At 50.5% G+C, this 136,604-nt stretch overlaps 16 protein-coding genes across 28 annotated transcripts in view; 9 read left to right on the top strand and 7 right to left on the bottom strand.

Moving 5' to 3' along the window:
- Positions 1-33,756, top strand: part of LOC105702196 (netrin-3) — an 88,028-nt gene extending 54,272 nt beyond the window's left edge. Inside the window, exons 3-7 of the mRNA XM_023432838.1 lie at positions 7,284-7,433; positions 8,414-8,509; positions 27,774-27,842; positions 29,539-29,749; positions 30,597-33,756. Of these exons, the coding sequence (XP_023288606.1) occupies positions 7,284-7,433; positions 8,414-8,509; positions 27,774-27,842; positions 29,539-29,749; positions 30,597-30,741 (671 nt within the window). The 3' untranslated portion in view covers positions 30,742-33,756. The remainder of the gene's footprint in view (positions 1-7,283; positions 7,434-8,413; positions 8,510-27,773; positions 27,843-29,538; positions 29,750-30,596) is intronic.
- Positions 33,757-34,239: 483 nt separating this feature from the next.
- On the top strand, positions 34,240-35,608 carry LOC105702123 (NADH dehydrogenase [ubiquinone] flavoprotein 2, mitochondrial). Its single transcript, XM_012429438.1, has 4 exons — positions 34,240-34,442; positions 34,661-34,726; positions 34,794-35,252; positions 35,330-35,608. The coding sequence occupies exons 1-4, from the start codon at positions 34,407-34,409 to the stop codon at positions 35,501-35,503; spliced, it is 735 nt and encodes a 244-aa protein (XP_012284861.1). The 5' UTR covers positions 34,240-34,406; the 3' UTR covers positions 35,504-35,608.
- A 29-nt stretch (positions 35,609-35,637) lies between these two features.
- LOC105702121 (mismatch repair endonuclease PMS2) lies at positions 35,638-38,196 on the top strand. The gene is made up of 5 exons (XM_012429436.2): positions 35,638-35,907; positions 35,981-36,140; positions 36,225-37,441; positions 37,519-37,768; positions 37,847-38,196. The coding sequence occupies exons 1-5, from the start codon at positions 35,821-35,823 to the stop codon at positions 38,173-38,175; spliced, it is 2,043 nt and encodes a 680-aa protein (XP_012284859.1). The 5' UTR covers positions 35,638-35,820; the 3' UTR covers positions 38,176-38,196.
- A 123-nt stretch (positions 38,197-38,319) lies between these two features.
- Positions 38,320-39,997, bottom strand: LOC105702122 (glutamate-rich WD repeat-containing protein 1). The gene is made up of 3 exons (XM_012429437.2): positions 39,463-39,997; positions 38,976-39,383; positions 38,320-38,879 (listed from the first exon to the last, which is right to left on the bottom strand). Exons 1-3 carry the CDS (start codon positions 39,945-39,947, stop codon positions 38,390-38,392), a joined length of 1,383 nt encoding a protein of 460 aa, XP_012284860.1. The 5' UTR covers positions 39,948-39,997; the 3' UTR covers positions 38,320-38,389.
- Positions 39,998-40,758: 761 nt separating this feature from the next.
- LOC105702125 (diphosphoinositol polyphosphate phosphohydrolase 1) lies at positions 40,759-42,640 on the bottom strand. The gene is made up of 3 exons (XM_012429441.1): positions 41,950-42,640; positions 41,352-41,507; positions 40,759-41,194 (listed from the first exon to the last, which is right to left on the bottom strand). The coding sequence occupies exons 1-3, from the start codon at positions 42,046-42,048 to the stop codon at positions 40,895-40,897; spliced, it is 555 nt and encodes a 184-aa protein (XP_012284864.1). The 5' UTR covers positions 42,049-42,640; the 3' UTR covers positions 40,759-40,894.
- Positions 42,641-42,746: 106 nt separating this feature from the next.
- On the bottom strand, positions 42,747-45,415 carry LOC105702124 (E3 ubiquitin-protein ligase ZNRF2). The gene is made up of 4 exons (XM_012429439.1): positions 44,709-45,415; positions 43,783-43,878; positions 43,586-43,691; positions 42,747-43,498 (listed from the first exon to the last, which is right to left on the bottom strand). The coding sequence occupies exons 1-4, from the start codon at positions 45,079-45,081 to the stop codon at positions 43,441-43,443; spliced, it is 633 nt and encodes a 210-aa protein (XP_012284862.1). The 5' UTR covers positions 45,082-45,415; the 3' UTR covers positions 42,747-43,440.
- A 496-nt stretch (positions 45,416-45,911) lies between these two features.
- Positions 45,912-49,526, bottom strand: LOC105702140 (xylosyltransferase oxt). The gene is made up of 7 exons (XM_012429476.1): positions 49,312-49,526; positions 48,662-49,134; positions 48,453-48,595; positions 48,127-48,293; positions 47,676-48,057; positions 46,615-47,573; positions 45,912-46,542 (listed from the first exon to the last, which is right to left on the bottom strand). Exons 1-7 carry the CDS (start codon positions 49,516-49,518, stop codon positions 46,081-46,083), a joined length of 2,793 nt encoding a protein of 930 aa, XP_012284899.1. The 5' UTR covers positions 49,519-49,526; the 3' UTR covers positions 45,912-46,080.
- Positions 49,527-51,902, top strand: LOC105702141 (m7GpppN-mRNA hydrolase). The gene is made up of 5 exons (XM_012429477.2): positions 49,527-49,741; positions 49,979-50,626; positions 50,697-50,838; positions 50,946-51,225; positions 51,287-51,902. The coding sequence occupies exons 1-5, from the start codon at positions 49,695-49,697 to the stop codon at positions 51,544-51,546; spliced, it is 1,377 nt and encodes a 458-aa protein (XP_012284900.1). The 5' UTR covers positions 49,527-49,694; the 3' UTR covers positions 51,547-51,902.
- A 340-nt stretch (positions 51,903-52,242) lies between these two features.
- On the bottom strand, positions 52,243-53,688 carry LOC105702142 (heme oxygenase 2). Its single transcript, XM_012429478.2, has 3 exons — positions 53,294-53,688; positions 52,878-53,076; positions 52,243-52,774 (listed from the first exon to the last, which is right to left on the bottom strand). Exons 1-3 carry the CDS (start codon positions 53,394-53,396, stop codon positions 52,336-52,338), a joined length of 741 nt encoding a protein of 246 aa, XP_012284901.1. The 5' UTR covers positions 53,397-53,688; the 3' UTR covers positions 52,243-52,335.
- Positions 53,689-53,814: 126 nt separating this feature from the next.
- On the top strand, positions 53,815-55,121 carry LOC105701980 (26S proteasome non-ATPase regulatory subunit 8). Of its 2 annotated transcripts, none has more exons than XM_012429153.2 (3): positions 53,815-53,993; positions 54,183-54,255; positions 54,344-55,121. In XM_012429153.2, exons 1-3 carry the CDS (start codon positions 53,886-53,888, stop codon positions 54,961-54,963), a joined length of 801 nt encoding a protein of 266 aa, XP_012284576.1. In that variant the 5' UTR covers positions 53,815-53,885; the 3' UTR covers positions 54,964-55,121. The 2 variants fall into 2 exon arrangements, with proteins under 2 accessions (XP_012284576.1, XP_012284577.1); XM_012429154.2 differs by having other exon boundaries at positions 53,825-53,993; positions 54,163-54,255.
- Positions 55,122-64,144: 9,023 nt separating this feature from the next.
- Positions 64,145-79,501, top strand: LOC105701936 (regulating synaptic membrane exocytosis protein 1). The gene is made up of 22 exons (XM_023432837.1): positions 64,145-64,180; positions 67,384-67,501; positions 68,625-68,688; positions 68,857-69,016; positions 69,079-69,321; positions 69,640-69,793; positions 70,355-70,695; positions 70,734-70,960; positions 71,174-71,343; positions 71,432-71,500; positions 71,570-71,691; positions 71,872-71,984; positions 72,245-72,318; positions 72,487-72,545; positions 75,063-75,241; positions 75,311-75,526; positions 75,602-75,951; positions 76,037-76,180; positions 78,621-78,708; positions 78,803-78,885; positions 78,958-79,065; positions 79,127-79,501. The coding sequence occupies exons 1-22, from the start codon at positions 64,145-64,147 to the stop codon at positions 79,429-79,431; spliced, it is 3,423 nt and encodes a 1,140-aa protein (XP_023288605.1). The 3' UTR covers positions 79,432-79,501.
- Positions 79,502-86,630: 7,129 nt separating this feature from the next.
- LOC105702087 (neurexin-3a) lies at positions 86,631-96,678 on the top strand. 10 transcript variants are annotated; one of them, XM_023432819.1, is made up of 29 exons: positions 86,631-86,986; positions 87,648-87,808; positions 88,112-88,215; positions 88,285-88,637; positions 88,722-88,890; positions 88,966-89,081; positions 89,150-89,256; positions 89,310-89,655; positions 89,743-90,020; positions 90,082-90,322; positions 90,415-90,645; positions 90,720-90,823; positions 90,893-91,127; positions 91,193-91,387; positions 91,453-91,852; positions 91,931-92,178; positions 92,254-92,529; positions 92,603-92,802; positions 92,875-93,172; positions 93,272-93,422; positions 93,467-93,650; positions 93,721-93,913; positions 94,009-94,187; positions 94,312-94,774; positions 94,866-94,948; positions 95,299-95,478; positions 95,622-95,765; positions 96,158-96,218; positions 96,291-96,368. In XM_023432819.1, exons 1-27 carry the CDS (start codon positions 86,710-86,712, stop codon positions 95,754-95,756), a joined length of 5,907 nt encoding a protein of 1,968 aa, XP_023288587.1. In that variant the 5' UTR covers positions 86,631-86,709; the 3' UTR covers positions 95,757-95,765; positions 96,158-96,218; positions 96,291-96,368. The 10 variants fall into 10 exon arrangements, with proteins under 10 accessions (XP_023288587.1, XP_023288583.1, XP_023288586.1 ...); XM_023432815.1 differs by having other exon boundaries at positions 90,720-91,127; positions 96,158-96,214; positions 96,291-96,372; XM_023432818.1 differs by having other exon boundaries at positions 90,720-91,127; positions 93,485-93,650; positions 94,869-94,948.
- Positions 96,679-96,782: 104 nt separating this feature from the next.
- On the bottom strand, positions 96,783-98,664 carry LOC105702089 (actin-related protein 10). Its single transcript, XM_012429378.1, has 5 exons — positions 98,457-98,664; positions 98,184-98,336; positions 97,814-98,098; positions 97,411-97,690; positions 96,783-97,321 (listed from the first exon to the last, which is right to left on the bottom strand). The coding sequence occupies exons 1-5, from the start codon at positions 98,531-98,533 to the stop codon at positions 96,989-96,991; spliced, it is 1,128 nt and encodes a 375-aa protein (XP_012284801.1). The 5' UTR covers positions 98,534-98,664; the 3' UTR covers positions 96,783-96,988.
- Positions 98,665-99,294: 630 nt separating this feature from the next.
- On the top strand, positions 99,295-102,018 carry LOC105702090 (glycine N-methyltransferase). The gene is made up of 6 exons (XM_012429379.2): positions 99,295-99,402; positions 99,527-99,758; positions 100,044-100,397; positions 100,819-100,954; positions 101,038-101,158; positions 101,250-102,018. The coding sequence occupies exons 3-6, from the start codon at positions 100,064-100,066 to the stop codon at positions 101,526-101,528; spliced, it is 870 nt and encodes a 289-aa protein (XP_012284802.1). The 5' UTR covers positions 99,295-99,402; positions 99,527-99,758; positions 100,044-100,063; the 3' UTR covers positions 101,529-102,018.
- Positions 102,019-107,677: 5,659 nt separating this feature from the next.
- Positions 107,678-136,055, bottom strand: LOC105702178 (potassium voltage-gated channel protein eag). Its single transcript, XM_012429550.1, has 12 exons — positions 135,977-136,055; positions 123,172-123,272; positions 122,340-122,472; positions 118,762-119,030; positions 118,287-118,586; positions 117,924-118,177; positions 116,967-117,232; positions 116,580-116,865; positions 116,058-116,421; positions 111,690-111,805; positions 109,057-109,205; positions 107,678-108,774 (listed from the first exon to the last, which is right to left on the bottom strand). Exons 1-12 carry the CDS (start codon positions 136,053-136,055, stop codon positions 107,678-107,680), a joined length of 3,414 nt encoding a protein of 1,137 aa, XP_012284973.1.
- LOC105702180 (TLD domain-containing protein 1) lies at positions 112,905-115,693 on the top strand. Of its 3 annotated transcripts, none has more exons than XM_012429553.1 (3): positions 112,905-113,169; positions 113,337-113,432; positions 113,563-115,693. In XM_012429553.1, the coding sequence occupies exon 3, from the start codon at positions 113,563-113,565 to the stop codon at positions 114,895-114,897; it is 1,335 nt and encodes a 444-aa protein (XP_012284976.1). In that variant the 5' UTR covers positions 112,905-113,169; positions 113,337-113,432; the 3' UTR covers positions 114,898-115,693. The 3 variants fall into 3 exon arrangements, with proteins under 3 accessions (XP_012284976.1, XP_012284975.1, XP_012284974.1); XM_012429552.1 differs by having other exon boundaries at positions 113,277-113,432; XM_012429551.1 differs by having other exon boundaries at positions 113,245-113,432.
- Positions 136,056-136,604: the final 549 nt, after the last annotated feature.

The raw sequence follows: 136,604 nt of genomic DNA, 5'->3' as shown, positions 1-136,604 counted from the left end.
ATCGATCCTCTGGCGCCTGGGGGAAAATTCGGGGGGCGAGGATCCTCATCTCTGCTCTTTGTTCCCGGCAATCGGGCGGCTCTTCGCAGGGGTTCCCCTGGGGCGAAAAATAATTTCCAGACGTGGCGGGCATCTCGCAGGACGGGCCAGGATTTCCGCCGCGGAATCCCCTGGGAGAGACCCGGGAAAATCAGCAGGTGCCTCGGAACTGTCCGACGTGCGGATCTCGAGGGAGGGCGAAGACCTTTCTCCTCCTCGAGGATTTCCTCCTTCCATTTGCTCCTTTCCCGAGTCAAAATTTATTTTCATCTCGCGTCGAACGGCTCCCCTGTGAAAATCCGCTTGGAAATTAAAGGGGACCGATGGACTGCCCGGAGCAGGTGTATCGGGCAACATCTTCCAGGCTCTTTATCGAACTCCCTCGTGGCGTGAACGGGGAAACTGGGATTGGAGTTTCGTGTCTGGGGTCGTGACGAGACTGTTCTATCATCCTTCGAAATGGCTGATAACATCTCGTCGTTTCTGAACTCGTGATAAGACTCATCTGGTACCCTCCAAAATGTCCAATAACATTTCGTCGTCTCTGAAATCGCGATAGAACTCACCCGATATCATCCCCTCGAGACATCTCCCCGTCGACCCGACCTCAGGTTCCTCGAGGGACTTCCAGCTCACCCGAGAGAAATCATCCTCATGATCCGATTAATAAGTTGACTGGCGGTGGCATCGAGCACCCTGTTAATCCCGATCGTTGTTCCGGCTTAATTGCCTCGCGCCCACGGGTTCCCGTCCTCTTTGCAGGACTCCTCGCCTCCCCTTCACCTCTTCCCGGCCAGGATGTCCAGGATAGCCAGGACATCCCGGAGATTGCGTTCCGGGGCGGAAACGCGACGTCGAGCCCCGCTCACGCCGGCGACGGGAAGGAAAAGGACGGGGACGACAGGACCAACCTCTGCAGGACTACCTCCACGATCCGGAGGTCCTTCGCAGGACGTGGGTAGCCACGACCGCCGACGTGGCAGCTACTCCCTAATAAAAGGACGAGGTGGGCGAACGCGCATACGAATTGCGCCCGTGATCTCGTCTCGTGGAAAACCACTCTTCGAGGTGGAAGGACCTCCAGGATCCTTCCCACAAAACGTGACGATCGGGACGACCTGCACACCTCTTCTGTATCTAAATTCCATCTAAGCTGAGAAATCTCGTCAAGGCTCCAAGGACCTTTAAGACGACGTCGAAGACCTCCTCTCCCTGCTACCGTGTACTCGCACCTGAATACTTTTTACCCATCTTACTCTTTTTACCCTGATGGCATCAAATCCTGCGAAGACATTCAGGCTTGCCAATGAGCCTGCGAAATGGAAACCCACGAGATGGGGACCAGATCACGATCCTGGCACGACATCCTCGCGATTGCCTATTCGGGATTATCGCCGCGGTCTGCCAAAGTGCGGCGGAGATCTCGCGATTTAGCCGCACGGAGGCCGCGAAGATGGCCGTTTGAATTTTAGCGCACTCTCGTTCGAACACTACTAACGTCCGTTATGACCCCACGGTGGAGGAATTATGGCTGTACCGGATTCTAGGGGAAGATCCTCTCGGTGGTCGGCGTGTCGCCGTTTGCGGTGATACCGTCGTTACCTTTAATCGCACCGCTGCATCTTCGTCACGTTACTCCCCGACGTTCCTCTCGTCGTTTTGAGCAATACCTGGAATATATACAGAAAAATTACTAGCCTTTAATTACACGTAGGAATTTCGGAGAGATCGCTTTTTCCACGTCTAGGGATAACGCGGCCGAGCTGACGCGGATGGGAGGTCTTTTTTTCCCCGCTAAATTGTCCCGTCGTCACGTTCGGCGTTATTGTATCCTGGCGCGGAGTCCGGGAACACTAGTCCCACAGGAAACGGTTGCATTGTAACCGGCACAATGAATTTTTCTCCGTGCAATTTCGCAATATTGCTCTTTGCCGAGCGTGTGCGCGCCGCTCCCGCGCGTCCTCTTCAGGGTGATTGATTCGCCCTCGATTTTCGAGTTGCGCACTCGACACCCGGAAGCGGAATGGGACCGCAAAGAACCGACCTGATGAATGGGCTCCCTAGGGAAAATTCGTGTCACGAGGCGGCTCCGTCGACGGGTCGATCTCTACGGTAAAAAAAAAAGAAATTATCGCTAAATCGATGGGAAAAACGGATTTTCACGAATTTCCCGATCGTCGCTCCATATGATCGTCCTTCGCCCTGAAAAAAAAAAGTCCATTGATCCAAGGAAATATTTTATTAATTTCAAACAGTAATTAATTGCCTCAAATGAATTGCCATCATTCCGAATAAATGTTGCATCGAAGGACTTTTAAATGTTAATGAAAATACTTCCATTGGAATTTTATTGAAATTCCCGGAGGCATTTTCAAGTGCAGCATATGTATGTGGTTATTCATAAAGTCGGGACGTTTAGCGTGGTTAAAGAGGTTATCTAGGAGTCGCAGAAAAGAGGGTACCTGTCGACGCGTCTCCGTGGATTTAAATCCGCAGGTGGAGTGCCCGGGAGGGACCGAGGAAGCCTCGGAGGTACGGTTAACCCTCGGCCCGTAATCGGCTTAAGGCGCGTTCACAATTTCGCGTGTACGAATAAATACACCGAGAGGGAGTTCTCGCCCGGCTTTCTCTCCCGGTTAAGTCGAATTTACGGGCGCCTCGAAATCTCCCTCGAATCCGACGATAATCGTAACTAATGCGAACACACCTCGGTCGGCCCACGCGGCCTGATTTCCGGAAGGCGGCTTAATTCCGCGCAGAAGAGCCCAAGAAGGGACGAAATCAGCGAGCCGGACCGAGGAACCTCCCCGAAGAAAGGACGAGGCGAGGACGCGGAAGGAACCCGGAGACGGGACGTAAAACGGACGAGGGGAATACGAGGAAAAAGGAAACGGCGCGATTAAGCGCGGATTAAGCGCGACTTAATGCGACGATCGTAATTAGCCGCTCTTTTTACCGAGGAAATGCCCGCGGGTGCATAACCGAGCACGTAGAGAAGCAGGCTTTACCTCGCTGCGAAGCTTTCCCAGATCCGCGAGAGCGTTTCCGCGAGTCGCCTTTCTCAAGGGCCACCTGAAAACCGGGAACGCAGAGCCCGCCGCGTGGTCCAAGGGCCTCCACGCTGCGCTGCACCGCGGCGCACTCGGGGCTCACTCTGCTGCACCGAGTCGCGCGACAGACCCGGGTGGAGGATCCTAAAGAAGCCTGGAGTCCCTCGGGCAGAAGGAAATCCCGGAGACAGGATCGCAAGATGCGATATCCAAAAGTGAATCACGGTAAAAGAAAGGAAAGAATGGTCGCGAGATAAAGAAAAAGCGCAATCGGGATAACCGCGACCTGGGTAAAAAATGAAGTAAGGCCATGTCCATCATTTCTATCCCATGCATCTTTCGCATCATTTTTCTCTGTTATCGCTAACAAGACCCGAGTAATAGTGCACAATAATACCGGGACGGGTTATCACCTCTCGGTGCATCTCCGATTACACCTCCAGCTGACCCTGGGAAGTAAACCCTAAGATACCGACTTTACGTGCGGGGGTAAAACGCAAAGTGACGGTGATTTACGAGCGAGGGTACCTAGGGTACCTAGGGTACCAAGGGTATCTCGTCGGTGGGTGTTCCGGTCGGAGCCATGTTTATATTAGTCCGCAATAAGTGACAAGCCGGTATGCCGCTCATTTTGCGGGCGTAAAGGTGAATTACGACGGTGCCCCGCGCTTCCCATGTGCCTTCTTCAGGGTCGTCGATGGACCCGAGGTGGGGAGTTTCGGACCGCCGGGGTTTATGGGGTAGTTTATTGCGGATCGGGTGTCGGGAGGGCGGAATTAACTGGCCGACCCTGAAGAGCTTCCCTGATCACTCCACGGTACTCCACTAGGAATATCGATTGAATATCGAGTTCGCGGTTTGAAGAGCCCGTCGGCTTGTTTTCCCGGAAGATTCAGAAGTTTGCTGCAACTCGGAATGATATATCTGGTCTTCGGGGTCCTCGAGGTCCCTCGGGACCTCTTTCTTCCTTGGAACGACCATGGAAATGAACCTACATGGGGATATATGGTCCCTGGGCCTGCGCACGCGCCTGTAAAAAAGGAGTCCCTCCGATCTCTAGGTGTTTTATGGGAGATCGGGTGTCATTGAAGAGGAGCTCCCCTCCTGGAGGAATTACGTCGACGGACGCGGGGAATACCTGTGGCGGAGGTGCCGCTATATTTTCGGCTTTCCTGGCCGCGTGAGAATGTCTCCGCGGTGGAATCCGACGGAGCTGGGGGGACGGAACAACGCCGCGGGTAACGGTGCCGGGAAAGAGACGGGAAACCTGGAGAAGAACCTAAGGAGGTGCCCGAAGAAGGGGCCGGAGACAAGGCGGCTCTTGTGCCGCTCCTCGCTCGGCCCTCTCTTAAGGCGACCTGCGTTGCGACACACCTGCGACCACGAGGAAGGGGCTTCGACGTCGAATCCTAAGTTACGTCCATTCCGCTGCGAAATCCCCGGGAAAACCTGGACCCGATTTCGCGTGGGACGAGGCTCTCGACCACCATCGGTGCCTCGATAAGAGACGGTGCTTTCGAAATCTCTAAAAAGCTCCACTCTCGGCTTCCACCCGCGCTCGCCGAACATGAAGAGTACTCTTCAGGAAGGATACGCGAAATTGATAAGGGAACGCGGATCCTGAAGAGGCTGTCCTGTAATTCCCAGGGCCTAATCCCGAGTTACTACCACCACATCTCTTACCCCGAAGAGCTGCTTCGCGATCCCGAATTCCGAGCAATATGCCGCATTTGCGGAACATCGAATCGCGTGGGCTGCGCAAACCGGTGTCCGCGGGATCGACTTCGAGGTCCATTATCCAGGACGGAAGAGCGAATAGCGAGCCTCGATTAGAAGACGGGATAAAATCTTATTAAGGCCCCTTCCCACCGTAATGGGCCCGCGATCGTTTCGCGAGATTTAGGGCCCATAACACCGAATCCCAAGTTACGCCGAAGACTCGCGAAATGGCCATGAAAGACCAGATCCAATTTCGCGTGGGATGGCGACTCAATTTTTCCCTCCTCGAGGAACGATTCCGCATCGGGCCAAATAATTTCCGCCGCTTGTGTCACTCTTCCGCGTGGGCGGGAACGCGCGGGATTAGATTCGCCACGTCGGCGTAGCTCTTCAGGTACTTTCTACGTCCTCGTTGGCCGTCCGTAGAGACTTCATATACACGCTTAGGGAAAAAGAAATTCATTGAACGAAAGAAATATTTCTTTGAACATTTATAAATATTTCTTAATTCTAAGAAGTCTTAATTCCGTATAAACGTTGCATTTTTTTTTCTCGGTGTACCTAACCTCTCCTGCCTGCCCGACGTGATGCCTCGAAAATATCCTTAATAAAAAATGCAGGGATAATTTAACGGTGACGTTAAATCATTGTATCGTTGAATTATTAATTCATTAAATCGTTGAATCGTTAGATTTTAAATCGCACGTTTAACCGGAGACTTTTAACGTTCGGAAAGTACACGTTACATGGGTTTGAAACGGTGGCGGGCTCTCTGAATAAATTTGTAACGAGCGGGCGATGCGTCCCCGATCAATTTATTAAAATTGATGGGGGCATTCATTGAAAGCTACATCGGAAGCTTTTAACGTAGGGCCTGATAACATCTCGGCGCGATGTTATCAGCGGATATCGTTGCCGGCGAAGACCAGAAACCCGCTGGCGGGTCTCCTCTTACACGGCGGAACGAATTTCATTCACGAGGAAGATCGGCATCATCGAAGTGTCGGCTCTTCGTCAAAGTCGAGGTGGACGGCCGAAATTATTGATACACCCGAGGCGCATCGATGCAGTCCTCTCCTTAACCCTATCTCGCGTTCCCGAGTCGATTATTCCCTGATAAAAAAAATCCCCCAGACCTAGAAGAGCTTCCCTAATTTTTTTCGGGAAAGATCTACAAATGGGGAGAATTTTTTTTTTTTTTTTCATATTTTTACGTTTATACGCGAACGCAGGAATTGGGAAGAAAGCGGAATGCAGGTCTACGGTATCGCCCCCGTTGCATCACGCGTTATGTACGTCTAAATATGTGCATACTTATCAAGTGCACACGTGCACTCCGGGCCTGCAAACGTTTGTACTCGCATGCCACGATGTGCACGCGCGATAGGGATGAAATACGACGCGACATGTGAGATGGCAAACAATAACACTTTGAATTCTAAACTTCTCCGGGGATAAGCGAGGCGTCGAATCGCGACGTCCTCGCATTCCCTGATAAGGCTTACCTTCAGCCCTTTCGCTAGAGCGATGCAATTTAGCATGTCAAGACACTCGAGCGAAACGAAACGTGAGAGCCCGATTTTTATTTTCCATCGTTCGGACAAATTGCGTAATTTTAATTCCAATCCATTCGCCCAGTTATTTATTATAATTTATAGTGAAATAAAAATACAGGAAGTGGACCCTCTTCCCGTATTTTTATTTCAGACGGGTTTCGGCTGCGCAGCCATTTTTTCCACCGCACCTACGCTGCGGCGCTAATTCAATTTCTCGGCAGTAAATTTTTATAAAATCCCTCGCTCTCTTTTTTTTTTTTTCTGGAAAAAAGTTGTACGGGGACACGAAACATGGAAATTAAGGTCGAGGGGGCCATTTAAATTTCCGAGGCACCCTGGTCTCGCGGAATTACTCCACCGGCAGACAACCTGCCCCCTTATGGCGTGGTCTAAAAGCCCACGTCCCGCGTAGTAAACTCTTCGCGGGAAGTTTAATAAAATTACAGGGCCGATCGGGAGTTCCCGCAGGAGCCGCCGTAATTTTCCGAAACTACCCCGGGGGAAAAGTTTCCCGCAGGAGCCGGGACGCGTCGCGACTGCGAAGCGAACTCGAGTCGCTCGTATTCCATTCTCTCCCTCTAATTCCATCCCCCTTTCTTTTTTTTCTAGCCAGAAACGTCAAACCTCGTTTGCCACGCGAGAAACGTGGAAACTCGCCCATTAATGCCGAAGAAATCGATTTTCAAATTTACTCACCCCCCGCGCCAAGGAGTGTCGCACAGAGCGCGGCGCCTCGGCGCGTCATGAAAAATAAATAGAAATTAATTTCTTTCACTTAAGCTTCGATTGATTTGTCATCCCCCACGCTCTGTGCGACTCCGTTTTTATCTGCGTTTTTTGTTTGCCTCCCGATTCCCGTAATCGCTCACGCGACTCCTCACTTCACACTAATCCCCCTTCGCATGTCGATCTGTTACAGCATGCGATTGCCACCCGATCGGTGCATCCGGAAAGACATGCAACCAAAGTACAGGCCAATGCCCTTGCAAAGACGGAGTGACCGGGACGACTTGCAACCGATGCGCGAGAGGGTACCAGCAGAGCAGATCGCACATCGCACCGTGCATCAGTAAGTCACCTCTCTTCAGGGTCTTTCCGACTAATCGTCCCCGGAGCACTAATTCTTCCTACTAACCACCTCTCGCTGCTTACTAACTCGCTCGGTAACGATAAGACTGTTTCCGAATCCCGGATGCATTTTCGGGCACGGATCGTCGGACCCTGAAGAGACCTCCACGGCGCGCCCCGGGTAGGTGGAATTCCTCTCTAATTTCAGGAAATCAATCAGATGACCGTCCCTAGTCGACTGAAAATCGGAGCCGCCTTGACGTCGCCTCTCAAATAATAAGGCCCCGCCGAGAGTCAAATGGCCGCCATTTCGAGGGCACTTCTAATCCGGCGAGGTCTCGCGCAAAAGGGCCACCGGGTCCGGTCGCTGATCGATCGCTCGATACGACGAACAAGGCGTCGGTTAGGTTCGATAGATCGAAGCGCATTACCGACCGGAGGCCCTGTCCAATTAGCCGAAATTCACCGGGCCGCTCGGTGGGGTCTCCCGAGGGACTCCAGGTCCCGACTTTTCCCGTAGAGCCTCGACACGATATCCTCCTCGCTCTTCCTCCGAAACTGTCAAAAAATCCCGGAAGACATTTCCAAAATTCCTCCAGCCCTCCACCCTCAACATTTCAAATTATTCGATACAAAGCAGAGAGATTCTCAAGTGAAACTACGGTCACGCAACCCCCCGGGTTAATACATGGATTCGCGTAACGAACGACTTATTCATTTTTTTTTTTCCACTTAATTTTTATATTCATTTTCGTGCATTAGTATCGAAACACTGTCGAGCCAAATGTCGGCGTTCAAAGTGGAATAGGAATTAAAATATAATAATGTAGGACTTCCGGCGCGGAATTTTTCTATTTCCGTTAATACGATTAAAATTCGCGAGTTCGTCCGGAACGACCTAATAATTCCGGGAGACCTTTCGGAGGCACCGCGGAGGAGCCCTCTCATCCAGAGTGACGTTTTCCTTTTATTTCGTTACAGAGATCCCGAAAGTCGTGCAGACCCAGGGCACCGCTGGCGACGACAGCGGGGAACACGAAGACGACGACGACGAGCGCGGATACGACGACAGGACCGGTGAGTCCAAAGAAAGTTAGCGCAGTGTCTTCCTCCTCCCTCGTTTACCTCACCCCTCGTCACCCTCTTCAGGGACTTTGCCTTTGCACCCTGCCCAACTTCTTCCGAGATTTCGCGTAAGTTCCGCGCTCTTTCCGCGCCCCCCGCGAGTCCTCGGGTTATCCGTTTCCGAAAACTCCGCTTTACGGTTTGCTTTATCACGATCCCTCCCGTAACGCACCTCTGCTCTCCTTTAATTGTATTTACTCCGCCAGTAAGTCGAGGCCGTCCCTTTGTTCTTGCCTAATCTTGTACCAGGGCGAGCTTAATAAACGCCCCCCTCCTCTGCCGCACCTTTGTGTTCGTAATGTCGCCATTGTTCGTGATAAAGTCCCAGGGGGGTCCCGAATTTACCCTATCTCCGAGTTTCAGTTCCAGGGACGACTTTCGACGACGATACCCTGAAGAATTATTCCGAGTTGATAAGAGCTATCGGGCGATATCGCGCTACCGAGGGTACCCAAGACCCCGCCTGCACCTTTCGATTTATCCCGTCCTGTAATTAGATATAAATTGTACAAATTACTCGACATATGAAAGGGGCCTAGAAAGGCACCGTGTGAATATTCATACCTGGCGTATAAAATATGGCGGCCATTAAACGGTGAAAGCTTGCCGCTTAATCAGCCGAACGAGAGCCGTAAGTGAACGCGAATATCGGCCGCGGGTCGCGGGTCGTTAATAACTGAATTATACTTCCCATTGTCCATAACTAAAGGGGCGCCATGGGGCCAGCTTTCGGTCCCTTAAAAGCCATTAAATCAGCGCCCCGGTAACGAGTCTTCAACTGAGATTCAAGAAGGGCCCGAGACATCGGTCACTAACCTCCACCTTAATGCGCCTGTAATTACATATCGGTTTATAAAATGCAGAAAAACCCAGGGAGGAGGGCAAACATTAATAACTGTAGCTCAGAATTTGATTTCATGAATATTTCTCGAGAAAGTGCGGCGAGAAAAATTCTTATCCCCCTTTCTGGAATTCAATGTAACCTCGTTACATTTCTGCTGAGGTATGATCGCGGAGCCACGTGGCCGGATTTAAAGGGCGATATTAATTTACAAGAGAGCGACGAGAAGGGACGTCTAGCCGCATCTCGTCGGAGCCTCTCAGCCTCCCCTAATGGCTTAATTAAAACCACCCTCCGTGGATTTAGGTTTACGTTTACGTTTACGCTGCCCTCTGCCGAGGGCCAGATGCGGAGGCGCGCGTTAATGCCCCCGGGAGAGGTGCGGATATTTAATGGCACGCAGCGGCCGAGATGCGGAATTATTTCGCGGTTCCCGCGAGATGCACCTGCCGGGGTCTCCGTCATTTTCGGGGACAATGTCGAGAAGCGCCGATTTCCCGGCAGCTGCGGGGAAAAAAAAAGAAGGAACGAGGGGGAAACGTTAATTGCCGCACTTTCGCGCCCGCCGTCCGACAAGACGGACGTCCACTCTCCAGAAGTACTCTCAAGACTAAGGCTTGCCAGTAAATCGGGGAAACGACTTATCGCGACCTCGTGGTTCGATGTGCACTGATAAAAATGCCCATGCAAATTTACTCGTTCATTGGTTATTCCGATGGCACAATAGATTCCAGTAAATTTGCATTGTCTCTGCAGTATCACATTCAGCATCTAAGTTAAGCCAATGAAAATGATAACGTAACGTCGCATATTAATTGAAGTAAAAATTCCCGATTACGGTGAACATGTTATGTGTATTTATACGTCTTTTAATTTATCACTTTCCCACTTCACGTTTTTTTTCTGGGTGTGTTCTATTCTCGCTTCCACATTCGTATACGCACGTGCGTACACCCCCGCTCTCGAAGAACACCCGCACACGAGGGATGTGCGGGAATTCCGCACCCCGCCGGCAATAAAGTTCCCGGGAATTCGGTAGGAATTATTGCCCGCTTGCGGCCCGGCATGGCCGTTACGGCCGCGCGGAAAAATGTCACCGCCGCGGCGTTTCGCGCGGACCCTCGATATCGCGTTCGATACGCGAACAAAACGCGCGGGGAAATTTCTCACCATTCCCGAAGGCCCGGATAAGGGGGAAGAGTTACCTCCGAGAGTCCCAGGATTCTAGAAAACGACGGAGGAGGGCGCAATGGCGAACGAGTTTCGCCGGGCCTTAAGGCCCTAACGCCTTGAGGGATTTGCGAGCGAGCGACGTCGACTTTAACGACTTCAACGACTTCAACGACTCCGACGTCAGGTGCACGCCAAGGCCCGAGGGCCCTCGCCATTATCGGCGACTGTCGCGACCGCAGCGCAGAAATTCGCAGCTTCCTCGGGCCCCTCGTATAACGGCGACCGGGCCCGACCATAAAAAGCCCTCTTTCTCCTCCTTGCTCCTTTCTCCTCCTTCCGGCTTGGGCCTTACCGCGCGAACGGAGGGTCGCATCGCGAATCGCATCTATATGTAAATGCGGAACCCATGGATCCACCCACGTGGCGGTCGCGTTATCAATGAAAATTCCGATCCGCCATGATACCATGACGCCATGATGCCATGATACCATGATACCATGATATCATACCATGACACCATCCATAGGCGCTCGAGATCGCTGATTAGCCAAATGACTTCCCCACCTTCCCCACGTCAGAAAAGTCGAACCCCCTCGAAGAAAAGGGGGCAACCCCCGATTTCTTTTCCCGCCGTTTATGGGGCCCCATAACGAGCGAGTCGCGAGGGTTTCCCAATTACACCGGGGAGCACTCGGCAGCGTTTCGCAAGGGGGGCGCCCTCTTCTGTGGAACTTTTCACGGCAATAATTGCTCGCTTGGCCCTTTATTTCGGCGAGGCCAAATAATTCCCACGTAACGCGCACTTGGGCCATAATGCACCCCCGTATCGGGGGGGAGGGGAAAGAGGGCGGGCCATTAAAGTAAATCCGCTCGCGACGATCGGACGTGAAGTAATAACGACGGGGATGCCGGAGGTAGCAACCCCTCCGTCGAACTTCCACCTTCTCCGCTGCGGACTTCAAAAAGGGAGGCGGCTGCGGAAAGGGGTGAGCTCGTTTCGCGTTCCGTGTTCACGCGTGCACGCACCCTCCTCGTCGGCGTCGCGACGCGCCTCGGGAAAACTCGCCCTTTCGGACACCCTTGCCAGCCTCGAACCGTCGATTTTTTTTTCTTTTTTTTTTTAAGAACACCCCATCACACCCCAATATTATGACACTAATGTCAAACGATCACAGAGTCGAAGAAACGTCAAAAAGTTCCAGAGACTAATTAATGACTACTGAGTAATCGGCACTGCTTAATTCCATTTTTTTTTTCCCGTTGCCAAGAAGTATCGACCTTTTCGTCATAACCCTGGAATACGGAATTCCGACGATAATAATACATCGTACAACATGTCGGACAAGCCCTCCTGTGTAACGACGTGCACGAACGTTGTGTCAACGGATGCGCGTCGAGGGGTGCGAATCGATGAGCCCGGAGGGAAACACTCGAAGAGCGACGGTCGTGTGCGTGACTATTAACATTTGACGTGTTTTATTTATTTTTTTTCTTGTAATAATTCTACTAAATTTATGAAATATTCCGGGGTAATAATTAAACGGATGCCAATATATCGGGCGTGACTGACGTTTGATGTTTCCCCTTTTTACACTGTATCGATAAAATTGATGGATTATTTCCTCGAAATATCCGGGATGAATAATCAAACGGAATAATAATGAATCGGTGTAGCGGAGCAAATGCGGCCGAATATAAGCGAAAAACGCACCTCCGGCGTTTACTGGCTCACGGCCGGGTTTTGCGTAAGCTCGCCCACGCACTCGGCGCGTAAATACGCAGGCACATATACCGAGGGTCTTTCCGTTTCGGGAAACACTCTCGGGGTGAGCTTCGCGAATCGATTCGGCTTCGCAAGTGCACTGCAAAAGCTTGCCGAGGGCCGAGGGACGCGCGGAAGGAGGGGCTCGATTAAAGCGGCCGATCGGTCCCATCGGCTCGATCGAGAGGATCGATTTTAAGATCGAACGCGCGGGAATGCACGCACGCACACGCGCGTCGAGACGCTCGAGTTAAAAGAGGACGGACGGCAAAGCGGAGACCGAGCATTGCCACGGCTGGAATTCGCCAGTAATTAGAATTTAATTCGGCGCCCTGTAAGAATCGGCGGAATTTCGGGGGCTAACGAGGCGCCGTCTTCGGAGGTAAACGTCCCGCGAGATTCGAGAGTCCCTTCGAAAAATCAAGTCCCCGTAAATCGACCTCTCTGTACCCTGTAGAAAAAAAATGGTCATCGAACCATAGAACTGTTTGACTACTACCAAAGAAATATTCCTCTAATTCAAAGGATAATTATTTCCCTGGAATGAATTGGATGCAAAGTTCCTTTCAAGATTGAGACAACTTATTTGAGTGTATCTCGGTCGAGCGATCATTCTTTGCAATAACGAGGTTTTTCTTTGGTTCAATGAATTTTTCTTTTTTTTTGGTCTCGATGTAAGAAGGTACTCGAGTGGACTTCGTTGTCGGGGGTCGATAGAATTTTGTGAGTTTTGGGAATTATCCTGGGACGCTCTTCGACCCTGGGCCTGACGGCGCATGAGCTCTTCGATGCCGACGAGACAATCTCGGACGTATCGGGGCCCAATCACGGCCTAATTGCGGTATACGGGCCCCTCGTAAACGCAAACGCGTACGAGAACGCAGTGGGCACTGCCCGGAGGGCCGGACGACGTAAATCACTCGAAAACGATCGTTCTTGGCGAGCCGGAGAGGAACCCGGTGCGCGAGTCCGTGTTTGCCGGACCAGCTAATCGGGCTCGTACATAACCCCCGAATCGGGACGACAGGGCGGACGCCGATCCTTTTTTATTTTCCCCGCTTCTCTCGGTCTTATTTCCCGATTAAGCCGCGAGGATCGGCCCGATCCCTGGGGAACCGTCGGTCTCCCGGTCCCTGGACGCGGATGGCCTCGCCGATGAAGAGATCGGCCCTGACGGGCACCTTCCGCGAACATCGCCAAGCTCCCCCGATGTCCTCGACCAAACCCGAAAGGAGGAGACCTAAAAATCGAGGACACGGGATAAGTCACGAGTGTCACCTGTCTTTGACGCAAGATACTTGTATTAACTCTATTAATTGATAATTATCCTCGAACGTCATCGACGACGTCTTGATGCCTTCGGCCAAATCCAACGAAGAGAAGAGAAGATCTAAGAGTCCGTCGACTTTCCTCACCGTGAAAAATCGGGCGAGATATTTCTATATAAACTATTAATTAATAACAACCACCCTGTAACATGACCGAGCCTCCTCGGTGCCTTTAATCAAATCATCAAAGAGGAGACCTAAAAATCGAGAACGCGAGATAAGTCCCTCGCGTCGATGTTCCTTGACGCGAGCTGTCGAGGGCGATATCTATGTTAATAATTAATTAATAAGGCGGAAGAAAGGAAGGGACGGGACGGATTAAGAGGTTCGAAGAAGGGCTTTCGCAAGGGCGCCCACGAAAATCCTTTAAGCCGGTAAACAGCGAGGTCCCGATTATTACGCGGCCTCCTTTGTCTTAACCCGAGCGTGAAATCTATAATTCAGGCGAGTTCACCCTAATCTCGAAACCCACGCATTTTCCCTCTCTCTCTCGGGACCCTCTCCTCCCCTCGGAGGATGGCGATCGCCTTTGTGCCGGGCCCGGTTGTAATCTGTTCCTCCTCCTCGCCTTTCCTGGGCCTTAGGGCCCGAAGGATGCGGCCCACGAGGAGGCGCGGACACGCGTGGGAGGACCGTGTCGGATTTTTATTTTCACGCCAATTACCGCATGCACTCGATGCGAAGTCTATCCGAGGAGCTTCGAGACCCGGCACGACGAGGCACGGTTATTAATTACGCTCCTCGCGGGAGAAATTAATAAGACGTAAGAGGGGTCATCAAGAGACTCCGATCCTCTCGAGTACATTTTTCCTTTTCTCTCTCTCTTTTTTTTTTCTTCACCTTTTTTGAACGGCTGCACTTGTGAAACGCGAGAAGTGATTTGCGCGGCCACTCGTCGCGTTTCCTGTGTCGCCCTGTATATTCGATTCCTCCCAAGATTCTCGAAAGCGCTCTTTTTATTCCAATGAATGTCTACTCCCCGCCGTACTTATATTTAGAGCGTCCCCCGAGTGCAACTCAATGGAGACGTCCGAAAGGCAAAACGATTTGACGAGGCGCACCTTTGATATCTTGCTAAAAAAAGAGAAAGAAAAAAGAAGGGAGGGAAGAGACTTACTCTTTGAGTATTTTACGAGCTATCAAAATGATATTACCTGCGCCGGAAATACCAGCTACGAGTGTGGGGGGCAGAAGTGCCTGAAAAATTGGAAAAGAAGGGGAAAACATTATCCGTCGTCGCCATTATTTGAAATAACGCCTCGATGTGCAGCTACTTAATTAACGCGGAGGATTAAATTGATCACCTCTCTGTGCGTCTGTCGCACAAGAACCGCGCTCGTCGTCTTCAAGTGCAACTTGGTGAGAAAAAGTGCCCCAGAAACTGAGCAGACTCGGTGCAGACAAATACCGTATCGCGTAATGATAACGTCACCGGCGGAACGATCATCCACTCAATTGCGGTTCAATTGAAATTGCATTTAGTCGGGCACCGAGGTCTGCTCGATTAATTCGCCGCATCGATCCTCGGCCATGTTCTAGGATGATCCATAGGAATGGAAGAAAAACAATTAAAGATAGAAGCGTACTTTGTACGTGTACGAGTACTTACCCATACGGTATTTTCCAATATATTGTACATATAAAAAGGATGAAAGAAATATAATGAAAAAAAATATCAGGGTGTACCTTGTACGTGCGCGAGTACTTATCTACGAGGACCCGTTTCATCGTCAACTAGGGTCCCTATGGGCTCGAGTTTCCCCCAGGTTCCAACGAGCCGGAGACGCAGTTTCGAAGATGGCTCGGATCCAATAAAGTATCCGTAAAGTAGCCAAGCGAGCTTGCGCTTAGCGCCGAGGATCGCTTTGCTCCTCCACCTGGGGAAAGGTGTAGGTGCCCCATGCGTGTAAAGTCCCTCGTTTAAGTGGAGCTTACTGCAAAGCCGGTCCCACAAGCTGCACTCGGTGCAGGGAAAGCGGGCTTCGGGAAAAATTGATGCCGTGGCTTTGCCCTCGCTTCTTTGCCCGCGCCTCTTTGACCCCGACTCCTGAAAGTGCATTAAAAATCGTGTCACCCTGCAGATCGGAGGTCACCTGAGAATCTCTCACTCTGAATTACCAGTCACTTGCACATTGATCACTTGAATTCGAAAAAGTGCACTGGAAAAAAATAAAAAATTCTTAATACGAAGAAACAAATACCGTAAAAACGTACTTACGTAAATTCGGAGGTCGCGAGGTCGATAACGATCCATCCATTGATCTGCACCGTTGGAACTCGAAATTTCGAACACTTTCGAGTCGAAATGTGTAGAACATTTCGAGTAGATATATTTAACAGCCGGGGTTAGGGGTAATGGCGATGATTTCCTCGCTGGTCGGCGATTTACATCGGTAACGCAATCGAGCCCTTTGATCCGGCGTCATGTGCGTTCCCAGAAAATGGGGTAAATCATGGCGGATTGCATTTCCTACGGGTGATATCCGGATGATACGGTTGATATGGCCTCGCAACATGCCCCTGCTCCCACCAGGCGTCGTGTTGGAATGTTCTTTTTGAGATGGAAATAAATAACGACTGGTCAGGCTCAAGTGCTAAACTGGTGCTCGTAAAGTGCGCGCATGTCGCTTCGCGAGTACTTGAAATATGCGTGGCAGCCACTCGGCGGTCGATCACTCGTTAATTTAATACGGTTTACACGGATATGCGATGTAACGACGTAATATAATTGGCCCCCTTCGAAGCCAATTTGCACCGATCGGTGTAGGGAGTCGCGGTGATAAGAGAGGCGCCATATACGAGGGTCCTGATAGCGCCAGAAAGGGAGGGAACTTCCGTCGAAGTCGTCTTCGGGACTTCCCTTCGTCGATGCAGTATACACCTCGGGGGAGATAGGTGTCTCGAGGGTCCCGAGTTAATTATTATCGATCCCTCGGCTAATTCGAATCAGGGGGTAATTAATCCGGTCCCCTCTCCGAGATTGCGAAACTTTCAGGGAGGCTGTGCGTGTACGTCGTAAACTCGGACATCGGGATCGATCGGCATCGGAGATCCTCCTCGTCCTGGGGGAATTTCCCGGGGGAGGTTCCTTGGGGTTGGTCCAGGTTCCTGGAAGGGAAATCCTGCACGGTACATTAGCCCAGGTGGCTTAAACTCCGCTGTAAACGTAATGGTAACGCGAACCATGACGAGGGTTACTCTAGTAAAGCTAGTTATCGTAATTAAAATCACACACTAACCCTTTCGTCGCTTAAGATTAAATATCTCGGATCGATGCCAGACCTGTACACTTAGAAATTTATACGAGAAATTCAAGTTTTATAAAGATTAGGAATTTTTCTTAATTGGGTCGCGAGGCGGCTTGTAAAAAATGTTAATAAGGTCTTAGAAAATTTTTTTAGAGATTGTGTGAAGGCCTTATCTGGCCGCAAGGCCGCCTGGTTAATTAATTAGTCATCCCGAAATGGATTTTGCATCTTGAGGGAGTTCTTGCGGATCGTTCGTTTCGGAGGGCAAATTCGTCTCCCAGGTGAGAGCCCCTGTCCTCGACTGCACCCCCTGGCGTACAAGTACCTCTCGCTAATGACTGTACCACAGGGGTTCTCAGGACACCTCGTTCTCGCTCTTTTCTCCACGTTTCTCCCTCGGAAGTGACACACGGAGGAACCGTTCGCGTCGCGGCCGCGAAGGGCACCCACGCACGCTTTGAGGCCCCTTCTCTCACGGGGATACTTAAGACGCCTCATAATGCCCACCGTCCCTTTTATAATTAAGACGTTACTTTACGACTCGCCTCCAAACGACGTGGAGAGCGAGACGGAGAGTTGAACGTGGGAAGGCAGAGAAAAAAACGAGACACGGAGGCAGACATCCTAAAAGTCGCGATGGAAATGTCCGAAAAGAAACTGGGGAATATCTCATTGATACTTAGTAAAATTAATTTTTAGGTACAAATGTTAGTACTTAAAGTGCTTAAAGGGAGGAAAGTTTGGAAATAAATAACCTTCCCCGTTTGGTTGACTTCTTCGTGGGTTCCGGTTTAGCGAGCGCGGAGTTCCGGTTTAAGGGCTCGCCTCCGTAAATTCCGGACGCGGTTTCGCCCCTGGGGTGCAGACTTACGGGCGCACTTTTAGAATAATTCCGCGGGGCGTTATTCTCAAATTGCCGGAATGTTTACGGCCGCGTGAAATTGAAGAAAATTCCTGAAAAGGGAAGGGCGGCCCCGGGTGATGTCGGCCGTTTCCGCACCCGAGCTCGAGGGTGGAGGAAATCCGAGTCCCGGAGGACCGCGAAGGAGTTGCCAGTCGGCGAACCTGTTTACTTCCTTCGGGATAAATCACCGGTATGCCGGGAGACGTCCCCGGAGGAGCGGCCTCGAGAGCTGCGAGATGGACCCGGGATGCAAAATGGAGCTCCCGGGAAGGAGGAAGTCGAGCGAGCGAGGGTAAATATCCCGGAACATCGCGGCAAATATAAAGAATAAATTCCGGGAAAATTGGCAAGGGGACGGAAACAATATAGGAAGAGGTCCTTCGAGCCTTACAGGAGCCCGAAGGACCGTAGAAATAATTTCCCTAACTCGCGGGGACAAAGTAAACGTTCCTATCGCGTCGAGTAAACCTCGATTCGTACACGTCCGTGACGTATCCGTGCACTGATGGAAATAACTTCTTAAATACATATTTATATTCAGATTTCCGCATCCACGGTGATACGGTAATTTATGAATACCCCGATTTAAATCCAAGACCTCGCTTCGAAATGTACATGTCGAGGACCTGCTTCGCCGTTTTGTGTTTTCTCCAGGCCGAGATTTACGGGAGATTAGGCGAATAAAGCGGGAAAGTTTAGTGAAATACCGAGGGAAGGCTTAAAGGGGCGGCTGGAGGGGCAAGGGTGGATTGGGGAAATTTATCAAAGACCTCGTCTTCGGCGAGTCTCTTCGGGGTAAGCAAGTTCCTCGAAGCTGAGGGATTTGGCCGGCAGTTCGGTCGATAAATCGAAGGGAACGACTCCGACCGATTTGCATTCGGATCCTTATTTCGGCTATTTGTCTCGGGTGCCAGCCGAGATCCGACGCGCTTAAATCTGCCGAAGTAATCCCTCGGGATAACCCTTGGCCCGGAGCACTCGAGTTCGGGGGAACGATATTCGAGGCGGTCGTTAAAACGATTACTTCGGGGAGGAATCGATTGTTCACCAGCTACCGGCCTGTGCCTTCGAGTTCGACCCATGTACCCGGAGAAAAAAAAAAAGGATTACTTTGTTCAATAAATAGGTATCCTTGACATACGTACTCCTGCCTGAATAATACACCGAGAAAAGGAATTCATCGGACCAGTGAAATATTTCTTCAAGTAACACCAAATAAATAAATTGTTATAATTCCCGTAGGAGATGTTGCATGGAATTTATTCCACTTTTGCATCAAATGATCATTACAAGAAAGGATTATTTTTCTTGAGAGGAAAAGAAAGAATTTCTTTGTCGCAATGCATGTTTCTTTGAGTCGACCAATTTTTTCCTTTTTTTCTCTGTGTACTCCACTCAAGCTCGAATCTCCCTATTCTATTAAATCGATCCCAACGATCGCGGAGGACTTAACTTTAGAATTTAACTTGACGGAAATACTTGAGATATAAATTTCTCGCCGTGGATTACATCCAGAGCAACGAGTACGTCGTTTCACCTCAAAGAAAGTGGACACTCGAGTTGTCTGGGCCTAACAGGCGGAGAAATTGCCGGCGCGTCGTTCCAGCTACCTCCGACGAGCAACCCGATCTTAATAGATATATTAGGCTGTCAGGAACCATAATGCCGCTTAAGATACAATGCCATGATTATGATAAACTACCAAACATATCAGCCGTAATCTTACATTGGCCTAATCATCGCGGCCAGATACGACTTTCACGTCTCGGTGTGGTAATCTACACCATCTTTACGGGCCACGTCCACCGCCGTGGCTGTCAATCTTCGGCAATTGCCGGCAGATGGATTACGCGGTTGCAAAACGAAACTTTCCCCTTATCCAATAATTCAGAAATTGGCAATACAAATTCCGATACTTCGACGCGTTCACTAAGCCCGAAACACGTTACGCTATCGCATAAAAACCGGCCCTTTGAATTTATATTAATAAATATCACGTAACAACATCAATCCATAATATACATTCTCCTTCGTTCACGTACATAAAATCCTTGGATAACCAGAGAATTATCAGATATTAATTCCTCATTGCCCAGGAAATTCATGCTCGTATTTATTTGTAAAAGATAAAATTTCACGTTTCTGGTCTCCTTCCTGACACTGGAATTCTTTACTACCACTCCTCACGTATTGCATTAAAAAAATAAAAGAAATCATTTTCTACCCCTCTAAGAGAGAACTAGGGTCGACGATTTGATTTTTCGAATTTCTTTCCTCTCTTTTCTTTTTCCTCTTTTTCTTGCGCATCGCGTATCTGGTATCCCGGAGGAGAAGGCACGACACGGCATTAAAAAAATCAAGAAAATCATTTTCTACCCCTCTAAGAGAGAACTAGGGTCGACGATTTGATTTTTCGAATTTCTTTCCTCTTTTTTCTTTTTCCTCTTTTTCTTGCGCATCGCGTATCTGGTATCCCGGAGGAGAAGGCACGACACGGCCGACGTCAATTCGTTCCTCGTACTGTCCTTCCGTCGCGGCGTCGGCTTACGGCGCGCGGTGGAACGGATTTAATGAGACACCCGGAGGCGTGACACGACGTCCTAATAACGCGGAAGATGAAGACGCCCGATATCGGGAGCGAGAAAGTAACCGCCACCATTACCGTCGGCCTCGGCGGAGCTATCGGACGGCGCGGTCGGTAATGGTGGCGCTTTAATGGTGACGTTAAAATGGAAAGAGCTGTAACAGCCGGTGGTGGTGGTTAAAGGGCTCCCCGATACGAGCACGGCGTTCCTACTGTCAGTCACGTTCGATCCATGATACCAGACTCGTCCTCGAGGAGAAGAATGAGATTTCGCGGAGTTTCGTTCCTGGAGCACCCCCCAAAAAAAAATAAAAAATGAATAACAACTGCTCACGATTAACCGTATACATGATACCGACAATTCGTACACGACAATTCGTACAATAACAACGACGGATACATGGTTCCAGAGGAGAGCATTTTTTTTCCCCTAATTTCTAAAAGGATGCAGGCCCTCCGAGAGTAATCCCTGAGATCACGGCAAGTTCGTATCTCGCATGGAAATTCCCTCCAATTTATATACATTAGCGATGCAATTATTCGGCCGGTTGCCATTCGCGTAATTAATGGCACTCCGTGAGCTTGGCGGCCATTATTTTCACATTACACGAGTTATTTAAGAATGGCAATCTCCCGGGCCATTATATTCGCATTACGGGAGATATGTAAAGGATCGCCGGCGCCTAATTAATTTCATGAACTAATTAAAACGAGGATCGCGGAGGAGGACCCTCGGCGGGTCGAATTAAGGCCCCCCCCGTAGGGGATGTTTTTCGAACGGGGGAAAAAATTCCCTCCATCCCTCAGGATCGAATCTCTCTCTGGGAATACTTTTTCCGATAAGTGCGAAAGGGGTGTACGAATCAAGGAAGGGGTCGCGAGGTCGAAGGGGAGGGTTTACTTTGTGTATCCGGGAATTTCGTGGCGCTTTAATGAAGCGCACTACAGTCGGATAATAGAATTCGCGTGGTCCCTCCCCTGGCCCCTTTGCGCGCCCCCGGACCCCTCCAACCCCCTGGCCACGACTAACCAAATTAAACCTAATTTGAATTTCGTTTGAAATTCAATCGATGTCCCGGCCCCAGGGTTATTGAATAAAAATATCGAAAATTCGCCCCTGTAATGCGACGGTGGCCGGACGGCCGCCATTTGTGCCCCGATTCCCGAACGGGCGACGAGAGGGTGGAATAAAAATCGGGAAATGATGAAAAAAAAAAGAAAAAAGAAGAAAAATAGAAACGAGAAAAATAGAGGGGGAATTAACGCGCCGCGCTCAAACGGAATTCGAAATTGCACGTCACGCGACGCGCGTACGCGATTTCCGTATTTGCATTCCCTCCTCCATTTTGTATTTCTGTTTTTTTCCTCCTCTTTTTTTTTTTTCATACGTTCCCCCCAGACCTCGTCGGCGGTCCAGCGCGTATGTTTTCGAAATAACTCCTATCGCTTCGCCCTCCCCTCGAGCTAAGCACACCAGCCGGGAATGAATTCGACAAATCGATGAATAAATGAATCGCGATTGTACGTGGAATAAACATTTCGACCAGTGATCGGGGAAATTTTCCCAGGAGAGGACACTTTTCGATCGGACTTCGATTCGATGGAAATATCTGCCAATGATAATGATTCCTTAACGAGCGGGGCTTTATTCCTCCTTACGCAAAGGCCTCATTATGCAGGCCAGTGATCGATCGATTCCCTATGCATGCGTCGATCCGACAATGCAAATTCAGATTTCAATATGCATAATTAATGGCAAATCCGCGGGGGGGAGGATAGAGCTTCCGCGAAAACGGGGGAAAAAAGGATCCTCGCGTCCTTGTAGGTCGTAATGCCGACAAAGTGGCGCCACGAGGAACCTTTCCTCCTGAGAGGAAATTCCTGCCAGGCTGAGGCGGGTCCTGCAGGAATATCGGTCGAGGAGCGGGCTATGGAGAGAGAGGGCCCACTATAATCCGTTTAATTCCCGACTAACGAGCCGTCCTTTGTGTCGATTAACCCGGTACGCGGTCTTGTGTACGGACACTCGGATCCTCCTCCTCCCTTTGTTGTCAGGACCTAGTATACCGTGGCTTATACAGCGGTCGCAAACTATCGGACAAATCGAATTCCGAGGGTCCACCTGCCCTTCGATTGGGACAAGGAGCGAGAGTCGGCCTGCGGATCGGCGAGCTGCGAATCAGGTGTCCCCCTTACACCTGCGTAACTCGATATCTCGTACTAATATCGAATTAGTGACGTGCGAGTAACGCGGCGAACGGTAGCTCGGAAATGAGGATCGCTTCGACCACTGAGTACATGCGAAACGAGGCCTTATGGTGGAGTGAAACACACATCGTGAGAACGAGCCCATTGGCCGATAACTGCGGCGGCTAAAATCGAATTCCACCGAGAGATCGATGTCCACCTGGCCTTCGATTGAATTATCCGGCGACCGGATATCCCTGTGAATCAACGAGTAGTGGAACGAGCAGGGCGGATCTCGTTACAGCCTCGAAGACTCGGGGAAGAATCGAAGCGGGATTTTTTTCGCAAGTCTAAATTGCCGAGGCTCGCTCGAGGAGGATATCCTCTCTCGAAATGACTTTTCTGGGTGGAAGATGGTCTAATCGCAGGCGGCGATCCCCCTCGAGGGACGAAATACGTCCCTCCCTGGGAATATATCCCTAGGCTGGGAAACGGAATACATTTTGCCTCCCGATGGAAGGACCGCCGGAAGACCTTCTCAGCCGGAGGAAAAATCCTCGAGGAAGCTCCTAGAGGGGCTTAGAGGTCGCCGCATCAATCCGGCGTAAACTCGGGCCGATATTGTCCACGGACAATGCAGAGGGAAGAATAGGGAGGGCGGCGAGCCACGAGCTCGCGATTTGCCCCTCGAATTTTCCGGGCGATTACTTAAAATCAACCGAGACCCTCTCCGGGCACGAGAGACATTCCTTCCTCTACGTCGAATAGCTTTCCTATCTCCGTCGAAAAGCGCGAGGGAGACGCTGCTCGCCCGTTTCCCTCTTCCTCTCCTACGTACACGAGTTCGCGCGGCTTTCCTCGTGCCATCTTCCCCTCCTTCTTCCCTGCGACCTCCCTCGGGAATATTGAAATTCTCGCGCCGAGTTACGACCTGGGGTGATATACAGATATCGACGGACCCGCCTTAATCCTGACTGGTTGTACGCCCTCGTTATTCGGGGAGGAATTCTTCATGCTCCTCTTCGAGCTCTTCTTCGGGCTCCTCTCCAGGGTCCGATGGTGATCCTGAAAATAATAATAGAAATTATCGATCTACGAAGTGCAGCCGAGCTCCAAGATCGGCCACGGTCAATGCCTGGCTCCCGATTTAGCTCGATTTAGCAAGAACCTCTTGACGCAATATAACGGATACGTGTTCCGAGCTGGCGCCTCCACCTCGGAATTCCCGAAATTCGGCTCCGATCGGGCCAAGGAAAACACTGCCTGCCTGGTCGATTAATCTAAGTCCGGGGCCGAACGTAAATCGCCGGCCACTGGAGGGTCAGAATTCGCGGTCGAGGCTCAGACTTCGAGGGGATCCATCGACGGAGTGATCGATGAGAAACTACCGCAGAGGATCGATCGCAGCCTCGATCCGCGCTCGACCCGAGACCGCGTCGATTTGCATCGACCCGACGATGAAACCCCATTTATCATTAATATCTTCATCGAAGCGCTCCTTGAAATTTCCAGGACCTCGCAGCATCCCTATATCACGGCTCGTTAGCCTCTCGGGATGAAGGGCCCCTTGGCTTATCAATTCCTACAGATACGAAGCACCTAGGTCCTTGGACATTTCTGAACTTCCCTCGGAAATGTCCGATTCTCTCGAGATTTCCGAATGACCATGGGAAGCGAACTAGGAAATTATGCGATCGTGTAGAGGAGGCCTCCTGGTGAGTCGTAGAATCGTCGACGAGGTCGGGAGAAAATATGGAAAATGTAGGAAATATTGGTCGTTTATGACAATGGTTCGACGAACCTAGTTCGGCTACATCTCGGTCCCCAGGATCTAGTCCTGGCTTTGCGGTGTCTTCCTTCCTGGGGAATTAATTTCCGTTCTGATACTCGGGGGGTAGTCTTCGATTCCGGAATCTCTGTCTAGCCTCTTTCCTCCCCTCTTCGAATCTTCCATCACCTGGCTCTTTTCCTGCCGTCTCTCTCCTCCAACTTCCGCTTCCTATAAATAGGGGATTTTCCGTAACGACCGGAGAGAAGGGAATGAATGGCCTTCCGAGGAACTCCGTGAATGGCACGGATCCATTCGACCGCCCGCGTACGCACGGGCTCGCGCAGGTGTGAGGGTGCGTACAGGTGAGGCCGCGTGCGAGGGACGCACCGTGCGGGGCTTTTAATGCGGAAGTGCCAATTAACGCGGTCGGGTCTTCGTGGGCGCGGCGACAGGACGGGCAGGACATGTCAGGACGACGAGTCCTTCGCAGGTGCGTCGCAGATAGGAATCCCTTGATCACGAGCAACCGATACCAATTGATCCTTGCAACTCGACGGTCACGGGATTACACCTGTACAAAAGAAACATTCTAAAAGAATTGTCTCTTTTTTTTTAAATTAAATCACCGTAAGGACTTTTCCTTTTTTCCCTGTGACGTATACTTGTATGAGATCACAGGTAGGCCGACAGTCCCTCAGTGCATCGCGGAAAGGCATTGTCCATCGATTGTCATATGAAAGTACAGGATATTAAATAATTAAATTCGATAAACTAATCGTTCCTCCCCCCTCGTGCATTTATAAAGGAGCATATGACTAACTTAATGGTATCGATTCGGTGGGGAATTTTATTTTTTAGCGATATTCCCGGTCCTCGATAACCCCTTTCCCATCGAGCCGGACCGTCGAATTAATCCGCCGGGCAGTGCCAGTAGAGAAATCCCGCTTCCCTCTGTACGCGCACTCGCAATCGGTGCATAATCGAAGGTTGATCCGCGGCTGTCGATCCGTCGATCGGCCACCCGTGAAATAGCGGGAGGTGTCACGACTCGATAGCGCGAAATGGATGACGTCGGCCGGACCGTACGTTATCGGGGCCGCAAGAGCGAGCGACCGGAACGCACAGGGGGGTACGTTTTAGAGAAGGGGTAGGTTTTGGAGAAGGGGTGGGTTTTAGAGAAGGGGTGCGTATTGTGGAAAGGGGTGCGTGCAGCCAAGGGCACTCGGCTCCGAGGGGGCCCATGGAGAAATATTTTTAGAGACGTTGACGGTAATTATATTTGCGGTGGCCACGCGCGTTATTTCTGCGGACGCTGCGGCCGCTCCGCGCCGTTTCGATTCGTTTCCGCTGAAAGGGCGATGAATTCCCCGGCGTTTACGGTAATTAGAATCGCCGCGTCGTCGCTCCCATTATTTTTCTTCTTTTTTTTTTTCATACGGAAAATCGCTGAAATTCCAGACAATTCGGCAAGAAAAAAAGGAGACACGGTTCATCTTGCCAGGGTGCAAGAAAAAATGATATTAAAAATGATAACAACTCAAGGTCCGGGAAATTTTACGATATTTTTACACTTGGCAGGATCCTCTTCGGGTATGACTTCGGGGTGCGTTGAAACGCACCTCGCTCGATTTCCGACGTACAATGTGTTAAGGAATTAAGCGGTTAAGACTATAAATCGCGTCACGTGAAAGGGCGCACGCGTAATGATACATTTATCAAACGGAATCGGTAATAAACTCCGTTTCTTTCCGCATCCGGAGGGAGTCGACCGACCGAGGAAAGACCGGCCGAGGGAGTGAGACGCGCTTATGCGTCTCCCCTTGGGCCGAGAAAGACAGAACGAGGCGAGGTCCTTTTCGTCTCGCCGACGCGTAACCGCTAACTGCTAACCACGGGCCATTAAAACGACCGACGTTGCAACGAGTTTTCACGGATGCAGTACGCCGATAATTACGAAATGCCCGCGAATGCTCGCGCACGCGATAGAGCCGGGCATTATGCGAGGCACGCGCACGCACGTCCTTGCCACCGCCTCTTATCATTAAGAATTCCACCCCTTCGACAACCAGCCCCAAAAAATTCACCCCATTAAAATAAATCCAAGCAAGGGTCTAAAATTTTGGGGAAAGCGCTTTAAAAGAAATTCTGCGATTTTTAGCCCAACCGGTAGAACCAACGCATGATTATTTTTTTCAGTTCCCCGAGAGCGGTAAATTCTGCGATTTTGTAATAGCTAAAGGGAGCGGTACTTGATTTTTTTTTCTTTTTTTTTTGTTTAGTCTCTCCGAGAGTTCTCCCTTGGCGACACGTCGGCTTTGGTCACGATTCAACGGCGAGTTGTCGCGATAAAAAATCCAATGGGTGCGAAACTATTGTGATATGCGTACGCAATGGCATGGAACCGCACGGGGACCGGCTTAATGGGATATTGCAGTACGCGTTAAATTACTGTATCCGGTTAATACGTAATATTAAACGAAGCGAGCGCGTTATTCCTCATTTACTGACACTTAATTGGCCCGGCGCTCAAAGCAGGAGAGTTCTCCGTTTGAATGGCCACGCGGTGGGTATGATAGGAGCTCTTATACGACCGCTTTTTTCCCGGCCCGGCTCGAAGGATTTGTTTTTCCACTTTGCACTTCGCCACCTGTAATTAACCTTTCTTATTCCCCCTATCGGTGCTAATGGACCCACGGGTCTGGGCTAGGAAACGCTAAGACTATATTTAGAAATCTTATCCGTACGCACTCGCGCATAATGGCCGCGGAGTCGCTTAAACTGCCTTTCATTTCCGTCGATGGTAATTCAACAAATTAGTAATTCACTCGGCTGGGATCGCGGCGGTTAATTTAAGAACGACAAGCCAAGATGGAACGCGGAGGCACTATCTCGCCCCCTTGAAACCCCCCATAAAATAATGAATGAACCATTAAATATGAAAATAATCAACCGTCCGAAAATTAGCGACGAGCCTGATCCTGATCTACGGTTCCTCGGCGATGTCGCGCCGGTCCCTTTCCCCAGGGTTCGCAAATCTCGGATATCGATCTAGCCATATTAATCAGCAGTCCCTCCTTTTTTAATCCCTGGTAGACTCGCCGGCAGACAACATATCGCCCTCGGAATTAATTGAGCGCCGAGACCGCGTCGGACGGGACATGCGGACTCGGCGTAATCGCGATAATAGATGGATAGATATAGTCGGATGATAATAGGTAGTGTCAAGCGTGAGAGACGAGGCGAGCGCAAATGACGTAAGTGGAGCCAGCGCATAGGGTCGCGAGGATGCGCCATGCACATGCATGCACCGTTTCGAGAAACGCATCGCATCGGCGCACTCGCAGGTCATGTCCTGTACTCCTAATCGGAAATTGTCCGGCACACGAGGCCCGTTAACGTTTCCTGTCTCGTGTTGCAGATCAGTGTGGGAAGTGCCGAGCCAGCACGCGACGACTCAACCTGAACAAGTACTGCAAGCGAGACTACGGTGAGTACTTAGACGAACCGGGATCGGCTTAAGGATCGTTGATCGAAGGATGGACGGGTAATTCCGCCGGAAATCTTCTCCTGGAACACCTGGTCCAGGCCACGTGGTCGGGCTACCTCCTCTTCGAGGCATGGTGCAGTCTGCAGGCCGATCGAAAAATCAACGGCCCGCGGGGCCTGCGAGCCGCTTCAATAATAGAAAGGCATGCTTTTGAACTCGAGGTCCGGCGTCTGGCCTCGTGGTAGGGAGGAAAGCCATCTTGTCGGCCAGGTTGATTCAGCGCAGATAAATCTTCAACAGGTCCGCAGTTAGCTGTCGACTTAGAATAGACTCGGCGGAACCGCGGACTTCGCCCGCCTTCTGCCTTTATTTAAGTAATGCCCCGCAGCTTTGACAGCTCCCGTGAATGGACAATGGGGACGGAAATCACTTTTAACGTGATTCTCTCTGCCTGACAGATTTCCCCAGGCGTAGATCGCACGCACGGCCGAGCTCCATAGGTGATCCTCTCTCCCATAAGTGCGGGAGTTTCTCGTCTCGTCCTCTTGCCTCTCCAAGATCTGAGAAATTTGAAAAAATCATTAATCATCGCCCGCAAATTCAAAAGTTAACTAGAGTAGAGTCTACACTAAGAAAAAACCCCGATTGACTTATAGGAATATACTTCGCAAGATCCTGCGATGGGATACGTCCGAAATGTCAGATCGGGTGAAGAGAATTCATTTGAAGGACACGTGGATTTTTTCTCTTCTCGACGAAACAATGGTTTTCTTTTGCGCAATTGTAGGGGATTCGGGATACGACTATGATATGCCTAGAATTCGTTTCGGTTAACTTATCTTTTTTCTTAGGGCATAGGGGCCCGGAATTGACTAGAATTGGAGCGTTAGGGGCAATTCGATCTGGGGAATTCTCGAAGCGGGAGCCATAAAGACAATGGATCTCCCTTTACGACTGATCGACGGACCGCGATGCGTGGACAGGGTACTTCCAGGGACTCATCTTCTGCTGATAACGAGATAACGAATATCGGACCACGACGCTCTTCCCTAGCCACCGAAAGGACCGCGGAGCAATCCGCGATATCCTTGCCGAGTACCCCAACGTAAATCATCCCTAACGTGTCCTGTTCAATGATAACGGAACAAAGGGCTCGTTAGAAACAAAAGCGCCAGCCCTGTACAAGCCCCTAAAAAACAATCACTCTCCGTGGATAAAAATTCGCATATCGCGAAGTTGAAACGCTATCTCCTTTCCCGGGCGAATTTAATACCCGAGGAATTTTATTGTGCTAGCCCCGATAATGACGCCGAGTTGTTTCGGACTGGCGAACAATAACGAACAACAAAACGCGTATCGGGTTGGTTTTTTAACGAGAAATCGAATATCCCATTTCCGGCGAGCGGTCGTCGCCCGCCGAGGCGTCGAGCGTCGTGACGTCGAGCCTCGAATCGGGCTGAATGGATCGTCCGGAGTACTATAAATTAATTCCCGGCAATTGGCCTGGAATTCGTCGAACCACGATGACGGGGTCAAGTCGAGGCAGTCGGGGAGCAGACTTTGGGAAGAGACCTCGACACCGATCCCAAGTCGACGTGAAGTCGATCCCAAGACCTCTGCTGCACTGAAAGAAAAAGAAAGAAAAAAAGGAATGCCGTTAATTAATGATCCTTATTAATTTATCGTACCCTTTCAGCGATCCTGGGTAAAGTGACGGAGAGGCAGAAGAAAGTCGACGGTCCGCCGACCGGGAGCAGCGCGTCGGGGACGCCCTGGGTGCGATTCACCATCTACGTGCAATTCGTCTACAAGAAGGGCCAGGACTCGAAGCTGCGCCGTGGATCGACCCCCCTCTACGTGCGTTCCACGGATCTGGCCTGCAGGTGCCCGAAGATCAAGCCAAATAAGTAAGTGCCCTCGCGTGTCGAGCAACCTCCTCTCGAGGAACACTCGGGTGGTCGAGGCGTGGGTGGACGTGGTTATGCTCGTCTCCTTGCGCCGGGCCAAAGTGCGCATTGTGAGGGCCCCGAAGAAGGCCCCCGAGTTTACGGCCCGGGGGTTTTAGGGCATCGTTTCGCATGTCCTGGAAGAGAAGAGGAGAAAAATGAAAATCGACGCATCCTTCATTACGCCCCGCAAACTCTCGAGGGAGATTAAATCGCGCTACGGACTCCCGGTAAATTAAATCTCATTGCCTGGACCACGAGGTAGTATAAAAGGACATAACGCCAAAGGTCGGTCCCACGGTAAACTGACCCCATAACCGGGACCCTCGATCTCAGACTTCCGCTGATCTAACGATCGCTACTTGCGAAAGAAAAAAAAAAAAAAAGAATAGAGAAATTACTCCGATCCTACATGACCGAAATGAATGACCTAAGACACTTTCTAATTATGCAATTGAGGTACGCAAAGTGAGCCGATAATCTGTGGATATACAGGACGTGATGTTTTTAACGTGATAAAGACTGGCGGAGGATAATTCCTGAATTGTAGAATTTCATCGAGGAGGTGCTCTCGGCACTAGGTCAAAAAAGTCTGAAGATCTTGGACCCCTTAAAGTATCTCCTTATCCTACTTCGTGGCCAGGACCTCCTAGAGGTTGAGGACGTAGGACAATTAATTTCGCAGGAGACGATATTTCCAATTTGACGCAAAGTCCTGGGAGAAATCCTTATACCAGACGCCTTTCCACGTGGTTCATCTCGCCCCTTCTCCGTGGAATGGGATTCTAAAGTCCCCGATTGCTTTCAGAGCCTACTTGATCCTCGGCCAGGAGAGCGACGGCCACGGCTACGGGAGTTTGACAGTGAGTCAAAAGTCGATCGTGATCGAGTGGCGCGACGAGTGGCACCGCAGGATGCGCCGCTTCCACCGGAGGGCGAGATCCTGCCATTGAAGATCCCCGAGTCGCCCCCGTACTCGTCTCGCCGTAGCCCATCGATTCGTAACCCGCGTGCGGTACTCGGTACTCGAATACTCGTACTTAGGACTCGAACCTCGCGCCCGGAAGCTCCCCGCGTGATAAGCGTGCTCTTATCTCGCTCGAGTACGAGTACTCTCGTTCAACATTCGCCATTCCTACAAACGCATGTCACGGAGTACCGCGAGCCTGAGATTCCTATCGCGTGCACATACTCAAACGAATTCAGAGTACTCGTACTCGGGTACTCGAGCTTCCATAAAAAAATTCCCATGAACGAGCACACGTGACATTGAGTACCGTGATGCCGAGACTCCTATCCCGTACGCATGTACTCCAGCGGGGAATTCCTGCCAAGGTACTCGTACTCGGGTACTCGTGCTTCCGTTTAAGACTCGCAATTCGTGTACCCCCAGGCCGAGATTCATCTCGCATGCCTGTACTCCCACTCGCGGCGAATTCCCGCTCGAGTACTCGTACTCGGGTACTCGTGTCAACGGCCGAGCCGAGCTCGAGCGCACCGCATTTACGTTTCAAATTTTGATTTACACGCAGCAGGCTCGGCTCGCCGTATTTCACTAGCGTAGAGAACGAGAGCGAGAGAGACGGGGAGAGCCCGAGCGCGCGGGCGCGAGAGAGAAAGACCGAGAGGGGAGATAAAGAACGAACGGGAGAAAGAGTGCGTGGCTTGTACAAACGTAAGCTCGAGGCGCCCGGAATATATTTAACCGCAGTATATTATCATCAAACCGTATCACGCGTGAGTTTACGCGCGCGAGAAACTCCCCGGCAATTCTCTCCAGGTTCGGCACTCGCTTGGCCAGGCGGATCGTCTAAAGATAGAAGTCAATTCCCCGCGAATCTGTCTCTCTCCTGCTCCATAGGAAGTTCGAGGGAGAGAAAGAGAAGCAGAGAGTCGCATCCTAACGAGGAACGCTTTTCAACGTTTTTCCAGCTCCGAATCTTAGGAATCCCGAGGTCACTCCCGAGTACCCGGGACTTATATCTCGACACTTAGAATAATATTACATGAATTATCGAGCCTAGACGATAGAGAAGAGAAATACCGCCGACCACCGGCGAGTACCTCGCGCGCACCTACGAAGGAGCTACTGTAAATGGCACGAAGCTTCCCCCTTAATTTATTTATTCCTCGGCCGATCGCAGCGCGCCGGCTGGGATTTATACATACTCTAAGTACGCGCACGCACTAAATATGCATCCGCAAAATCGGTTCGTTAATGTAGATTTTCTTGTACATTCTCTATACACTCTATGCGTATATTATCCCTGCGAGAGAGGACCCCTCCCCGGCGCTTACGGAAGCCCGAGCCGCGAAGGGAGAGTAGAGGCTAAGGCATGCGTACGTATATCTCTCCGTAGCGTAATGCGAACTCGTTAATTGACCCCTCGAATTGCTCGCCCGGAGTCCGAGGGAAAAGTCTGCGCCGGCGCGGGCGCGACTCGCGCTCTCCATTATCTCGAAACACCTCGAGGGGACGCGTACCCTCGAGGAGGCGACGTCGAGGAAGGATCTACTCGGTGGCGCCCCGAGGAACGACTCGATATTGTACAGTGCGAAACAGTATTAAGAGGCTTAGGGAAACCGAGGATTCAGAAGCGGCCCCGCCGCATAGACCTAGAGCTCGGATGCGGTTCCCCGCTCCCTCGGAATTACATACGCGTTATGAATATGAATCGCGATGATTGCGCGAAGAAGCTCGGCCTGAAGACGTCCTGTGCTCGGTCGACGTGCAGACTCCGGCGCGACGTTTCCGTAATGGGTCCGGGTAGATGTCGCCGTGTCTGGAAAATAAATGAAAAGAAAAAGAAGAAAAGTAAGTCTCACCACGATGGACGCAATGTAATTATCGCACCGTCGACGCCGACGTATATCTAACCTCACCTGGAATACCAAGGGACGTCTATTAACTCGCCAAACCGAAGAACCGTGTCCCGCAGCGACGTCGAGAGCTGCGTCCTCCACGTGCGATTCCTAAGAATTATGTAAATCGGTGATTACTTGATTACGATAACGCTTCTCTCGTTTTTAAGACTTAACTCACCTCGTTAGACCGTGAGACATGCTTCCCAGGTGTACGCGACGAAGACCTGGCATTGACGTACCCAGGTATCCTTGTTCGTCTTCAAGGACTGGACCACGACGAGCACCTTCGTCCATGTTCCCGACACCGAAGCGTCGAGACGACTGCTGAACACCATCTGAAATAAAAAAAAAAATGAGATGTAACCAGCGTTAGTCTCCTTCGTCCTCCGATGTAATCCCCGAGCGAATCGCCCGTCGAACTTCACCGTCGACTAAAGTTCCTAACCGAGCACACGTGGGGTCACTCGGACTCCATCGAAAGACTGGGAGAGGCCTTTCGACCGTTCCGTCGAGGCTTCTCGTGATTCTCCTCGTATCGAAGGAACGGAAAGGTCTCTCTGGAGCTCACCACGAATCTAGAATTTTTCGACAGGACCTCTCGTCCCTCGCGACCATGGATGAGCTTCGCGGGCGAGCCTTTTTTTTACCTTTTACTACTTTACCTTCCAGACTTCCCTCCCTTAGACAGGAATCGCGGTTTTCCAGCGCACGACGTGTACGCGCCGCATTTGTTGAGACTAATTAAGCGACGAGACATCCGATCGGGCTCGCCGGTAATCAGCACGTTGTATAGTACCTACGGAGTTAAGTTAGCGGTTAAGAGACAAAGATTATACATATATATATTTACCCGTGATCAGTAGCGGTAGAGGCTGGGTCAGCCGCCGTAGTGCCCCGACACATCATTAATTAACGATTAATCTCGCATTTTCTAGTATTGTCCACTTGTAGGGGGTCTCGGTCGAGGCCGTGATCCTTCGGACGTTAAACATTGCCGCCACGAGCACCGGATGGGATAATCTCGCAACTTATACCCGTAGAGAGCGTACCATGTAAGCGACCTCGCGATCAGTGTGCTATTTATACCTCCAAGATTGTCTAGTTAACCAATCGATCGCCATTGTAACTCGACTACGATTAGTTCGATTAAATTATTAAGTGTATCATTGTGTATTGTGGTGTAATAAATGTGATTATACGTGAATGCCTTCGTTGAGGATCCCAGTTTAAATTTACTTACCTCACGCAACGAGATGGCGGTTGCTTAACCTTTACTTTAATGTTGAGTATAAATAGTTAACTGCCACGGCGATTATTGCTGACCAGCAACTGAGTCATGATAACACGATCCCTGTTTCGGGGTTCTTCTTTTGACGGGAAATTCAAACCGAGCGTCCCGGCGACTCTAACGGTATATGCAGCGACCTCTGCACCATAGAGCTCGAAACGTATCGAAAGTAGTAAGTAGATAACAGAAAGTCTACTTTATCGATAGTCGAAGTAGAGACCTATAATTCTGACAATCGATAATTTCACGCATATCAGCTCCAGCACGTCAGAACCAGAGGGCGACACTGGCATTGAAAAACTTGATTAATCTAGAAAATGGTTCTAGACCCGAGAAACTGGCAATTTTTCTGCCAATAATTTTGTTGTTTCATTTACCACTGCACCTGAGGACTTCTATCCGTTTATAACATCGAGATAAACGAGTGTGCAATTTTCGTTCTCGGAGAGATAGTAAGGCCCAAACATGCTGGCATCTCTTCGAAAAGCCTGTGGGTCACTGGTTAGTTATATTGCAAAATATAATTACATTGAACAAATTACGCCGAAAAAAAGTTCAAGTAAATAATAATTACGAGATAAACATGCACCGTCAGTGCACTCGATCGCAACCTAAGTCGTCGACGATGCACTATTTTATCTCCTTATATAACCTTCCAAATTAGACATCTGTTAGTATCGCTATCTTCTAAAAACATATAACATTGAAAATGATTTCAGCACGTTCTAAAAAATGTTAGGGGCATGCAGACAACAGCAGCACATACGTCGGATCATCTTTTCATTGTAGGTATCGTATATAACATGAATGGTTCATTGGTGAAGTGATTCTTAATAATTTATCCGACCGCAGCACAGGGACTCGGAACAGGATAATCCAAACATACCGTTTGAATTTAATGAAGCAAACCAGAAAAGAATAAAGGCACTCCTTGAAATTTATCCGGAAGGTCACAAACGAGGTGCTATGATTCCTCTGCTCGATTTGGCCCAACGGCAGCATGGCTGGCTACCCATTTCTGCTATGCATAAGGTTGCTGAAATTTTGGATGTACCTAACATGCGAGTCTATGAAGTAGCAACATTCTACACAATGTTCAATAGAAGACCTATGGGCAAATATCATATACAAGTATGCACGTGTACACCTTGTTGGCTGCGAGACTCTGATTCGGTATTGAACGCTGTATGCAAAGCTACAAACTGTGAGGTTGGTGGCACTTCTGCTGATAACTTGTTTACAATCTCTGAAGTGGAATGCCTTGGAGCATGTGCCAATGCACCAATGCTTCAGGTCAATGACGATTACTATGTAAGTATTACATGCTTATAGAAGGTATTTTTTAATAACCATCCTGTAATTCTAAAGAACTCAACATTTATATTCAGGAGGATCTGACTCCAGAGACTACAGAGAAAATTATTAATGCGTTGAAGAAGGGTGAACGACCACCTCCGGGTCCACAAAATTCACCACGCTTTGCCGCAGAACCTGCTGCTGGCCCTACATCTCTGACAAGCCCTCCTCCACCTCCTGGTTTTGGTATAAGGTCTGACCTATGAACTGGGTCATGGAGTAATTAGAGAATGTTGCTACGATAGTATAAACATGTGTATACACTCCTCTGAACATAGTTGTAAAGTTCAATAAATTATATTAATGCCCTATATCTGCACATCTTTATTTAATTGTCCACTTCATGGTATTAATCTAAGTTACATAAATCTATTGGAATAAAATCTTATAAGAAGAAAAGACGTTACTTGTTGCTTCCCCTATTTAAGGTTACATGTATAGGATAAACACATGTCAGATGGTCTGACAGCATATTTTGTGAATGTTATTCTTAGCCTTTTAGAGGAAATAAAATAGCAAAAGTATGACAGAACCAACTGTAACGACGGAAATTTCAAAAAAGATTAATGCCATAAGTAAAGAAGCTGTACATCATATTTGCTCTGGACAGGTAAGACCCTTCTAACCTATACTTTAATCAATGGAACCCGGCAAATATAAAAGAAACATTTATTTACTGACAGGTGGTACTAGATCTTGCTATTGCAATAAAAGAACTTGTAGAAAATAGTTTAGATAGTGGGGCTACAGTGATAGATGTCAAATTATCAGATTATGGGAAAACCTCCATTACTGTCAATGATAATGGTAGCGGAGTCTCGGAGCAGGATTTCGAAGGATTAGGTGAATATACTTAATATTTACTTAATAAAATGCATCCAATAGATGCATACTACATAAAATCTTAATTTATCTTTATCATAACAGCATTAAAGCATCATACGTCAAAACTACGTGAATTTTCCGACCTATCAGAAGTAGATACTTTTGGTTTCCGTGGAGAAGCTCTCAGCTCTTTGGCTGCGTTATCTGAGTTAAGCATAATCACTAGGCACAAAGAAAGTGAGCATGCATTTCACTTGCAATTCGACAAAAACGGCCAGCTAAAAGAGAAGACAGCCTGTGCCAGAGGAATAGGAACAACGGTCTACGTTAAAAATATTTTTAAGAACTTGCCAGTCAGAGCAAAAGAATTTCAAAAGAATTTCAAAAAAGAATATGCAAAGGCTCTGCAAATCTTATATGGATATTGTTTAGTATCAACTGGCATAAAAATCACTTGTAGCAATTTAATATCAGGGAAATCATCTAACGTTGTGGCTACAATGGGCGCAGCAAGCATATTGGAAAATATAAACTCTGTATTTGGAAGAAAATCATTGGATGGTATAGTAAAAGTTGAAATAAACCCACTTGACGAAGCTACTCTAGAGGAATACAATCTTCCCAAAGATACAACTTTAAATTTTTCATGGGATTTCTATGTCAGCAGTTGTGCTCAAGGCATGGGACGTTCAACTCCGGACAGACAATTCTTTTATGTTAACGGCCGGCCATGTGACCTTACAAAAATCTCCAAATTACTCAATCAAACTTATCATAAGTACAACAATAAGCAGTATCCATTTGTTTTTCTGAACTTGAAACTCCATCAAGAATGCGCGGACGTAAATGTAACCCCTGATAAAAGGACGATATTTTTCACTCAAGAGAAATTGATTTTAGCAGCCGTCAAATGGAATCTCATACAGAAATGGGATGGCATGCAAGGAAGTTTTACAATGAAGTCTCTAGAAGAAATGAATTTTAGTCTTAAACGAATTAATTCACCTTCCACTGCAGAAAGTCCACCGACAAAAAGAATACAACTCTCTTCTTTCAGCAAGAACGTGGAAAGACAAGTAGATCAGAAAGAAATTCATACAGATAATACTGACATAAACTGTACAGAAAGATTACCCGATACTGAAATGACAATTAATATGGAATTGATAAAACAAGCATTGCTTTCAAAAGAACGCATGTCAAAAACTTGTAAAAAATATGATAAACACGTAAAGTACAGATCTCAAATAAAAGAAGGATGCAATGCCGAAGCGGAAAAGGAATTACAGCTGCAATTACAAAAGGGATCATTTAACAAGGTGGTTTACCTGCCTTTTAACAATCTTGAAGCTTATTTTAACTCATAATTTTGAATTAATGGAAAAATTACTTGTAGATGGAAGTCATAGGACAATTTAATCTCGGTTTCATAATAGTGCAACTGGAAGAGGACCTTTTCATCGTCGATCAGCATGCCACTGATGAAAAATACCGATTTGAAAAACTAAATAATGAGACGAAACTAACTACCCAAAAATTAATCATTCCGAAAGCACTTAATCTTGCAGCTCTTAATGAATCGATACTCATCGAACATCAACAAGTGTTTGAAGACAATGGTTTCACATTTGAAGTAAATGAAACAGGTACGTGTTATTTAATTGAAGAATTTTTAAACCAGGAACAAATCTTCTGAAAGTTTTCCTGTTTCTTAAAATAAACAGGAGAAGCTGGACACCGCGTCATGCTCACAGGAATGCCAGTGAGTGGAGGCTGGCAATTTGGTCAAGAAGACATCGAAGAATTAATATTTTTAATCAGAGAAAGTAGCTCGGAAGCTTGTGGAAATAATAAAATAATTCGACCAAGCAGAGTGAGACAAATGCTGGCATCTCGGGCATGCCGTAGTGCAGTTATGGTTGGTACAGCACTTGGCACTCTAGAAATGCAACGTCTACTGGTACAAATGGATCAAATGCAAAATCCATGGAACTGTCCCCATGGCAGGCCAACTATCAGACACCTATTATCATTAGCACTTCTTAAGGAATAATTTTGACCAGATTCTACAAATTTTAGTTATATTTGGTAAATACTTACTGAGGAATGTTTTAATTCACGACTTCCAGCATTATCTAGACAAATCTCCAATATACACGTAGAATATATTAACGTAATTTCAAAAAGTCACATTGCGTTTGCCATCAGAGAGTGAAACAGTATATTATCATATTTTTGACAATTTATTGTTTCCATTCTCTTAAGTTTTACACACTAATCGTACGAAATATGTTAAATCCACTATGTGCTGTTGAAATTAATGTACCAGGACACTGTGGATGCCAATGTAATTCTTTCACATCTGTCTGACCTTGATGAATGAACAAGAGTTGAGGTGGCAATTTTGCCAATTCTTCATCTTCGGAGTTTTCTGTTTGATCAGCCTCGACGGATAAATCCCACTGGGCAATTTGATCATCGGCTCCACCAGAAGCAAATACTGTTGCTTCATTTGGATGCCATTCTACAGTAGTAACAGGCGCAGTATGCTGCTTGAATGTTGCCACAGGTCCTGCACCAGTTGTACCAAATTGTCGTAAATCCCAGATGCGGACTGCACCATCGTCACCACCAGACACTAGAAATCTTGTCTCCTTGGGATTCCAGGAGATAACGTTAACATCTGCCGTGTGAGCCTCCGATGCTGTCAGCATACATGCCGATTGAGGACTCGCTCTCGTGTCCCAGATTCTTATGCTGTTTATACATAAGATAATAAATATAGTGACATAAGAAGAGTATAAATGATTTAAATTGCACAATAATTAATTTTAAGATAGCATTAAAATGCACCTTTTATCAACCGAACAAGACGCAAGAACATATTTTTCATTAGGTGACCATTGCAAATCTTCGACACTATGAGGTGCGTGAGCATTATATGGCCTTTGATCCACATGCCATGTTTGAACACCTGCACTCTCACTGGGTCGCCAGATGTGAATATTACCCTTACAATCTCCAGACGCTAAAATACCTGCATCGGTATCACACCAATCTACGGCAAAACCTTCTGAAAGATGTCCCTTAAATGTAAATATAGGTTTTGCTTCACTATCTACTTTAGAAGCCTTCTTGCGATTAGGAGCCGGTAAAACGTCATCGTCCAATCTCTTTAACTGTTCATTCAAATTCCATATATTAACGCGGCCCAATTCACTCCAGCTGGCAGCTAAGGTTGTATTTCCAACTTTTTTACACCTGTCAGGATACACATACATGTATGGAATTTAAAAAAGGTTCCAACCACATTTTTAAACATTTCATATTTCATATTTACCTAACTCGATTAACACAGCCCTGATGTTTTATTGAAACTACCTTCATTATCGGAACATGTTTGTCATCTTCTTCACTACTAGAATCATCATCATCAGAATCATCCGAATCATCTTCGATTCCACTGAGATTAGACATTTTCATAACTAACAAACTATTAACAAGTGCACTGGATGCCTGAGTTCCAGCCAGGAGGTACATACTCAAAGGATATGTCTCCCTCGAGTTACCATAACTATCTTGAATGACATCGAAACTGAGGCATGGTGCTCCAGTTTGAGCTTGATGTAGCATGCGATATGCAGATTTGTCTACAACCAATTCTTCGTTCTTTTTTAAGGGATCGCCTGGTAAGTAAACTTTACTCTTCGTTTCACCATTCTCCGATTCATTTTCAATTGATTCGTCATCAGCGTTATCACTGTCAGTTTCCATATTTTCATCCCCAATAACATCCATCGTTTCTTTACATTCATTTTCTGACATTATAGTACTTTTTTTAAATTCACACTTGCTTACCAATCTTGGAAAACTGTGCTCGATTAAGTATCGTGAGAGGTTAGGTTGATAACCTCAAAACAGTGACAAGCTCACAACCAATGCGTCATGTTAAAAATAACTTTAATTAATTATTGCGCGCTTACTTAACAGTTCAGGTTATGTATTTTTCAAAAGATAGTACAAATAATATCATTAATTATCGCGTACTAATCCAAGTTAATCCACTTGACATAACAAATGCTTGCGCGTTCAACCTCGTGCGAACACGTGCCACCAGGGCGAGATCGCAATGGACGAATCCAAATGCATCCAAAGCCGAACTACGTATATTACTATGCTCTCTATACATGTTACTATAGCGCGTATATGTCAATGCTATAAGTACTACGTTCTTCTTGTATAACTTCAATGTTTAATTTAAATACAATATTTAAAACCAGTTAAATTATATCCTACATACCCATTTGTCCTTGTAAATATGCCAATAAAAATGATTGACGAAACCAGAACAAATTAAAATATCAATATACAGTCACATTTTTTCTACTTCAAATTTATTCTTACTCCAAATTAAATCTTTTCTAACTATATCCAATGATTTGTATCTTCTCGATTGTAATTTTTTTTTATCATGTAAAAATAAAAAGATATAAGAGATTGATTTGACAGATTTTGTAGCAGTTTTTAACGGTTTCAGCAGTTTCTAAAGCCGCAACAAAATCTGCGAATAGAAAGTTAGGAAAACTGCCCCTTTGTGGACCAGTTTATTATCAATCTATATTAATAATAATGGTAATAGTATCATTATTATAGTTTAATGTATAAAATACAGTGATAATAATTGTTGTGATCCTGAAAGGGCAAATAGGAGATGCAGTGGATAAGTTTCAGAGTTCAACGGCGATGCTAATGCAAACGAATGGTACGTAGTATTAGCTGTGTTTATTAAGGTGGGGACTGGTACCGGAATTGTTCATGAGCTGAATGGGAGCTGCTGGAGTATGAGGATGATGAGACGGAGGACTGCCGGGATTAATATGGCAAGGGTTAGAATTACGGAGGCTGTGCAAGTAAGAGCTCTGGACGGGCTTGAACTGAGCGAGCTGGAACAGAGCTTCTGGTATAGAGAACCATTTTCGTTTACGACCTATGGCACGCGAGTCCTCCCATTCTGGCAATTCTTCAGTTACTCGCATCACCCATACTTGCGTTCTATGTTTCTGCTCGACGCTCTGTTGAACATAACCATGTCATAATTTTACACAGTACATTTTAGCGCTAGCCTTGACTTATAGTTATTAATCATCAGTCACACAACTTGTAAAAAAACATATAAATGTGGCTTGAATTTGTTACAAAAAAAAAATATATTAACTAACAAGTGCTAACCTCGAATATGCCAAGGCAACGACCCAATTGACCAAGAACTCCAGCCTCCTCTCTGACTTCTCGAAGTGCCGTCACCGCTGGTTCCTCTTCTGGTTCCACACCTCCACCCGGTACCACCCAGTTGTCGGGCCTTCTACTGGATGTTACCAGAAGCACCTTTATTAAACAAATGAAAAAAAAAGTAATTGATATTTTAATTGTATGACATTTCTTGCCTTACTAAGAAACCATTGCTAATGTTAGTTTAACATCGATGCTCTTTGTATTCATTTTATATACAACCCGTCACATTATGACATTCTAAAATTTCACGTCAAAAAAAATATAGATTACCCAACCCTTATTTAAATACCATTGAATGTCACTACTGATTTCTAGAATTCCTTTTAAACTTTATCTTGTAATCCCTATATGGTTAAACACCCTACTAGGTTATATCTTACATGTCTTAGTTCAATTCTTATAACGCTTGTAATATATCATCGATATCGACACCCTCCTCAGATTACAGAGCTTTATTGCTAGTGACATTTCAAATGAGGTTCTCCGTCGCAGCACAGTAATAAACAAATAAAAGCTGTGCCCTCTGTTGGCCTACCTCCTCCTCGAGGTCGTTCCTGACGCAGATGCATGCTGCTCTGCGTTTGTACCCATCCGAGTCGTAAATGCGGATTGAATTTGGTCTCTCCTTTACCATTTTCACCCGTTAGTATCACCAGATATCCACCCGCGAACTCGTAATTATTCGTCAAACGGCCAGATCGGCCATCCTGTGCTCCCGCATTGCCCTAAGAATACTTGGAGCCGTCATTTCCGACTTGGGTTCACTTGCTAGGGAGCCTAAACACTCTCATGTTCGAGCTCCGGGCTTTCTTCACGAGACTCCAAAGTGTTTCCGGACGCACACCTTCGCCGGTAGGACTCGCGGCTCGCCGTTTCAGCTGGGCTCACCACGTCTCGGCGCCTGCTTAACACTCGTTATAACCTCAAAACTTTGAAAATCCTCTCCCACATTCGCGACTCCCCTCTGCACCACCCCGCGCTGCGCCACAGTTCGCATGACCCTGAGGGCGTTCCAAATTCCGCGCGGATCTTCTCCGCGAATATTTCCGCCTACGAGGTTGGCAACAACGTCGACTCTTCGGAAAAAATCCCTAGACAGGGGCCGTTGATCCGTCTGACCTTGGACCATGGGTAGGAACAGGTATGTCGAGTGCAGGATTCTTCGCTCGTCCACTTGTGAGAATGCGTCACGTACCCTACTACGCACTTAAACGGTTGAAAGAACTCGACGCTCGCTGGAAACATAGAAAGAACGATAAACTGTAACATGCCATGCACAATAGAGACGACGTACATATGCATTACCAGAGCAAAGTTCAGTGTGCAAGTAGCGAAGGTTAAATCAGAACCTTTATTATTACTACAGCATCAACAGCATTATGACAAATCCTCCACTCGAGTCTCTTATACATCCTGGCTCCCCCTTTTATGAAAGTATCAAAAATATCCTTTCTAGCACTCATCCCCCAACAAACAACAAAAACGATACATCGTCTTGGTAGTAAAATCATTAAAAGTACAACTTATCTAAGATAGAGCTCACCCGCCCGCTACGCAGATCCTTTTTGTTCAACTATGCTTCGTCCTGTAGCCCCCTTCTCCAAAGAAAACAAAATTAACCAATAGTCACTGTCTCGCTTAATGCTAGATCGACTGCAAGATGTAAAACTAAGTCAAATTTATAAATATGGTACAATTGATAGTAAGCGATAGAGCAGTAATAGATTAATTATATATACGTATAGATAATAGCATTGCATTGTTGAATCTTATGGCGATTTTATGTCCCTCTCTTAGCGGTAGAGTTAAGGATCGAGTTAGGTATCTGTCCTTACATTCGATTCGATCGAGTCTCATTCGGTAGAATGATCGCTGTGTACACGAATCACCATCGCGGACTAGCGGCACTCTTGACTAGTTTTTTTTTTATTTCTGCCGTTTCCTCCGTTCCGTGTCCCGCCGACGCCAGCAACGCACGGGCCAAAATTTTTGTTTCATGATTTTTCCCTGTATTGGCAAGTACAAATCAGTCACCAGGATGCTCAGGGCAGCTGCGGTTCACTTGAAACCACTTGTCGATACAGCTGTAACAATGTTTCTAGTTATTACCTCTACTTTTATTATTTTTTATATAAGAGGGACGACGCAAACAAAAGAAAAATAATTAATACTTTTTGTGATATATGCAGAGGCAGGGTAAACGAGCTATCACATCTCCGGGTTGCAACTCTTCCAAACAAATGACGCATTCCCCTTTTTTGTCCGCTAGTACGTCCTCTGCACAATAAAAATACATTAAAAGGTATCCTTGTTAAACGGATAAATAACTGTTTTAAAAGTCACTAATCTGACATATTAAACAACTCACCATTATAACTGAGACGTGGTTTGGTCAGGCACATGACCAGGTGACATTCGATATCGTTGGGTAGGATGAATTTGGAGCACACAGGACACTTGAGACCTAAACACACATTGTACACTTCAAATTGGAATTCCATTGTCATGCCCATAAAAAAGAATAGATAAAAAAAGATACCATAAAATACTCTTCTGACACGATGAGTCGGTACGACTTCTGTCTCGGATTCGTTCAAACACGAGCTCACTATAATTCCCATAATAAACCCGACCTAAGCTAAAGTAACCCATCCCTCTAAAGCACAAACAACTTCCCGCGATTCACATTCTCGTAAATTCCTCTTGAAAGGTTAAATATTCGTTTACGATTTAAAATTTACACATTCACGCAATCCATGATCGATTGTACCCGGTTACTAGGCCAACCATCCCGACAACACGCGCCAAAACAAACGCCCCCTGTCCCACCCGCAAGCTACGCACCGTGGACTCGGCGAACAGGGAGTTGCGGACATAACCTAACCGCTTCCAAGTTAAAGCTAGGTTAGACCTCCGATTATGATCGTACAATTGATCATAAGAACGACCGGAGACGAAAAACGTTTTACGTCAAAAGTAAGACAGCTTTATCGAGCGAATTAATACGTCACAGAAAAAATTATGTATTCCAAATAAAGAGTACTGCTCTAGAAACTTTGACCCTATAATAATCTTGAATAAACGAGAGAAGCTATTTTAGCACATGCCATGGAACTAGGTCTCACTATTTGGAACTCAGTCGTTGCGTTTAATCCGTGCAATACCATGATGTCATCATTCTCTTAGTTATATTAAAAAGATGCTTTGCTGTCTTTAAAAAATTTAACTATGTTGCCATAAAAGAAAAAATCAGCGTTTACAATTAGATATACTTTTTATAAAAGTAAAGCATACCATTGAGGGCCCAAATATGGGCAGGCAAGCTATGGGCAGCGTAGACTCGACCTCCGTCTTCGTCGGCATCATCCAAGTCAAGTTGTGCAAGGCCTAGGGCCTGTCCAACCGAAACGCCTACCGAGGCAGCGATGGGTCCTTGTTCTCCAGAAGAGAGGTCCGGAACGGAACTCAGCGAGCGAGCTCTTTGTCTACTGTCTCCTGCTACTCTCGGAGTCTGCGACTGGCTTCCTTGTTGGTGCTGAGACTGCAGCATCGCCCCCGGTAGAGAACGTAACATTGAGAAACCCTGCATCGGATCCTCATCCGTTCCTGTTGAGGATTGGCCGTTGCCCCCAGTAGGGTGTGATACGGTACTCGTTTTTGCTCCCATTCCAGGTCCTGTACTGAGCAACTGTCTGAAGAGAATCCTCGTTCCTAGTTATCCTCTTTTTTTGAGCGGTCCCACTGGGTATATGCAATTAAATTTTTTTCGTCCCAAACTCGGTGAGCAGTCCGCGCGTACTTCCACCGTTACCGGAGGGCTGCCCTCTTGACTGTTGTACCTCAAAGGGGGCACATCCAGAAGTTTATTTCACACTCGCGGGAGTCCTTACAGCACTCTGGAATTTAGTTTAGGCCGAAATTTAGCAAGCGCTCGCCACGACAAGCAAGTCATTTCGTCCGAGAGTATAGCAGCGGGTCGTCGCGCAAAACATCCCCCGACATCTTGCGAGAAACTTCCTAGACTTCCCAGAAATCAGTCGGGCACCACAACCTAGGGACATTACTTCCTCTGTTGCAATTCAGAGCAATATATCCTTTGGGTTTACGAACGCATTCCCTAGAAACAACTGCCGTGAGCTCAAAATCATAACCAGGATTGGGTGAATATAATACATCATGTAATATACGTGCTTTTCTACGTGTATATTCAACGTATACCTCACCGACGAGCGTTTCGTCTGCTTCGTGGGGTACCCCCCCAGGAGATCCCTTAATTTATTGTTCCTTAAAATATTTGTCTTTAGATATGTGCTAAAAGACGTTTTTAACTTAGCAGAAGCCGTATATCGTCCATCTTTGGTATTCTTCATATTAAAAATGTAATTTATTGGTTTTCTACGATTGTCTACGGTAAACTACTTTGTTACGTAATATATGTTCAACACCTCAAAAAATGAGGAATTACCCAACCTTGGTCACCGAGGAAAAATGTCATTGTTCGACGTAGGTCAATCATTGTGTATACTTTTATAAATACAGGTATAATACGGTATATACAGGCATAATCGTTATAAAAATATCTAAGAAAATTGATAATTATTTACAGGGAAGCGACCAGGTCGCATATGTTTGTGTAGGGAATGGCACGTTTTTGGTAAATTAAATATTATTTTTGACACAGGTTTTGTGTATCAGACTTTGGGTCAGGACTCAGAGAGCTCCAGTCCGTATTGGAACACTTTTGTAGTTTCGCCTTGGACTTAGATGAGTTCGTAGCATAGCAAACTTTGTCGATTTCATAATAGTCGGAAACTAATAAGTCTATCCACCAATCGAGTTCTGGTCCGGTTCTCTCCTCAATGTCTGAGGCTCCTGCGTTGACTTCAGAAAATAATACGGATTTTAATAATTTCATCCATTTATCATTGTCCTCAACAGCATGATATGAAGTTTCTGGACCGTTGTGTATTGCTCTGGCTTTTTGATCATTTATTTTCCGATTGGACCAATAAGACAAAGGCGTTACGAGAAAATTTAATTTAGCCACAAATATTGAATCAGCTACCAACAGCAATCGCCATTTGCCTACCACCAGTGGTTCTTCGAGTTGTGGCTTCGCATATCCTGACTGTAAAAAAATGTAAAAATTGTCACTTTTTTGTTCAAGCATAATAAATACATGTAACTATCTGAAGCTTACCAATGGTAATTCATCTAATTGTAAATGGTTAACGTTTGCCAATCGTCCTCTCGGATCAACCCACAAAACTGTCAAATTCCTTGGTGTTGCAAGTCCTGCATCGAATTGATAGGCCAAAACAGGACTAGACATAGGCCCTATGCTTCCTATCAAGTTCCTGAACGTTTGCTCCTTTTGATCATAGTTCGTATTGACTACAAGACTTTGTATCCTTCCCAACCAGGATCTACTAGTGGAAAAGTTACGCTTTAAATAAATGAGAGATTCAATGTGTTCTGGGAAATCACTCTGGAAAGTAGACGATTCGAATGCCTTAGTACTGGCCTCGGCACGAACAAGAATACCGACGAAGTTGTTCTCACGAAAATACGCTGTAGTCTCTAGCAGTTTAACCTCATCGATGTCTGCTTTGAACTTTCGAAAAACTGATCTCGCCAATGAATGAGCAACTGTCAGTAATGCATCATCAGCTGGTGGGCTTAAATCTGCATGATGATACAAACTCTGCCAGTATGCATCGTATCCCTTCATGTGCCTCGTTTCGTTAGCTCTCTCAGGATATAACCACTCGTCTACTCTGTCGATGATCCTTTGGTCAATTATGGGTTCGAACTTTCTAGCAAAGAACAAATTTCGATCAGCAGTATTTCTCAAACGACCAAAATCTTCCAATTTGAAGTCATTCGGACTGCATCCGCACCAATCGACCACTGCCTTATACTGGCACTTGCATCCTAATTTCCTCTTCCAATTAGTCACGTGTAAGTTATTGTCAACATAGGTGTCGCAAAATCGTGAATTGCGCAAGACCGTGTGGAAAAACGATTCTGCTGGTAATAAGGTGTATTGAAATAATATTAGCAATTTAGACACCAGAGGATCTGGATTGGGATCCGTAACGTACTCCACAAATTCACGACTCAATGCTACCCAATCGCTGCCACCATCTATCTGGATTCCTATAAATATTTTCAAATCATTGGTCTAATTTTTAAGGTAATGTTTTATAAAAATATTGTTGAAGTCTTGTCATAAATTAACAGTATGCAGGGTTACTTTACCATTAGGAAGTTTCCGATCACCAACTCGCCACATACGTGCAGAGCACTCTACGAATGTTTTATCTAAGCCTTGCTTGGTGATAAAACGCTGAACTTCTCGACCGTGCGACTTCACGAAATTCATACCTCTATTCCAACCTAAAAATTCAGTAAGACGTGCATCGCTTTTTACAGGGAAATCTGATTCTGACAGATTTACAAGAAAATCCCACTGATGTACATGGACAAGCATTTCACGTGCTAAACTCAAAAGAGTCGTTAGAAGACTTGCTCCGCCCCAAATACTTGCATGGCGTAAACCCTCCCCTTTTGCTACCCATATGTTCTTTACTTTGCAATTTTTTTCCATCTCCAACATCTCCCGGTACAAATAATCTTGCCTCTGAAAGCAAAACAATGTTATTTTTTATCGTGTAACAAAATAACAATCACAACGCCCAATTCTATTTACCGCATCGACATGTATGTAAAAAAGATGCCATGGTTGATAAAGAATACTGATTAGCCGTTTTACTTGACGACTAGCTCTACCATTTACAGTCAACAAATATGCTATACGTGCTGGTTTCTCTTTTCCAGTTCTTGAACTTGAGTTTCTTGCTTCTTGGGCTTTAAATTCTAATATATTATATGAAAAATGAACACAGATTATATGAGGCTAATGTGATACTATGACTTTAGAGTAATGAAAGTTAAGACTAAATATAATACAAAGGATTTAATTAGTATACAATACTTCAGATATCAAATAAATATAAGATTTTTATTGGGACTTACTCTGAATGCCAGTATGGAAAATATTAATAGTTAAATAACCACCACACGTTTCTTTTGGATTCCCAGGACACTTCATATTACAGCTAGAATCTGGTAAACGTTTTACACGCGAGGGTTCTTCCATTCCACAGAAACACTCAACGCTGCAAAGTAATAAAGATTAAAGCCAACCCGACGACACCTATCGATTTTATAGTTGCGATACTAACGAATACTCAATACCAGCATACGGATATCCAGATTGCAAACACAAATAAGCACAATGTACTGGAGAATTGTTCCCCTTAAAAACAGCATAATAACCAGAAAGTATTCTATGAGTCTTATCATCTTTAAAGCATCCCAGGCTTCTTGGTACTTCTATGAAACCCAAGGAGTGTGGGCAGAAAGACTGTATTTTTTTAGGGTACAGTAAACCCTGTTGACTAAGGCACGTCACATTGACAATGCGTTCTTTACACGTTTGGCTTTGTGCACGTGTTATAGCACTGACAGCCTCCCTCCCGGTTACATCACACATAGGTGTAAAATTCAATGAGTTCCTATCGAGTTTCACTCTAATTGTACGATTACGAATTGTTTGATGAGACTTATTTAAATTCTGTGTTTTATCGGGCGGTAGTTTCAACTGACGGGATCCCTTCGGTAAACCTTCACTTTCTTCAGGTTGAGAAGTGGCTCCCTAGCAAACGGAACAAATTGAAGACCTATTATGTCTCATTGACAGTAATTCATGAAATACTCGCTACCATAACCACTTTGTCTTTAATTTAGAGCACTACTCTATGTCATACTTAATGAATAACAAGAGAAAATTACAGCTTATTACTGTCACTACAATGAGTTAACCTATACTTACTTCTCCTGAAAATAGTCTAGCAGTCCTTCGATCCTCATTTTCTAAGGCGAAAAATGTGTATGCTAGGTATAATTGTACACACAATATAGTTCCAACGAATACGACGAAAATTCGATATTTTCTAAAGCAACTCGAGGACCTGCCATTCAGTTGACTTTTACTTGACGCCATCTTTCCTATCACTGACGTCACAAAGCCAATTTTCATGGCGGACGCACGGAACACGCTGAACTGCGCAGTTATGAAAAACCTGAAAAATATCTTGAATTTCTTACCGGCCACAAGATTTTGAAGGACATTTTTGTTCAATTTAACGGATCCTTCGGAATTTGAAGCGTATTTCTTTCCTATCGGTCTTACAGCGAAAAACGAACGCAGGCGACATGGCTGAGCATTCGATCCCGAAAGACATTCTCGACGATCTTAGCAGGTTAGTAATTTCTATTTATTACATAGGGATTTGGCGATTTTCAAACAGTACAAAATTATCGAAATGTTATTTGAACAAGAGTCCAGGAATAACCATACGATTTTTGTCGCTTTTCACTTTGGTAGTTGATCTTTTTGAGATTATTTTGTTCATCTGTTTTCTTGCTCTTGTGCTGTACGATTCTATGTATTCTGCAATATTTGTGTATATCTTTAAATATCTTTTATTTGACTGCAGTCGGTTTATCATTAACGTGCCGGAGGAGGAAAGAAAAGACCTCATCAGAATTTGCTTTCAAATTGAGCTGGCGCATTGGTTTTACTTGGATTTTTATTGCACCGAAGAAAATCCGAAACTGAAGTCATGTGGCATGAAGGAATTTGCCATGCATATTTTTCAGCACATACCATTTCTGAAAACACACGTGGGGCAAATAGATACCATTTTGGAACAGTGGCGTGAATATAAACAAAATGTACCCACATTCGGTGCAATTGTCTTGAATGAAGATTTAACAAAAGTTCTTTTGGTACAAAGCTATTGGGCACGAAGTGGATGGGGCTTTCCAAAAGGAAAGGTTAACGAGGATGAAGATCCATCCCATTGTGCAGTTCGTGAAGTTTTAGAAGAAACAGGATTTGATATCTCGAACTTAATAGATAAGAATGAATTTATTGAATCTACCATAAATGATCAATTGGTTAGATTATATATAATATCAGGTGTTCAAAAAGATACGAAATTTCAACCAAAAACACGCAAAGAAATTAAAAATGTTGAATGGTTTTCTCTTGCTGATTTACCTAATACTAAAAAGGATAAAACACCAAAAGTAAAAATCGGGGTGGGAACGAATGCCTTTTTCATGGTCCTCCCATTTGTAAAGTAAGTCAAGATGTAATTAATTTTAATAGATACATGATCTCGAAAAACAAAGTTTCTCTTTGTATTATAGACGAATGAAACGATGGGTCCTAGAAAAACATCAGCGGGACAAGAATCTACTGATACGTAGACAACGTCACAAGTCAATGGGCGATGTTGAAACTGTATCAAAAAGTAAACGACAAACACAAATGTTTTCTCAATCTGTTCAGGTAAATCTTCACAATCAGATGTATAATCTTTCTGGTAGAACATACTTTTAACATTGCTCCTGAATTTCTAATGGAATAAATTAAACTTGAATTTTCACACTTTACAGAGTGAAATTCCAGATTTTAAAAATATAAAGCAATCAAATACTTCACCGATACGTAATCGACGTGGTACATACGAAGCTAAAAATACACCAGCAAGAGCTGCATTTAAGAGAAATTTATTCAGTGAAATGGGAGATGATAATTCACCACTTGCAAAGCAACTAATTGATAGCCCTCAGAATGCTGAGCCTCATTTGGTCTTGCGAGACCCAGCAATACAATCGATTAAATGTAATGACTTTTATAGCACAAACACACCATTAACAGAAAAGGAGAAGAAAGGTAACTTTTTACTCAGAGTAATTTGAATTTAATTTGTTTACTGATGAAAAATGTCATACAGGTGATACAACAATGTCTCAAAGTCCTCATAATAAGCTGCTACCAGATGGAAATATAAAGTCCCTATTATTTGGGGATGTCGCTAAAAAATTACCTTCAGATATAACGATGGTACCACCTTCAATTATGACAATGGGATTTAATATGTCACCATTTATTACGACAAGTTATTTCGTAAGACCTGAACAGTTTTTTGAGTTTGGCTGCCCAATTTGGACACATTTTAAGTTTGATAGACGAGCCATACTAAATTGTCTATAAACTTGAAAATAAGGAATATCAAAGCGACTAAAAAGTCAACCTTCACATGTGATTATGTGTAATTTTTCTAAGAAAGACATTTAATCCTGAATATCCAGGGTTTGTGTGAAAAGTGTACCGGTGAATGGTGCTTCCAGCTAGATAAGAACATTCCTACATGAAAGGAATCATTTCTAAATCCGCGTAGCTTTAATATTTAACTAGAACCGTCTAGTTCAAGGAGCTAGTGAAAGTCATGCGGAAACAATTCTAATTCAGTATTAGATGTATCATGTGATAATGAATTGTTATGATATTGCGTAATATTTGAAGATGTTCTTAAGACATGATATAAATACAATTCATTGATTGAATTACGATTTGTGTCAGGTGACCGCATTACCGCATAACTTACTGACCTGAAAAAAATTTTTCTTTTTGCATTGAATAATTTGAACTTTTGAGATTGCATATTTGTATGATGAAAGATATTTGCGAGTAAGGAACTCTGGAAGATTTTATTTACATTTATTATGAAGTCGATATTCTTTGCTTCTAATTATGTTCGTAAATACTCCTGTTCTTTTATACATTTTCTTTTATGAGCTATTCTACTGCCATTTTGGAACAAACCATTGCTCGCCAATAAATTATAAGCATTACTCTTTTAGTTGACGTGATTGGTTAATTCAGTTAGTGTTTAATTTATTACACATATAAAAAAATAGTCATAATTTATTTATGAAGATCAGAATAATTTGTAAGTATTTACATACAACTGGAATGAAGAGAATATTGCTAGCATGAAATTCACTTTGATACAGCTAAGAAGACTAGAAAGCTGAGGATCAATATACTAATGAAATAGATTGCTTTCTTAATTACTACAGTATTTGCTCCTTTGACACTTCTAATAATTTCATTATTTAATGTATAGACAATTCCGCTCTCTTCGATAAGTTTATTTCTCGTGTCCTCATCCAAGGTTTCTGCTATTCTATTCAACGTACTGCGAAGTTCACTCTTTAGTTCAAAGATATTCGCATCACCAAAATCTGTTATTTTGTCACCACTATTACTTTTAATACTTTTATTTGGTAAGAACTTTTGTATAAATTGTCTCTTTTTACGCAAAATAATCCCACCACTGAGAAGACCCATATAAAGGTGATAGATATATGCCATTAATAGCATTGGATCCGTGTCCTCCACTTCTCTTAATCGCATCAGATATTTAATGACACTTTCCCTACAGCATTAAAAAGAAATTAAGTTAATCCAAACCAAATTTATCATCATTGCTAATCTCGTTTTTCCATTTCGTCTACAATGCATAGTAATTCCTAGTTTACCTTGGAGCATAGTTCTTCTTCCATCCGTTTCCTAAATAAAATTCAAGATCTTGCTCGAATGCTTCCGTCCGCTGAAGAGCTGGTATTCTGAATAATCCAACTTTAGTGTCTTTTAACCTAACCATTGCTCCTTCTAGAAATCGAAAGATTTCGTAAAAGACGAGCAGACCATCCGCCCATACTGCATTGTCTGAAAATCCTGGGGAACCGAATTAACAAAGTTATACAAAAGTAAAGAACAAGTCCTTTGTTAACCATGTTTAAACGTATAATAGCATATATACCCCTTGTCTAAAAATAATAGATGTCATCAGCAAGTGTCATATTTATGAATATAATATTTGCAATGAGATCGCATATTTTCTGGGAAAAGTTATGCTCCAAAAGTGAAATCTTTGCAAATCAAAACATCTTACCAAGTACTAGTTTAGCATTTACCAGAGCATCACTGACAGCGTGTATTTCTCTCGTGGCGCGTCGCATTTTTTGGGAGAAAGCGTCCGTTTCCGTAACAGCCATTGTTTTCGTTATAACAATATCTTTATCAAAGAGAGAATTCACTGTCGTCTCTTCAATGACATCTCACGTTCACTCGCCAAGTCAAACACTAACGTCAGCAACTGTCCTCGCGTTCTGCGCCGTTTGACGTCTGGCATTGACGCAGTCACGTGTACTTTATGAGCTTCTCAAATATCCACCAGATGGAGAAAGTATCGGATAATTCGTCAATTCTTATAGGCATGAACTGTGGTGTCCAAAGCAGGGTGACTCTGCTTATAAGAGAGAGCTTATAAGCCAGAGATGAGTTGGGAGCAGTTAGGAGATTGCTCACGGGCAGGGTCGCGCGAAAAACGGTGAAAGCTAACGTACGAAACCAGAGGGCAGCAGACGATGCGATCGCGCGACCCTGCCCGTGAGCAATCTCCCAACTCATCTCTGGTCCGTGGTCTACATCAACGTTTCATTCTACGACCGTGATCAGCGCTTTATCTTAAACCTGAGACAAAAATGGCGGCGCTCAAGCAAGTTGTCTCGTTATATCAAACATTGAAACAAGAATGGACAAAGACTCCTTGTAATTTGAAAAAATGCGGCGAATTACTTGCCCAATTAAAGGTAACTGAAAAATCGAAGTTTATGATTTCTGCGCTCGTATGATACGAGAAAGGCATCCTAACCTCACCGTTTCCGACATCAAAATGAAATATCATGCACATACTGCAATGTTATTAAAGTTATTTAACGTAACATCGTCTTTTTTTTCCATGTCACGTCAATTGTCAAGTTGGGAAATTATTTTTGCAGGTCGGGCTTACCCATTTAATGTTCTTGCCTACTTCTAATAGCACAGCTTCTCAAAAAGAACTGCTGATTGCACGTAAGTAATGCTGCATACTTTTTACTTTGCAATAATTAGTATCTCCGGTGTACTTCTAAAGAATAATCTCTTGTTAAAAATATTATAGGCGATATTCTTGAAATTGGTGCACAATGGAGTATCGCAAGCGAAGACATACCTTCCTTCGAGCGCTACATGGCCCAGCTCAAGTGCTATTACTTTGATTACAAATCAGAACTGTCAGAGTCAGCGTACAAGTATCAGTTGCTTGGCTTGAACCTTCTCTTCCTCCTATCGCAAAACCGAGTGGCCGAATTTCACACGGAATTAGAACTACTACCATCCGACCAAATCCAATCTAATGTCTACATTCGACACCCACTCAGTCTGGAACAATACCTAATGGAGGGATCGTATAACAAGATCTTCCTGGCGAAAGGCAACGTACCTGCTGCTTCTTACAATTTCTTCATTGACATTTTACTTAATACAGTACGTGACGAGATCGGTGCATGTATGGAAAATGCGTACGACAAGATCTCCATTAAAGTCGCATCAAGGATGCTGAACCTAAGCACCGAGAAAGAAACCAGAGCTTTCGCTGCAAAGAAAAACTGGAATCTGGCCAAGGATGGATACTTCTACTTTAACGCACCTCACGAAAAGAAGTGTGAAGAGCCCGTACCTAGTTCCGATTTGATCACCCTTGCAATAGATTATGCGAGAGAGCTCGAGATGATCGTATAACATTTTTACATGGGCCCTTATAGTTCTAATATTGTTCTGTGTATTTTTATGTAATGTAAGATTATATAAAATCCTTTATATCTAACTTCATTAACATCAAACGTATGGTGGCAGCTTACGCTACGTTACATGAGTCAAATGAGGTATATTTATTTCAATCAAGTATTTTTATTTACACATTCTCCGTGCATTCCTCTTTATCGTAGCCTCCCAAGAAATTTGCGTCACAGCAATAATTGATCTATTCGTTAATTGACCCGTACCTGTCGTCGACACTGGCGACATCTGCTCTGTTAGTTAGTCCGGTATACGAAGGTGGGGAAACTCGATAAGAGGTCCCAGCGGTGTCGATGTGGAGGCTCATGGACGTAGTCATATATGCAGTTCCTATATCCATACTAAACCTCCATTCGCGACCTAGTCGTCAACCTTCGTGGTACTTCGGCTATTTCCGACAAGGGAGGCGCGCTTAGGAGTATATAAGGAGCGGGTGACTAGGCCAAGACAAACCCCTTGTCCAAGGGGTGAGGGGTGGGTCGGAATACTACCCTCAACTTTCTGGTTGTAACAGGTGATTTCGAAGAAAGTGATTCCGCCGTTACCAGCTGAGTCTTTCCTGGAATTACGTAACGATATTATGCAGGAAAATATAACAAAGCGTATACAAACAGCAGACAATGGATTATATAATAATTGAAGACAGGACCGAAGGTTCCGCTTCGCAGTACCTCTTTTCACCCGTACGACACCTTTTAATCACCGAGCCTTATAAACCCGGTTAATAACGTCGTCAATGTTTAGTGGCGTATAAAGGAAGGAATAACAACGAATTAACGACATTACTTCCGTTTAATTCGTTTCCCGCGTCCTCGGGGGAAAAGGGTTCGTTGGACGGTTCTCCGTCGAAATTTCTCGCCGTATTTTCCAGAGCACCCGATTAATCGTTCCATCCCCTCGAACAGGAAACGTCCCCTCCGAGAGCAATTCCGCCGACACTCGTCGGTCCACTTGAAAATACCCTACCTCCATCGGCCGACCGACACAAGAAGCACGGCCATCCCCGTCAGAACGAAAATTGATGGGGCCCTGAATGTCTCCGGAAACGTTTCACTCCTGGCGGCGAGGTGTCCGACCCCCATTTCTCAAATTTCCAGCAGGCCGAGACTGCGGCGATCCATTAGAAGAATTGCATCGCGACGTTCGGCGCCGCTTCGGCCCTATCGACCCAGAAGCGAGTCATCGACGTCGCGTCAAAGCGACAGGGGGCAGGGGGAAATAAAATGAATGCGAAAACGGGGAAACCGCGTTTCCTTTCCTACTCTCCATTTCGAGTTTTCAGGACCTTCCTGGTCCTTCCCCCGGGGAGCCCGGGCGAGGTTGAGGGGCACTGCCGGTTTTAACGAATTCCCCCGTAATCGGCCGCAGGGGGGGCAGGGTATCGCCGCGTAAGTAGATTCGCCCCGGCACCGGGGAAAAGTCATAATCCGGTGAAAAGCGGTTTTTATTCATCGGGAGGCTGCTGTCGGTGCCCGATTCCGGCAGGCGGGGCGACAGGGGTGACATGGAAAAACAGGCAGCCATAGGGAGCGACAGGGGGAGCGACAGGGGGCGCGACGGTCGGGCGGAGGGAGGAGGTGCGCGGAGGATACGCGAAACCCGGGCAGTGCCGGGCAGTGCGAGCCGGGCAGCCTACCTGCTTCGAACGGTTCCTGAGGAAGGGCGCGTTTCGCGGGCGCACACCCGGACCACTCCGAGTGAGTAACAGGTTGGTCTTTCGGACTCGTCCGCCGCGAGGCGAGCCATTCGCCCCCGGCCATGGGAGACCCCCCGCGACCCCCGCGTCCCTCTAACCCCTCGCGAATTTTCCGCGATCCCCGGAAATGATTCGACGAGCCTCGGCTCGAATTCTCGATTTTTATTCTCACCCCCCACGACCCTCTGAGCTCTCGCGAATTTCCCGCGATACCCGGATACGACTATTGGAGCCCCAACTGGATTTTCAGATTTTCAGATTTTCAGATTTTCAGATTTTTAGATTTTCAGATTTTTATTCTCACCCCCCGTGACCTTCTGGGCTCTCGCGAATTTCCCGCGATCCCCGGATACAATTATTGGAGCCCCAGATGGATTTTCAGATTTTCAGATTTTCAGATTTTCAGATTTTCAGATTTTCAGATTTTTAGATTTTCAGATTTTCATTTTCACCCTCCAGGGTCTCGGGGATTTAGGAAACGACGATTCGAGCCCCAGCTCGATTTAACATATTTTCATTTTCACCCGGCCAGTTTCTGGGCAGTACCTTAGAATTTGACCATTTTTGCTCCCACGGGAATTTCCCCCAGAAATCCCCCATTTTTCGCCGCCTGGGGGTACGTATGGAACGGTCAAACGTAGTACGTCGAAATTGGGGGATTCTAGGGAAAAAGATGAAACGCAACGATTCGCGGAGCCCACGGAATGGAGGATTTATTTAGATTCTTTGGGGGGGATTTTTTTGCCGAGTCGTGGAGCGGACGGAAGAGGAAGAAAGTGAGAGGGCGGGGGGAGGGCGAGGGAGAGGGTGAATGACGTGGCCTCGAGTGGGCCGAAACGCCCGGGGAGAGTCACTCTCGTGAAAGGGAAGTTATGATATAGGAAAACACGGGGTCTAGCTTCCGGTTTTTGCGATCGGGCGAGGTAGGGTAGTCGGACTCGTCGAGGGCAATTTTTTTCACTCCGGGTGGCGGCCAGAAATGCGGAATACGAGGCGGAGAGGACCGCGGAAAGATGGATTTGGATCGCTTCCAGGGTTTAAAGAGCCCCCGGGTGATTGGTTTTAATTCTAGATCGAAAGAGGGGATCGCGAACTCTGACTTCCACCTTCTGGCACCGCGGAGAGGTCCCTCTCTTCTTTGCCGAGCGCGGGGAAGATGAGGAAGTGGAGGAAGAGACTTCTCGAGGGCAGGGTTTAGGGTTTCGCTCGACTTGGAATAATCCCCCTAGAAGTTGGACGGAATTTCCGTCCGGGATCCGCGATCGGGATCTGCCTTGGCTCCGGCTTTAGAAACTTAATGGGGAAACGGCCGGTCTTCGCCACAACCCCCGACCGACACGCAACACTTACCCACCCACGCTTCGAGCCATCCGGATATATCTCGATGTTCATTGAACAAGTACCAAAAAAGCCCCAAACATACGACGCAACGATAGCAACGATAATCCCCCACTGTAACAAAACCCGCTGACAAATTAAAGGCGCTATAGTCACCCGAGATAAAAAAAAAAGTCCCACTTTTTAAATTTCATTAAATCTCAAGATGGACCCAGATATTCTCGATTTTATTTAATTATAATTTCTAGAGGGAGGACGATCAAAAAAGCCCCAAATATCCGATGCAACGATAGCGACAATAATCCTCCACTATAACAGAACCCACTGACATATTAAAGGCGCTAAAGTCACCCGAAATAAATACAAGACGTCCCACTTTCGTCGTTCCAATTTTATTAAATCTCAATATGAACCTAGATACTCTCGATTTAATTTCATTATAATTTCTAGAGGGAGGACGATCGAATTTCGATCTCTCTCGTATATCATCACCCGATCGTTAACCCGGGTCCTTGTCCCTCCACCATAAACCGGAGGATCCGTAAAACGGCGGAACTCGGTCGTCCGATTTGGGAATCGGCGTGCTCGCCCGAAGACGGCCCCGGAAATCGATCGGCGGGGAATGCCGAGCGGAAAGGAAGACGCGCGTCGATTTACCGGGCGACCGCGGAGGGTCGACGGAGGCGCGGGGACGTAAACGGTCATTTTCGAGGTGGCTCGTTACACGTCGGTGCGACGGACCGTATCGTGGGGGCAATAAAGGTTATCGTCCATTTCGCGGCCCGGTCAGGGTGCACCCTGTCATCCGGGACTTCCTTTTTGCTAATGGGTGGACAGGAGAGGATCTCTGCGTTTACGGGGGCGCCGTAAATCATTACCATTAACGGCACAGCGAGGCCCGTTTGCTATGCGCCGTGCATCAGCGGCGAGGGTAAACTCATCGAGGGGGTGGCTTTTCCCGCTTAACCCGTTCGCGGGTCTGGGAATAATATTTTAATCGACGACCACTTAAGGGTGATCGGTTTGCACCCCTAGGGGGAAGATCGAGTACGATACAGGAGTCGAAAAGAATTTAAGAACCGGCGAAGTCCGTCGAGCCTCGAGCGGCAAAGAACTCCTGAGAAACTCCACCCCTGGGGAAAAACCGAGGGTCCTCCAGAGCGGAGTCCGAAGTCTCGAGAGAGATCCTCCCAATGGAGGTGGAGAAGCGTCGACCCCGGGTCGTTGTTGAAGAAAAAAAAAAAAAGAAATCGAAATCCGATTGCAAGAAGCTACGCCGGTTCCGTTTATATACGGAGAGGTCGACCCGATCCATCGATCCCTATCCGTCGGCGGAACGAGATCGCTCTCCGAGTCGAGGTCGAGGTCGAGGTCCGACGAGGTCTAGGTCGAGGTCTGGATCAAGTCGGGGCCCGGAGAGGTCGCGATCGGGCCCGGAGGGCGACGAGCTCCCGCGCGTGCTCACTTACGTCCGGACACCTGTGGATACCTTCGTATCGATCGGCGACGCTGCCCTAAACTCCCATTACGCCGAGTCGAGTCGGCGGCTCGATTCGATTCGACGGTTCCCGGTTTCGGGCGTCGAATGGACGGCGACCCACCCGGCGCGGCCCCCCCGCGACCTCGGCCTCGGCCTCGGCCTCGCCCTCGTTCCGGCCCTCCCCGATCTAGGTCGATCGCGCGCGCGCGCTCCGAGCCCTGCGCTCGGTCCTGCGTGCGCATCCTCGCTATCTTTCAAAGTACTGGAACAATTTTTCTATTCTTTCGATTTCAATGTACAGAGTCGTACACTGGACCGCGAAATGATAAACCCTTCCTATTTTTTATTTTTTTCGTTTTTTCATTTAATATATTGATTGTGATTTTATTGGAGAAATTAAAAGTTTTACCCTCAAGAAAAATTTTCTCTCGGGAGCTCCCCTGCGCTCGGTCCTGCGTGCGCATCCTCGCTATCTTTCAAAGTACTGGAACAATTTTTCTATTCTTTCGATTTCAATGTACAGAGTCGTACACTGGACCGCGAAATTATAAACCCTTCCTATTTTTTATTTTTTTCGTTTTTTTCATTTAATATATTGATTGTGATTTTATTGGAGAAATTAAAAGTTTTACCCTCAAGAAAAATTTTCTCTCGGGAGCTCCCCTGCGCTCGGTCCTGCGTGCGCATCCTCGCTATCTTTCAAAGTACTCGAAGAATTTTTCTATTAATTCGATTTCAATGTACAAAGTCGTACATATGAACCGCAAAATGACGAGTCCTTCGCAGATAATAGACCGCTCATAAATTTAAAAGAAAGAAAATTGATATCGTCGATTTAATCGAATTTCGTTTATTCGATCTCGCGTTTCATGTTTAAAGTAGATATCCTGTCGCGGTGCATATTTCTTCGTGTATTTCTATTCACAGTATTTAACGCGCCGCGACATCATGAAATATAGTAATTAACGTATAACGACATTTAGTAAATAAACGCACATAAGGCACCCAGGGTGCGGCAGAATTCGAGTACTGTCGGCACTTTGAAAATCGTAGTCGAAAAGCCCTGCGCGTTCGACGTAGATAATAATGAGTGGCGTCCGAGTAGAGTAGGAAAAAAGAAATGTTGGAAAATTGGGACGCATCTTTCGTGTTTTTTTTATTTTTTTTTTTTCGACAGCTCGGGTCGCTCTCTCCGCGAGACCGCCCCGGGAATCCGAGCGGACGAAAGCGAAGCGAAGCGAGTGAGCGCGCGCTTACTTCGAGCCGCGGCGCGCGGGATGGGCCGGTGGAAAATGCATACATAGACAGGTACCATACATACACACGGCCGTCGCCGCCCGGCCGATCAATAGCTACAGGTGGCAGCCATTTCCTAACCAGCGCCTTGTTCGCGACCCCCCGGCGTCTCCGAGATTCCTCGATAAGGCGGCCGGGCCGAGGGAGAGAGGAAGAGAGGAGGGCGACACGCGGAGAGCCAGGGTCTCGGGAAGGGTCCTCGATTTTAAGGCGCCGGGGCAGAGAGAGGGGCCTATCGCGGGATTCGATTTTCTCGCCCCCGGGGCCACGGCAAAGGAAGCCGGAAACGCCACCCTCGGGGATACTCGGCGAGACTCGGAGGGCTCCGAGTGGGGTCGGGAGATCGAATCTCGGTCGGCGCTCGGGGATCCGCGGCTGGGCCTCGAAAGCCCTTATCGGCTCCTTCTTTCCCGGCTCCAAGAGCTGTTCCCGGCAACCCCCGGCAACCCCCGGGAACCGGTAAACGCCTATCTGCCTATCTCACCATCTCGGGAGAGATGCGCCGAGTAAATATGCATTCGAGATCGCGATCGAGAGGGAGCTCGGGACCCCCCGGGGCGATAGACAAATAGATCAGCAGATAAGCCCGAGACCGCCGATATCAACCCCCGGGAAATTTAATGTCTTCCTCGAGGAAGACCCGAGGAAATTCGATTCGATGGACGTAATCGCCGGGTTGCTTGGTTAGAAACTCTAATCGCCCCGAAGTTTTCATCCCCTTATCGAGCTGGCGTACTTCCAGAAAGAAATAAAAAATCCAGTGAGATGATTTTACAATAAGTAATTTGGGTATTAGATCAACCCCCGCGAAATTTAATGTCTTCCTCGAGGAAGATCGGAGCACCCGAGGAATTCGATGGACGTAATCGCCGGGTTGCTTGGTTAGAAACTCTAATCGCCCCGAAGTTTTCATCCCCTTATCGAGCTGGCGTACTTCCAGAAAGAAAGGGAAAGAAATAAAAAATCCAGTGAAATGATTTTACAAGTAATTTGGGTATTAGATCGAATGTTAGGTTAAACGTAGCAAGTTGTATTGATAGGGGTAATCTACCGCGGTGGGTTATGTTTATATTTTTCTTGCATTTTTTTTGTCAGACGGATTATCGCCCTTATAGGTTGTAGCAATTTTTTCCGTGGATGGATTTTTTATTGTATCGGGCTTTGATAAATATTTAGAGTGGGTTATACTTTTCGCTGCGAGTCGTTTTGGATCTATGGCAACGTGCCTTGGTGTCTACCTTGGCACTCGGGGCGTTTCAGCAACAAGTAGCTAGTCGAGTGCTCACGCGACCGCGAAGAAACCGACGTAAAACCGCGGAATGATTCGCCACGGTTGTAGGCATTCTTCGTACTTATTCTTTTACGAGGACAGCCGGTGCGTCCGGTGCCCAAGAACGGACGCCCGGCGTCGTCCTCAGGACCTGGGTGCCTATGGGGGTGAATTCGCGATGGCCGATATCGACGATAGGAGGACGGACGGTCGAGGGAGGTTACGAGCATTCCGGCAGTCGGAGATATTCGATATTCGAGGAATTTAGTAGACACCTCGTTCCCGATAACCGCCCCAGAGGAGGCAGCCCCCGAAGAGGGTCTGTCCGGTCGCATCGGCAAGGGTCCACCCCTCTGCCAGGATATTTCCCGAATATTAAAACCGGTATAAACGCTACCAAGGGGTGGTCCAAGTGCGGGGGTGGGATCGATTCCGTAATATCCGCGCCTCCACCCCCCGCGAGGGCGTTAAATGCGAAATGGAGCCGGGCCGCTTAATTGAAACGCGATAACGTTGTTCCAGTTTTGGGCGGAGGGGCCGTTTAGAATTTCCCGAAATTTAGGAAACGCTTAATCCAGGTCCGGGCCGTTAATATACGGTCCTGCGGTGGGAGGGAGGGGGTGGCATTCCAGCGGAGTAAAATCCAGGAGATAGAGGGAAACGGAGGGAGGAGGATGCCTCATCGAAGTCGAGATGCCGAGATCGATTCCCCGGGAATCGGGAAATATATCCCGTGTATTCCAGTAACGAGGAGGAAAGGAGAGGAAATATATCGGCATAATGGCCGTAATGGAGCGGAGGTATAACGGGAGGGTCAACCAGGGGCCGCGACTCGCGACCCGGGGCTGGAAGATCGCGACTACCCCTCGGTACTCTTCAAGAGGAAATCAGGTGGAGTGGCTTCAAGAGGCGTCGAGCGAAGGAAACTCGGGCCGAAAAGGGCCTGCTCTAGGGCCACTTCCCTAGGGCCTCCGCCATTACCCTCGAGACCTCGTAAAGCGCGCCTTTTCATCGAGGGAGGGTTCTGCACCGATGCAGATGCTGGCTCGTATAAACAATTACGCGTAATGGATCGTCCAAGAAGAGGAGGAGCCGAATCGCTTCGGGTACTTCCTCGATCTCGTATATCGCCACTTTTTCTCGGATAGGAGGAAGAAGGCCACCGGTCGCTACCTAGGTTATGAAAGGGATGAAAAGCAATTCCGAGGCTAAATAAGAGCTGCATTTCTGCAACGTCGGTATCGCGCGGTACCAGCGATTCCCCCCCCCTCCCCCCCCTCCTGTATATCGATAATCAATCCGACGAAATAGAATTGGACGATCGGGCGCCACGCGATCGGGACGCATTTAGCCCTGCGGCGCCCTACCGAGTGCGGCGTCGTTTTCCCGTGCACCGGCTCTTCCGTCCCCGGGCGGATCGATAGGAAATGCCGCCGGCAATTTTCTCACTCGTCTTGCGATCCTGCCGCGATGACGGGCCGCTAATTAGCGCGGCTAACTCCCTCGGATCCTCGATTTTCGCTCCCTGACGTCCCGCAGGCTATTTTGCGAGGGCTCCCGTGTATTAATATATTAATATTTTTCCCTGCCCTGACGGGCTTCACCCTCCGTGGAATTTTCCACATCGACGGGCGAATTTCCCATCCCGTAAATCCGCAACGGTCCTGCGTTAACTCAAAGTGGCTTAACGAGGGACAGGAAAAATTTCCGGCTAATCGCGGACACGCTTCTCGCATCGCAGGTTCACCAGCTCGTCCCGGAGTCCAGGAAGAAACATGCCCCTAAGGAGGGAGACCTGGGAGGACCTCGACCTCGAGGGGCTCGTCCAGGTGACCCGAGGTCGACTCGCCCCCTCGTCGTCGTGAGTCGTCGAGCGCCGTCGTCGGTGCGGACTCCAGGCGCAGGCAGGAAATCGAGATTCGAGGCGAGATCGAGAGAGAAATCGGGATTTGGGATGCCGCATCCGGGAGCCTAACCTCGCTAAGGGACGCACCCTGGAGGACGATTTCACCCGGGAGACCTGAACGACCGAGGAGACGCCAAGATGTTGCCCACCAACGTTATGTCCTTCGTCAAGAAGGTAAGTGTATTCGGGTTACGTTATGTCCCTCGTCAAGGAGGAACTCGTGAATCTTGGGGAACCGGGTCTTCGTAAAGGGGTAGCGAGGGAAGCGACGAAGAGGAGGCGCGCCGAGAGGGTGTACGGAGACCACCCTTCCTTCTCTGTCCTCCCTTAATGGCGGAATCCGCCACTCTTTCCCTGGCCATTTCTTATTCGACTTTCCGCGGACTCTCGGCCGCAATCAGGATTTGTCGGGATTGCCTCGGGTATGGATAAACGGCGGAAACACCGGGACACGGGGCTTTCGATCAGCGGCTCGTGGAATTATTTCTGGGCGGATAAAAAATCGCGATACGCGGATGAAAGGGAGATTACTCCAGGTGATATGGGCCTGGCTGCGTCGGCCGTGGAAATTGCAACCGCGGCAAGCGGCCTGCAAACATGGCCGGATTTCCAATACGAGGGTGCTCTCCTATCGTCCGCGTATCACTGCCACTCCAGCCGGAAATTTTCCCGGACTGCGGAGACGCGTTATGCGCGAGCGCGATCCACGCTCGAGCAGTCCTAGACAGAGCGCGCATCGATTAAACGGGCGACGCCGACCGACGCCGGCCGACGCCGGCGAGGGTAGGCCGCCGAGGACTCCCCACGGGCCGATTTTCCGCCTCTGGATGCTCCCGATGACGACGGTGTTCCACTTAACCCGCTAATTGTCGCTAAGGATGCCGCGTCGCGTGCCGGCCGGCCATTAACGGCCGCGCTAACGCGGCCAATCGGATTTAACGGCGATCCGACGACTCGCCGTTTTCCCTTTGTTCCACTAGCCTTCTCCGTGGATAATCGTCGCGGATTGAAATCGACTTTACCTGTAAAAGGCTCGTTTACGAGAGAAAAAAAAAAAAGAAACTCGAGCGCGCGTTAGTTAAGACCCTTTCAGAGGACGCGCGAAGTCGCTCCACGTGAACGAGCCCTTAATGCAATGGCGAGCTTTATTGCGTTCATAAAAGAAAAATACCCAGTCGCGTTCAGTGGATATATTGCTTGCCATTGCGTTGACTAACGTGTGCTGAAAATCCCGTCGGGTAAACGAGCTCTTAGGTTCACGCGGCGTTTATGAGTAGTCTTTGAAATCCTGCTTTACATCCACGGTGGAGGTTCCAACAGCCACGGATTTCGGACAAGGACAATTTTTCCTCGCGTTTCCATGCCCATGGCGATCAAGATGTCCTACTTTTTCCGCTAATTGTCGCTAAGGATGAGTCGTCGCGTGCCGAGCGGCCATTAATGGGCGCGCCGACGGGAAATCGGATTTACGGGGCCGGCGGCGACGCCGGTCGTCGTCGCTTCCCTCGCCTTTTCGCTCGGCGGAAAAAGGACTCTTTTGTCCCGTCTCTCTCTTTCTCTCTCGCTTTTCGACGGCTCGCCGTCGATAATTGTTCGATAGGTGCCACAGGCGGCCAGTATCAGCCGTTACCCGTCACCGGAGTTCCGCCAACGGGGAACCGTTAAACGGACGTCGGCTCGGCGAATTGGACCGTAGATCCTTGTAACGCGTATCGCGGGCCGCGGATAACGGCCGAAGCGCACGCGATAACGCCGTCGTTAGGCGAAAATGCTCGCCCTGGGTGGCCCCGATCGGGAATTTCGCGGGATACTTACAACCCCGAGCCCTCCAGATCGGCCCTCGATCGACCCCCCGCGAAGATACCGCCCTTAGGCGTCGTATTCGCCATGTCGACAAAATATCGACGCGATACGACGTCATATTAACGTCATATCCACGAAGTACTGTAAGAAGATGCAACGCCATGTGTTGAAATCCTCCCCACTTAGGGGTCGAAGATATTCTGATTTTTTCCGATCTAGTATCGAGAGCGCCTTCTCGCTGAAATTTTGCAATTAAAAATTACCGCGCTCGCTGGTCTTTATCGCGTTAAAAAAAAAAAGAAAAAACATTACATTCTGTATATCATCCGCGGATCATCGTTTCGCTTTGCGTACTTTAATTGAAAAATTAAAAGCATTTTAGGTGATTTACGTCGGTGGAGAGATGAGCGAAAATCTGAGATCCTGGGTACCAGATTTTGAGATCATTTTTTATGGAACCGAGCATTGGCGTTGTCTTCTTACCCTACCTCGTCATATCGACGCCATATCGACGCTACTTCTTGTCGGCTAATTTAACATGTAAAACACCACGTTATGAGAGACCGATTGCTATTTTCATGACGCACCCCTTTCTTGCACTATTACACGACCCTCGATGAGATCGTGGGGGTGCATCGTTGCTACTTTCGCGAAGGACCTTTCTTGCGCTATTACTCGACCCTCGACGAGAGATCGTGGGGGTGCATCGGTCGCGGAGGGAGCAATTTGCCCGGATATCTACAGGGGTTGACAGGATTACCAGCTGGTCCGGACGCGCGATTGGGACATCCGGCCAGGGAAATCCTCGGCCCCCGATCTGAATTACTGAATTTAACATCGCACTGTCCGCCCGAGTGCGAAGTGCAACGCAACAGGCGGAAGTGTACGTCCTCGTAGAGGAGAAAGAATTGCATGCCCGGACAATGAGGCGCCATTTGGCTCGAGCACGACTCGTTGTCCTCTGTGCACCATTTACCCGGACTAACCCACTTCTTCCTGGGAAAACGCAGGGCGGAACGAACCGAGATATATATTCACCGAATTTATTGGATGGGGGTGTGAGTTCGTGCGTTTCTTCTATATCTTTTTTTTTTTCGCGAAAATATACGACACATTGGGAAAACAATCGAATGCGGCGTACACTTGCCGCCCGTTAAACGAGCACAACGTCGACGAGGAGTCATTTTAATGAAATGATACCCTGGTTTCGGTGGGACGTGCCCGTTTTCCCGCAACCACCAGGTCTTCTCTTCTGTCGGTACTCGTGGCGTACCTGTGCCAATTGCGCGACATATCACGATCAATGCCACGACATTTTCCGCAGAAACGCTCCTACAATGAGACATTTAATTGAGGACTGTTAGTTTACCAGGTCACCGAGCATGAAATCCAAAACGGTGCCAGGTAACAGAGGTGTTCCTGGGGAAGAATTTTACGGGTTAATTTCCCGGTGTACCCCTTCGTTGAAATGAAATCTCTAGTTACAGTCGTGAATTCAGTTTCCGCGCGCAGAGGGTCTCGAATGGACCACTGTTGTACAGGATGGGTATTGACAGGGTCCATTGACTGTTTAGATGGTGACGACTCAGGGGGACACCAGCGGCCAGGGTTCCGACAGTCCGGAGGACGGTAGCAAGGCGTTCAGCAAACTGCGTCAGCTGGGTAACGAACTCATAACGGCAACTGGAAACGGTGAGTTACCGTAGCGAGGCCGAGAGGCATCTCCGTGTCTCAGTGCCCAGCATCCAGGAGAAGCGCCGAGGAAGGGGGTAGTGGTTGGGGGAAGTGACGGCAGCACGCGGTTCCGCAATCTCGAGAGTGGATCTCCCTCTGAAAAGGATCCCCGAGCGGACTCGTTTGCATTAAGTCCCCGGCCTCTTAGTTCCTAAACTAGGCCTTGATTTTACGCAACAGCGCCGAGCCCGAGGGAATAAAGACGCCGGGGGCGAAACGCCCCTCGGCGGGGTCTCGCGGGGGGTCCCCGCCCGCGCAGGCGCGGACCGGCGGCCCGAAGTGGTCGAAATGAAAGGTCAAAGCCGCCCTCTGCGACGTTAATCTATTTTCACCGCGTCCTCCCTTCCGCGGATTGGGGGGGTGGGCCGGGGGCTGGGGGATCCTGGGAGGAGGTTCGATCCGAAGATTGGCCGCTTCGGGCGATTGACGCGGGTCGACCGGAATCCTTGATGGCGCGGCCCGGAGGGGTCGATCGATGCGACCTCATCCGGACCGTCGACCGGGTGATTGCGGTCGGTGGAACGATTAGGAACACATCGTCTCGATTCGAAGGACTCTTCGTCTGATCGACGAGTCTCGGTCGACAGAGGATGTGTCGATATAAAAAAAAAATATATATAAATTAAATTCCTTTATTATATAAAGAATACTGGGAAACGAGGGTAGATTTAACCATTTTTAACAAGCGGGGTGAGAAGACGCTATCTCGTGACACCTGTCGGCGATAACGTCCCCCGAGCTAGCATCAGCTGTTCGGGAGAGTCGCGAGTGACGGCGGAGGGGTGGTCGTTTTTCCTTTCCTCGTCTCTTTCCCTTTTTATCAGAGTCGAGCGACGGCGGGCCTCGCGACGGCTGACGTCGAAAAAGCCAGGCCCGGAGAGGGTGGTTTCTATTTCCTCCGTTTCGCGAGGGCCGCGCTCGGTCCATTGATTTCCGATGATTCGGAGGAGACCGGCGCCGAGGCCTCCCCCGCGCGCAAAAAGCGACCGGCCTTTTCCCGGGGCATTCGTTCCTTTTTTTTTTCTTTCTTTTATTATTGATGCGGGTTTTATTAACGATGCCACCGAACCGACGATTCCAGTGACGAAGCTGTCGCCCGCGAAGATGACACCCACGGAGGACTGCCAGGCGAAGGAGGCCGAGACGTCGGGCGCCGCGACGAGCGCCGAGCCGCCCAAGCCGTGAGTGTTCGGCCTTGACCTTGTATTTTCCAGGGAACCCGGGGCCTCGAGGAGGTCGGAAATTGATTTTTCGAGGCTCCGGGTCCCGGCCAACGGAGGTCCTAGGAGTGATCCGACCGCTTCCGCCCCCAGGAAACCGGAACCCGGCAGACCGGCCAGCAGGGCCGGTGCTTGTAGGGTGTGTCTCAAGCCTTTCAAGCCGGAGGACTTTTCCCGCACCTGCTACGAGTGCAGATTTAAGGTCTGCGAGGACTGCGCCTCCTATTCCGAACCAACGGACTCGGAGGACCCGGTAAGCCCTCCCCAGGTTCGATGCCCGCGTACGAGCTCTTGGACGTGCCGCTCACTTTCCAGAGTAAGTGGAGATGCAGCGTCTGCCGGAGGAAGCTGGCGTCGAGGGGTCAGCCCGTCGTGGCGCAGGAGTCGACGGAGTCGCTGCTGGACGTCCCGGTCTTGGAGGCGCTGCAGAGACGACACAGCGAGGCCAGGCTGAACTGCCAGGCGAAAGGGCTGGGAACGGGGCTGGCGCCCCCCAGGAGTCCGGACATCCGGAGGCACTCGGACTTCTCGCCTGCGAGCCTGAAGGAGCTCGAGAAGGTAAGACCAGGAAGGTCCCCCAAGGTGGGCCTCCGGTGGTGCGATTAGTCGCGGTCGCGCGAAGAGGAGGACGTCGCCATGGCCGGGAGGCTCATCCCGAAGGAGAGCGGAACCCTAGAGACCGGAAACCGTGGAGTACAGCCGACCGGTCGCGCTATCGAAGAGCCACCGTCGGTCGCGTTTTCCGGCGCGTCCCCCCACGTCCCCTCGCGGCGGGGGCCAAGCCCCCCCGCGAGTCCTCCGAGCCCGGAGGAGCGGACCTCGGATGCGGCGGTCCCCCCCGAGGCCCTGGTTTTAATCGTCCTCGTAATGTTGTAGTTTCGAAAGGTTGCAGGGGAACGCCGGGAGGAGCTGAGATGGGAGCGGGAGTTAGAGTGGAGGAGCAGATCCAGGGGTGGGTCTCCAGACCGCCGCCAGAGCGACAGGGGGCGAGCCGGCAGTCCGCAGAGGGGCTCCAAGTCGTCCAAGCCTGGTGAGAGAACCTCTGATCGTCGTCCTCGTCGTTGGATGTCAGCTCGATGTCAGCCCGATATGTCAACCCCCGATGCCTGGTCGCAGCTTCTCGTGCCCCTCACCCCCGTTCTCGCCCTCGCTCCGAGATCCTCGAGCCCTTGTTCCGTCAAATCGCGAACGGGGAACCGATCTTCCGGACCTCCGACGTCCGAGCGACGTTCCCGTTGATCCCCTGCCGGTCACTCGTAAGTCCCTGGTCGGAGGTCGGAGGTCGTCGTTCCCCCTCGCAATCACCGACGCTCGACCGGACGAGGGTCTCTAGGTTCAGGGTCGAGGACGGATGCACTCGGCGGGCGTCCCTGCGTCGTCGCTTTGCACGCTCCAAGGGGTGCGAAGGCGACTTAGCTCCCGCTCGAGAGCTTACCGGCGTTATACGGTTACCCGCCACTTGCGAGAGTCGGAAGTTGCGTCGACCCGAGGCGCCGGCAAACTCGTCCGGGTCTTCAAGTGACCTTCGAACTCGCTTAACGGCGCCGCTTTGTACCGCGAGGCGGAGTTCTCTCTAACGGCGGCTCCTCAGATGCAGAAGCGGAGGCGCCGGGAGACGCAGCGGAGGAGGACGCCGAGCGGTGGCGGCGCTCGAGGACGGCCGCGGCGCCGGGACCGGGGGCATCCCCGGCGAACTGCTCGACGCGCCGGAAGTCCACGGTCACCAGGCAGCGATCCTACGATGACGAGCACAAAGCCGCAGGAGGCGGCGACCCCGACCAGGCGGTGCGACAGGAGTCGGGCCTGGGACTTCCGGGACAGCTCTCGAGACGAGCCTCGGCCTACGACGTCTACGCCCTGCCAGTCGCTGCCAACCAGGGTAGGTTATCTTTTTCTTCATTTCTTTATTTTAATTTCTCCACCTATGACGCCGTCTTCAACCCCGGAACCTCGGTCGGAAAGGTCTTCAGGGTCGGCCGCGTCCAGGGTCGCGCGAGTCTGCCGCCGAGGAGAGACCCTGCAGAGACGTCGGTCGCAGGGCGTCCTTCCGGGCCGTCAAGCCGCTCCTCCCCTACGAGATGGTCTCCGACCAGGAGAAGGTCATCGATTTGGACGCCCCTTCGCCAGCGGAGGCGAGCCCGGCGCCGCAGCCACCCCCTGAAGAGGAGAAACGACTCAGGCGAAGAGTATCACAACTGTGAGTGATCGATCTCAAATCGATCTCAAATCGATTTCGGAATCGTTGGAAAATCTGTCCATTCGTCGATACTTCCCGAATCGTTCCAACTTGATAGAGCCGATAGGGTAGAGAGGCTCGCGACCGCGTTTGCGCTTAAGGGATTGTCGGGTGGAAGGGAACGAAGTGGGGGAGGGCAATTCAAGGAGAAAAATCGAAAATCGAATTTCGCAGGCCGGATATCGGCGCGATGAGAGCTCTACCTTCGGTCCCGGGGGTCACGAAACCTCCACCCACTGCCATGGGCAGAGTCGCCGTAGACGACCGCGACTTGCCTCGGCAGGGGAGTCTCGTCGACGGGGAGGGAATTAAGATCGTTATCCACGACGTCGACAGTGACCACGGTGAGTCGGTGCTTATTCTGGGAGGATCCAACCCGACGATGGGTATTTTCCTGCCAAGGGTACGCGAGTCAGTCCACCTCGTTTTCAGGGTCGAGGACCAGTTCAGCGAGGAGAGTCGTCCTGAGGAAGGAGACGGTAATGGACGACGTCCAGAGAAGTGAGTAAGATGGGGAGCGATTCGACGATATGGAGGGTTCTTCATTAACTCCGGTATTTCGATCTTCAGGAGGCTTCGGGATGAGGGTGGTCGGCGGGAAGAGAGGATCCAACGGGCGCACATATGCCCGCGTCGTTTGGACGGTGCCTGGAGGACCAGCGGAGAAGGCCGGACTGCAATATGGAGACCGAGTGAGTACCTCGTGTCAAGAGGTCAGGGAACGTTCCGATTTTCCGTTCTCCGGGTCGTCGTTACCGCGATGTCCCATGCCTCGCCGATACACCCCATGCCATACGTTTTCTCATATACCTTGGACCTCTGCCCACGTTACCTATATTCCTCTCGTTACATACCGTAATTTCGTGTCGCAGGTGCTGAAATGGGGCGGGGTGTCGCTTACGGACCGAAGCTTCGACGAGGTCTCCCAGATCGTCGAGCGCACCGGCGACACGGTGGAGGTCATGGTGGAGCACACCTCGGACCCGTGAGTGGAAAATTAAAGACCCCCCCAGGAGCCCTATTCTGGAATTCATACCCTGGATTTTTCTCATACTTCACAGTTTTTGCGTATGACATCGAAACGTTGATCAATTGCGCGACATAGCAACAATGGGAGAATTTTCCCAAATCCTATTATCATGCGAGAGAGTCCGGACGAACTCGAGAATAGGGTCCCAAGGTGGAGGCATCTCGCTTACATGTACATATTCTTTTCTCTTCCGCTTTCTCCCCGGCGAACACCAGGGTGACCGATCCGCTGGACGAGCCGGGAACGGTGCCACCCTCGGGCAAGCCGGGCTCCCTCGGCCTGCAGCTAGGTACGTACCCCGACCGAAGTACATCCCCGTCACGAGCGGAAGTCCCCTCACGAAAGAGAAGTCCGAGAAAACGGCAAACTAATTGAAGTGAATCCGGTAGACGGATCGCGCCTTACCTGGCGAGCCTCCACCCCTGCCCGACTAATAGCTGGCTGGTGTTCATTTCAGAATCGGATACGGACAAAACGCCCACCTCGCCGACGCGCAGGAAACTACCAAAGACGCCGGTATAACGAGTTCATAAATACCGAGAATACGCGTCGTTTGTACGGAACCGCGTGTGCGTGCGCGCCCGCGTTAAAAGGATCCCAAAGAGCCCTCCACCCGGGACGAGAAGTCCCAGCTTGTCCCCCGTCCCTGGCCGGGGCTCATCCTCGTCGGTGTCTCTGTCCTTAGCGTTCGTCCCCAGCCACCTTCTTCCCGCCAGTCCCGACTCCGTTTCCGCCCCCCAACGCCCTGACGCGCGGCCGAGTTCCCAGCGATAGCCGGACCTCCGAGTCGACAGCCCCGGATTTTCCGCCCCGAGACCGTCCATCGAGACCCTCTTTCGATCGGTCGCAATTACATCGGGTCGCGCGAATCGGCGATCGGGGTAGGAGGGGTTCTTCGGAGGACCGGAAGCCGCGCGCGGAGCCGCAGCGCGGAGGTGCTCGATCGACAATCGTAGGCGTAGGTGTAGCCGTAACCGTAAACGCCGGAAGTCCGGACCCCCCGCGGTCGCCGGCACGCGGAACGCGCGCGGAATACGCACCGCGACGGTCCCGCGTGTCACGCGCGCCGCCCCCGCGACTCGCAATCGATGTATTGTATCTAGAATCCCAGTGGCGACATTCCGCGCGTATCGCGGACGCTACTCGCTTTGCTCCGCTAGAGAGAGAGGGAGAGTGGGAGAGGAAGGGAGAAAAAGAGAGGAGGTGAGAGAGGGAGAGAGATTGAATACCAGGAATGTCACGCGTTTTGTCTTCCCAATAAAGTGAAAGCACAGAGTCATCCGCGGCGAGTTGTGTTGCTTTCCCGAGCCCGCTCTCTTGGCCCTTAACCCTTTCGTTACGAATACAAGAAATTCCACCATATCTCCAGAGTATCTTTTTATCGTATTCACCCTTATTGGATTAATCACCCTAAAAGTACATTTTTAACATACGTAACACAGTTTGCCCATCGAAATGAGACGAGAATACCCGCTGTTGGGATAACTTTTAATTTCTTAAAAGTTTAAGGTTGAACCTTGTATTTGGAAATTTAATAATGGAATGATACGACAAAACAGTTGTTATTCAATACTTAGAAAAGCGTACGTACAAAAGGCAGTCAAGGAGACGTTCTTCAGGTGGAAGGCGTAAGTTCGAACACCGAAGAGTGCCGAAGCACAATGTGCACCCTTTCGACGCGGTGGTGCGTTCAGTGGGGGTTGACTGGCGGAGCGGACTGCCGTAACGAAAGGGTTAAAGGGAGTCCCGGTCCCTCCTGGTCCCACTTCCTACCCTCCGGTCCCGTTCCCTCCGATCGCCGGGAAGGATCGCGGGAGGTCTCGCGTTCTCGTCGCCCGAGACCCTCCCGAAACTCCCCCGGGAGGTTCCCCTGGGAAGTCCCCCGGGAGGCTGGTCGCGGGCAAGTCGAGCGCTGGGAAGGAAATCGGGCCTCCGCGGGACTCCGCTTTGTCCCCGCTCGCTTTCCACCGCTTGCTCGCTTGAACGCTAGATCGCATAGCAGAGCCCGCTCCCCTTTCCGCAGTACCGAGGAAGAAAAAAAAGAAAAAAAAAAAGAAAAGTCGGGTCAACCGTCAGAAAGAAACCGTGAAATAGGGACGCGTCCCTGGAGAGGACGCGACGAGGGGGTGTTCACTCAGGAAATCGACTGAAAGTCCCGAGTAGACATTGGAGATCACGAACACATCGATAAAGCGGACTGTCACTTGTTACCGAATCGCATTGTTTATCAAATGAGATCAAAGGCAGTTGATTGTCGATAAAGGAAATCGGTTTCCCTAATTTCCGAGTGAGTAGCCCCTCGGGGTGCGATATGCACCTACGGTTCGTAAAGAGATTCATTTATTCCGTGGTTGTATATTTTCTATCCGGGGAGTAGTGGCTATTTTTCGAGTACCTCGAGGCTCGGGGTGGTTCCCCGAGGCATGCACCCTAGTCCGCCGCATGCCGACCGCGGAGCGCCCGAGGCGGAGGTCGGGGTCGGCGGCGAGACCCGCGTCAGGGTCAGGGCCACGATCGGGCGAAACCAGCGCTCGACGACGACGGCCTCCCGCGACGAGGAGGCGAGAGCGACCGCCGCGAGGAAGGAAACGCGCCGATTCGCGCGAGGAGGCGTGGGGTCGCGGAGGACGGGATCAAGGTTCGCGTCCTGGGGCGTCCGCTGCCGCTCGCAGCTCGGATCCGGCCAGTCGGCCCTTGGGGAGCTAAGGGCGCATCGGAGGACCCGACCGGAGCAGTAGGTACCAGGGCGGGAGCCCTCGGTTCACGTTCGTTCAGTTACTTTCCCCGTTGGCTGGTTACGCTCCCCTGCCCCCCGACCCCTTTTGGAACGTTCCCGAGCACCGCTTTGCATGCCGATAGCAGCCGATAGCCGGTCGAATGCGGAATGCACCCGGGCCGGGCTCGGGCACCGAAAGAAGCTTGAATCCTCGAGGCTCTCGCCGTGAGGGTGGGCTCGGGGGGAGAGAGGAGAGGAGGCACGCCTCTTTCCCGCGGTCGAACTCCTGGCGCGACACCTGTGCGTTCGACTTTTAGGAACAGATCGCCAGGGAGCGGCAGATCACCGGCCGCGTGCAGATCCAGGTGTGGTACGAGGCGGAGCGCAAGGAGCTGGTGGTCTCCATCCTGGCGGCGGATGACCTGTCGCCCAGAGAGGACACCGGCTACGGGACCGCCCCGGAAGCCTACGCGAAGCTCCTCCTGGTCCCGTCCTGGTGAGTACCCTAACATGGAGCGATCTCTGAGAAAGATGAGCATCGACCACGGGGATGCCCCGGTTGCAGCGGGGAGCGCAACACCGTGGAGACGAGCGTGGCCGAGCCCACCAAGAACCCCATCTGGAACGCCACCCTGAATTTCTCCGGGGTGCCGGCCGACGAGCTCATGACTCGCAAGATCGAAGTAACGCTGTGGGACGATTGCCCCGACAAGGACAACGTCTTCCTGGGGGAGTGCACCGTGGAGCTGAAGACGGCCCTGCTCGACGACGGAGCGATCTGGCAAGTGTTAAATTCGGGGACAGGTGTGTGTATTTATCCTACTTACGAGAAATCAACGTTCAAGCGTTGTTCCAGGTACCGGCTGGAGGACCCTCGAGGATTTCGCATGGGGAAGTCGCCCCACTGCTCACCTAGAGGGTCCTTCTCCCAGGAGGTGGCCCAGCGGCTGCTGCGGCGGGTGGAGCCGCGCGACCGGGACCGCGAGCGGGAGCGCAGCCTGAGCGAGGACACCCCCAGCGAGAGCGGAAGTCCCGAGCCCTACTTCCTGCACCCGGACCACGCGTGGCACGCCAACTCGAGACGCGGTTCCAGCCAGTCGGAGCAGCTGGAGGTCGAGCCGTACGAGCTCAGCAAGGACTACAGCCGGTCCCTACCGGGTAGCCGGCGCAGCAGCTTCCAGAGCCAGGGTGGGACCGACAGCAAACGTGAGTACTCCGAAATACCTATGAAAGATAGACGCTCACCCGTGGTACCGATTCCACCCTTCGGCACCTGTTCCAACCCTTCCAGGCGGCAGCGTGACCGAGGTGGACGCGGCGCCGATCGTGGTGCACCACCACAACCGAGACCGGCGACGCAGTTCCTGTGCCCGACCCATCAAGGTCGAGCTCGCGCGCACCCTGAGTCTGTCCTCGGAGAAGAGGCGCGGCAGCCGTGAGTATCGCACGAAGGAGGCCGCCGCTCGCTTTCTCGTGCTCCTCCGCTTCTTGTGCGCGTCCGCTACCGCCCACGTTCAGCCCGATTTTCGAGTCGATGCGGATTTTTTGTTTCGCACGCGAAAAGATCCCCGTGAAAGATTTTGCATTATTGCGAAGTCCCGTCATTGGTCAACGTTTGAAAGTCTTATACGAAACTGTGAGTCTCGCGGGCGAAAGTTAATCGTATAGATTCGAGAATCGGGTTCCAGGCTCCGGCAGCTGGATGAGGGCCCACTGCGCCTGGTCGGGTCCAGTTGAGTCAGGCTCAGTTGGGTCCGATCAGACCTCACGGTCGGGCCCGATTCAGCTGGCGGTCGCATGGTCGCGTCGGGCTCTAAGCGCCCCTCCACGCCACGTGGCTTCGGCCGCTCCCCGTCCCCGCGAGCGAAAGCTCTCCCTGTGTCTCGTCTTCGTCTCGCCTCGTCTCGTCTCGTCTCGGTGCCCTCGTCAGGGCACGGTCGTCTCTCATTCGCTCTCACAGCCTGTCTCTCTCGTACAGCCCGGCTTCTAGCTAGGCCTAGCTCGGCCCGCCGTCTGCCTGCTTTCCTCCGTCAGCCATTCGCCGATTCTCACCCCGCCGACCGGTCTGTCTCTGTTTCTGTTTCCGTAACTCTCCTCCGTACCTGCGAACGCCGATTAATACCGATCCCAACCCTCAACCTCCGCTCGGTCGGGACGCGAGAAACGCGCTTCGGCGCCCCGACGCCCCTCCGCCGCCGCCGCCGTCGACGTCACCTCCGCCACCTGCACCCGCCGTTGCGAGTGACGGTCCGCTCGCAACAGACTGCGCCGTCCCGACGGTTACCGTGTGGCAGTGCGACCCTGGGTCTTCGAAGACCGCTAATTCGGCCTCCCTACCGCTACCGCACTCCGCACCACCCAGATAAATTACCCCATCGTTGAACGCCGATACGGGATTTTGGTAAGGCTGCTCTTTCTTTCTCTCACTATGTCTGTCCGTCTCCACCCACCCCTCGCTCCCGCCCCCAGGGTGACGCTCGACCGAGATTCCCTCGAAATTGGTCCGATCCCTGCAAAGGGCACTCGACGCGTCGTGAAAAGAGATCACCTCGAGATTTTTCATTTTCGAGATATCGTGGAATTCAATTTTCAGTCCGTTTCTCTCTCTCTCTCAGTTTTTATCCGCTCGGCGATAACGCAATCGTAATTACCGCCATCCAGTGGCTTCGTGTGGGTCGTGCTCCGCGATCGGATAAAAAATGTCATCGCGTGGGTGGGTGCGCACGTCATGCGGGAAAAAACGCCACGCGAGGTGCATCGAACGGGGGGTATATGCATTCAACAGGTGACGCCGAATGTTTCATGAGGACGCAGCGGAGGAGAATGCGCCTTTCCGTGCGTTCTACGGGTTCGCCGAACACGCATCGACGTCCCTGGGGAGTCCCGACCTCCCGGCAATCCCTCCGTCGGGGGCACCGGTCGGAGCTACCGGAAGCGGCGGCCTGCGCGGTCGGGCGCGCACTACGCGACCGACCGGTCTCCGACGGCCCTTTTATACCCCTATCCCCACTCCTCCGCCCGCTCGATACGGGCCAAACTCGGCGGAGTCTGCCGAGCTGGCGGATCGTCGACGTCTTCGGAATGAAAGGAAAAGGGAACCGACGGATCGGCCGTTTCCGCCCTCGAAAGTCTATCTCGGACCGATCGAACCGGAAGAGTGGACAGCGCCCGGCCGAGAGACACCCCGCTTGACCCCTGACCCCGCGGCCTTTCTTCTCCGACTCAAGACTTCTGCTCCCAGGCAAGACGGAGCCAAAGTAGCCCCACCTGTGTGCCGGGTGCCCTTTCCCGGTAGGAGGCCACCTTCCTACTTGTCTTTCGTAATTGACCAAGACTCGGCCCCCGAGGACCGTCAGGCGATGTCAGGGTGCACGAGACGACGAAACCCGGGACGCCGGATTGACCAGTCCAGGCGGTCTGCCCTTTACCTCTGCAGCGGTCGGTTCCCTCCTCTGGTGATTCGCTCGTCCCTTTCCATCCTGCCGATGGTGAGAGGACAAAGTGATAAGAGATGCCGATGACGAACGGTGACTCCTTTTCGGGTGACGTCGGTCGGAAATGTTGGACGAATCGATCCCTCGATTGGGTCGGGAATTAATGTTGCTCGATACGAAGTTGCGCTTGAGATCCGGAATTTCGTATCGAACGACCTAAAGGTCGACGAGTCGGGTTCATGGCGACATGACAGCCCGATGACGTTGAGACGAACGGGGTGACTTTCTAGCTGGACCTCGACGAGCCGACCGGTGCGACCCACCGGTCGGACGTCGGTCTGGCTGTGGGAGTCCTCCGGTCGCGGAATGACGAGGTCTGGACTATGTCGGGCTGCGGAAAGACACGGATTATGTCCTCAGTCGATGCGAATCACGTTGCAGGGCGGGGTGAGCGCAAAGACGGTGTTTTGGATATGTCGGAGAGGTTCTTCGATCGGAACAGCGAATCCGACGAGGACGACAGATGGAGGTGACGTTCAGATTAAGCTAAATACATTTTTTCATTGTTCTCTGGCTCGAAGTCCTTCCGAGGTAAAGGGTGGAATCGGTCGGTATCGTTGCAGCCAGCCTGTGAGGAGCGAGAACGGTGTTCATGCGAGACTGGGACCTGGCCAGGTGAGGCCGAAGGGGATCAAGATCATAGGAGGTGAGGACGGTTCCTTCTGCGCCTTCTAACATCCATAACACCTCGATCAAGGGTTCCTCTTATATTTTCTAGGAGTGATGCAGGGCGAGATTCAGCTGGGGTTTTCTTTCGACAAGGGTACGCTCGAGGTGGAGGTGATTTGCGCTAGAGGGATCTGTCCCGGCGAACGGGAGAAACCAGGTGAGTGGGGAGATGGCGAGTGTATTTTGGTCGAGATCCCCGAAATCGTGCCTGCTTCCAGACACCTACGTCAAGACGTATCTGCTGGATGGAGAACGTTGGTTGCTGAAACGCAAGACCCGGGTCTATCGGCAGTCGACGGAACCGCAGTACAGGCAGACGATCAAGTACGGCCGTTGCGACGCCTTCGGGCGGAACCTGCTGGTAATGCTCTGGGAGAGGAACCTAGGCTTCGAGAGCAACCAAGGCCTCGGAGGAGCCGAGATCGACCTGGGCCTGCTGCCGCAGTCTCGGCACACAGTCGGCTGGTACCCTCTCTTTCCCATCCACGCCCTGGGCTCCCACTCGCACGCGGACTCGCCCTGATGGTTGCGGCGAAATCGAGTCTTCGACGCCGGGGAGCTCGATTTCAGACTCAGTCTCCTGCCGAAGGGCGAGGACGGGTCCGTCCTGAGGGTTGCCTCCTGATCGGCAGGGCCTAGAGGCCCGAGGAGCGACCGACCGGTCGGCGAGAAGCGCGGCTAGATCCGACCCCGGAGATCGCGCGGAAGGAGAGGTCGGCTCGACCCGGACAATCAAGACTCGCTCGCGTACCTTCGTACATTTAAGCTCGTTAAGGAAAACCGACAATCAGACGCGTTTGCGCGCGCCCAGAGACTCTCGCGCCGATCTCTCCGCCCGCGTTGGACCTCTTCGAAGTAAGGATGATCCGCTCTTCGGGGAGAATTCCGATAGGCCGGCGTCCGCGACCTCGGGCCGCTAACGAGACGCCTCCCTCCGTTAGGTCCTTCGGACTCCCTCGTTAAGCAATACGAGAACGACACCTCGAACGACCTCAGCAATAAGGGCGACCCGCGTCCACCCCTTCGAATCGAACCGAACCGCGCCGGGAGTGGCGAGGGTCCACCGACGTCCCGACCCGACCCGCGGGTCCGACGCGGCCGGTCGCCGCGACCGTCGAGTCAACCCACCGGTCGTCGGCCGGAGATCGACCCAACGGTCGTCGACCGGAGATCGACCCACCGGTCGCCAGCAGCCGACCCGACCGGGCCCCGCGACCGGTCCGACTCGGTCGAGCCTCGCCGAACGCGGCCCTTCGCTAAGCGCTCGAACCCCGACCCAACCCAACCCGATGTCGACGCTACGCAAGGCCCGATTTTAGTCTTTAGAGTGTAGGACGTGGCTTGGAACGAGCCCAGAACACCCTCGGGACTTATCCCCAGGACCACCCGGACTCCGGGCTCGCTGGTCGAGCCCTGCCTGAGGACGAGCGCGCTACGGAGATTCTACGGAGAAATTATTTACAGAGTCCAAGCGTATCTTTTGTAGCCCGTGGACTCTTATCGAAACCGGCAACTCGGCCTATGGGTCCCTAACGATCGCCATCCACGACCCACCTTTTTGGACCCAGCCGACCCCGTCGAGGCGTCCCGACGCCTCGGGGGCAACGCGCGAAAGTTCACTTCTCGCGACGCGCGCTTGGCTCCGTTCCGTCGCCTCTTTACGTTACATATCTGTGTTGTAAGCTGATTTTAAGTGTCCGACAATCCGGCCGAGCGCCAACGGCGAGCATTATCGTCGCGCACCCGGGCATGCCGTCTTGTCGTGACTTCTGCGCCCTCGACTAATTACTATCGAATGTAGCCATAATGGTCCTCTTCTTGATAAGCGCAATTGGGATCTTTTTTGGACGGCCTCCAATTTTTCTTGTACATCGATGTCGGACCTGTGGACATTGTCGCGCGTTTACCCCTCCATTTACCGACAGGAGGTCAGGGTAACGAGTGAAAAGGCGCGCGTGAGGGTAACCGGCACGTTTTATGGTGTCGTGATTGTAAATGCCGGACACCGAGCACTTACCTTTCGGTGCAATGGTTACCGCAAGCGGCATGCAATTCGCCCGTGCAGCGACGCGCCGGCGCTCGGCCCCTCGACTTAAACATTAAATGTTACGTCCTACGAGGAAATAACGCGAAGGTACGGCACGCGTCCGTACGTATATGTGCACGCGTAGGCGGTCGGATATCGGTACGACCTCGTATTCGTATCTCTTCTGCCTCCATGATCGATAACGCGTCTTGTCCCCCGCCGTCCTCGGACAGCGGCCGGATGGAGACGCGCACCACGCACTTTTCCTGCATCGCGAAATCTCTAAGAAAAAAAAAGGAAAAAAAAAAGAAATACATATATATAACTAGCGCAAACTAGCGCGAACTAGCCGCGCTGACGACTAGTCGTCGCCTCAAGCGAGCGGCGATTAAAGCTAGATAAGAAGTGCTCTTGAAAATTGGCCTAAAAAGCGAGTCGCTAAGCCGCGACCGCGACGATTGAAGTACGGCGCGTGCGCGAGCTCTGTCGACCGTCACAGATCGACCCTGAATTATTCTGGAACGGACGCCACGGGGTGATATTAAGAATTATCAATTTCAAGGGTGCACCTTGAACCGACTCGGGGATCGAGCATGGAGAAACGATTTTTATGTTCAGGGGTGAATGGGGGAGGGTTGGCAGAGTTTACGCAATCGCGGCCCCCTAAAAGCAAATGCGTACACTGATAAAATCCGCAGCAGCCCCAGTCGGTGCGAAATGGCTCTTGAGGGGGTTCTTTGATATGGGGGAGGTTTTTTGGAGTCACCCTCCGGCGGCATTTTGGACTGATTGGGCCGGGGTGTGAGGAACGGTTCATCGCTCGGCGGCATCTATTTTTCTCGGGCCCCTCTATCGGGCCCTTTTCCTCTCAAGGCTATTCTCTACGCAGCTTCGGAACTTGTCCTGTACAACGAGTCGCGTCTCTGCGCGACATGCGCGGTCGCCATGACGTCGAGGAGACTCGGACATGCTGGCCGAGCTCGTCGGTCCCTTTTCCGGCGAGGTGAGGCTAAATCTACCGACTATAGCTAGATAGATGGCGAGGATGTGGGAAAGTATGAGTCGTATAAGGTGCGCGGTGACACGTGGTCTAATCTTACGCCGTGAGGTAGGTCAAGGCAGTCCACGCTGCTCCTTAGCCATGGGAGTGGCGGGGCTGACGAGGGGCCACGTTTTAAGGTCCCCGAAAGGATCCATCGAGAACTCGAAGGGACCTCATCAAGACCTCGAGAGAGGACTCATCGAGACCTCGAAGAGGCCCCTCGTCCCGGGCCTAACGAGAACAACTCGTAGTTACCACCGCGTGTAGGAATTTAAGCGAGGGTAGCCGGACCCTCGATGACATATATTACTCTCGAGAGATGCAATCTGCACAAGGGATCCCGAAGGGAGGTCCTGAAATGGCGGAGGTCCAGCCACCCTGAGGGCGCGGCCATCCCTCGGCGAAGTCGGGATTCTCGGGAATTTTTGAGATTTGCATGAAAAGCGAGCTCGCATACCTCCCCCAGGATAATCGACGGGGAAGTTGGAGGAAAGGTAGAAAGTGGGACAGGAAATTCCCGGGGCTGCGGACCGAAGGGTTCCGACAACCCACCACCTGGGGCACGGATATGTACGCGACCCGGTGCAATGCAGTTCGCAGCCCCGGTGCAGTTACAAGATGATTGCCCGGTAATCGGACTCGGTTTATTGATAATCAACCGTGGGAGTGGCGCCTTTTACACCTCGGCAGTTGAAGGTGCATTCGAGGGCCTCTTTGGGAAGAAATAAAGTCGAGCCCTCCTCGTGGCCGCGCCCTTAGTCGACCCTAGCGTACTCTAAACGTATGTATCGTTCCCCGCGTGAGGCGATCGTCGATCTCCGCTCGCGCGATGCGAACCTTGCCCGATACTCGACTTTCTGGTAAAAAAGTCGAATCTCCGACACATAGATCGGCCTAAAAGAGGATTCACACGTAATGATAAATTCTTCCGATTAATCTGGGCGCACCGATCTGTGCAGATTTAACTGACGCGTGGACGATATAGAAGCACTCGATTTAACTGCACGGATTAAAAATCGGAAATTAGTTTGCTGTCCCTGGAATTTTTTTTTTTTTTTAATATTCAGAGGCTATCGAGCGATCGGGCGAGGTTCTCGCTCTACCGACAATCGTTTATTCGTAATTATCGAATCTGGCCATTTCGACGAGAGAGTCGAACCTGGCGATTGGGCGCGAGGGTGATTTTGCCCCCGTGGAGTAAGAGGCAAAGTGGTTGGTACTTTCGAGGGCACTTTTAGCACGACCCTGGAAGTGGAGAAATTATATAAGCCGGTATCTGTGAAAATGTATATTATAAAAGTATATAGAACGTGACGTCGTTCGTTCTCACTGAAACCCCTGACCACGGGTACCGATCACTGGCTGATCATTGAGCAGTCATTCTGGGGAGCATCCTTGTGGCTTGTGGGAAGAGAAAAAAAATCATTCTAATATGCTCCGAGGTCTTACTCCACAATTAGTCGGTGCCGATTCGCGCTCAGATACCTCTCGTCGAAAGTCGAACCCTCGACGTCCCGTTTTTTCTATACGCGCCGACTATTTTCTATACGATGACGTTCCGCGATGCCTATAGACTGGCCCTGGCCTAAGTATCTCCTGTCACATGTTCCTCGACTCGCGACATTCATTTCAATCCGTCTTATAATGATATCCGAGCCTAAAAGTGACGCGACCAGCCCTAGGTCCCTTTTCTCGCAGAGGTCGAGGTCGAGGTCCCGGAAAATCAAAGCTTGATTCACACGATCTCGTCCACCTAAAAAAAAAAAAAATGATAACTTTAATAAGCGGGCACATATGAACGAAAAGGGCTCGCCTAAGCTAATGGAATTGCTGCCGGGGGGGTGCACTGTTTCGCAGAGTTCCACTTTGCCGACTCTGAGCTCTGTCAATTTCGGTACCTATATAGCAACGAGTAACCGCGTAATGTATGGCCTGCGATACTTTCGGTGCTTATTTCGTAGTGATTAGTGTCGCGTAAGGGAGTTCTACGCGACGTGGAACCGTGAACTCGGAACTCGGGGACATTTTTTGCAGTTTGGTGAGCCCTCCACTCGACTCTCGCCCAGCGAGAAACGCGAGACCACTGGAGCTCTTCATTTTGGGTAAAGCTGGAGTACGAAGTAACCGCGAAATATCTGGCAAAGAAAGCTGAATCTAGAAAGAAGGCCCACCCACTTTCCCCCCATCGCTCGCGTATGACTTCACCGAACGGCATTCCTACCTTCTCCGCAAACCGATCGATCGATCGTCTACCTAGCCGTCCGCCCATCGGCCTACCTACCGTACAAACTCTCATTTCCGACAGGGGCAAGATGTGTGGAAATTCGTGTAAAACCTTAATACTGTGTCAAATAAAAATCTGTGGAAAGTACACCTTGTCTAGAGCCAACCGCTGGGATTCGATTCATCCTCCTAAAATTATTATATATAAAATAATAATATAATATATTATAATATAATAATATGTTAACATCCACGATCTCCTGAGTACCCTCGATGTCCCTAGGCCTTCTTCTCGAGAAGGGAAATCGCAAACGTGCGTACGTGTTCCCGCAATTGTCGGCACAAAGGTGGAGCCCGATGTACCTAGAAATCGGCCTCCTCCCTTCGAGCTTCTCGGAAGAACTTGCGTGTCCTATCTGCCTTTCGAGAGACGGCCGCTAACCACAGTTAATCGATGTTAATCGGCCTTAATGCATGCTAATCGAAAGCAAGCAGTTAACCGATACCACAGCCGAAAGCGTACCGCAGCCGTAACACTTTCGGCCCGCTAACGCGACCCCTTTTTAAGATGCGTGTAACGCAATGCACCTTAGCGGCTGCGTACCCGGCAATTGCAAGTTAATTGCTAGTCACTCGCGATTAACTTGATAAAATTAGAAAAACGGGGGAGCCCACGCACGCGGGGTGGATAGGAACGCGGAGGGCCGATTTTTTACGTCCCTCGCAAGATTCGCGACGTACGTCGTGATATCGGTAATATCGGTGGCTGTAATCACGGGCACTCGGAAAGTGACAAGAGATGGCAGCCGGTGTACTATCGTTCGCATCGTATGCACAGAACGATATCCCAGTCGTGCCTGAAACGAAACGAAACGAGCGCGCCTCGATTAGCGATCGTTACCGACAGTTACGCGTTCCGCTCGATTCCCGCGCCGGTAAATGTTGCCCTCCTTAAACCAGACGAGATTTCCGCGACCTTACCGGACATTTCTCTCGGTTGCCCGAGACGTCCCGGTGGACACATCCGGAGGAAAAACGCACCCCGTCGAGTTGTCACTTTTCGGCATTTTTCAATCGTCAAGGCTGATCGCATTAAAAATTCGACATGACCCGAAATCTGGATTATCCCTATCGTGGCGACCGCTGTTCCTCATTTTCATTAATTGTTGTAATAAATTTAAATGTTCCAGGTAAGGTCTTCGGCGCCTCGAAGAGGCTCGCGAGGAAGGAAGCGCGAGGTTAAGATATCTACTAGTAATTGTGGGTATTCGTCGAGTTAAGGATCTTCTCGGTCTCTAGATCGCCAAGCCCAACCCCTTCGGCTTCGTAACTCCGTATCACGAAATCCCAATTATCTCGATCGTTATAATCTGTCAATTAGGAGGCTGCAGCCAAGGCCGAAGTCACGCGCCCGGATGAGGCCGCGAGGAGGGAAGCGCGAGGTTAAGACGTCCGGCAATCGTTGCTGGCATTTCTCGAGATTTTAAACAAGTAGCTTCCGGTAGGTCCGAGAAGCGGTTCCTGGAGGGGGCCGTCGTTCCCACCGAGGGAGAAGAAGGCGAGACTCTTTCTCTATCTCGAGCTCTCCGGATTGCCCTGCGCCTCCGTTCGGAAAACTCGACTCGGCCCCGTCCCCCCGTTCTTCCCCGACTTCCGGAAGCTTTCATCCTCTTCCCCCCAAGGACCTCCATTACCCGCGTCGATCCCTGGACACCTGAAACCGGAAGGCGATTCGTAAGTCCCTAATCTTGCGTAATTCGCGGGTTAATCCTCCATGGCAAGCCCATCTACGCCTCACATGAGCGAGATGGAGGTTCACGCGCGAAGTGGAGGCGCGTCAACGGGGACGTAAGTACAAGCCGGTCCCCTTCGGCGTCGCGTCCTTGCACGCCACGTACGCCGGGTTCGCGAGCAGGGATATAAGTCGTCAATTGGCCTAATCGAGGAGCCTCGTCGCGACGTATCAACGCGCTGCGGCGACCTAGGGCTCGCCTCTCTCGGTGTCTCTCTCTCTGCCGCCCCCGCCGAGCCGGCCCTCCACCGAGGCCGGCTCTTCCGCCGGCGCGAAACCTAGCGGCGCGGAAAAGTGATCCCGAGGAACGCGAGAGAGCCGGGCCATTAGCTCCCAGCTAAGATTACCGGACGTCCGAATTAGCCGGGTCGCCTCGGCAGCGAGCGCCGTCCGGTCGTCGCCACTTCGGGGATCCGCGGGTCCTGGGCCGACAGGACGCGTCTCCTGCGTCGCGGGTCGGGTCGCGCGAGTTGCGTAACGCATACGAGGAGTAAACAAGAGAGCAGGAAGGAGAGACGCGCGCCTCGGTTAGGGAGCGCTCTCGCTCGGCGTTAACTCGCCGGGGCCGTCGGTGGGGCAGCCGCGGCGCGGCCCGGCGTGGGCGAAGACAATTGACTCGTCGTCGCGTCGCCGTGGAGGCCGCGTCACGTCCGGCCCGCCATCACCTCGCCGGCCGATCGGGAGACCGAGACTCCGCGCGTCCCCGTCAGGAAGACCGATGAGGGCCCTCGCGCCGGGCCTCGCCCTGGCCCTGCTCGTCCTGGGGCCCGCGCTCGCCTCGGCCGCCTCCGACGCCCCACCGGCGGGCCCCGAGCGCGCCGACCGCTGCCTCCTCGACACCGAGCCCGGGCCCTGCCGGCACTACGTGCACAAGTGGACCTTCGACAGGACCCAGGGCCGATGCCGCACCTTCGTCTACGGCGGCTGCGCCGGCAACGACAACCGATTCGACTCGGAGATCGAGTGCATGCACCGCTGCGTCGGTGGGCCCGATCGTAAGTCAGGGTGCACGGCGCAAGGGCCTCCAGGACCTCTCCTCAGCGCGTACTCGTGCACCTCTACGCACCCAGGGTGGACGTTATTTTCCTAGGGTGAACAATTCCAAACGACGTTGATAACTATGAAAGGCGATTTCGAGTTTCAACAATTATTCCCCGTGTGTTCCGTTTTCATTTATACTCGGTTCGACGGAATTTAACCCTTTACCTCCGGTAGAGTCGGACGGGGAGATGATCCTGTACGGATAGCTCGGTCGCGGAGTGGTAATATTTTATATGAATACGATATTAATTTGTCGCTTTGAATACGTGGGAATGTACGGAGCCACTATATTGGCGTTGTGTAATCAAAGGGTTAAGGGCGATTCGGAAGTAGCTTGAGACACCTTGTAAGAATTAAAGCTTTTCTTTGTTTATTAGTTCCTAAGACTAGCCGAGATTATAAGGATGGGTTCGTTGGATTTTTTTAGTCCTCTTTCATATTTATTATAGTCGGGAGACATCTAGAACGCGACGCGAGGGGCACGTGATTGCGTCGAGTGCTTTAATGGTGAAACGACATGTTTACCGTACGCGTCTTTGGTGTGCGGTCTGTTAGAATGTCCTGGAGAGATCCTGGACTTGTTTTTTTTCGGCTCACTGGGTCTTCCTTTCGCAGACACCCTACCTACCTACTTGATCACAAAGGGGAATGTTTTCGTCGCGACGAGTCCCAGTACGACAACCGGCGTCCCGACGACCAGCGTCGCCGCGACGGTGCCCACCTTCGTGCCGCCCGAGCCCACGAGGGCTCCGGTCCCCAGACACCAAAGAGGCAAGGTACGACCTGACAATTTTTTTTTTTAATACTAAAAAAATCATCGGCTCACCCTGATAACCCGGCGAGTGCGAAGTACTCGAAGATCTTATTCCAGCGAATCGACGGAACACCTGAAATCCAACACCGCGTAACGCGCTGAAAAGGATACTCCTCGTGTCCGACGCGGTTACGGTGTGCGCTTGGTTGCCACAGACCACGAGGGCCAGCGTGTTAACGAGATATAAATAACCGCGTTATCGTTCCCAGAGAGCGATGGAGTAACGATAATTAATGTGGTTTAAACGGTGGACCTCCGATTCCAGGAGCTGACCTTCATGGAGTCGGGCCACGAGAAGACCTTCATGTTCGCCCAGAGCAACACCTTCATCCAGCTCGACGGAAGCGTGATCAAGACCTTCCAGCTGAGGTAAGTCGCGGCGAGCGATGACTCGATGTCCCGACAACGTCCCGACGATCTCCCCCGGTTCCCGGTCAGACTGTGCCGGGAGATATCCTTCAAGTTCCGCACGAAGCTGCCCCACGGGCTGCTGGTCTACCACAGCGTGAAGGACAGACCGGAGGGCCTGGAGCCCTACGCCCTGTACGTCATCGTGGAGAAGGGCCAGCTGAAGGTGGTCCACGTCTTCGGCAAGCGGTCCACCAGCTTGACGGTCGGGGAGGGCCTCAACAGGGACGAGTGGCACGGGGTGCTCGTCAGGATCGACGTGCACGGGGCCAGACTGATCGCCAGGGTGGACGGCAAGCAGGAAGAGACCACCCTGGAGGTCCTGGAACGCACCACCAATTATGGGGTCTCCGAAGAGCTGGCCTCGGTAGTCCTCATCGGAGGTGAGAGGATTCCTGGCGGTGGAGAACGCCGAAAAGAGGAGATCAAAGGACTTAAACGGCGCGTTATCCCTGGTCTTCTTCAAGGTCTCAGCTCCGAGGAGCGGCTGCACGGCGTCAAGTACATCATCGAGTCCTTCGTGGGCTGCATCAGGGACATGGTCCTGAGCTCCGGCAAATCCGCCAGCGACCTTCTGCCGATTCGCCCCCTGATCGCGACCAAGCACGAGAACGTCAAGGAAGGGTGCATCGACAAGTAGGTCGCTCCTTTCGGGGAATCGACCTGGTCGGAAATCCTTCGCTGTATTTTTGTATCTCTTTCCTCTTACAGGTGCAAGACCCGGGAGAACCTCTGCTTCGTCGGGAGCCAGTGCGTCAACCATTACAACAGCTTGACCTGTGACTGCTTCGGGACCAAGTACGAAGGCGAGAGGTGCGACGTTTACAGTGAGTACTGGAAATCGTGGATAAAGGACCTGGATTCAAGGGTCGCTGAGCAATGGTGTCTCTTCTAGCTGCCACCATCCTCACCCTGAGGGGATCTTCGTACGTCTCGTTCCGGGTCTACGACTGGAAGGACCGGGTCCACTCTTCGGTTAACAGGATCAGCCTGGCCTTCAAGGTACGCGAGTCGATCATACGTCGATCATGAGTAACCACTGTTGACGTCCTCAGACAAGGTGGGACGACTCGGTGCTCTTCTACGCGTCCGGAGAGATCGACGGTACCGCGCACTACGTGGCCGCTTACATCCTGAATGGCTCGGTGCACGTGGAGCTCGACTTCGGGCACGAGTCGAAGGTCGGCGCGGTACTGGGCGACCACGTTACCTCGAATTATTGGAACAACCTGACGATCTTCCACAACGGGTCGCTGGTCTTCGTCAGTCTGAACGACGAGGTCAAGGTCCTCGAGGTACCCGGAGAGAACGACTACATGATCATCGACCCGGAGATCTACATCGGCGGCGGGCCCGAGCTCCACAAGCGGGAGGGTCTTCGCTCGCACAACAACTTCGCAGGTGACCGTGAACTAAGTGACGGAGAAAATAATTAGTGCCCTTGGAAAGAATAGAAGAGGCTCGAGTCATCCACGGTTCCTCCCTCAGGCTCCCTGAAGTACGTCTTCTTCAACGACAAGTCCATCATCTACGAGCTGAAGCGATCGAATCCAATGGTCCATTACATCGGAGTCCTGGAGCCGGAGTACTACGAGGCCGACGTCGAGGTCATCCCCATCACCTACCCCTTTGCTGGGAGCCACATTTGGTGGCCCATCAAGAGGAGCGACGAGCTGAAGCTCAACTTCGACTTCAAGAGTTCCAAACCGGTGGCCGTGATCGCCTCTGGAGACATCGTCGGAGAACGAGGCTTGGGATACTGGGAGGTACTCTTCGTCTTCCTCCACCCTGGCCAAGGACACGGTCTTCTTGTTCTTTTCTCTTCAGTTGCGGCTGGTCAACGACGAGATCCGGTTCCAGCTCATCCCCCTTCTGACGGAGAACGTCACCGTCTCAGCAGCCGTCAAATTCCCGCCGTACAACACCTCCTGGCATGCTGTCGAGCTCAACTACACGAGGGACGAGCTCAGCATCCTCGTGGACTACAGGAACAAGCAGAGCAAGTTCTTCGCCATGTCCTTCGAACTGGGCGACAGGGTCATCATTGGCAGTGGGAATGGGAACGCTGGTGAGCCCTGCGATTCTAATCAATGTGAACTTCTATACAGTAAAATCCTAGTTACCAGCAAGATGCTGCAATCCTTGGTCCACTCCTAACAGGACTGGTGGGCTGCATGAGGGACATTCGGGTCAACGAGGAAAGAGTCGAGCCTAGGTACGTCGTGAACACGGAGAGGGTGGTGGGCGAGGTGGCCCTTGACAACTGCCAGTTCGTCGATCCCTGCAAAAGGCCGAACACCTGTGAACACGGAGGCAAATGTTCGGTCAAGGAGGACCGCATCACCTGCGACTGTACCGACACCGGCTACATCGGGAAGAACTGCCATTTCGGTGAGGATTCGTCGTCCTTGGCGCCGGATCTCCATTTCTGTCGGACCCATTTAAAGAAGTTTTGGATCCTGCAGCTAGGTACCGGAAGACCTGCGAGGAGCTCGCCCTCCTGGGATACACCCAGGACGACGTCTACAGGATAGATATAGATGGGAACGGCAGGTTCCCTCCGGCCCTGGTAAAGTGTGAATTCGAGTCCATCGAAGACTCGACCAAGACCATCGTGGAGCATAATCTGCCCTCCCAGGTGGATGTCAGGTCCATCGCCGAGTCGGACTTCTCGTTCAGCATCACCTACCGACAGTTCACTGCAGAGATGCTCCAGGAGCTGATATCTCACTCGCTGTACTGCAGCCAGTACGTCAAGTACGACTGCTACAAGGCTCCCCTGGAGCTGCACAGCGCGACCTGGTTCGTCGGGTCCAAGGGATCCACCGTGGACTACATCGGGAACGTGAACCGAGGATCCTGTCCATGCGGAAGTAAGCTTAGCTTCATATATTTCAATTTTAAGTTAGGGAATTGTTTAATTGTCCTTGTCCTCCAGTGAACCGCACCTGCGTGAACCCTAATCTCAGCTGCAACTGCGACGTCTCTGCCGGGAAATGGCTCTCCGACGAGGGCTTCTACGAGAGTCCCGACTCTCTAGGTATCACGGGGATGGTGTTTCTGCAACAGAGGGACCTGGAGGAGGACGCTCAGGGTAGAGTGACCCTAGGGCCCCTGGAGTGTGTCGAAACCAGTAAGTAAGCTTCTTCAAGACCTCGTTGTTGGTCGTTCCTGAGTGACTCTCTGGATTTTCCCCAGACACGCAGAAGTACGTGGTCACCTTCACGACCTCGCAGTCCTACATCGAGGTCCCAGGATGGCGTAAAGGCGACATAGCCTTCAGCTTCCGAACCACCGGAGAAAAGGCGATCCTGCTGTACCAGCCGCCCATCAGAAGCAACTACCCTTCCTTCATGGTCGCCCTTACGTCCGATTATCGACTGACCTTCAACTTCACTCTCAATACAGGAACTGTTCGCGAGCTCGAGGTCAAAAGTCGGAGGAAACTCAATAACGGCGAGTGGCAGAAGATCTGGATAGACTACAACGATTACCACGTCCGCTTCATGATCAACACCGACTTCCAGATGGTCGACTTGCTGCCTGAAGAGGAGTTCGGACCGTTCGAAGGGTCCATGTTCATCGGAGGAGCGACGGCGTGAGCTAAACAATTATTCATTATTAATATCTCGATGAATCATATTGTTGAAAACGCTGAAACTGTTTTACCTTGCAGGGAACACCTAAAGACCTCCTCGGTTCGGCAAGGTCTTATCGGATGCTTCCGAGGACTAGTGGTGAACGGCGAGATCCTGGATATCCATAGCTACATGTCCGTTCATCTCTCGGAGATAATTAAGGACTGCAAACCTTCCTGCCAGCCGAACAAGTGTCAAAATGGAGCCAGATGCGTCGAGCTCTGGAGCAACTTCGAATGCGTCTGCGAAAACGAGTGGGCCCACGTGGGCACCTTCTGCGAGAACAGTAAAATACCGTTTTTTAAAGGACCGAAGTATTCCCTAACAGATATCATTCCTCTTATCTACCCATTATCCCCAGACATCAACGACAAGGCCCTCACCTTCACGACCCCGGAAGCCTTCCTGAAGAAGAACTACTTCGGGAACCGGCAGGACGAGGAGATGCTGCTCCTCAAAAGCGTGCTCGTGGAGAACATCCTGATCAACTTGAGAACCTACGACACGCAGTCGCTCATCCTCTACGCCAACGACCACTTGAACAACTTCGCCCACCTCTACATCTCCAATGGGACCAACATCGTGTACCTCTTCAACGCTGGGAACGAGATCCGCAACATCACGGTGAAATACCCCGGTGAGGGCATTCGTCCTTTTTCGAAGCAAGAATGGCACATCCTTGAACCCCTCGTGACCGATCTGCTCGACAGGTGCGAACACCGGCATCTCGGTGCAGATTGCGATCACTCGAGGTGACAATTCGACGACGTTGCACGTGAACGAGCACAACGTCACGTTGAACGCCAAGCCGGTGCCTTTGGATACATATTCAAACAAGCCGTGGGTCAATCCTGAGAAAGAGGTCCTGGCACCCCAGAGACCTCCTGCCCCGCCTACCGAGTACTTCCAGGCAAGGATTTGAGTGGATCCTTATTAAGTGAGGTCAAGATCGACGCGAATACCGTGACTACCCATCTTGCAGGTGAACTTGGGAGGTTTCGACCCTGCCAACCTGCTCCGGGTGGGTGTCGAAGGTCAGTCCACGCGAGGGTACGTCGGGTGTCTGAGGGGTCTCATGATCGGGGGCTACCTCGTCGACCTGGCAGGCTTGGCCAACGAGGCTTCCAACGAGGGCAACAAAGGAGTCTTGCCGAATTGCCAGATGAAGTGCGACGCAGTGCCCTGCAAGAACCTCGGCGTCTGCACCGAGGACTTCGGCAGGCAGGAATCCTCCTGCAACTGCGAGCTGACTTCCTACTTCGGAGACCACTGCGCCGATGGTAACTCCTTCCTTATGTCTTCTCCTCGGATTCCCCTGGGTCCTTGAATATTGAGCCAGGAAATCGCATATGTACTCGGTTCTCGATTCGTCTCTTCAGAAAAGGGAGCAGACTTCAGCGGAGAGAGCGTGCTCCAAAGGGAGTTCCAGCTCGACGGGGAGGTGACCCAGGTCAAGGTTCAGCTGGCTTTCTCGACCAACGACCTGCGACAGAGGACTGCTGCGCTGCTTCTTCTGCGCACCGAGGCCAGGTAAGCTGGACCTAAAGATGGGCATTCGCTAAAAAATTAGACAGGGGTCCTTACCCTTTTAGGAGGAGCTACTACCTCCTGGTGGCGCTCACGTCGGAGGGCCAGTTGATCTTCGAGGAGGACAGAGAGGGCTCGTCATACGGCGTTCGGCTGAACGACAGGAACTTCTCGAACGGAGCCAGACACAGCGTGTATTACGTCCGCGAGAATAGCACCGCCACTTTGCTGGTAGGTAAAGGGTACCTTTTTTATGGCTCTCCTTGTCTCTTACCTCCTCATCGAATCCAATTACTTCCAGATCGACAGAGAACCGGTGCAGCTGCTACCTATCCCTATGTTGAGCCTGGTCGACGACGTTGACGAAGAAGAGGACGAAAAGGACGACGTCGAGACCGACGAGGCACCAAGCTCGACGGAGATCCAGCTGGGAGGACTGAACACCACCGACCCCAGATTTGCGGCCTACAAGGGGTACACCGGGTGCTTGAGCAGTGAGGGCCATTCTCTACCACCCTCTTAAAAAATGACATCCAAGGTAACCTACCCAGGGTACGGAATTCCTTCAGCTTCTTTTTATTCCCATCAGACGTGGTGGTGTCCATAAACGGAGGCGCTGGGATGAAACCTCTGGAGGAGTACATGCTCTTCACCAAGAAGGGTAGCGAGACGGTCAGAGTGACCACCCCGGCAGGGGTGCGGAGTGCCCAGTGTGCCGTCTTTCACGCCCAGCCTCGGGGCTTGGACCCTCCTAGAAACGATAGCGTGGTAAGTACACCTTACGAATACCTCCATCAGGGTCCAGCTTGGAACCAGAAGAGAAGAGAATAGTTGCCGAAGAAAGTGATGTTCCAAAGGTTCTGTTCGTTTACTTTCATCTACCTCGTCCTAGGGTCGTGATCGAGCTTGGGTGGAGGACCCTCCCGAGAGGATAGCCTACACCTCGAGGTACTCGGACGCAACCGAAGAAGAGCAAGGTGCAGGCACGTACATCTTCGTGGGGCTCTGCTGCGTCTTCGTGGGGGCGATCCTGGGCTGCGTCTACGAGGTTTGGCGCAGCTCGAGGAAGGAAACCAGCAGTTCGTCCTCCCAGAGGTGGCAATCGACCGGGGGCTTCGAAGAGGCCCCTCCGCCGACGGGGCAGACGCCCCTGAAGAGCGTGGCCTTCAAAGGCGTCGTCGCGGTCGCCCCGGCGTCGCCGACCTCTCCGACCTCCGCAACCTTGGAAGAGGACAAGAGGCCTAATGGTACTGCCCTGCCGCAACCTTTGAAGATCCCTGGCAAGGACTACAAGTCCGGCGTGGAGCTCGGCAAATCCTCGGAACTACCGCTCGAGAAGAGAGTGCACCTGAAATGTATGGTTTCGTTAGATTTATTAATTACATTCATTCGTTAGACATTTTACCTGTAATTACCTTGTAACTCGTTTCTCGCCGTTTGACTCAGCAGCTGATGACGAGTCGGAGAAGGAGGAGCTCCTCGGGATGGACACTGGCCTCATTCCCAAGATCCCGAAGACGAGTCCATTTGTAAAGATTTACCTGGTCTTCTCTCTCGGCGTGCTGAAACTGCTTGTCGCCTGTGTTTGCGGAGCTTGCAGAATTTAGTCCATAGTCGTGTCAAAGGCTAAGCATCGCCCCTAAGGATATGCTTTCTATTTTCTTTTATTGCTTCTTCGTGCATGACCGCCAGTGAAACAAGATACATGAAGAGAACCGTCTTGCTCTTTCCTCGCAAGACGGACACCTGCATCTAAACATTCACTGCAAAAGAGAGAACGAATTAATTTCTACTTTCCCTAGCTATCTCACTTCTCTTCTGCCATTCCCACCCAATTTCTTGTCTTTTCTTCTCGTTCCGTTCCTTCGTCGCTTTTCAGCCCATGGAGGACCTAAGAGAAGAGCCCGAACTGGAGAAGTTTGAGGAGGAAGAAGAAGACGAGGAAGAGGAAGAGGAGGAGGAAGAGGTCGATGAAGACGAAGCGGACGATGAAGAGGACGAAGAAGAAGAGGAAACTAGATTTATCGGTAGCTCCTGCGTCCTCGCAGAGCCAAGGAGGGTAAGAGAAAGGTAGAGAAAACTCGCGATCGAGTCGCTGCAATTTGCGATGGCGGGGTACGCGACGTTGAAGAGTCCCTTCGTGGACAAAGGTGAAAAGAGCTGACGGGGGAAAGTACGTCTTAAGGAGAGTTTGATTCACAGGTGAGCCAGTCCAAAGACTGGACGGATCCCGCCATCACCGCCCTCGACGCCCTCGACGCCGCCAGGGACGACGCCTCGTCTTCCGACGTCGACGCCAAACCCGAAGCTCCTTTGACCTCCGAGGCCCGGCCCTAATTCTTAGAGGTTCGTTTTAACATGCCTCGAAAGACCTTAACCGGGAACGCTGATCTAAATCCGAAAACCGCGTTCCCCATGACAGACGTCGAATCGCTTCACGGTCGAAAGGTAAAGGGCCGTACCTCGAGGCCCAACGACGTACAAAGAGATAAGTAGCACTAATCTAGTGAGTAGACATGTGTAATTAAAAAAAAAAATCGCAGTTAAAAGTTGTCGGGAAGCGGGCGAATTTGTGCCGCTTTTCGCTGCCGTTGCTTCCGCCGCCGCAGCCGCAGACGCCTCCGTAGCTGCCGAAGCCAACTCGTTCCCTCTAGGACGTAGCTCCTCTTGTGCAAGAATTAGCGGTTTTAGATGCTGGGTTGAACTCGTTGAACTCATCCCAATGCTTTGGTGCGCAGGTGGACAGAGGCGAGATGGCCGGACAGAGACTGTGCCCGGAGCTACTGGAGAACCCGGTAGGTCAGTACAAAATACTCGTAGGGCGAGATCGCTCGTCGAAGTGCACTCATGTTGATATCTTTAATTGTCCAGGCATCGCGACGTCGATCTTCTTTTTTCCTGGCCGTCGACGACCCTTTGGTGATCCCGTGACCTGTCTTGGGTGTCGGAGGCTGTACATGAACAGATGCGCGTCTTCCCAGGAGTCGAACCTCTCCCTTGACTGATGGAGCGCCTTTGCGCTACCGGATCTGCAGGCATGAGTTACCGATGGACACCCTGAAAGCGTTAATGTAGTTACGGATGGTGATGTTCCAGCATTATTGCTTAATTATTATGATTTACTTACCGATGCTCGGAGATGGCGTAGGTCGAGCAATGGACGTTCCCTCGACGAGGCTATTCATGAAATTGTTGAACAAGGACCGCTACTCGAAGCGCGCTCGTACAATAAACGTGGATGCGGATATTGATCTTCCAAGATTGACTCTTCATTTGCTCCAATTGCCACTCCCGTCAGTGCTTAATTGACCTACTAAGCGTACAGTTATGGATGCTACTTACAATTACGGGTAACTCTATCAGTTCTGTCCAACTGTGTTAATTTATTTATATACAATTATGTGTTCATTGTGTAAATACTTAAAACATGCTTAAAGTACAACTCGATATAAATCTCGGTAGTTACTTCAAGCTGCTTCTTACAATAGCAAAGTGGTGACGATTCATATAAATTGATCATTAAGTTACGATTTTATGAGACTCTGAAATAGAAATTGAGTGAATGATCATTACATGTTGTAGCTAAAGGTTTCTTTCTGGTTGTCTACAAGACAGACCCAGTCAGGTACTCGATTTAATTGTAAATAATTTTCCTTTGTAATATATCTGGATGGTAAATCAGCTGTGCCGAAAATCGCACCACCAAGCCAAGCAGTATAATTGGGTTTACTTGGTGCGGTGTGAAATTTAAATGTTGTCAGTTTCAATTTTTCAGAATATAAATTGCTGCGCAGCAAAGTCAACAATTCAGTCTTAAGCCGACTGACAAAACCTTTAGCCATTGTTGTTCCACCAATTAGAAGAATATTTTCTGCTAATTCCCTTCTGCTATCGATGGAGCACTAAAATAAATTACAAATATAAAAGGTTGTTATATAATGCCGTTTTTTTTTTTAAGTAGAATTTAAGAAATACAAAATGCATGTATTACCTTAACGATAGCATCAAGTATCATTGTCGGTATACTGAGATTGTCATTATCTCGCTCCCATAACACTTCAAATGACTTCTCCCTTATGTACCCTGGAATTTCAAAACTTTTTCGTCCAGGGTATTTTACCGAAGGTGGAGGTGCGGGAAAATCATCAGTCTCCAATTTGTTCGACCTTTCCAAAGTGGTCACAAAACACGTTCGAACTTTTATATCTTCAATCAATTTTTCCGTTATGTCCACATCCGGTACTTTTGTTTTTAATTCCTGATTAATATACCTGTTAAAAATAAAACATGGTATAAAATAATTCTGAATATACTATTATTAAAACTTTGAGCAACATTGTAGAAAGCAATCTTCAAAACAATAAGTACAAAACTAATTTAATATTTTCACTAACTGATGTACTGCCTGAGCAGCAAGGGGCAGGGCTTGCCATGCTTTTAGGACTGGAACACCTTTATAAATAGGAATCAGCGTTGCTTCTTGGTACCCAACATCCAATACAAGGGCGGTATCAGTTCCAAGAGAACTAGTAGCCATCAGATGAGACGGTAAGATCATTAAAGATCCAATCTCGAAATGACGAAACATTACTTTTGCCAGTGTATCTCTGAATTGTGTAGGACTGAGTAGTGACTCGATCACAACCACTCTTATATCCTTAGGAGTAATGACAACGTGCCTAGAAAAAATGTAAATGAATTGAGACTTATTAATCATAAGCAGTTAATGTACCTCAATCATCGTCAGTTATCATAGATGTTTACTTGAAAAATAACTGATGAATAAATTCTACTAGCAGCTGATAAAGATCCTGAGTATCCTTGTAATGAAAGATTTGTCGGATCTCCTTAGTTTCCGGGCATTTAACTTCGGTTCTTATAATACCACGAGGAGCCGCTTCTCCAGCATATCCAAACCTATGTAAAGGTAATAATAAAATAAAATGAATCGTTTCGATGAAACATTAGACAGCACTAGAAAAACGAGATAATAAAATGAAATCAAACTAAATGGTAACGTTCCCCATGTACTCGTACTTTGTATATGCACAGCCTATATCGAGTACGACGACCTGCTTCTCGGAAACATATCTAATTCCTTCGTATCGTAGCATTTTGTATGTTCGTTAATATTTATCATAGAAGAGTCAATTACAAAAATCTTGACTTAACCTAAAAGCTTTTGACAGCTTTTAACGTTTCTTACGGACACCATACAACCGTGGCACCGATTGGCCGACGCCTTGGCCACTCTTGTCACAGATGGTGATTCCTCTGCCGCGGGCTTTCTACGGTGGCGCCATATAGCGGAGGAAGTGGCAACCTTGATATCAACGCGCTGCGCGGAAAAGGAGACAGTTCCCAATATTATCTTCCGCGAATCTTCTATAAACCTCCGGTTCGTTCTCTAAGGTGTCGCTGGAATCATGTTCCATGATTGAGTAACGCGATTAGACCGTGACATGATATATTTGTAATATCTTGAAACCTGAATTGCGAAATCAAGTCGAAAGGACGATCATTATGCATTAAAAATGTGTAATAATGAACATTGAAGGCTGAACTTCTGAGAGACAAATGGTATATCTTCTTTTTTTTTTTTTGCAACGTCACCGTAGACGATAATTCGGGGTAAACCATGGAGCACATGTACCACCTGTTCTGTTATCATTTCCTACATTTACTAGAATGAATAAAAGGTAGAAACGTAACGGTTGAAGCGTGTCAGTTAAAACAACCGAGCTGTTGTTCACTTCTCCGATATATTATCCTCCTCTAACAGATTGTTATTTTTAGTGATCCCGCCCGTCAAACAGCGGCGAAGGCTACAATGGGTTCGATAGAATTATCGACCGCTACTGATAGTTGATTATCAACGTCCGAGGTTGCTCGCGAGGCGAGATGCAATCGTTATAATTACTTCCGAATTAAAACTCCTTTAGCGGGAATAGGTGCTCCAATTTATCATCGCCCCGGACAATCCGTAAGTTCCTCGACGGCAAATAGTGCAGAGATTCGGGAGGAACCGCTTATCTTAATTAGGTTTACTAAATTCCCCCCTTAATTTTGCGACGCTAATTAGAGGGTCGCTTATATTCCCGTTCTAGCGGGTCGACGATTTCACCGATGGAACTGATCTTTCATCAGTGGCAAGTCCAGTCAGGGGAATAATGACGTATCGAAAACTTGGCCGAGCAACACGGATGATGCAAGTCCTCCTCTCTGTATATAAAAGGGAAGTGTCGTGTCAGTTTTCAAGTATAGTCAAGTTCAGTCGCTCGCGCGGTCCGACTTAACCGTCGCTTTGGATTAGGAGCCTCGTCTGAAATTAATTTAAACGTAAGTACGACCGAGGATCGCTCAATATTCCGGGTAATTATTTAATCTCCTATTTCTCGCATTACTTTTCGAATCGTCACGATGACTGTCCCGGCGAGCCGTGTCTCGCATTAAGCTTACTCACGGTACGGTTAAACAGTTTTCGACGATTTGAAATTAGCTCGTGAAACTTAATAAAAAATTGAAAAATAATACCTTTTCCGTACAATTTTTGGGTGTAATCGCAAGTCTAATTTTTCTCGAGCATTGTCTATAGGATTACTAATATATCTCTGTCCCCGGTAGCATCCCATTTTGGAGTAGTCATGGCCGACTCGGTGTTCCGCACCCGTTCTCTGGGAACCGCAGCGGAAGGTTTGAGAGACCAATATGCTGACGGCAAAGCCGCCAAAGTCTGGGAAGTCTTCATAGGCGACAAGAAGGAGAGGACGCAGAATTACAGGGACTTCTTGGTGGGTCTCCTGAGGGAAAAAGGATGCCGCCGAATCCTGGACGTGGCCTGCGGAACGGGAGTGGATTCCGTCATGCTACTCGAGGAAGGATTTGAGGTCGTCAGCGTGGATGCGTCCGATAAGATGCTGAAGTACGCCCTGAAGTCCAGATGGGAACGGCGGAAAGAAGTCGCCTTCGATAACTGGAGTAAGTTTCCTCACCTGACCTGGGAAGGTGAATTTTCAAGCGATTAAAATATACTCGTTGCTTCCTTACGCCAGGTCTTCTGGATTTCATCATTTAAGCTAATTGTACGTGCCGACAGACGGGACCCTCGGTATCTACCAGTGGAAACAAAAACAAAAAACAGGAATTTTATAATGGAAAGGGGTCGGGTCTTTATCGCTGCAGGTCAATCTTGATGATCCCTGTGACACCGCTTATGGTGCAAAGTGTTATCCAGCGACATCATTGCTTATCGGCGACGGCAGCGCGCGATTTTACCCTCATGCATAGAAATACGGGGATAAATATCAAGAGAAATATTTGATAAACAATCGGCTAAGTTAGGTGATACGAAAATGTTAATCAAGGCGTAACCGCTTCCGTTGATTTTCGACTTTTGCAGTAATCGAGGAGGCTAATTGGCTGACACTGGCAGATGACATCAGTGACATCATAGGCGATGGTTTCGACGCTGTCATTTGCCTGGGTAACAGCTTCGCTCACATGCCCGATTCTTTCGGCGACCAAAGGGAGCAGAAGTGAGTAGCCAAATTCGGATGCTTATCGTGTCTAAGTCTTCCCGGAGATGCCCAATAATTTTACAATTTTCCTCTCGTTCCAGACAAGCATTCCGGAATTTCGAGCGCTGTGTAAAGCCTGGTGGCCTGTTACTGATAGATCATAGGAATTACGATTACATCATTTCCACGGGAGATACACCGTCAAAGTGCATATACTACAATGTACGTAGCTTGTACAGTGTTAACTAAGCATAAGTCTTGTATAATTTACGCCGTTACGTGTATCCATATTGACATGTCTTTGCCTTTTTAGAGTAAGCACATGACCGACATAAAAACCTCCGTCCTGTACGTGTGCGGCAAGCCCACCATCGTTACCCTGGATTACATGATATCCTTGGATAATCAGGGAAACGTGGATGTCAGCGAATTCCGTCTGTCATACTACCCTCACCGGCTGAACGTGTTTCGCAATATGATCTCCCAAGCCTTCGATTTCCGAGCCAAACACACCATCTACGGAGATTTCAAACCTCTCGACGAGATCCAGAGTCCCGGGTTCTATATCCACGTGTTAGAGAAGCCTATGTAGGGCCCCGCGTGGATTCCTCTGTAAACAAAAAATACGTTATCCTTGATAAGGAACTTGAATCATCGGGGCAAGAAGTCATCACTGCGAGGGTTCTCCGAGGAGGGACAGGAAGAACCAGGAAGCATCTGCACGGATGCATTCCCCGGGAAAAGAATCACTGTCAATGCCGATTGACGAATTATCTATTGACTTTACGTATCCACTTTTTATTTCTTACTCGCCAATCGGGCCCAGATATTCTTTATAGTAGGCGCGTGCATTGCCGAAGACGATCTCGAAGAGCTCGGCAGGATTCCTTTTGCGAGATTAGTACCTATCTTCATTACCGAAGCATTTCGACTTCACGTTACGAAAATACAGCCGCGATAATAGGGTAGGTTTGCGGTAAATCAGTGCAAGACCTTTGTCCTTGATAACGCGTCTTGACGTTATTGTATACACTTCGAGGATGTTTTTGGCCATAAAATATAATACACGAAGAAGCAAAAAATGGGTTATTAATAAGGGTCGTCGGTCGAGGGCCAAAGATAGGAGATTGGTCTCAGACGTTTTTATTAGAAGTTCGAAAGCAGCTCTCTTTTGAGTATTCTAGCCAGGCGCTTCGTTCGATGCTACAATTTGATTTCTCGAGGGCTTCTCGAACGAACGTTAGCGGCACACTATGTATGTACAACGACATCTTTGCTCGGGGTGGCATCCCTCCTCGACGACGTTAACCCTCGATCATTCTACACGACGAGTCGATTATTCTTTCTCTACGCTAATCCACGTTCAAGGCATTCCCAGGAAGCCGGAATCTCGTAAAGATTACGGTAAAATGAAATTAACAAGCCATATGTTAAATTAAAATTAATTCCCCGGAGTTAACCGAGGCTCTGTAAGGAACGGCCGTCCCGAAGGTCCATTAGAAATTGTTTATAAATGATAAGCGACCTTCCAGGCATCCCGTATCAACGTTAATCGAGGGTTACGAATCGTCTCGAGGCTCTTCCTTCTTGTGAAAATGTTAAAGCGTGAGGAACCTGCTGGTTCCGAAGGGAGCACGAGGATTTTCTCTTTACTCAAGTGTCCTCCGAGAGGCGAGTCAAAGGATCCTCTTTCCGGAGAGGGACTTCGGAAAATTCATTTCCCCTCTCCGGGGTTGCCGCCAACGATCGTTTAACGTGAAAATGAACGTTCGCCAGGTGACCCCATGGCGAGGAGAGATTTCTCGTGAGTTTCGGCGCTATTTAAGATGCGAAACGGATGCCGAAGAGGGTCGCTCTCGTTGGCTTCGACGGTTTCGTTGTCTTTCCCTCCAGCTTGCAGTCGCGGTTTCGGCACTCCTTATCGAGGTGTAGAAAATGACGAGGGCGAGGTTACAAGATCGAGGGCTGATAGCGCAACGGACTGCCCATATAGAAAAATGGACGAAGTATTACGGTTATAGCAAAAATGTCCCCCCTCCTAGTAATTTATGTGTACACATATGTATATCTCCTCCTCTCGATATTACACTCGCCAGACTTTCGCTCTACCTGTCCGCTGATAACAAAAGTAGCTCGCACAGAAGACGTCATCCCGGAGAATCTTAGAATCGGCGAAGGGAAAAGGAAAAGAAAAAAAAAACATTATTCAACGTGCAATTGATATCCTTTGTTATCAGGGTTGGATTCGCAAGCCGAGAGTTTATACTTCGTCTAGCCTCGTCGCCATCTCCGAAAATCCATCCCCCGAAATGAAAAGCCCCATTGATTTTCCAATGCATTTGTCAATACTACAGGCACATCTCGTAGCTTTCCACGTGGAGAAATTATCCGGAGATAAATTACGGGCGAGTCGGAAATAAATTCGATGATAAGGTCTAGATAAGCTAGCGGTAGGATTTTTATCCGGCAAAGAGATGCACGCTCGACATTTCTCGAAGCGACATAAGGGCTGGAAAATTGCGAGAACGTCTCTTTCGAATGTTTAATCGTCTGCTTCCTCTTATCGTGCATCGCGCTTATCGAGCCTCCTTCCCGATTAGATCGCGGAGGGGAAAATAATCGGAGAAAAGACGAGAGACGGATTCGCGGAGACGAGTCGGCGGCTCCCTCGTGCCGAAGTGCGACGAGAGCTTTTTCCAAGATTTACAGCGGTTCGGCCTCGTCGGCTTAAGGTTCCCTTAACATCGGTAATTAAATGCAAAGAGAGCGAGCCATTCTCGAGCGGCAACTCTTGCGGGGTTTGCTCCTTAGACTCTTACAACTAGTCCTGTACAACAGCGCGTCTCCTGTCGAGCACCCCGAAGGAGCAGATTCTGAATTAAAGACGTGTCGATCGTCGAGCGATTCGAGCGGCGTCGCGACCTATCGATTCGGGACAGTGGAGAATAAATCCCGAGACACGTGGGGCTGTTCGTTCAATTAGTTATCTATTCATCTTTGCCGACTTCTACGCAAACTGCTGGACTGGTAATGCGAGGAAGTGTACGCACCGTTCCAAACGAAAGGGAGCGAAATTCCGGGTACCGAGCGGAGATATCGGTGAACAAAATTTCACAATTCTGGCACGTTGGTCAAATCGGGGGACCGACGATACCGCGATTTTGCAAACGAACAGACCTACGGTTCCCAGCCTAAGTACACTTTGAACTGCGACCGCGAACGCGCCGCGACAAATGCGAGACGATAAGCACGATGAGCCGCGACGTCCCCGCACGCAGGGACGATTGTCCATTTATTGCAAAGTAGCAGATATAAAAAATGTTAATATTTATAATATTTATATATATATATATATATATGTATGAGTATGTATCACATGGTTTTTGTTGTTCTCCCTCCTGCCACTCAGCCCTGTAAAAAGAGTCGCGACCCGGCGACCCTTTTTACTCGGCGAGGGCACCGATCTTACGCGCTTAGCGCTCGCCGTTATTTCTAGGCGTTTTACGTAATTAATGCGTTTTATGAAATTTATGCAATTTATGCCATTTATGCAATTCATGCAATTCATGCCGTTTATGCAATTTATGCGCGCTAACGCGGCTGTTTTACTTTATGTACAACCACTATGCGGCCCAGCGTTAAGTGCACCAACGAAGTTAAAAGGATTATTTCGCGTCTCCCTAGGTACCTCACGTTGGTTTGCTATTTTATGGGAGAACCCTTCCACCGTGAACCGTGTCCCATTCCCTAATTGCGGGTAATTTCGTTGGCAGCACTTCGGCTCCATGCATTGCAACGTGCTGAAAGATCATTCTGCACCTTTCTACTCCGATTCGACCCTAATGGAATGACGTATCTTCGTCTGGTGCAAGCACCCTCAATGCAGGTTTCTTTTTTCCTTTCAATGAAATTTTCTGTACGTCGCTTATTAATATTTGATACGCAATAAAGGCGCAGCGCTGCGCGACAAGAGGGCACATGAAATCCGCGCCCGTCAAAAGGCGCGATATGTGGCTTGCAGACTGCCAGAGCGTTCAACATTTTCGCCTAGTATATTTATATTTATATTCATATATAAACTACGAATAGGGCCAGCTATGTCGTCTCTCTTACTAAAACCTAATCAACAAATCTCTCGTAACCTCAATAATTCATTTGTATAACGTGAAATAGTTGCTTTAGTCATTCGTCGCCCACAGCTACCTATACAATATGTATACATATACTTCATTGCGTATGTCACGCGTGTCTTTTCTCGCGTATATATATATATATTTATTTATGGATGTATTCGTATGCACTGCATTCTCCGAATTTTGACTACGATATGAGCTATGACTTTCATTTCACCGCCCCGAATAATCTGATGCCGCGATCTTAATGAATGACTTCTGCGACTCTTGACGGAACCTCCGGTGATTTTGTACAGGGGGAATTGCGTCGGCGGAATTCCGGATGATTGGGCTAGGCCGTCTTTACAGCAACCTGTATTAACATCGACCCGGCACGACTTGATGTACGCGACATGCTCGATTAAACGCCTGATAGAATTAGTGCCAGAATTTTCCTAGGCCATTATGCTTCTCGGGGGAGAAAAAAAAAAGAATCGCTTTTCTGTCAAGGAGCGTGGGATCCGCGCTATCGATTCGTGTTGACTCAATGCAAGCCGTTATCGATATCTAAAAATTATTCGGCGAAGTGAAGAGAGCGCATGCGCACCCGCAACCGGTCGTACCTCTAGTAAATTAACTTCTCGTGATAACCAACTCAGGGACATTAAAGAATTTCAAAGACACGTGATTCATTATCCGAGGACCCCTCGCTCCTCGATTTCATGTAGCGGTTCAAACGCCAGTGTAGCAATAACAGCCATTTTCCAAAAACCGACCCGTTTGCGTTTAGGCTGCACCGCGAGTGCACGTCCTACGCTACAATTACGGTACGATACGAGTTACATAGTTACAGTGTCCCTGCGTATGTATACTATATATATTTAAACGTGCCTCTCGGCTTACAATTTTACCTAATATTGCTGTTTGCCTCCCGTAAGTACCGAGCGAGTACGCGCGATTAGGTCCACCTCGAACCCGAGCTCCCGGGCCCAGGTCGTCCATAAAATCCCCTCCTGACATCGGAAAATGACTCGAGTGATAACGCGAAGCGTGCCTTGTGCGACACCGAGGAAGGACTCGTCGCACACTAGAACCGCGTCGAGGAACGCCCGTGGAAAACGAACAAGGATTCGTCTTATTCCCAAGTTCCAGGTCGCACCCTAAGTACCAAAACGCGTCGTACGATCGGCGATTGGGCCCGATTACACGGGGCATAGCGCACCTTATGACGTTAGAATACATGAAATACGGCGTAACGTGAGGTTGGATCGCAGATTTCGAGAAGCCCTTCCCACCGATTTTTATCCTTTCCCCTCATAAGCGAGATTGGCAGTCGACGGTACTCGCCGCGTGATTCGTCCCGAAACAAGCGGCTCTAAGGCTAACCTTAACAAATGAATTCGGCCCGACCGGTATATCAAAGTCACCTAGAGTCCGATATCAAAGTTGATAACAGCTTGCGGATAGTGTCCTCGTCCCAGGAAATCCCTCGCTAGCTAGACTACCGACAATTAATCGTTACGGACAGTGAACAGAGATCCTCGAAGGGGCCCTCGAATCTACAAGGATGGAGACGCTCCGCTAATCCTCGACGTCCTCGAGATGACACCGATCTGACAATTGCGCGAGGAATGGTTTTAGGCGCGTCTAAACGCTAAGCATCGAATACAAAATCCCCTATATATTTTGCGTATTTTTCGTTTTTTTTCTCTCCGTTTTTATGTCATGCACCATCAAGGCCAGAGGAAGCTTTTCGGAATTCTACCTCGCCCCCCGCAATGGGCCGTTCGACGACGATTTCCATCTAACTCTTGGCTCCCAGCTGCTCGAGGAGAACGTTCGCTCGGCATTCGCCCGTTAAAACATCCCCCCTAACGGCGCAGATATCCGGCGAATGTCCCGTGAATGTTCCATGAACGTCCCGTGATCACGGAATATCCACAGGATCTCCATGGAATTATTGCGCCGTCAGGGCGTCACCCTCCGTTGAACGGTGACTCGCTCTTCCCAACGACGACCCGATCGCACTTAAGCCTACGTCTCGGATTATTCAACCGTTATTGTACATCATCCTATTGCGTGTAGTATACCTATTGTGTATCTCGTAATACGTGAGATCGCTCTGAATACTTCGATGTCTTGGAAAAGCAGGCGCAAGCGAAAGGAGCCGCGATTCGTCGAATTCCGTCAGGCCGCGTAATACGACGTCAGGCTCGTAGTCGGCCTCGGGGTTGAATCCTATCACAGAAATTCCTTCCTAGATTACGGATACGCGAACGTCCCCGGGATTCGCGCGTTTCGCCAGAGCGTTCGAACGGTCCTCCTACGATATACAAATCGACGTTCCCCGGTAAAGGAGGTCTAACGATAACTCGACCCACGAGCAAGGACTCTTCGACGTTCCCGGGCGGAAGATCCTCCTTATCGAATCCTCTGCCTGCATTAGAGCCGATATCGTACGCGACTGGATGCTTCGGACGGTCGTAATCTGCATATGTACACACATCCAGGCTACCCCGACAGTTCCGGAGGCCAGAGACCCTGAAGAGCCTCGTCGAGAAGCCCCTGAAAAAGAGCACCGAGGGGCACCCGCGACCTTGCGGACGAGCATTAGGGGATTGACGAATTTTCACAAGTACTCTCTGGGTCTCGGAGGCGGTCTCTTCCTCTCCGACCTTTCGGTCCTCTCGACACCTCCACCCTGCTCCCGGTCTTCGGAGCTCTCCAGCATCTGCGTGGTCTCCGTCGGTTCCGTAGGACTCACGGGTTGCGTGGCAAGAGGGGCCAAAGGCGCCGCGCCCTTGTTGCGAGATTTGCTCCTTCGTTTCCTCAGGATGAGAGGTCCGATGCCGCTGGAGTCCTCCCTGGAGGTGGACGCTTGGGTCAGCCTCTCCAGGAGCTCCTTGCTCATCTCCCTGGAGGCCTTGTAGTCCGAGGAGCCGCCCGACAGCCGTCCCTCTAACGAGATGTCCTTCAGCCTATCGGGCGGATGATGATGATGGTGGTGATGGTGATGATGCTGCGGTAGGGGTTGCTGCTGCTGCTGCAGCTGCTGCAGCTGCTGTTCCTGCTGCTGCGCCTTCGCGAGACGTTCGCTGGTCGTCAGCTGATCGGCCGTGGTGCTCGAGGTCGAGGCTGATTTTTGGACTTGGACGTCCACCCCGTTCCCTGGGGACGAGGTGGTCGGCGTCCCGTTTTGTCCGCGTTCCGACCCGCCCTGGGACTGCGAGGTGCCCGTGGACGCGACCACGGAGGGGATGGCCACCCTCTGGGAAGACTGCACTTGCTGCTGAGGGGTCCCCGAACTGGCCTGCGGAGTCCCAGCGACGGGGATCTTGGTGATCAGGTTCTGCAACATGTCCTCGATCTTCGCGAGCCTCTGGTTCACCCGCTGGACCTCGAGCTTCAGGTCGACCTTGACCTCGAGCACGGCAGCCAGCATCTCCCTGTCGTGGCTCGGCTGGCTCGTGATGAGGCCCCCGTCGTAGCTTTCGAACCTCTTCAGCGACAGCTGTTTCGAGTCCACTCCCAGGCTCTGACCCTGGTCCTTGGCGTGGTCCCCGCTGTCGCTGACCTCCTCTATGGTCCCGCTCAGCTTCCCCAGCTTCGGGAAGACCTTGTTCGTCCCGGCACTCGAGCTGGGCCTCGAATCCCTGGCACTTAAGGACCTCTTGAAGGTGTCGGCCGCAGAGCCGACTTCGCTCCCAGAATCCAAGCTCGAGCTTCCTGGAAGAATAATTCGCATAATAATTCTCGTCGCATCTGGATTCCTGCGATGGGTTTATCGCCAACGCCAGCGGGCCGAACGGGTCTCGGCGTATCTCTGGCCGGTGCCATCCGCTCCGCTCCGGATTCAACCTCACGCGACCCCCTATCTGCTTGTAAATAAAAAGCAGGGAGAGGAGAAAGAGACAGTTCCTTCCCAGATAACCGCAATCACCGAAAGCCTCGCCCCGGTCACTCCACTTATTCAAGCGACGACATGACGACAACACGTTGGGTCCTCACCTAGAAGACGACCCCACTTGCTGGGCCGAGGGCGAGCGGCACTACTCTCCTCTCCGGAGGAGGACTTCCTGACGTGCGAGGACTCCCCGTCCTTGCTGTCCTTTCCGTCGCCCTTCTCCACGTCTGCCGTGTGCTTCTCTCGGCGAAACCTGGATCGCGGCCACCGAGAACACAAAGAACACCTTGAATGGGGGCGATCCTCGCCTCGCGGGGGGTCGCGAGATATAAGTGGAAGGCCGGTTTCTAGGCGGTGGATTACGTCGGGCGGATTAGGTCGCGCCTTGGTCGGGCCTTTCTACGACCCCGGGTCAGGCTAAACGGTACGGGCTTTCGTACTAGACAAGTACGGGCTTTCTTACGAGATCGCTACAGAGGCTATAGGGTACAGCTCCAGCGGTGTCACGAGCAACCTACTTTGGTGTGCCTACGGGATCAAAGTATTCCTCGTGATATGAAATGCCAGTAAACATACGGGAGGGTGGTGACCGAGGACGGCGACCTGGTGACGTCCACCCCGAGGACGTCCATCGACTCGGTGGGCAGCCTTTCGCGACCAGAGGGACCACTCGAGCCGATGCATCGTCCTGGCGAAGGACTTCCGGTCCCCCGTCCTCGCGATGCCGTAATTACGGTCGCAAACTGCTCGAGAGGCGCCGGATGGCCCTCGACGACTGCACCCAGGGTGCGCGTTGCCGAGGTGGCGATGCAATTATTCATTATCAGAGCCGAGGTGTTACGATTAATTGGCTATCGCGCGGTCAGCCTCACGTGCGTGGTACGAGGGACACGCGTAATGAGTCATAAATATCGTAGGACTAACGAGGGCTCCGAAATTGCGCATCCCGGGGGCGCGATATGATCTCCGTGCCCCCGGCGGCCTCGAGCAGTCGGGCGTATATAAAAGATTTAAATATATAGGTGACAGAGAGAGAAATATTTGAATCCTAGAGTGTGTCCTTTACATGCACCCCGCGATGCGGCGAGGCCCGGGCGCTCGCAGAGGTCGGAGGTTCGCGGTTCCTGGGACCGCTTCCTCCGGAGGTCGTGCTGAACAAGCGGTAAATCGGTCTTGCTATCCGCAAGGAGAACCCTAGAGGGATTCGAGGTCTCGAGGAGGACCTGGACTGCGGGACTCGAGGACCGGACGACTTCGGGGGAAGGATTTCGAGGAGGTAGAGACACGGGGTGGACCTCGAATCCGCCCTATGGGGATCCCTCGTCTTTACTTGCTAGGAGTATATAGAAGAAAAATGCGCATAACCCTCTAAAGGCGTATATCTTACAGCACTCTAGCATTCGTAAAACGGCGGACCGGTCGTCAGACCGAACGAAATCGTTATGGGCATCGGCTGACGTACGAATTCCGAGATCACGAGAAGACGCATCGAGAAGCCTCCTGGTCGCCGTTCGTCCGTTACTTCATGCTCGTACACCTGAGTACATTAAGTACTTTCAAGCGTATGCACGCAGGTGCTGGGTATTTACGCTTTGGGACGGAACGCATCGAAGCGATCGGCTCGCTCGAATCGAATTCACCGCATACGGAGAAACAGGAATTTACCGCGACCGGTAGCGGCTCGACCAATTGTTTCCCACCGTCGAATTAATCGAAATAATTATCCTCACCCCTGCAAAACCGGTCCACCGTAATTCCCGTCATCCCCGACAATTCGGAGGGGCTAATTTCGCGTAGCGATCGCTCAGCAAATTGAATTCACCGCGATAAAGGGCTTTCGGGGCGAAAATAAATCGATTCCATTTCCTTGATGCGTCGCAGAAGCAAATTTCCGTTCTCCGTACCGAAAAAAAGTACCCGAAAGTAATCGAAAGCAACAAGGTAGAGGATCTACGCGAACGCGAGAAATCATCGATTATGGAGTCGCACGTACGAGTACATATATATATACACGTTGTGCATGTATCTAGAATACATGTAAGAATATTATACGATCGTATGTATATATATATATGGTAAATATAATATATATGTATATATATAAGAGTATAATAGTAATAATAATCATAATAATGGTAATAATAATACGTAGCAGAGATGGTAAAAGAAATGGAGAGAAATAAATACGTAAGAAATGAAATTGCCTAAAACTGGGCCAGGGTGGCAGGACGTTCACGGTGAGCTCCTCGTCGGAATCCTGCGCAGGCCGATTAGACAGTGCTCTTGTCATGTGGATCTGGGGTTCCCCGTCAGTCTTGAACCTTTCCGGACAACAGCCAGCCATAGCAACGATCAACAGTCATATAAAGTTACATCCTCCGCTTTGTTCTTGTTCTACTTGCGAATGGGATAAGGGCTGAGAGGGGATTCGCACGTGCCATCGGTAAGTAAAGTTGGGTCAAGAGATTGCACCACCAGTGACCTGGATCCGGATCGCCGTAACATTAATACCGATGACGCACGATCAAGAGGTCGATCTGCATTCGATCGACCAGGACGGATCCCGCGGTGCAAGCTCTTTCAAGGGATGGTTACGATCAAACGGGGTCCGATGGTTCCTGCTTACGAGGACGACCTAAGCATCGCCCTATAGACTCGGACAGTGACGGAAATATGGCGGTGATTGTTTGTATAGGTAGGATCGAACCTCTGCCGATCCTGCAGGAGCAGGCCCTACCTTGAAAAGATTTTGCGAACGAGGTGGTCCTGCGACTGGTCCAGCTGGGGCTCGTTTTTCCGCCTCTCCGCCAGTTCCTTCTCTCGGCGAACGTCGGCCACTTTCCGGAAAATCAGCTGGAAACGATTGACATATCGATGATTAATTCCTCGGAGGATTTTTGCATAGATTACTTAATTCACGCTTGCAGAAAAGGTTATCAAGGTTGGAAGAATCTCTGTATAAAATGTAAATCCAAAGTTACGTCGAGGTCGAACAGGTTTGATCGATCCGTCTTTCAAGAGTACCCGGGAACGTCGAGAGTCCCTTGATAACCCTTACTTTTAAACAATGACTTAATCGTTAGATACATTATCGCCGACCGAAATAATGAAAATATTTTCTATCTCCACCTCGCAGCATATCTTCGCCTTCTTAAGATACATCGGGGGCGAATAATCTTCCTCTACTTGATCTTTCCGCGCCTCTTGGGACGTGCAAACAAGTGTAATATAGTCCGCGATAACGATGCCTCGATATTCGGGAATCATGTGACGATGTTGATGAATCTCTCACGTTGTTCGGGCACGAAAGGAGGCACTAAAATATCTCATCCCATGGAGGCCGACCTGCAAAGTCGGGCAAGATGGAAATCTCTTTTTTTCTAACTCCGGATGGGATGACATCGATAGTGTGCGCGTAATGGCAGCGCCTGCGCCGCAATGTCGAACTAATCAACGGCCGATGAGCGACCCATGCCGAATAAAACACTGAGTCAAATTTTATTTATCTCAGTTATTCAAATAAATAAAAATCTAATCTCTAGAAATGAATACATCATACGGTTCTAGGAGCTGCGTGAGGGGATTACGAACGCCACCAGTTGCCGCCATATTGGCCATCTTGATGACGCAGGGGTCACGTGACCGAGAATATTCCTGTATAATGGCCATCACTCTACCTAGCGCCATTTTTAAAAGACGCGTTCGATCGACTTATCAACGGTATTTAAATATAATGGGAAGGCAGCTCGCGTTGCTGCATTTCTAATATTGAAGTGATCCGCGAGTTTGAAGTTCGGGGAATATCTGCAATCAATAGCTCGAGTGGAGGCTAAATATATAGAAATAAAAAGTTTTTTCGTGTGGGGCACATCGATGAGACATTTCAATACGGAGTGGAGCAGTAGCGCGCATGCGCACCACGCAGAGTCGATAGATGGAAAAGTAGCAGACTACGAATGTTGCTATAACCTCAAAGAATCTTGTTCTGTGGGAACGGTCGCAATACCGGCTTAAAAGGGCGCTGAAGGACGCTACTATTCGAGATTTAAAGAATGACACACATATATTGGGGTGGCATGCGATAGGCCAAGTAACAATGCCGTGAGTGTAGCTAGTGAAACAATTGGATAACCACTCGCGAAGTCGTCGTTTCCTAGGGAAAACTCCACACTTTGCACGGATTGTTGTCGTGTTTCCTATGTACTAACGTTAGCAAGGTTAGTTGCATATCCAACGTTTATTGATTCTGCTTCCAAGAATATCTTTGCTGACCTGTTCTGGTATTTTGGCAGACTCTGCACACTATGTGTAAATGTGTTTATAGAAACTCAGTTCGGTACGAATAACCAGTACGGTTGGTTCAAGAGATTTCTACGTCCCACAGGAAAATTGATAATCGCAGACCAATGGAGGAATAAGAATGACTTCCCTAGTCATTGTCGAGTTCTTTTAAAATACATCGAATTACTTAAACGACAAAGTAAGTACGCTTCGCGAAGAATCTGCATTGTAAATCATAGTTCTCCTATATTATGATTACTTTTACATGCTTAATGTTATCTCGACTGGAATAGAGTATGTATTTAAATACTGTGTATTCGGCATTTTAGATGGGTCATGGATCCAGCAGATCTGCTTCGTCTGTAAATATACTATCTACGGATGAGTTAACTTTAGTAGAGAACCTTTTCAAGTCTATGTCCCGTAGCTCAGGATCTATAAAGCGTGAAGACATTTTCAAACACTGGTCGACTCATTTGGATGACATACTGCTTCAATTTGTTGTGCGCTTTTTATGTCACGAACCAGGGAAAAAGGTCTCTGCGATAAATGGCGAAAACTTCGGCCGTTTATACGTCTTTGCCATACGTGGCAGTCCTGATGAACGAACGACACTGATTTTCGAAGGGTACTCGGAGGAAGAGAAAAAGACCGAAATCCCTACTGCCACATTTCTCCAGTATGTTCAGGCAATAATCAACTCATACTTAAGACTGCAAAAGAATAGCAACAATTCTCGCTATCAAAGTTGGAGTAGCATCGGCTGCACCGTGAACACCAGGCGAATAGGATTACGTTCACGTAGCCTCTGCGAGAATCTAGTAAAGAATGGAGATACATTAACGACTGAACAAGTAGAAAGCTGGTTTGCACACGCTTCCACGTTTAATTCAATCTTATCGCACGTCTTTCAGTGCCTTTTTCTTATCTCTCAAAAGAAGGGTGATAAGAACACAACAGGTGTTCGTATAAACGATCTCAATTTGCTACCAATGTGCAAGGGGCTAGAAAACATTCCTCATTTTCCTAGCATTCTAGGATTAGGAGATGTGCTATTCTTGAATCTAAGTTTGCCTCACGAGCTCCGCGACGAATGGCGTTTCCTGTTCTCTAGTCAAGTGCACGGTGAATCATTTTCAACTATGTTAGGCAGAATAGTCATGCAAGGAGCCACGCTTGTCATCGTCCAAGACACCGACGATCACGTATTCGGAGGGTTTGCTTCGGATAACTGGTCAGTGGGGTCCAATATGTTCGGAAACCAAAGTTGCTTCCTCTTCATGCTGGAACCACACATCCTGACGTTTCCATCAACTGGCTACAACAATCACTTTCAGTACCTGAACCTCCATCAACAGACCATGCCTAACGGAATGTTTATGGGTGGTCAGCTCAACTATCCCGGGTTATGGTTGGACTGTGAGTACGGTACCGGCAAGTCCAGCGTTTCCTGCACAACTTTCCAGAATTATGTACAACTCAGCGGCAAAGAGAACTTCACCGTGAAGCACTGTGAAGTTTGGGGAGTGGGACCCGTCCCCGAGACGGAAGAGAACGTCAGAGATTTGGGATCCATTTTGGAGCAAGACCCTACCTCTCAAGTCATGCTGGAACTCGCAGGAAGAAAGATGCACTCGGAAGGACTTAGAGATAAAAAGAACTAATTCCGTAGCAACAACGTTTCGAGCTTTTGATGGAACTTATCTGTTACTGAAATCGTCTTACATCTCATAATGTAAATGTGCAGTTACGACTTAGGCAAAGACTCCTAAAAAGTAGCTAGTGGGCAGTACTCGAGGAATTAGCGTACAAAGCCGAGAAAAAAAAATGCAAAGGTGCATGGCTAATATATTGTGCAATATTATTTATAAAGTGCGGCCCGGTGAGCCTTAACGAAGGGAAAGGGACAATAAGTCTTTCGAATGGATCGCATAGATATACTTATAAACGGTAGTGTGCAGCTGTGAATAGATAATTGTGATAGGCTGTTTAGCATACTCTCATCAGGTAGTCGTGTCTCGCGTACTGTTAAAAAAAAAGAAAAAAAAAGAAAAAGAAACAAAAACACAATTCTAAGAGAGACCAGAACGGCCTGATCTACGAAGCTAAACTTATTTCTTGTTAAAAATTTGTTACGACGATTTACTCGGCTGTGGGACATCGCGGAAAGTGCGTATCTTGAATTACCTTTCTAACTTATCACTGTCTAGTGCCTGATGTTTCTAATTTTATAATACTGATTTCCGGGTGGAGGAACGAATGGAAAAACGGTCTGCCAGCTCAATTGCATCCTACTGCGGAACGATCTCTGTTAAACTCTCCTCTTACAGATTCAATAACTTATTAACGCTCGAAATCATGTAAGTGGATCTAGATTAGCGCTAAATGCCAAATCAGGTCAAGCCCGTCGCATTGATGTTAAAGACGCTGAAAACATAATAAACGACCCGTAAAGATGTCCTTTACACGCTTCTAACTTTTCCCGCCCTTGACATGAAATATTGATTACCACATTAGAGCGAGTGGACTCGCCAAAAACATCAAGGCGTAGCTAGAAAAGCGATTTGAATAACGCGAGCGGCCCCAACGACCCATTGTTATACACTTCCCTGCTTTTTAAAGCTCGACACCCCGACAAACATATCGCCCCCCTAGTATTAAAACTAGTTCCTCCGTTGTTACAAGTGAAAAATGTGAAATAAAGTTGCAGCTCTCAAGGCACGGGGTTGATAATTCAATAAGCCCTTAGAAGGACCACCCACTGGGTGCACCCGAGGTCTGGCTGATCCGATTGCGCGTATAGTATTTTAAAAATCAAACTTACCCGATGTCGCAGGTTGTAAGTCAGGACGAGATTGCGGGAAAACGAGTTGGCGAAGGCCTGGTAGAAGTCCAGGACCTCCAGGAGTCGGTCTCGCTTAATGGTGTGGAGGTCGCAGTACGTCAGGGCCCTCACGTTGGCCGCGCTCTGGCCGATCGCCGAGTCCTTCCAAAAACTGTCCCCGAAGACGTCGCCCTTGCCAAGGATGGCTACGACCTCGTCGTCCTGGATGACTTCCAGGCTCCCGGTCACGATGAAGCAGAGCGAGTCTATGGACTCGCCGGTATGATAGAGCAAGTCGCCGGGGGCGCTGTGCGACATCGCGAAGTGCATCGCCAGGGCACGCAGGCATCCATCGGAGGCGAGCCTGAGACAGGAAGAGGAGTCCTTGATCTCATTAAATCCTAGTACCACGAGAAGGGACCCCCGAACCCAGGGCAAGCATTAAGGGGACATGAAATAGGCATATGAAGAGCCAATCGTCCGGTAGGGCTGCCTTAAATCCCTCAAGGTAGACTTCCATACCTGAAGGCTGGGTGCTCGTTGAAGACCTTCCGATTGAGGTGCACGCAGATGTCAGCCTTCATGTCCTTAGGACAGTAGTTGAGGACCTTGTCGGTGTCCAGTCCTTTGGTCATCGCCCAAGTACTCACGACATAGTCCATGACCCTCTCGCTGAGGGCCTTCGGTACCTCGTGCAGCTTCATGAACTCGCGCACGTTGTTCAGCATGTCGTGGTACTTGGCCGTGGCCGAGGTCATCTGCTGGATGATCGTGGTGACATGCCCGAAGATCGTGGCGTACAGCAGAGCTGGACCGAGAAATAAATTGCTCACTCTGATACATCCTTTTAAAATGATTAAATCCTATTTCGCGTTTACGCGCGGCATGGGTATCAGGGGGTGACCGCACCGGCAATGATCATCATGCAGATGGTGAAGATCTTCTCGTTGTCGGTCTCCGCGGCGACGTTACCGAAGCCCACCGAAGTCATGCAGGTCATCGTGAAGTACAGGGCAGTGACGTACATGGTGCGCCGGGATGGACCGGCCACCAATTCCGGGATGGTGCTGGCATTCGTCCACAAGTAGCTGTACGGCGACTGTGTCACGTTGGCCAGCTTCCACAACCAGGAATACTGAACGCCGGCGTCGGCGTCGGATCTCCCTATCGAATACCTTGAAGGCAAATGAGCTTGTAACGCGGTGCTCGCATTCATGAAAACGGCACAATCGCGCGTCGAGCCAGCCGGCAAGATCTCGAAACCCCCTGCAGCTCCATCAAGGATAGCGAGCCATTAAGTTCCAAGTACCGACTACCAAGTCTTCAAATATCTACCAGTGGATTTTCTAACCGTCCGCCATCTTCCTTTTCAGGTCTGAGATCTTGCCAGCGCCAGAACGCGCGCGCGAAGCAATCTACGGTGGATTAGAAACCTCCTAATTAAACTACAGCTACAGACTGTTGATAAAAGTCTAGTTCCCGGCCACGGAGACCCTTGAAGAGACCGAAACCTCCTTTCGCAGCCCCTCCTCGTGAACGGATAGGTATTTTCGGACGCCGAGAAGAGCCGCCGAAGCGTCGTTCTCTGGAGAACCGAGAAACGTCCTCGGCAAGCCCGGGAGATTTTAAGATAGTACCAAGGGTGGAGTGTGTACAGTATTTGAAAGCACTTTACGTGAGATTAAAATCCGTTCTGTTCTTTTTAAGGGCCCGGGGCGATATCAAGAGCTCGCCGTTCAGCTTCAGGGAGCAGGAGTGGAGTCGGAGAACGTCTTCGCGATATCATCTACCTGCTAGAGGGCTGTTTGCATATATACAATACATAAGGTACGTATGTACAGGGTGAATCACCTTAATATGACGTACCAGATACAGGCCAGCCAATGAGCAACCAGCATGTAGAAGCATAGTAAAAGGATAAGCATGGCAGCTCCGTACTCCAGGTATCGATCCAATTTACGAACAACCCTGCCAAGGCGAAGGAGCCGGACGACCTTCAGCGCTGAAAACAAACTGCCAATCCCGTCCTCGTCGTGGTCGAAGGCGTTGAACACGTCGTAAGGTAGGCAGCTCAGGAGATCGATGATAAACCAGGACTTTAGGTAGTTCATCCTGATCACCTGAAACGAGACCCAGCCGTTATTTCCGCCATTTCCACCGTCAAGGTCGGACCGACGAGCCGGAAACGAGGAGCGATCGCAGCTGCCTGGCTCTCCGGGTTATCTTTACCTTTGGATCCGATACCACTTCTCCACCTGCACCGACGAAAGTCGTGTGGAAATTGAGGACGATGTCGATGAAGAAGATGACATCGACGATGCTGTCAACGACCAGGAGGGACACGTCCTCGCTGGTCTTGTTCTTGAAAGCCACGTTGAAGGGCACCATTATGGCCGTGTAGAAGGTCAGGCACAGGATTATCCAGTCCCAGATCGCCTTGAAGGCGCAGTAGTGCAGCAGTATGTGCGGCGGGGTCTTCGGGGCCTCCTGGCGGTATTGCGGCATCACGTCTCCGCTCAAAGACATCATCTGGAAAAATGGAAATCTGGGTTAAAAAGTGGCGGGGTTTCCATTCCCTACCTGTTGCTCTTCGACTACGAAGGCCCGAGTCGCGGATGTCACGAAATACCAGCGAGAACCCACTCGGTTAACAAGGGATGCATCTTCGACGCGAGTCTCTCTCTCGACCTCGTCCTCTACTCACATGAGCGAGCTGAGACTGCTTCGCAGCAGTCGGCATGGTGGAGTCCTTCAGGGCCGGCAAGTGCGAGCTGAATTGGGAGACGAGGACCGATCTCGACCTGGTGACCGACCTGGCCAATTTCGCAAACTTGGAGAGGCCGCCCTTGCTGTCGTCCGTCTCTATCGGCTGCTTCAGGGCCGTAATGTCCCGGAAGGTCAGCAGGAACAGGACCACCAGCTCCCGTTCGTTTTTTATCGGAGCTATCTGTAGCAGCAGCCATAGTGGAGTCTCTGCAGGGCACAACGAAATCGATCAGCCGGCCGAAGTGGAAATAAATCTGGCGAGACCTAGGCCGGTGGGAAACCGGGATTTCGGGCTCCCTTGAAGAGGGCCATTACTCGTCGAGGGCTACTCGAAGAGCGGAGTAAAGAAAAAGAAAAAAAAAAAACGAGAGAAAGGAAAAATTCTATCGAGCTTCCCTGGGGACACTATCGACGTAGGTCGGGATCTAACTCTGGATCTAGGTGTCGAGCGACTTTAAATTAAATCAACTCTATCTCCCCTCCTCGGGGACCATTCGGAGGAGGGATCCGTTACAAGCATCGGGAATGAGCGAACGGGGTGATTTATCATCTCGAGGGGAAGGGCCGACAAAACGCTACGTTGCGCATCTCCACTGGGAACGCGTTGTCACGTCGGCAGGGATTAGGCTCGGGTGCACTAACGTTACCAAGTGAGTGAAATGGCATAAGGGTCTTTGGAGAAGCCTGAAAACTCATGCCGAAGATTCCTTGCGCATACACTTCTTAAGCATCCCTTTCCGCGTTGTCATATCCAAAGCTGAACAAATCGGGATGCACCCCGTGCATCCCTTTAACTCTTTCGCCGGTGCAGGCGACCCTCGTCGAGTTATCACCGACAGTGGTCCCATTCACTGGATCTTAATCCCGCGGCGAAAGAGTCGAGGAATCTTTCCCCAAACCCGTGGAAACTTGTTTCGTTAGCGTTACCAAATGTTTCCAGGACAAACCGAGGGGAAGCAAGCACCGCTAAACGTTCGTTGCATACAAATGGCCTGATCCTTACCGGAACCGCTGCACTGCTCCAATTTTCTACCATTCTTTCCTCGGATCTGCATCCACATCGCTACCTCTCATGCATCGCGGACGCTTCGAGTCGCAAGATGCTAAAGACAAGATGCAAAGCCACACGTCGGCGCACCATTTAAAGCCGGAGGAATCTGCAAAGTGGGTGCAAAGGAGCATGCAGCTAGCTACCCTGTGCAGCTACATATCCTCAAGACAGGAGAAAGGGTTCCAAACACGTGCATCCTCCTAATGCGTCGGTATCCTTAATGATGGATTAAATTAACAAATTATAGATACGGTATGAGACACGGTAAAGACCCCACTCTCGAACTCGAAGAGGTGCTCCACGTGTAGAGGAAAAATTTAATTAGCCATATCACTACGGTACGGCGAGACGCGGACAATGGTCCTCGATTACCCAATTACTGGTACTCAGGGAAGTACTTGCCCGATCCGTTTACCGCCCACCGAGTTCCCCAGGAACGGAAGGGAAAAAAAACAAAAAACAAATGAAAAAGTAATCATTCTACCGACGAGCGCAGAGGAAGAATTCATCCCCCGAAACGCGAACGATGTCACCCCCTCGTAAGCCAGGGTCCCCTTGGTCGGGTTTCGACAATACTCGATAACTTTTCGACAGCGACCGGTTAATTAAAGCGTCCTTGTCAGAACGCAGAATGTCGGCCGTGGGCCATTGGGTCGCGATCCGTCCACATCCCGGGTGAGAATGGGCTCGCGAGGGCGCTAAAAAAAGCCACGTCGTAGGATGGGTCTTCATTAAAAAATATCTCTCGCCCAGGAGGCAATTTGACGAGGTCAAAGTGTCCTCGTGGCTTCTTTCTCACCGGGCGGGTTTCTTCAAGGGGGTGTCTGCGGCCGCTTCGTTTCGACGTCCCGTGAATCCGGGCCCTTTGCAGCCTCCCCTCGTGCATAAATTAATGATATTTCCCCAAAGTGGGCTCTATAATTGGATATTGAAGGACGGGAGGGAACGCGAAACACCTCCCCGGGAAAGCCTTTGCTCGGTTGTATTCTTCCTCCCCCGTCGTCCCCGTCGAGTCGATCGACTGGTACTTCTCCTCGGCACAGAGCCCTCGAATGCAAGTCCCCCCTACCGGGCCAACCCCCTCGATGCCTACGCATTCATCGTCATCAACCATCGCCATACCATGTACAATCCAAGGGATAATAGTCCAGGAAAGCCTCTAAAGACAAGTCCTAAGTCCCTCCGGGGAAGTAAATTCTCTCCCTCCCTGACACTCTTCCCGAAGCCGATCGATCCTACCCACCTTCTCCGACAGCCTCGGAATATCTTCTTAATCGTAATCCCGAAATTCAAGTCCCCCCCCCTTATACGAATTTCCCCAGAAATCTGGAAATACCCGCGGTCAGCAGCGGCGACCCAATGGTCGACTATCACTACTTGCTCGCACAGCCTTCGGACTGTACGGTGCGCGAGACGGAAATTAGAAAGAGATAGAGAGAGAGAGAGAGAGAAAGAGAGAGAAAATGAGATCGAGATGACTTACGGGCATGTGCGCGTGCGTTTTTGCGAACCTGTGCTAGACATACCTCGTGGGGTACCTTTAAACAGAATTATCCTCCATTATTCACCGCGACGATTCGACTTAGTTGGCTACAGGGGTAGTTAGGGTGTTAAGGTAGGTCGGGGGGTAAAACACGGCCGGGCCACGAGCGGCCGGCTTGTATTAATTCGGCTTCGATTGGCGCCAATTAACCGGGAAATCTGGAGGCGAGCCTCCGCGATCGCTCGGCTGGACCCTAGGCGGATATTTCGAGGCCGTTTCCGGGTTTGAACACTCGAGGAGAGGTTCCTGGTCTGCACCCGGGGTATACCTGGGATATGCATCCGATCCGTACCGATTATCCCCTACCACGAGGGTGTGTCAAATTGCGCGATAACCCTCGATAACCCGGGTCAAAGCGCCGAGAATGGGCTCGTCCGAGGCCGAGTCGCGGCATCCTGGACGTTCTCTTGGACCCGGTGCCGACCAGGAACATCCTCCTGGAAACGACGAGCCATCATGCTGCTCGGCCCTAAACGAGCATGCTCTGCTTACGAGCGACAACACGAGTGAGGCGACACCAACGAGAAGGCAAGAGGCTCCGAACCACTTCGAAAGCACACGGTATCGCACGGTAAGCTTGCAAGCTTATGCGAGAAACTTCGAGCCGACTTCCGGTCGGTCCGGGGCATGCACTAGGCGAGGCCGCCCCGGAGCTTCCGCGGCATCCGGAGGCGCTTCGCCCCTGGTGGACTTCCGGTGGCGGCGGGCGGGACTTCCGGGAGCTTTTTCTCCCCCGAGCAAACACCGGCCCCCGAAGGTCCCGAAAGCAGAGGGCGGTCGATTTCACTTCCGGAATTTTTCCTCTAACCCCGGAATCAGGGCGGCCGAAGGTCCCGGAGGACCCGCCGACCCCGGAAGTTCAGAGGGTCAAGTATCGGCGCGACCGGAAGTGCGCACGGCCCGACGCCGAGCGGAGACTCACTGTTCTTCTTGTACAGCAGGATCTCGAACTGGTCGTGGATCTGTCCCTCGAGGCACTCCTCGATCCGGGAAATGGTCTTCTCGTCGGTGAGCTCGCCGTACATGAATCCGCAGCGACATGACTTTTGCATCACCTGGAAGATGAAAAATTTCGTGAGGGGGGCGACGGGGGAGTTATGCCCGGCGAGGATCGTCGGTACCCGGCACGAGGACGTGGAAAATTCCCAAGGCTTTACCGGAATCGCAACGACGGCCGTGAAACGGCCCGACGACGAATCCATCCAGGTGTTATAAATCTCATTAGACGGATCGCTCGGGAAAATCGATGCTCTCTGGCGAGCCCGAAGGAATCGCGGAAGCGAGTCGACCTCGTGGTCGAATCGCCCCCTCGGGAAGGGAGGTCGACTCCGAGGGGAAGATGCGCTCAAAAACGTTAAGAAAAAAAAAAAATTTATAATCGAAATTGAAGAATTATCTAAAGCTCTTCTAGGTAAAGCGCTGGTCTCTCTTCCAACGAGGCCATTCCTTCAATCCCCATTCCCATCGACAGAAGTTACATGCATTAACTGAGGTGCTCATGAAATTTCAGTAAAAAACGTATACATTCTCGGTTCTAATCAGGGATAGATAAAAAAAATCTTCCTTTGAAAAATTAAATTCAATGAACATCGCGTAAATATTTTTACGTTCCTTAGGCCCGGGCATAATCACGTGCCGAGGTACCAAACGATTCGGGGGCATCCGGTTTGGAGGAAAGCATTATAAATATTTTTACGTTTTATAAATATCGAATGACCCTTCCGTATCACCTTAAGGTGGATTAATTTGCATACCTCGGCCCTGTTGTATCCAGAAATCTTGCAGAAGCTCTCGTTACAGTAGACGATCGGGAAGTCCACGATTTGAGCGTTCGCCAGCAGGAAGCTGCTATCGGCTGGAAAAAAGAAAAGGACTTTCCATCAGACCCGATGAATTTTCTTCGGCTCGATTTGACGTACCCCCAAGGAGTGCATACATTTTCCGACCCCTCTGCGGAGTTTCCCCCGCAACCTTCCCTATTCGACCCTTAGACACTTCACCCTACGAGATCGGGAGAGCGTTTCCCTCGGCCCCAAGAGACGCGGAGCCCGACCTAGGGCATCGTGTCCTGGATTTAGGATTTCCTGGTAGACACTTCCAGGAGGATCCTGGCAAGTCTCTCCGAGAAGATTCCTTGACGAGACGCATCGGTGCCGGGAACAATGTTGGACGGGGAGGAAGAAAGGGTTAGGCCTCGAAGAGGTATTTCTGCCAAAGAGAGCAGGCTACGCCTCGAGTACCTGTGCCAGGCATCTCGGTACACCTGTAGGTGTACATACGGACACGAGGGGGGGACCTCTCGTTGTAACAAGGGGCCACTTTTGATCGAGCATCCCCTCGAAGGCCCTCTGCTCGTTGAAAGCCATTCACCTGGTGTCCCGCCCTCGACGGTCTCCAACACATTAGCACTGCCTCTATCTAAGGATAAGGAAGTTCGCGGGTTTTGGGGGCTTATAGGTTATCAGATTCGCAGGTTCCCTGGTCCAGGAGTTCGTGGAAAACATTTTCATAATTTGTATAATTTTATATGATTTTCTTTTAATCACTTTATCATTTTTATTATTTTTGCAAATCGGCCCTCCAAATCTCGGTACTCGTCTTCCTCCAATCCCGACCATCGCGTTTTCGTTGCGAGACACGGGAGCGCGTCAAAGCAAGCGCAATCAATGGTGCTCGTTGAACGGATCCGGGAACATTCCGCGTTTTTTTTTTTTTCCCCCAATCATCGCACAGCGCACCGCACTCGTCGGACTTTTGCCCGCCAAATGTCCGCTTTTTATCTCTTTAACGGCGAGTCGATATGCGCATTTTAACCGAAGCTGGACCGAGTAGCGCGTGTCCACCCTGGACAGGGACATCGTCATTTCGGGGGACTCCTTCCTCGAAGTCCACCCTCGGTCGCGCAAAACTCACGTATCGTCGACCTGCGTTTTTCTTTTTCTCTCTTTTTTTTTTCCGGACCTTGAAAATTATAGGTATTAATAAGTGTAATACCCAAGCGAGGTCGCATTTCCGCTACGTCGAGATACCGACCGGCGGCCACGTGCGCGAAGGTCGAGACTCGTGGAGTCACGCGAGTGCTTCCGGTCGCTTAAGGAATTTTCGAGAAAAAAGGGGGAAAAAAAGAGAGAGAGAAGAGACGTCCATAGCTGCACAACAGACCAGTCGGTCAATCGTGGGAATGGAAAGAGTACTCTGAAAAGCGCCACCCGGGCGGTCCGAAAATATCCGAATCGATAAGCTATGCCCCGAACGGTGGCCACAATTACGTCGATCCTCTCCTCTCCTCCGGCCTCTGCTTACGGATTGACCTACCTTAACGTACCAACGATTCCGAATCTCCGCGAGCAATGTCCTGACCCGAAACCCGGCAAAGTCGGGGCTAAACGCCGCGGAGGGTGGAGGCGCTCGTCTTCGGAGTCGGCCATGAAAGGCAATTAGTCACCCTTTAACGGCACGCGGCCAAATCCATCGAAACTAGCCGAGGTGGGGCAAAAGTTAGCGGGAGCCCAGGTCGAGTCCGAGAACCGTGTAACGTTTAAATCTGTACGCCCACTTCCCAGTTTTCAAGTGGGCCGCCCTCCTGGAGGAGGACAACAGGTGTCGGCGGGAAGATCGGCGAGATTTTGGCAATTTTTCAGGAATCCCGGCCCTACTCGAGAACCTGACGGTGGATCGAGTAAATCAAGGTAGAGGGGAGGGGAAACACCGGTGTCAAATCTTCAAATCGAGGTGGGGGTGGTATCCACCCCATGGAAGGTCCGAGGCGCGTCCACTTGGCGATCTCACGTGGCGCGATATAACAGGTGTCGATTGGGGATCCCCAGGATTTTGGCATAAAATCAAAACGGAAGGCTCGCGTGGCGTAAGCCGAGCACGTGCTCGTAAAGCGTAAATAGCCTCGATGTACACGTTACACGATACGTTACACCAGCGTCGCCAGGGCTCACGGCCGAGCGCCCTGACAGAGGGACAGATTTCGGCTTGGCAAATACGTTCCAGCCCGTTGGGAAGATGCAATCGACGTTTCCACAGCCGTCGAGCGGAAAATCAATCGCTTTTCTCTATTTCCAATTTTTCCCCGGACGGCCTTAAGGCGATGAGAAAGCGACACCGAAGAGATATCTCGTTTAAAAAACTTCTCTCCGAACTAGGCTCACCCAATCGTTTCAAACTCCACCCCTTGAACGTGGAGGCTATGATAAAGATCACCCACGAAATTTCAATTGAAAAGAAAATTTGTTAATAAAAATTGAAAATTTCATGGGTGTCAGGACCTTTCTTATACCCTTCATATTCACGGTGTAAAGGTTCGACACGACTCGGTAGATCCAGTTCGGCGTTTCATGAACGATTGACCGTTCGGATGCCACTATCGCATCCCCTTAAAAAAGTGATAAGAGGAGATTTCCGTATGGGAATCCGTCCAAGGGGGCATGGGGCGAATCCCGGGGGCGGAGGGCGCCGGTTTAAGAAGGTAACGAGGTAAGAAGGTAACAAGGTAAGGAGGCAAAAGAGAGAGAGAGAGAAATAAGCGAAGGTCAAAGGTAAGGGGTCGAGGGGTGGCCCGCGATAGCGTGCGCTCGGCTAAGGCTAAATATCGGGCTAAATCAATCCGAGGCCTCCGTCGCTTCGGCGGCATCGCGGACTGCCGTAATTCGGCTGTCGCGAAGGTTTAAGGTTTTCCCTCGAAAGGGGAAAGATGTTCGGCACGGCCGAGTCACTTTATTGGCCTCTAAGTAGAAAAGTCCATTAAAGCGAAAAGCCCGCCCCTGCAAGTGTCCCCTCCCCGTCTCTCCAGTAGGTACTGCCGAGCGCATTGCACGGGGGTGGTTACAGAGGGGGTGGGTACAGGGGTTAGACGGTACAGTGTCGTATGTCGAGCGAGTCGCGACTTACCCCCTGCGAAACGCGTCCCACGCTAACCTTCTGCCCTGGTTTCGCGTGAAAACCTCCCCTAGCCCCCGATTGACACCTGTTATCTCGGCTGCAAGGCCGCTTCTTTCTAGCCTCCAACCCTTCCACGATTTAATTCCAGGGTGTGAATTGAAACTAGGGGAGGTTAAGAGATTCCCTTTAACGATCGATCGACTCGCCGATCGGGAACGTCGAATCGGAATGGCTTTCCGTCGAGTTTCCCTGGTTTCGAAGAAGGGTGGAAACGCTAACGAGGGGCTCGCCGAGGGACGCGGAGGTGTAACTTCAAATCCAGCCCTAAAATCGTTCCGAATTAGAGGGTGGCCGAAAGACAGGTTGGAATACGAAGTTGGGGCAGTCGCAAAGTATCCACGACACGCGAACGGTCCGAGTGTACGGATATATGTGTGTACGTATGTCTGGGCGACGAGGTTCACGAGGAAGGGATGTTTCACCTTCCACCCCGCGAGCGAGGTCGGCCACGGAAAGGGGAGTCTTTTTTACCGGCGAGCATGTTCGAAGGGGGGGGGGGAAACGACACCTAGGGACATCGGGGGTTGGATGGAGAGGAACGGAGTCGGCGCGAGGGGTGGACCGGACCGGAAGGGGGTGGACGGAGCAGGGGGCAATAAAATCCCATGGAAAGTACACGGGTTCGACATTACGCGGGGCGTCGATAACCCGGGGGGTTTGCTTGACCCTTGACCACTCCGCTAAGACCTCGAAACCACCCTTAGATCGGCGGGTCTGGAACATGGCTACGTGTCGGGGTGAGACCTGACACGTGGCTTCCCTCGAGGAAAAAAAAAAAGAAACGAAAATGACGCTAAGAGAAATCTCCCCAAAAGGTGGAACATTCGGAAGTCCCTTATTCCATTCGCTGTAACTGGACTCGATCGCTTCCTTCGCGACACCCTTCCTGGAGGATGTCCCCCCAGGAGGATATCCGGCGTCATCCTTGGGTAGCCGAGTCGTTACTTTTCACTTCGGTCGCTACTTTAGGCTCGGCCTCGTCTCGGCGTGCAGCCTGGGAGTAAGGTCAGACTGCAAACAGCAGCCTTTGAAGTAATCTTGATTCGCACGCGAGAAGCTCGGCCGAAGTTTCCTACGGCGGGTCAAGGTGCGGCCTAGACGTCGCGCACAAGGTGCACGAGGTGCACGAGGTGCACGAGGTGCACGAGGTGCACAAGATGCACAGGATAGGCACACCTTGGTACGCGTTCCCTCGTACACTAACGAGAGACTTCGGCCGCGATGGACCAAATTATTCCAACGCGTGCAATCGCGATAAAGGTGTGGAACATTAATTAAAAATAATTCAAGGATCCGATCCATCGGATAGAATTGAAGTCCTGACGTTGCGCGTATCATTATGTAATGCGTCGTCTCGCTCGAGTACTCGCGTGTCTGATCACCGTCGCGGTTATCCGCAACTAAGAGAAATTCCGCAATTCTACGTGAAAAGAAAGCCCCGCGAATTAATCGACGGAACGCTTGGAATCCCAAACGCCCGAGAGGCGACCCTCCGAGGGGGATGTTCGAGTTCCTCGAGAGCAAGGAATTGGTCGCTCCTGGCATACAGTCCTCGGGATGACCTACCGGGAACGACCGATCCTCCGTGCATCTCGATGCGTACCGAGTCAATAGCAAGTGCGCGTATGGCGCATGCCGCCCTGGAAGCTAGGAGTGGCCGAGAGCACGCACTCGCCCGAATTCCAGGGCGGCGAGCCAGAGTTTCGTCCTTACGCTGTTTCCCTATCTCTCGAAATCCCGGATTCTTTCTTTTTTTTTTATCTCGAAAATCGAAGCCGAGTCTGCCGTGCCATTTCGCCCGGAAATCGAGCCCCGGCCCATTGACTTCGTACTCCACCTGCCTCGCCCGGAATCCAGCCCCGACGCACGCGATAAGGCCGATCGCTCGGAAGCAAAGGGAGGGTTCTCCCCTTTATTAATTTCGTTACACGCGAGATATTTCACAATTGGCCGGGCATCGGAGGAATTCGACCGGGGCCGGAGCCTCTACCCGGAACAAGGGAGCCGAATCCTCGACGGCCGGGAGGGATTTTCCTCGAGCACTTCTCCGGGACCCTGGACCACCCTTGCCGCGAGAAACCTACCCTTGGGAAAGATGAATTACGGTCGCGTGATCCGATGCGTGGATAAGACGGTTAGACAGGGCGCGTCCACCCTCGCGGCCTTCGACGTTCCTTTTCCCCAGGATCGAGAGCAGGACGCATCGTGAACGGGACTGGGCATGCGTTCCTCGTAAAACGCAGAATTCATGTGTCGTAAAAATATCGCGGTGGGGAAAAAAGGGAGGAAAAGAATAAAGAGAAATAAAATTCTAATCGATGCCTACCAAGCGAGGGCGGGCTCACGCGGGAGCGGATCTCGCGGCGTGTAAAAAGCGTGTCGCTCTTTCGCACGCAAACTTTAAAGATTTTCCTTCTTTTTTTTTTTCTTCTCTCGAGCTCTCTTGTGGATTTTATCGGCCCCCGACACGCACCACCCCCTCGGCGATATCCTCGACCTGCACCAGGGGTCGATCCCGAGCGAAGTCTCGCCCTCTCGCTATTTCCTTTTCCAGCCGAACGCAATTGCCGTGTTATTAATTTATCGCTGAAAAGCGGTCGCGTGTTGCCCCATTGACCCGCGAACTCGGAGGGGTGGCGATCGAGGGTTCGATTTCGAGCTCGAAGGGCTCGAGGTAGGAAGGGGGTAGTTCTTTAAAGAGTCGAAATCGATCAATGGACAGGTGTCGGACCGGATTTCGTGGAGATTCCGACAAGTAATGGCTCGCAGATTGCTCGTAATTCGTTGCTCCTTAGGGTAGGAAAAGGGTAAGGGGGTGGGAAAGTCGACGCCGATCGGTTTCCTCCTGGTGGAGGGGAGAAATAATTGATAAATGGGACCGGGGCAATCAGTGGGGACGTTTCCGAGGACGCAACGGGATTTATCGGCGAGTCTTGCGGAAAACAGAAACCGAGAAACTGGCCGAGGATGCGAATCCGGGTTCTCTACCGGAGGTAATTGATAAATGGAACCGAGGAATTCCGAGGGCAACGCCAGTAAATCCCGCAATTACTTTGCCCGCTCTAAAGCGCGATAGACGTAGAAATGAGGAAGAATACGGCGATAATTGCGGAGGCCCGCGAACCCCATACGGGGTTGAAATTGGACGACGAGAGAGGACGTCCTGGTATTTCCGCGTTCGAGGGAATCCAGGAGAGGAGTTTGCAAATTCTGTCCGTCCCGCTCGAGCAGTCCTCGGCCGGTCCGTGAATTTATCGCGAATTTCGGAAAACGCTGGAGAAAGGAGGGGAAAATGTAACGGCCGACATATAAGTCGCGGGGTTGAAGTACTCCCTGGTATGACGTCAGTACCTAGAGTACAGCCCGGGAAAAGAGTTGACTCAGGCTACTCGAATGCGACGTACGCGCATGCTTGCGTACGGAGAGTACGACCCCCGAGTGCGCTCGCAAAGGGCTCTCTCCGAATTTGCATCCCCCGGACGTCGCCTCGGGCGGATCCAAATTTCGAACCTATCCGAAATGGTACCCCGAGCTCGGGCAATCGCGCCATCGGGGTGTCTAATTCCTAGGACGAAGGATAAGGAACCAGGATAAGGAATCCTATCACCTCCACCCTCGGAAAGGAAGGAGGTCTTGGATGGAAGAAATTTCGAGGGATCTTTTTCTCATCCGCCTAACGAAGGGGTGAGGAGTTCATCCCCCCGATAGCCGAGGGTCGCGTTTCTCGAAAGCGACAAGAGAAAGAACCCCGGGTCGCCCTTATCCGCCTGAAGAACCGCAGGGCGTTCCGCGTGTGACGCTCGTCCGTCCTGGATGCATTCTTCCCCTTCTACCCCCCCGCCCCGTCCGCTCTCATCTCCCGGACTGAATGGTCGCGCAAAGTCTGAAGCTCTTCCGCGACCAAAAATAGTTCGCCCTTTCGCGACATATATGTCAAGTCGCATGATTAACGCGGCCGACGGTGGGGTCGAAGTCGGGCACACCGCCGACTATCTATTGTCTCCCTGCTCCGCGTTCTACCCCGCTCGGCTTTGCGAGGCCTACGAGACCCGCGAGGAGACCTACATCCCGATCCGCGATACCGACGATTCTCGTAACCTATGGCTGAATCCTACCCACCCTAACTTATGGATGAAAAATCATCAAACGGGCTTTTCCAATCCCCGAACCCCCCGAAACACCCTCGAAGAAACTCTCAAGGTGGCGAGAAAAAAAAAAAGAAACAGAAGAAAAAAAAGTTACGCCCTAGGTATCACAAGCAGATGGACGGCTCTCGACGCGGAAGGAAAGAAAGAAAAAAAAAATGGGAGAGACAGAGGGAGGAAAAGTCCGCCGTTAAAAATTCGTCCCCGGGTCTGGAACTTTTCGCACCCCCGAGCCATCCCTTGTGAACGGCCAACTTCTGGAAAGAATTACACGTCGGGGTGTCTCCACCTCGGAGCCCGGTGCGAAACTGGTGCGCCGCGTTCAAAGAACTTTTCCGGAGGCCTCATTAATGCGTACAAAGTATTTTTTTTTTTTCCCCAGGGTGATAAGGGAAGCGCACACGAGGGAGAGCATTCAGAGGACTCAGCGAGACGTTTTTCACCCCCGCGGCGATAAGGCGGATTTTCCGGTTCCAGCCCCCCCCTTCCTATTTTTTATCACTTTCTGAGAGGCGTCGAGCCAAAGGACGTAATCGGGGGATGTAATTCCGATCGAGGTTAAAATTCCCGGAGAAGGTATAGGAATCTAGGCGGTGGCCCATTTCGAGTGGAGCCTTCGGTCGCACCGGGGGCTGCACCGCTCGAACCAACGGACTTTGTCGCGAAGAACTTCCGAGGGCCGATCGAGTGCTCCCATTCGTCCCCCAGGGGGTAAGGCGACGCGGGGGTGCTCGAGGACGCTCGTGCGAGCAATTTCGGCGAGTCGGCTCGAGAGGACCCGAGTGAAAATGAAATCCCGCCCCCGGAGATTCCGACACAGCGAAAGGACATCCAGAGTACGAGAGGCGATATCTCGCGAAAGCGTCTTCAAGGAATGAGCAAAACGACTCCCAGGAGTCCCCCACACGACCGCCCTGCATGGGCGACCGATTGCGGTGCGGCCAGCTGATACCGCAAAAGCGCCCCGACGCCCCGCGACGCGGCCGACTAAGACCGGTGTCACATACTTGCGCAGAAGCGACCCGGACGACCCGGTCCGGTCTAACCGCGTGTCTTATCACCTAGGAAAGCGCGTCCCAAGAGCCTCGCCCGCCTCGGCGCGACGCACGGAGGCCGCAGAGCGTCTCCGTCGGCGGTCGCGGCCTCCGCACGTATTCGACCGAGCCGAAGTCCAAACGAGCGATAAGGGAGCCTGCGACTCGACGCTGAAGGTCTAAAAATAGCAGGGCGCCCAGAAGGGGGTGTCGTCGGTGCGCAAGTCGGCGGGGCGCGGAGCCCCCCTGGCGGGTGTGGGGGGGGGGTAAAGTTTGCATTATGAAGCGCATACAACGTCCTGCCCCATGTAACACCGGCTCTGACCCCCATGCCCTGTGAATTTGACCCAATGACCCAGCGGAAGCGGCCGAATCCGCGCGGAAACGCCCGACCGGCGCGGCGCGCGCGTTCCGGTCCCTCTCCGGTTTCTCTCTCTCTCTCTCCGGTCCGCCGCTCTGCGGACTCGAGTCTGATCGAAAATACCGACCCCTACTTCGCCGGCCCTCGGCACCCTCCCTCCCCCCTTCACCCTCCTCCACCCCCTCGACCACCACACCGATACGGACCAACACCTACGCCGACTCGTGCAGCTCCGTCCATCGCGACTAGGCCGCTGTCCCACCCCTCGGAACGAGTCCTCCCTCCTTCTCCCTCCCGTGACGGGACGCTACGTCTCGCTCCGTCGCTCTTTGACGTATCGCGGGACGATGCGAGCTCGGCCGGTCTACGGCCGGCGCGTCGAGGCCAAGGACCTCGCCCATGGCGCCCTTCCTCCTGGCCCAGGGTCCGAGCCCTTCCGTTGACCCTTAGTCGAGGGGAATCTCGTTACCTACCCCGAAGTCGCGGTATCCCGGATTCCCTCGAAATCTCGCCGGGGAAAAGAGAGAAGGTGGGCCGATCTCTCCCGGAGGGTCCTTTACCCTCCCCGCAGGAAACAAGGAAAAATTAATATTCATACCGTCGACTTTGCACCCCATGCCGCGTAGGGTACTTCCCCCCTGTTTCAGGGAACAATTTCATTAAATCGCAAACTCCGTCGGACGAAGGGAGGGAACGGGGGGTCGCGTTTCCGGCGCCTCCACCGAACCGCGGAAAGGGTCTCGCGGACCCGGAAATGCAACTGGTCCTGCATTCCGTACACGTGCGTACTATTAATCTCGTAAGGAGTACTTACTGCCGGGCTAAATTGCCCCCGGCTGCGAATTACTCGGCCGTATTCAATAGTCACGGAAACTCCGGGTGCGGAGTTTATAAATCGGCCGGCGACGCCGCCGACGGATCGGGCCGCGTGCAAGGGATACGTAATCGCCCGCCTAACGAGCACCGTAATTATTCGGTGATATCGTAATTTCCTCTCCCCCCCCCCGCGCATCACCTGACTCAAATAACATACTCACGGAAAACGCGAGGAATCGGATTAACTGGAATTATATCGGAGTGACGGAAAATCTGCCTTGGGAAATCTATTCTTATCGGCGCGCAGGTTTCACGAGAGGGAGGGAAGTCGCAAAGTTCCTTATGGGAGCGTGCCAAGGGGTTTCCGGGGAACTGGGACGGTTCAACCCCCTCGCGGGGGAGTTTCAGGGGACATTCGCTTGACCGGGACGCGGGATTCTCGCCGCATTTCCCTTTGGCGGGACCGCCAACGGGTTTTCCGAGGATGCGGTGCGCCGACCTCTATGCCGTCCGCAAAGCGCCGCCGCATCCCGAAAAGGAGAGCCGGGGGGCATTGCGTGTACCTAGGTGCACCCCCGTGTACAACCTCGTGACATAACCTAACCGCGGGTCGAAAGTGGAGGGTACGCGACGATTTATTCCTGCCGAGGGACCGCCGCGGCACTCGTCGAAAGGCGTTATTCATGAGGGCTTCCCAAAATCGGGTGAAACCTGGATAGGGGGAAAAATAAAAAACCCCCAAACCAAATAATTGAAGAAAAATCCGGAGAGTGCTCTCGCGCATTCCAGTTAACTCTATCCGCGTGGAAAAAAAAAAAACTCTGTTAATTAGTGTCTCAGAGATATTTCCTTCTCGACGAGCGGACGGACGGTCTCGAGGAATCCCGCAGGAATTCCGGCGTGTTTTCCTTCGATCCGGATTTCATTATCCGCGGGGTGGCGTTTCCTCCCCCCTCGGTCCAGGGACCTCCTTACGGAGCCAAATTTACGAGAGTCTCCCGACAATGCATCCCGCCCACCGTCCGCCGTCGGTGGATTCGTTCGACGGAAGTCGGATCGCCGAGGAAAAGCCTGCGGGGGGAAAAAAAAAGAAAAGCGTAGGAAAATCCCGGCGAGTCTCCGGCCCCGACGAAAGGACCCTCGCGGGAGCCAGCTTCCCGGAAGGAGGTCAGTCAACGCGATGTTTCGGGAGGTCGGCCAGGAAATTAGCATAATCGAGGGACGCCGGCATCGAGACGTGGGAGTCGCGGTCGCGGCCGGTCCTCGATAAAGAGATCACCCAATCGGGTGCCCCGCGATCGCTTTCCAGGCTCGAAATAATCGGGAAAGAAGATGGAAGGATAAACGGCCCCGAGGGAGGGGAAAAAAAGGGAGTCGATCGGCCGAACGCCGCCATGTCGGAGGTAAATGAGAGGGGTTCACTTTCCGCCGGGTCAATTGTTCCATTCCCGGCCCCGTAAAGGATTCGATTAAACCGGGGGAAAATTGCTTACTCGGGCAATTATTCGTGCATTACTCGGGGGGGCGTTGCGGTCGATCGAGTTACCCATCCGTCCGTCTCTTCGGGCCCCGAAACGAAGGTCCCCTCCCCGGGGCTGATCCAATAATCTTAATTCACTTGGTACATTTTTCCTTCCCTAATTCGGAGGTCGGTCTCGTCCCGCTCGAGATACCGCCTCGAGAACGACCGAGTGGACGAGATAGTGGAATTTTTTTCCCGGGTAGGAGTATGCCCCCGGGAAAGTGGTATGAAATAATCAGGGAGCACCATCCACGGAAGCCGACTCCACGAAGACACGAGAGATCCGCATTGTCCCTCAGCGGAGGACAATCGCGCCGGGGCGTCCCGGTTTTCGTGGCAGTTAGTCGCGATCGGGCAAACCCGGCTGGAAGGCGAGTTCAAAGAGCGCTTTGTCTCGCCTTTCCGGGGAAAAGTGGTAGGTTAGAAGCGGAGCGCATTGGCCCACCACCGAGATTCCACCGAAGGGGCGAAAAGATACCGAGACTCGGCCCTGAGATCCTGAGAACGCGAAGACACTAACGACCCTTAGGCACGACCGGCTCACCCCTTTCCCCTGGGAATTCCCTTGAAAATCTAGAAAAACGTTTTCCTACCCCGAGAACCGATTGCCTTTGATTTCATCCGATAAACAGCACCTATGACTCGATAACAATTGACGATCGGCCTTAACCTCGTAACCACGTTTCGGTGATCTCTCCAACGATTTTCCGGGATTTCCACGCGAATCGTCCCTGTTTCCCTGGAATCTCGACGAAACCAGAAAAAAAAAAAAAGAAAACTCGCACCGTGGAGAAGCGTAAGGTGTCGATGCACGAGAATCCGGACACAGGAGTGCCGGGACGGGAAGGGTGGTCCTCCACTTAATGAGGGAGACCCTCCCCTGGGAAGGGTTATCCCCGACTCGCGGGTCGTCCGGAAAATTTAATCGGTGGCTTGGACGAGAGTCATCGAAAGATCTGATTTACGTCGGAGAGAGCGAGACATCCCCTGAAGGGAACCGGAAATTTCCTAGGCCGAAGCACCGGTTCCGTTCGGTGCTTGGCACGCGCAGATAATATCGCGCTATCACCCCCGCGGCATTAGGTCGTCGTAGAGGGTGGCGGGCGCCACGACGTGACAGGAGACGCGGATTCACCCCACGGGACGCAATGGCCCGATGAAACGAAACCGGCCCATCTACGGCGACGTCGGTCCTACGTACAGGTGGGCGCACCTGGGCGCCGATGGAGCCCGTCACGCGATTCCTCCGCGCCGGAAGCGCCGCGTTCTCGCGAGAGGGACGTCAGAATTCGGAGGGATCTTCCCGGGTCACGAGCGAGGTCGGCACCCGATGTCACGGAGAAGAATCCACCAAGGGAGTTCACCTGTTGGGGTACTTCGAGAAATCGGGTCGCATTGGGTCCCCCCGTAAGCGTGGTCATGAAAGTGGGGGGGTCCTCTGAATTTTTACGGTGAAGCTGCTCGTGGCACGATAGTGGGTGTAATTTTATACGCCACGAAGGCTTTTTTTTTTTTTAATTTTATACGCCACTTCCGAATGTAAAAATAGGAATAATGTAAATAAATGGGAAAATCATACCGCCCGCGTAAGAGCGTATAATGGCATTTCGCAAAGGAGTGATTAAGAGCTTTCGCCCTTCTAATGCGCGCGCTGCGCAATGATTTTTTTTTTTTTTTCTTATCGGTATCGAAGACGAAATGACAAGTGAATTCATGCAGGAGGGTACTCACGCTGGCTGCTGCTCCTCCGAATGATGTTCTCGAGGAAGGTGTTTTGCGGGGCTACCAGGCCCCTGCGCCCGCCTGGCATCCTTTCTCCCTGGGCTCGGCGAGTCGCTGTCCCGGGGCGGCCTTAGGACCTCCTCGAGCCGGGCGCCGCGACGTCGGTCGTCCCCTGGCAGCCCGGCATCGCCCCGGCGCCCCCGAGACCCCCGAGAAACCGTCCCAAGTCCTGGGGCCGCGGGGTAAGCGGCGATCGCACCGACCGAGGACCGGTCGTCACCTCCTCGAGGTCGACCTCGCGAGGCCCGAGGTCCCCGAGAGCATTCCCCCCGGCACCTTCTGCGCGAGCACCTGCCTACCGGTCGGAGGGCACGAGTTCCGGGGTACCTCCCGGGGCGTCGAGGGGGCCCGAGGTGGCCTCCGGGGTCCCGCGGCGACGCAGGGCGTCCCGCAAGGGCCCTAACCGCAGTCCTTCCAGGAGTTCGCGACCAGCCGCTGATGAGTTCGCCCCGGCGTTGCTCTCCACATCCTCGGCGTCCTCGTCCTCGACGGCGCAGGCTCCGGACATCGCGTCACATCTTCCCACGCGCCCACGGCCCCACCGGCTGGCCCGGGGACGCGCCGACACCCTGGAAAA

This window comes from Orussus abietinus, unplaced genomic scaffold (assembly GCF_000612105.2).
Source record: "Orussus abietinus isolate OABI.00-Male unplaced genomic scaffold, Oabi_2.0 scaffold22, whole genome shotgun sequence".
In the NCBI taxonomy this organism is placed as follows: Eukaryota; Metazoa; Arthropoda; class Insecta; order Hymenoptera; family Orussidae; genus Orussus; species Orussus abietinus.
Note: the sequence above shows the minus strand (reverse complement) of the source record. Positions and strands in the feature narration are given on the sequence as shown.

Coding starts and splice junctions, on each gene's coding strand:
- LOC105702123 (XM_012429438.1), top strand. CDS start 34,407: ATGCTGGCATCTCTTCGAAAAGCCTGTGGGTCACTG. Junction 34,443..34,660: donor GAAAAGCCTGTGGGTCACTG/GTTAGTTATATT, acceptor AAATGATTTCAG/CACGTTCTAAAAAATGTTAG. Junction 35,253..35,329: donor AGGTCAATGACGATTACTAT/GTAAGTATTACA, acceptor ATTTATATTCAG/GAGGATCTGACTCCAGAGAC.
- LOC105702121 (XM_012429436.2), top strand. CDS start 35,821: ATGACAGAACCAACTGTAACGACGGAAATTTCAAAAAAGATTAATGCC. Junction 35,908..35,980: donor ATCATATTTGCTCTGGACAG/GTAAGACCCTTC, acceptor ATTTACTGACAG/GTGGTACTAGATCTTGCTAT. Junction 37,442..37,518: donor AAAAGGGATCATTTAACAAG/GTGGTTTACCTG, acceptor AATTACTTGTAG/ATGGAAGTCATAGGACAATT.
- LOC105702122 (XM_012429437.2), bottom strand. CDS start 39,947: ATGTCAGAAAATGAATGTAAAGAAACGATGGATGTTATTGGGGATGAA. Junction 39,384..39,462: donor GGCTGTGTTAATCGAGTTAG/GTAAATATGAAA, acceptor GTATCCTGACAG/GTGTAAAAAAGTTGGAAATA. Junction 38,880..38,975: donor TCTTGTTCGGTTGATAAAAG/GTGCATTTTAAT, acceptor ATGTATAAACAG/CATAAGAATCTGGGACACGA.
- LOC105702125 (XM_012429441.1), bottom strand. CDS start 42,048: ATGGTAAAGGAGAGACCAAATTCAATCCGCATTTACGACTCGGATGGG. Junction 41,508..41,949: donor GGAACGACCTCGAGGAGGAG/GTAGGCCAACAG, acceptor TGTTTAATAAAG/GTGCTTCTGGTAACATCCAG. Junction 41,195..41,351: donor GTTGCCTTGGCATATTCGAG/GTTAGCACTTGT, acceptor TATGTTCAACAG/AGCGTCGAGCAGAAACATAG.
- LOC105702124 (XM_012429439.1), bottom strand. CDS start 45,081: ATGGGAGCAAAAACGAGTACCGTATCACACCCTACTGGGGGCAACGGC. Junction 43,692..43,782: donor ACCACGTCTCAGTTATAATG/GTGAGTTGTTTA, acceptor TTTATTGTGCAG/AGGACGTACTAGCGGACAAA. Junction 43,499..43,585: donor CTCTGCATATATCACAAAAA/GTATTAATTATT, acceptor ACATTGTTACAG/CTGTATCGACAAGTGGTTTC.
- LOC105702140 (XM_012429476.1), bottom strand. CDS start 49,518: ATGAAAATTGGCTTTGTGACGTCAGTGATAGGAAAGATGGCGTCAAGT. Junction 48,294..48,452: donor TTTCCATACTGGCATTCAGA/GTAAGTCCCAAT, acceptor ATAATATATTAG/AATTTAAAGCCCAAGAAGCA. Junction 47,574..47,675: donor TGATCGGAAACTTCCTAATG/GTAAAGTAACCC, acceptor AAATATTTATAG/GAATCCAGATAGATGGTGGC.
- LOC105702141 (XM_012429477.2), top strand. CDS start 49,695: ATGGCTGAGCATTCGATCCCGAAAGACATTCTCGACGATCTTAGCAG. Junction 49,742..49,978: donor ATTCTCGACGATCTTAGCAG/GTTAGTAATTTC, acceptor ATTTGACTGCAG/TCGGTTTATCATTAACGTGC. Junction 50,839..50,945: donor TGTTTTCTCAATCTGTTCAG/GTAAATCTTCAC, acceptor CACACTTTACAG/AGTGAAATTCCAGATTTTAA.
- LOC105702142 (XM_012429478.2), bottom strand. CDS start 53,396: ATGGCTGTTACGGAAACGGACGCTTTCTCCCAAAAAATGCGACGCGCC. Junction 53,077..53,293: donor AAATGCTAAACTAGTACTTG/GTAAGATGTTTT, acceptor TCGGTTCCCCAG/GATTTTCAGACAATGCAGTA. Junction 52,775..52,877: donor AAGAAGAACTATGCTCCAAG/GTAAACTAGGAA, acceptor TTAATGCTGTAG/GGAAAGTGTCATTAAATATC.
- LOC105701980 (XM_012429153.2), top strand. CDS start 53,886: ATGGCGGCGCTCAAGCAAGTTGTCTCGTTATATCAAACATTGAAACAA. Junction 53,994..54,182: donor AATTACTTGCCCAATTAAAG/GTAACTGAAAAA, acceptor TTATTTTTGCAG/GTCGGGCTTACCCATTTAAT. Junction 54,256..54,343: donor AAAAGAACTGCTGATTGCAC/GTAAGTAATGCT, acceptor AAAATATTATAG/GCGATATTCTTGAAATTGGT.
- LOC105701936 (XM_023432837.1), top strand. CDS start 64,145: ATGTTGCCCACCAACGTTATGTCCTTCGTCAAGAAG. Junction 67,502..68,624: donor CATAACGGCAACTGGAAACG/GTGAGTTACCGT, acceptor CGACGATTCCAG/TGACGAAGCTGTCGCCCGCG. Junction 68,689..68,856: donor CAGGCGAAGGAGGCCGAGAC/GTCGGGCGCCGC, acceptor TTCCGCCCCCAG/GAAACCGGAACCCGGCAGAC.
- LOC105702087 (XM_023432815.1), top strand. CDS start 86,710: ATGAGGGCCCTCGCGCCGGGCCTCGCCCTGGCCCTGCTCGTCCTGGGG. Junction 86,987..87,647: donor CTGCGTCGGTGGGCCCGATC/GTAAGTCAGGGT, acceptor TTCCTTTCGCAG/ACACCCTACCTACCTACTTG. Junction 90,323..90,414: donor CAGTGGGAATGGGAACGCTG/GTGAGCCCTGCG, acceptor CACTCCTAACAG/GACTGGTGGGCTGCATGAGG.
- LOC105702089 (XM_012429378.1), bottom strand. CDS start 98,533: ATGCTACGATACGAAGGAATTAGATATGTTTCCGAGAAGCAGGTCGTC. Junction 98,337..98,456: donor ATAGGCTGTGCATATACAAA/GTACGAGTACAT, acceptor ACCTTTACATAG/GTTTGGATATGCTGGAGAAG. Junction 97,322..97,410: donor TACTTGATGCTATCGTTAAG/GTAATACATGCA, acceptor AATTTATTTTAG/TGCTCCATCGATAGCAGAAG.
- LOC105702090 (XM_012429379.2), top strand. CDS start 100,064: ATGGCCGACTCGGTGTTCCGCACCCGTTCTCTGGGAACCGCAGCGGAA. Junction 100,398..100,818: donor AGTCGCCTTCGATAACTGGA/GTAAGTTTCCTC, acceptor CGACTTTTGCAG/TAATCGAGGAGGCTAATTGG. Junction 101,159..101,249: donor CAAAGTGCATATACTACAAT/GTACGTAGCTTG, acceptor TTGCCTTTTTAG/AGTAAGCACATGACCGACAT.
- LOC105702180 (XM_012429553.1), top strand. CDS start 113,563: ATGGGTCATGGATCCAGCAGATCTGCTTCGTCTGTAAATATACTATCT.
- LOC105702178 (XM_012429550.1), bottom strand. CDS start 136,055: ATGCCAGGCGGGCGCAGGGGCCTGGTAGCCCCGCAAAACACCTTCCTC. Junction 122,473..123,171: donor CTGGATACAACAGGGCCGAG/GTATGCAAATTA, acceptor TTCATCTTCCAG/GTGATGCAAAAGTCATGTCG. Junction 116,866..116,966: donor CTGCATGATGATCATTGCCG/GTGCGGTCACCC, acceptor TTCTCGGTCCAG/CTCTGCTGTACGCCACGATC.